Raw genomic sequence first — 136,095 nt, 5'->3', positions numbered from 1 at the left:
TAGAGGAAAGTCCTTTAAAAAGGAATAGAGTACTTTAAAAAATATAACAAGTCACATAAAGATAGGAAATATCGGGCTGGAGAGGTGGCTCAGAGGTTAAGAGCACTGCTTGCTCTTCCAAAGGTCCTGAGTTCAATTCCCAGCAACCACATGGTGGCTCACAACCATCTGTAATGAGATCTGGTGTCCTCTTTTGGTTGACTTGTGTACAATGCACAATCTATATTTATATTGATACAGATATGGATGTTACCATTAAAAGTCTATATATTTTCAGAACAAGGGGAACAGACACCAATAAAAATGGATGGACCAAGGTGATCTAGCATGCAAAACAGCTTCAAAGCTGCTGACTAAGATGATCCAGCCTCACAGACTACTCTAGCCAAGACTTAACAATTATCCTGATTTTCTCAAAGTTCCCTCAAAGATTAATAGTGCCCCAAGAAAACAGGAAGCAGTCTACAGAAAACAACATCCACATTCCCAAAATATTGGCTATGGATGTTTGTTATAATTTTAGGGGGGTTGATTACAAGTTGTTATTGGTAATGGTCAGAAAAAAAAGCTGACCAAAAGAGATTAGATTCAAGATTCCATTCTGAAAAGAAAAAGGGAGGATATAAAAATAATAGAATAAAATGATAGATTATTGAATCTATTTTTAAACCAAATACAACTACCAGTCTTAAATATTTTATATTGGTATGAGTGTTTATATATTGATACAAATTTGAAGTTAATTTTGTAATACTGCATGTATGTTTCTACTCTTGTTTTGGTTATTATGCTTATGCGTCTCATTTTAAAATGTAATGTATAATTAAAAATACAGATTAAGCCAGGTGATGGTGTTACACACCTTTAATCCCAGCTAGAATTACATAGTGACCCTCACACAGCAATAGTGGGTGACTTCAATACACTTTCTTCAATATACAGGTCATCTAGATAAAAACTAAACAGAGACATGCTAGTGTTAAATAATGCCATAAACCATATGTACCTAGTAGATATCTAGGAAATATTTCATCCAAACACAAAAGAATATACTTTCTTCTCAGCAGCTCATGGAACTTTCTCCAAAATTGACCATACAACTGGACATGAAGTAAGTCTCAATAGATATTTAAAAAAAAAATGGAAATAACATTCTGTATCTTATCTGAACACCATGGATTAAACCTAGATATAAACAACAGCAGAAATGCCAATAAGTGAATGGAGACATGGAAACTAAATAACTAACTACTGATGAAAATTGAGTCAAAACAGAAATCAAGAAAGAAATTTTTCAAATTGAATGAAAATGAAAACACAGCATGCTCAAAGCTATGAGACACAAAGAAGGCATTCTAAGATGCAAGTGTCCACATATAAATCAAACAAACAAAAAAAACAAAGAGATCTAATGTTGGCAACTCAATAGTAAACCTGGAAGCTCTAAAAAAAGAAGGAAAAAGATAATATTGTGAGATACTTGATTACACTGTATGAAAATATGTCACTGTGATTAGTTTAATAAAAAGCTAAATGGCCAATAGCTATGCAGGATTTTGGGGGCACAGAGTATGTTGGAAAGAAAGACAAAGATGCTGAGAGATGGGAATAAACAAAACATGCAGTAGGAGAAGTAACAGACATGACTCATAGCATGACATAGATTAATACAAATAGGTTCATTTAAGTTATAAGAACTAGTTAGAAACAAGCCTAAGCTACAGGCCAAGCTTTAATAATTAATAAGAAATCCCTGTGTCATTATTGGGGAGCTGTTGGTCCCAACAAAAAAATCTGTCTATAAATGGCATCTAATGTGGGGGGTATGAATACCCAAACATAGGGCCTGAGAAAACAAAAAATAAAATTATGGGCAAAGAACTAGTCCTGTAGTCTCTCCGGCAGGCTAGTTCTTGGCAGTGTACAAAGACATGGCTTCAGGCTGCTGCCTGTGGGATGGAGCCAGTTGCCAGCCACTAGTACCATGTGCCAGTGCCATGGGCTAAGCTGAGCTGTATGTCATGTGATCAGAGAATGACGCAGATGCTTAGTAAAGACAGGTCCAAACACAAGCTATTTGTTATAGCCTCTAGACAGGTTACAGTGCATTTAACAATGTGTGAAGGCTTAAGGGGGAAAAAAGGATATAGACAGTTGTAAAAAGCAATAATTTAAAAATAAAGTTGTTGCTGGAGGGCTTCTCTCCAGGTTCCCCAAGCCCCGCAGTCTCACAATCCACTTATAAAATAATCACTCAGACGCTTATATTATTTACAAACTGTATGGCCGTGGCAGGCTTCTTGTTAACTGTTCTTATATCTTAAATTAACCCATTTTTATAAATCTATACCTTGCCACGTGGCTGGTGGCTTACCGGCGTCTTCACATGCTGCTTATCCTGGCGGTGGCCTTCTGTTTCCCAGAATTCTCCTCTCTCCTTGTCCCACCTACTTCCTGCCTGTCCACCTACTTCCTGCCTGGTCACTGGCCATCAGTGTTTTATTTATATAGAACAATATCCACAGCACTTCCCCTTTTTTTCTTTTTTTTAAAAAGTAAGGTTTTAACTTTAACATGGTAAAACTACATATAACAAAACAATTATTGAGCAAGAATAACAGTTACAATATTAAAGAAGATGTCCTATCTATCTTATATTTGTGAATTTAAGGTTTTATATCTAACTTATCTTTTATCATAACTGAGGAAATTACAACTATCTAGTCTTTAACCACATCAAAGACCTGAGAAGGAACATAATGGTACCTGAGAAATGGTAGATGGATGCAAGCAACTTTCGGGAATCTTGCAAGAGTAGACCAAGACAGCTGGCAGCCTGGACAGTCACCTAATGTTTCTCAGCATTGTTGGTGCATTTAAATTGGCTATAGGCCTAGAGTATCTGACAGACTACTTTCAGAAGCAGGATTTTTGAAAGACCATCTTACCCTGTCTTGGCAGAGTACAGTGGTCCCTTTCCTTGTGTCCCGCTTGTCCAGAAAGGACAGCGTTGCATTTGTACTGTCAGCCATCAAGGCAAGGGCAGTTTTTTGCCCAGTAGGCCATTTTGTGCCAAAAAGACAAACTTCCAAATGGAAATGTCTTAGAAGCCCAACATTCTCTCAGGATCAATTGGTGCAGCCAGGAGCAATTGTGTCTCACGTCAACAGAATTCTAAGTTATTTAAATGCCATATTCTCTAGGTCTATGAAGTGTTTGAAGATTACCTATCTATCTGAAATATATCTATGTATACCTAGAAGACTTAACTAACATGGCTACAAATATGATTATCATAGATGACCAATTATTAATCTATTTTTAATTATCCATTACAATTTTAAATGAGTTACATAAACATAATACCTCAAACAAGAATAGAAATATATATATATATACATAGAAATATATATATATATACAGTATAACAAAATTAACTTTAAGTTTGTATCAATAAACTAAAATTTATACCAATGTAAAACATTTTAAACATAAACTAAAATCTATACCAATGTAAAACATTTTAAACAAGTTGTTCTTTAAAAGGTTCATTAATCTACCCTTTTATCTTATCATCTCCATATCCTCCTATATATCTATATCATATCCCCTTTTCTTTTTTAGAAAGAGATCACATTTATAATCAATCTGTTTTAAATAAAAATATTGGTTTTTCTCTGTCCCATACCAGAGGGCTCTTCTGATTTGGGACACAAGAATCTCTTAACCATTTTTTTTTAAAGCAATATGTCTGGGTTTAGAGGGGGAGTGAGCCAATTCCACCTCTAAAGCCAGCTTGGTATATTTGGGAATTTGGGCGTAGCATCTCTTACTACTTCCTGCTGGAGGGGGGCGCTGTATCTTATGCGGATGCAAAGAAAATTTTAGGCCTATGGGGTAGTCCATGAGGCTGTATTGTGTGAACCAGTTGCCTTGAAACCGCTCTGGATGTTGGATCATCTGGGCCATGGTGTCATCGGAGACCTTTCAGGGGGTCTTGGCTGGTCAAACCTGATGTATCTTAATCTGGAACAAATCCACAGCCTCTGGCTTTCTGTGGAAACAAAAGCAGAATCTCTTTTCCAAAGCAACATATCCTTAAATCCAAATTTTGAAGTGAAGGTACCTTTAAAATATACATTTTGGCATAACTCAACAGCTTTTGTAATCAAATGTTTTTCTTCAGTTACAAATATCAAAGAGAACATAATCCAGATTCTCTGTGTGGTAGCCATCTTTACGTGGCTTATGTTTTATATTACCTTGAGCCTATTGCTTTAAGCTGCACCATTCTAAGACTGAAACAGCGCTGTGGCTGCTGGCTCCGCCCACTTCAGCTTCCCAACATGGCGGTGGTACATTTTCTGCCAGCTCTGGGAGTCATCAATTCTCAGAAATAGTAGGTCTAAGCTTTTATCAAAGCAGTGTGTAGTCCAGAAACCTCTTTTTTTTTTTTTAAATACTAGTAAAGACTAAATCTACCACACAGCATAATGTGCCACTGGCAGACGCCTCATTTCCGCCATACTGCTGGTCAAACGCACACACCAGGAACCCTCCAGTGTTCAAACCTTCATTTTGCAGCGTCTAGCTGCCCATATGAGACAAGAAGCAGGAACCTGGTTTTGGCTCTGTTTAGAATTGGTTATTAAATATTGTCAGGTTTAAGGTGGAAACTCGAGCCGTTGGGCGCCATTTGTTGCTGGAGGGCTTCTCTCCAGGTTCCCCAAGCCCCGCAGTCTCACAATCCACTTATAAAATAATCACTCAGACGCTTATATTATTTACAAACTGTATGGCCGTGGCAGGCTTCTTGTTAACTGTTCTTTTATCTTAAATTAACCCATTTTTATAAATCTATACCTTGCCACGTGGCTGGTGGCTTACCGGCGTCTTCACATGCTGCTTATCCTGGCGGTGGCTGCAGTGTCTCTTCAGCCTTCTGTTTCCCAGAATTCTCCTCTCTCCTTGTCCCACCTACTTCCTGCCTGTCCACCTACTTCCTGCCTGGTCACTGGCCATCAGTGTTTTATTTATATAGAACAATATCCACAGCATAAAGTCTTTAAAGAGAGAAGTAAAGTTAAAAAATAAAAAAAAGAATAAGCCATGTAGAGATGGGAAATATACAGAAAGCCTGGATCCTGTATAGTGTTGTATTGTCTTTAAACGTTTTGATTGCTGATGAGCAAAATGTTTTGATAGCTGCTGAGAGACATTGGATTATAAAAACTACCAAATTAAACTAGTCTCTATATATATTTTTAAATGTCTTAAATTGAATTTAAAAAATATGTTACTTTGGGGAAGAAGTTATGCTTTTGTTTCCAAAGGAAATAAAAGGCTATGGATTCATTAAAGGTAATTGGGCTCATATTTGATCAGGGGAAACCCCATAAAAATCCTGGCTACAGACATAAAGAAATAATCCTACAAAAACTACAAGACAAGTGATGTATATTTTACCTGCTCAATCAGAAAACTGTTGTTGGCTGTTTTTGTTCTTTTGGGGGTTCCGCTATGCAGCTCTCAAATAAATACACACAGAGAGTTAGTCTTAATTATAAATTCCTGGCCTTAGCTTGGCTTGTTTGAGTCAGCTTTCCTTAACTGAAATTATCCTGTCTACCTTTTGCCTCTGGGCTTTCACATTTCTCTTACTTTTGTATATCTTAATTTTACTCTTCCACCATGGCTGGCTGTGTGGCTGGGTGGCTGGCCCCTGAAGTCCTCTTAGCCTTCTCTGGCTCCTTCTTTCTTTTCCTCCCAGATTTATTCTTCTATTTATTCTGCCAGCCCTTTCCTTCCTTTCTCCTGGCCTGCCACTGGCCATCAGCCCTTCACCAGAATATCAAGTACTCTAGACTGGCAAAGCCTGTCTAGAGTACTTCACAAAGCCAAAAAAACACAACATAAAAGAATGCAACACATCCTTTTATCATTAAGCCAATGTTCTACAGAACAAACAAATGTAATACATCTTAAAATAATATTCTACAACATAAAACAAAAAAATCATCTTTAACTGACTTGTGCACACCACAGAGGCCATACTTGTGATAATTTAGATATGTATGTTACCTTTGAAAGTTTTTGTTTTCAGAGCAAGGGGACCAGACACCAAGGAAAACAGATGGTCCAGGTGATCCAGCCTCTCAGAATGCCCCTGTTGCAGTTTCCTCAGAATTCTGCATCCAGAACAGCTTCAAGGCTGCTGGCTGAGATGGTCTTACCTTGTAGGCTATTCTAGCCAGAACTTGACCATCATTCTAATTTTCTTAAGGTCCCCCAAAGATGTCAGTGTCCCCAGACAACAGGAAGAAGTTAAGAGAGCATAACATCCACATTCCCAAGAGGTGGAGTGAGTAGTTTATGGTAATCCAGTGGGTAATGGATGTTTGTTATAATTTAGTGGGGATATTGTAATATAGGGGAAAAAGATAACTATTAACCTCAAATATTTTACATTGGTATGGATTTTGGTATATAGATATAAATTTAAAGTTATTTTTGTTACACTGAAGGTATGTTTCTACTCTTATTTAAGATATTGTGCCTATGTAGCTCATTTAAAAATGTAATGTAAAGTTCTTGTCCTTGAAAGCTATTTAGGATAATAAAGAAATACAGGTTAGTAGTTAGTCTTCTATTACAATCAAAATTACAGTCAAGTTAGGTATATTTTCAGGGTCAATCAGAGACATATCTTAAATAGATAGGATGGTCTTCCGACACTTCAGAGACCTACAGAATACAGAATTTTAATGTTTTAATAACATAGGGCTTCTCATGACAGTGAGACACGTCTGCTCCTAGCAGCACCAATTTACTTCAGAGAAGATGATGGCCACTGAAGAAACTCCATATGGAGTTTGCTTTCTTTGTGCCAAAAACTGGCTATTTGGGCAAGAAACTGCCTCTGCCTCTACTGTTGTCACTACACTGCCCAAACTGGACAAACAGGGCATACAAAAAAGCAACCAAGACAGGATAGGACAGTCCTTCAAAAATTCCTGATTCATAGAAAAGTCTGACAGATAGACTGTAGGCAGAAAATGGATGACCCAATATTGTAGAGGCATGTTGGGTGACTGTCCAGGCAGCCAGATGTCTGTTATTTCTACAGGTTTGGAAGTGGCTTATACTGCACTTCCTGTTTACTCAGGTAATATTATATCCTTCTGAGGTCTTTGATGAAGTTGAAGACTACATAGTTTTAGTTATATTTTTCCTTAGCTATGAAAGAAAATAAGTTAGGTACAAAAACTTTGGAGTCACCAAGATAGGACAAATAATGGAGTATTTTCTTTGAATCTGCCAAATACAAATGGACTGGGTATTGTAAATGTAATCCTTACTTGATAATTGTTCTTACTGTATATAGTTTTATTATGTTAGAGTTAAAAACCCTTTCTTTTTTATTTCCCAAGAAGAGGGAAATGTTGCAAGATATTTGGTTACACTGTGTGAAGATATGTCACTGTGAATGGTTTAATAATAAGCTAAAATGGCCAATAGCTAGGCAGAATTTGGGGAGCACAGAGGACAATGGGAGGAAGAGCAGAGGTGCTGAGAGACAGGAAACAAACAAGACATGCAGATGGAGAAGTAAGAGATATGAGCCACATGGCAGGATGTAGACTAATAGAAACTGGTTAATTTAAATTATAAGAACTAGTTTGAAAAAAGCCTAAGCTATAAGCTGAGATTTCATAATTAAATAAGTTTCTGTGTCATTATTGGGGAGTTAACAGTCCTGATGAAAAAGACCAACAGAAGAAGGAGAAGGACAAAGAGAAAGAGAAAGAGAAGAAGGGGGGAGGAAGAGGAGGAGGAGGAGGAAGAGAAGATAATACCCAAAAGGAATAGACAGCAAAAAAATAGTCAACTCATGGCTGAAATGAAGAGATAGAAGCACATGCCACATGCACACGCGCACATGCACGCACACACACACACACACACACCAAAAAAAAAATCAGTGAAATGAAGTTGTTCTTTGAGAATATAAATTAACAAACCCTTAGTAGAATGAACTAAAATATGGAGAAGGGGATCAAAATTTATAAAATTAGAGAAAAAAGGGGGAACATTACAACAGACACCAAGGAAATATAGAGAATCATAAGGACATACTTTAAAAATTCTGTACTCTACCAAACTGGAAAACCTAAGAAACAGATGAATTTCTTGATATATATAACCTACTAAAGTAAAATCAAGATCAAATAAGCAATTTAAATAGATCTCCTAGTGAAATAACACCTAGTGAAATAAAAGCATTAAAAGTCTCCTACTCCAAAAAGAGTTTATGGACTGATGAATTTAGCACAGAATTCTATCAGGCCTTAAAGAAGAATTAACTCCATTACTCCTCAAATTATTACAAAAAATAGAAACTGAAGGAACATTGTATAATTCTTTTTATTAAGCCAATATTATCCTAAAAACTAAACCACAATAAAGGAAATTAAAGACCAGTATGCCTTATGAAGATAGCTGGAATAATTCTCAACAAATACTTAAAAAACCAAATTCAAACGCATAAAAAAGATTATCCATCATGATCAAGTTAGCATTATTCTAGAGACATGGGGATGGTTCAACATGGGTAAATCAATCAATGTAATGAACCATATATACAAACTGCAAGACCAAAATGATATGGTCACCTCATTAGATGCAGAAAAGACCCTTTGCAAAATCCAACACTCCTTCCTGAAGAGTTGGGATACCAAGGACATACATTGACATAATAAAGATGACTTACAGAAATCCCACAGCCAACAGCAACCTAAATGTAGAGAAACCCAAAGCATTTCCACCAAAATCAAGAACAGGACAAAAATGTCCACTCTCTCCATACCTATTCAATATACTACTTGAAGTCTTAGCAAGAACAATAAGACAACTGAAGGAGACCAAGGGGATATGAACAGGAAAGGAGTCAAAGTATCTCTACTTGCAGATGATATGATTATATACATAAATTACCCTAAAAATTCCTCCAGGAAACTTCTACAGTCGATAAACATGTTCAGAAAAGTAGCAGGATTAAAAATTAACACACAAAAAATGGTAGCCTTCCAATATACAAATCATAAACAGGCTGAGAAAGAAATCAGGAAAACAACATCTCTCAGAGACCTTGCCTTGGAGAAGGTGGGTTGGAGGAAGGCTGAGGGGCAGGAGAAGAGAAGACAGAAGAATCTGTGGTTGGTATATAAAATGAATAGAAAAATCTCTTTAATAATAATAACAACAACAATAATAATAAATGAAAAAAACCTTGGGATAACCCTAACCAAGTGAAAGGCATATAATAAAAACATTAAGACACTGAATAGACAAATTGAAGAAGACATTGGACAATGGAAAGATCTCCCATGCTCATGGATAGGTAGGATTAATGTTGTAAAAAAAAAAGGCCATTCTACCAAAAGCAATCTACAGATTCAGTGCAAGTCTTATAAAAATTTCAATGTGATTCTTCACAGAAATTGAAATGATAATTTTCAGCTTCATGTGGAAACAGAGAGAAAGGGAGGGGGAGGGAGGGAGAGAGAGAGAAATCTCAGGATAGCTAACACTTTCCTGAATAATAAAAGAACTGCTGGAGATCACCATCCCCAACCTCAAATTGTACTACAGAGTATGTACAGTATTGGCATAAAAACTGACACATTGATCGATGGAATTGTATTGAAGATCCAGAAATAAGTACACATACCTATGGGCACCTGGTTTTGATTAAAAAAAAAAAAAGCCAGAAATACACAATTGAAAAAAGAAAGCATCTCCAACAAATACTGCTGGTCAAACTGGATAGCTACATGTAAAAGAATTCAAAGAGGTCCATACTTATTGTAGGGAAAAGGGGCCAGCCAAAGAAACCCACCCTGGCCCTGAACCCAGACTCAGTGAAAGAAACACACCCTGAATCTGAGACCTGACCCAGTGAAAGAAACACTTTATCCCTGAACCCAGAAACTAAGAAACATGCCCTGACTCTAAAACCAGTGCCAAAGAAACATACTTTGTCCTTCGAATCAGAGCCAGTGAAATAAATATGCCCTGGCCTTAGAACTAGACCCAAAAAGCTGAAAAGGGCCAGTTAAAAGAAACAGAGTTTGACCCTGAAACCAAAGCCATCTCTGCCTCCAATCAAGGAAACCAACCAATCCCTGAGCAGGAAAACTAACCAATCTCTGAGTAGAAAATCTTCTCCATCAAGAAACTCCACCCCTAAGAAGCCCTATATAAACATCTCTTCCTGTTCAGTTGTGGACTGTTCCTTCCCACCCTGGCAGAGGCAGCCACTCTCCTGGACTCCTCCTTCCTAATAAGTCTCTTTCTTTTTTCTTCTTCTTTTTTTAATTAACAGATTTTCTATTCATTTTACATACCAACCACAGATTCCCCTGTCCTCCCTCCTCCCAACCCCCATGCCCACCTACTCCAAGGCAAGATCTCCCATGGGGAGTCAGCAGAGCCTGGTACATTCAGTTGAGGCAAGTCCAAGCCCCTCCTCCCTGCACCAAGGCTGCACATAGTGTCTCACCATAGGCACTAGGTTCCAAAAAGCCAGCTCATGCACTAGGGACAGGTCCCATCCCACTGCCTGGGGGCCCCCTAAACAGTTCAAGCTAAACAACTGTCTTGCTTATCCAGAGGGCCTAGTCCAGTACCATGGGGGCTCCTCGGGTATTGGTCCACAGTTCATGTGTTTCCACTAGTTTGGCTAGTTGTCTCTGTACTTTTTCCAATCATGGTCTTGATATCTCTTGCTCATAGAATCCCTCCTCTCTCTCATTGATTGGACTCCTGGAGCTCCACCTGGGACCCGGCTGTGGATCTCTGCATCTGCTTCCATCAGTCACTGCATGAAGGCTCTATGATGACAGTTAGGGTATTCAGCCATTTGATTACCAGAGTAGGTCAGCTCAGGCACCTTCTCTACCTTTGCCGGTAGTCTATGGTGGAGTCATCTTTGTGGATTCCTGGGAACCTCCCTAGCACTCTGCTTCTCCCTATTCTTATAGTGCCTTCATTTATCATGGTCTCTCTTTCCTTGTTCTCCCAAGATTCAATACTCTTGTCTCTTCTAACTCCACTTCTGTCAGCTGTCCACTAGTGCAGCTGGTAGAGTTTAATACTGGACTTTAAAAGAAATAGCATTTTCTTTTTCTCAATTTGTACTTCAATAAAGGAACCAATTGCCTACCTCAAAACATTAAAAACAAAAACTTATAATTGACAAAAAAAAAAAATGTTAGAAACCAAACTTACCTGTGTGCCTCCGAGCAGTGGCGTTACAGAGATGAAATCAGAAAGGGCCGCCGGCAGGGTTTCAGTGTGAACTTTGGTGCTGGGCTGTTTGCAACTTCCAGAGTGATAAATGTCTTTCTTGTTTTTGTTTTTTGTTTTTTTTGTTTTTCGAGACAGGGTTTCTCTGTGTAGCTTTGCGCCTTTCCTGGAGCTCACTTGGTAGCCCAGGCTGGCCTCGAACTCACAGAGATCCACCTGGCTCTGCCTCCCGAGTGCTGGGATTAAAGGCGTGCGCCACCAACGCCCGGCAATAAATGTCTTTCTTAAAAGAGTATTAGGTGAAGATCTTCATTTGCAGGTGCAGAACAGAAGAACCTTGCTGAGACATCCCTTAGGGGACTGAGTAAGATGGAGCAGAAAAAGGTAACAGCTTTTCACCAGAGCCTGAGGAGATTGCTACATTTCTGCAGGGGTTTCCCATTTAGCAGAGTGGAGCTGAAGAAGCAACATCTTGGGCCAGAGAGGAGAAGCAGCAGCAGCGCTCTTCTGGGAAGTCCCCCTAAATGGGGGGCGGGGAGGGTGTAGGCAGAACAAAGCTCAGCTGTGATGGCTTTCTCCAGGAGAGGAGCAGGATTGCTCTATACTGCAGGGAGACCGTCCCCCTACTGCATCCCAGCTTCAGGTATAGCCTGACTTTGCATTCAAGATACCTTTCCCTCCAGAGCTGAGCTGTCTGTCCTATTGCAGCTCCAAGTATAGCTTGACTTCCCCAACAGTCAGAATACCTTTCCCTCCAGAGCTGTAAAACAAAAAGCATCTCCAACAAATGCGGCTGGTCAAACTGGACAGCTACGTGTAGAAGAATTCAAATAGATCCATACATATGATCCTGCACAAAACTTAATTCCAAATGGACTGAAGAGCTCAACATAGGGCCAGATGCACCAAATCTGATAGACGTGAAAGTGGGGAATAGTCTTGAACTCACTGGCACATGAAAATGCTCCCTGAGCAGAACACCGGTAGCACAGGCACTAGGACCCACCATTACTAATTGGGGCCTCATGAAGTCGAAAAGCTTCTGTATGGCAAAGGATGCTATCATTCAGACAAAGTATCAGGCTATAGAATGGGAAAAGATTTTTACCAATTATGTATTGAATAGCGGCTTAGTATCTAAAATACATAAAAAACTAAAACCACTGAACATCAAGAAAATAACCCAGTTCAAAATGGAATAGAACTAAGCAGAGAATTTTCAAGAGATGAAACACAAATGGCTGAGAAGCATTTAAAGAAATTTTGATGGCTAACATCATTAGCCATCAGGGAAATGCAAATTAAAATTACTTTCATTTTATACCAGTCAACCAAAATCATCAATAAGACAAATGGCAGCTCATGCTGGCAAGGATGTTCTAGTCTAATTACACAATGGAATTTCATTCAACTTAAAAAACACAAAATTCCTTTGTGTAAATGTACCACATTTTCAATATCTTCTCAATCAGTCAATGGACATCTAGACTAGAACAGTAATGAATGTGGATGAAAAAGTGTCTCTGTAGGAGGAGGTAGAATCCTTTGGGTACATGCCCAAGAGTGGTATATTTAGATCTTCAGGTAGATCTATCCCCAGATTCCTGAGGAACCACCACACTGATTGCCATAGTGACCGTACAAATTTGCACTCCCACCACCAAAGAAAATGTTTTTTCCTTTCCCCACATCCTTGCCACAAAAAGACCAGTCCAAGTTTTACCCAATTTTTCTCCCCTTTTGTGTTCTAAGAGAAAAAAAAATACATGAAAAACTTCACCCTGGCTCTGCCTCTTCTCCCTGGTCCTTGTTATCTCTATGGAGAGAATTCTGATGAGACTTTTTTATAGTACAGGAGGTAGACAGTCCTTACTACAGAGTAAAGTCTGGCACTCTCAACAGGGGTAAGTTAACAGTGACCAAAGATACTATTATGTCAATTTATGTTTTAAACAAGCTTTATTCCAAAGGCCCCTGATGGGTGTTTTCCTGTGTGGGTGATTGACAAGAGTCAGATTGACTCTTATGGGTAGTGAATATGGTATCCCTTGCTCATTATCAGAGGCCTCTTGCTAGATAGTAATTTTATAAGATTTTTGTAGCAGGCTGAGTGTTCAGCCACTACAGTAGTAGGGCAGGCATGAGTGTAGAGTTAACAAATTCACTCTTTAGATAAGAACAGGAATAATAGTTTATAGAGTAGATTACAAAAGGGAGGCAGGCTGGGAAGTAACTACAGTATCCCCTAGAGCACAGGGCAGCGGGCGGGAGACAGGTGTGGGGGTGTCTCCATTTGAGCAAACTACTTTTATAGTAAGGGGGACTTTCCTTGTGTACTTTCCTGGCATGTAGTTCATCCCATGCAAAGAAATGCAGTTCAGATTACCTAGTCTGGGAGGTCAGCATAAACTGTAGTGCACACAATCCTCAATTATGCATTCCTGGGCATGTAAATAGGGCCTGTGCAAATCAGAGTCATACAAACAAGAGCAGTTCTGGTTGATTAAAGTTTGGTTCAGGTTAAAGTGTGGGTCACAGGGCAATAGGCTGCAGCTCGGTGATGCCAAGTTGCAGCAATCTGTGGCTAGCAGTTTGAGATATTAGGACCATGCTTTTGAAGATTCCCTAATGGGGATCGGATCTTTTTTTTTTTTTTAATTAAGGTTATTTTCTCAATAATCAGGTATTGTCAGTTACCAGTTTTCTCCAGAACCAGGTTTTGACAGTTATCAATTAAGGTTTTCTTAGCAGTTCAAGGTGTCATGTTCCCTTCCAGGATCAGAGATATGACTCAGGTCCCATTCTTCTTGACCATTGATTAGTTGACTGTAGTTGTAGACCTGGGTTTTAAACTATTATGATGTCCTTCAAGCCTACTAATATTGTAGTAGCTATGTAACACTTAGGCCCGAGTAACTCAGCTTTCTCTACCACTTCACAAAGGCCTTGAAAGTTAGTGTGGGGAAGGTGCCAATATACAGTGTACTCATTCATCATCATCTAATTGGAAGTTTACTTACTGCACTGCTGCTAGGTGATGGCCATGGAGCTGAGTGATACAGAAAGGCAAGTCTGTACACCAGGAGGTCACACCAGAATGAGCAACAAGCTGTGTGCAGAAGCTATTAATGCACGGAACAGTAAGCAGTGTGGTCAGTGAAGTCTATCATCAACATGAGGGCTTAGGTCAAGAACTCTGCAAATGCCATCTATTTGACATTGTAGAAAACTTATTTTTCCTCTGCCCATAGGTATTGGTTGCAAATAGCTTCTTGGTTAGGAGTAGGAATCCTGTCCACTTCCCTCTCTCAGAGTGGGGACCCTGTGTGGCTCACCCCTGTGAAGGTGCCACGTGCACTGCCATGGGCTCTATGAGTTCACATGTGCGTCAATCCTGTTACATCTGGAGGACAGTGTTTCCTTAGAGTGGTTTGTCACCTCTGGCTCTTGAAATATTTCCACCTCCTCTTCTGCATAGGTCCCTGAACCATGAGGGGCAGACTTGATGAAGCATATCACTTAGGACTGAGTGTTCCAAAATTCCTCTCTCTGCACATTGTCCAGTTGTGTGTCTTTTTGTCCTCCCTGACCCCATAGGTTTGTTTGACTGCATGATGGCTTTAAGTGCAACCATCCAGGAAATAGTACAGATATTCTAAAATGTGGTCGTATGGTTACGAGGGCTATCCTCTTGATTAGATTGTCATGTGTCTATTGGAGCTCAGCCCCTCTTGTTCTTAGGAGAACAAGCCTGGTATTGCCTCAAGAGGCTTTTTATAAGCTTGGGGTGATCAGCATAGCTCTTTAGAATTGCTAATACACCCAGGTTGTAACAGAGGGGTAGAATATGTTAAAGGAAGATCTCTTTAGGCATCCTCAGCTGTACAGTTCCTATACTTGATGTGTAAGTGGTACCTATGTTAGGGTCCAAACTGTGACTCTGAATCCCACTATGGTGGTTCAAATGAAAATGGCTTCCATAGGCTCATATATTTGAACACTTGGTCTACAGTTGTTGGAACTGTTTGGGAAGGATTAAGAGGTGTGGCCTTATTGGAGGAGGTGCTATTACTGGGAGCAAATTTTGAGGTTTCAAAAGACTTTTTGCCATTGTGTGTGTGTGTGTGTGTTCTTCTTACTTGTGGATCAAAATGCGAGTTCTCAGCTACTGTTCCAGTGCCATTTCTGCCTCCCAGATACCATGCTTCCTGCCATGATGGTCATGGACTCTAACCTTCTGAAACTTTAAGCCCCAAATTAAAATATTTTCTTTTATAATTTGCCTTGGCCATGATGTTTTATCGCAGAAATATAAACGTAACTAAGACACTCGCTAACCAATTAAAGACACACTGAGTAGTGGAAAGCAGAACTGAAAGACTGATAAAGGAACTCTTTTCTTTGCTTCAGCCCCACCAGACCACTTTCCATGAATGCTGCCCTGACAACACAAGATGGCACCCTAGGAAGGCCTGTTGATGTTGGCTATGATAGTACACTGGGAAGAGGAACAAAGAGGTTCATTGACTCCTCCATCAAGACCATCCTCAGGATCCTATCAGAGGTTTAGTTTTGAATAAAATCAAGAGGTATCCATAGCTCAGCAGTGCTGGTCAAGCTAGTCCCTCCCTCCTGACCCCCTCTACCATTGTCTGAGCTTCAGTCTCCTTAAAAGCAATATGATACGTTTTAAGTTTCTTCTCAGAAAATAAGTCCTCCTGGCTTCCTCAAGGGTCCTGGCTTGTTCCTTCTCTCAGTATGAGATTCTTGGCATCAATGGTATCAGTGTCCTAATACCAAAGGGAGGACCAAAAGTATATCTTTACATTGTTTCATGCCTGCCAGGATGGCTATAGAAGTAGATGCTTTGTGACTTGGAATCACTGCTTTGAGCCCTTACACTCCCTTCTTCCTCTACAGTTTCCAGGTATGGCAGAGTAGAATACACAGAATGAAATGACAGAATTTACCGCTCATCATTAATTCTTCTGCATCTAAACTAAGATCTACAAGGGGGACTGAGCTCTAAGGATGGGACTTTGCCCTCAGTGGGAGGCTTGGCCAAGTGCTTTATGTCTAACCGCCCTGCTTAAAAAATATATGAGAGCTAAAATGGGAAAAAAAGATTCTAGAAACACCCCAAGACTTTCTAATGGTGGAGACATATGGCTGTTAAAGCTATCTGCAACTAGGGTTGGTGCCTGAGATGTCAAGAATAATGAAGGGAGGGGGTTTCCTATGGAGCTTACATTTCACTAGATAGATAGAAGTCCCCCCAAGTGTATTAAAAAGCAAAGGCTTTATAGGTAACCCTACTTGCAAGAGTAAAAATATTCTAAATAAAACAACTTGTTTTCTTCCCTTTGGCTATCAGACCATCCTGATGGTCCTCTATAAACTGGAATTTCCTCTGGAGTATCATAGCAGGAAGAAATGGCTGAGTCCCTCATCCCTGCGGGGAATGTTTCCCTGTGACACATACTTCTCTCTCCTATTTTCCCAAGGCCAAGCTTTGGGCATGTGGTTAACAGGGAAGAAAGGCAAATGTTCTATATATCTTGGATGCAATGGAGGGTGATGCTTTTCATAAGATAAGAAACACTATGGGAACAGACAAGCAGGAAGTCAAATTTCATTCGGAGATTTTAAAGCCTGAGATGCCTGTTAGATATTTAAGTAGAAAAGTCAGGTAGTCAACTGGATATATAAGTCTAGAGTCTGTGGGAAAGAATTAATAGAGAAATGGTGAGGATAGGAAGCCCTAGAATTGAGCACATTTTGGACCAACATCACCATTCTACACCTGTTACACATGCATTGCTGGAATCCAAGAATTTCCTTTGTTGCCGCTCACTTCCCATTGGCCAGCCACACCATCCTGAGTACAGTTTTGATGAGCAGGTGGATATAAAGTGCTTCAAAGAGTGAATTCAAAGAAGCAGTGACTGTGAGGAAATGGAGGCATATGGATTAAATGATACAGAAAATTATTGTGACAAATTTGAAAATGTAGCAAAGCTGTAGGAGGTTACAAATTAAGGAAGATTTATTTCTTTTTAACATGAGATGAACTATAAAATGTCTATCTTGCTAATGAAGATGTCTCAGTAGTGAGGGTTCAATTCAGTAAATTATGGAAATAACCCAAGTCATGGACAAAAAAGAAAGGATCCAATATCTTTACTTGGTGAGCAAGGGAAGTCCCACCTAGGTCATATGGAATTGCAGCTCCAGGTACAGCTCAGTCCTATCACCAATAGAAGAGAGCAGGCTGATTAGGGTGGAGAAGACACTGGCAGCTTGCTTACTGAAAACCTAACACATGCCATCTGCTCGTCATGATGCTCCATAGTGAGCAGTGTCTGGTTTTCTCAAGGTTGCTTCATCTTCCAAGATTTTTCTCAGTAGAGCCAATGCCTATTCCACCAATAGCACTGAGTTTGAACCTGTTATATTTGATTTGAGCCGCTTAGTCACAAGTGACAAATAATTTATTGGAAGGACTCTGAGATGTTCCACTTCCTAAATATGGGATGGAACAATTTCAACCTAGGACCCATAGACCTCTAGGGCTCTCCCCAGCAATCTCTTCTCCTTTCTACATATGGGCTTCATTCAATTTTTAAAGACTCTTGATTTTATTTTTTATTTGTATGAATGGTTTGCTTGTATATATATATACACTGTGTGTGTGTGTGTGTGTGTGTGTGTGTGTGTGTGTGCGCGCGCGCGCGCGCGCGTGCGCCTTGTACCTGTGGAGGCCAGAAGAGGGTGCCATATCACCCAGAATGAAGTTAAGGATGGCTGTGAGCCACCATGTGGGTACTGGGAACAAAAACAGGGTCCTCTTCAAGAGTCGGAAGTGCTCTTGACCGCTGATCCATCTCCCCAGCCCTGGACTTCTTTCACTGTTACCAGATTCACAAATTGAGAAACACGGGCACTAACAGGTCTTGATTACCACGTTAGCACTTATATGATGAAGAAGACTGAATTATCTCTGTTATATCTCTTAGTATACTCTATGTCGGCACAACATCAAAACTGATGTTGAAGAATATAGGAAAAAATGTTATCTGACTCGTGATTCTAGTAGCTAGAAAGTCTACATAGTGTGGTGCTGTCTGGTATCCTGGGAAGAGTCCTCTGACTGTGTTGCACAGTCACAGAAAATCAGAAAGGGCACCAGACATGTGTAAAAGGTGCATGAGTTAAGGGCAGGCATGTCTATTTCTAACTACATGATCCACCAGGAATTAACTCTGACAGATCCAGCCCACTCTCTGTATACAGCATTAATCCATTCCTGACACCTGGGGCCTGCCATGTTCTAATTTGTTGGGGGATATTTGATCACACTGTGAACCCCGAGTTTGCATTGTGCTGATTAAATAAAATTAACCTTGGGTCAGGAGGCTGAGTTAGCAATTAGTTGACAGAAAGTAACCATACAGCATCAGAGGGCATCCAGGAGAGGGAGAGACACAGGAAGTAGAAGGGAGGGACTTGGAGTGGCACAGGTTTTTCTGGTTTGGCAAGCAGAAGCAAGAGGAGAAGGTTAGCTTTTTGGCTACTCAGCCTCTCTAAGCTCACAGGTTTTCATCCCAGCCTTTGAATCTCAAGTCTTGCTTATAAACAGAACAATAGAGATTTAGTTAAAGCTACCTTCAGTGGCAGTGACAGAGCTGGTGCCTGCCAGAACAGGATTCCCAGCAGGCTGTGGCCTGAGCAGCCAAGTCCACTGCTGAGAAGTGGGCCCATACTGCAGAGCTGCAACTGCCCGCTGAAATAGCAGTGTGTGAGGGCTCAGCCACTGTGCCTAACTTAAAACATCACTAATTACTTTCTATTAGGCTCTCGACACTGCCATGCTGGAGACCAAGCTCCCAGCCCATAAATCCTGAGAAACAACTCATATAAAAATCTTGAAGGGAGATTCTCATTGCGTAATATCCTACATATATGGTCTGGTCAAATAACAACAGGAGTGCCGGGCGGTGGTGGCGCACGCCTTTAATCCCAGCACTCGGGAGGCAGAGACAGGTGAGTTCGAGGCCAGCCTGGTCTACATAGCAAGATCCAGGACAGGTACCAAAACTACACAGAGAAACCCTGTCTCGAAAAACAAACAAAAATAATAATAACAACAGGAAATTGTGGGGTTGTTATAGCAAAGCTGGTGTTTTCAGGACAGAGGTGGCAGGAGGTTGGTGTAAATGGAGGCTTTTTTCTGTCCCACCCCATCCTATGGCTGCTTCTAAAATAATCACTCAGAGGCTTAATATTAACTACAAACTGCTTGGCTGAACAGCTCAGGCTTATTACTATCTCTTACTATTTAAATTAACCCATTTCTATTGATCTATGTATTGCCATGTGGCCATGGCATTACCAGTCTGCTGGCATCTTGCTCCTTGGGCGGCTGGCTGGTTTCTCCCAGACTCCACCCTTCTTCTCCTTTATCTCTGTTTGGATTCCCTGCCTGGCTCTATCCTGCCTTGCCATAGCTTTATTTATTAACCAATGAGAGCAACATATATTCATAGTATACAGAAAGACATCCCACATCCGATTGGCTTAGGCTAGGAACTGCATAAGGAAAGACAGACTTGCCCCTGGTGCCTAAGAACAGGCCATCATCTTCAACATCTTTAACTGAGAATTAACCTAGAGTTTAGTAGCTTTGATCCTTGGATCAGAAGGGGGATCAAGTTTTGGAGGTACTATGTGCTATTGTGGTGTAGAGCCTGAGAATCTGACGTGGCAGACATATACCCAGTCCTCATAGCGTCAATCCCCCACTAGGTTAGTGCTCACGAGACTCTGAAAGTACAAACACCAGTTCTCTGTCTGCTGTGGTTCCTTTCCAATGCACTTGAGGGACAGCTTTCAGCTCAAAGCTATCCCAGGAGGTACAATCTAGGGGGGTCTCTAAGGAGGGCAAGGGCGAGAAAATCTGTGCAGCCCATTACTGTAGTTAAGTGCTGCCTTCTGAGGCCCCCGAGATAACGAAAGGGAAAACCCCCTCTGTGAAGGCAGCTCAGGCAAACATCAGACACTTTTCCAATACAGACTCAGCAACATCAGGAAGAAAAGTGGGCGAAATACTAATCATCAACTATTAATGAAGAAAAAGAAAACAAGGGAGTATGACTGCGATGTCCAGGAGCTCTGGGCTGCAGGAAGTAGACCAAACTCTCAAATCTGTAGGATGCAAGGAGCTGAGATACACATTAGGAAGGCACAGAGAACCTATTTAAGAAAATTAGAGAAGAAAATTTCCTAAATCTTAGACAATGAAATAAATATTCAAACAAAGGGCCATTTAGAACACCAAACAGACATGACCAGAATACTTATCCACAACATAGTATTGTCAACATGTCAAAATTACAAAGTAAAAGAAGAATATTGAAAGTGGTAAGAGAAAAACACCAATTCATTTACAAAGGCAGAAACATTTAAACAATAGCAGCAACCCTCAAAGCCAGGAAATCCTAGAATGGTGCTATTTCAAGCCCTGAAAGTCAATTACTGACAATTAGGAGTTTTGCCTTACAAAGACATTTTTAAATAGACAGAAAAAAAAAAAAGAAAGAAAAAAATCAAGGATTCCAAAACAAGCCCACCCTGAGGCAGTGTATCACCACCAACCTCATCTGTGCAGACAGTGCTTAGAGGAACGCTACAAAAGGAAGAGAAAGGAAGACAGGTTCAAATTCAAGAGCACAGGAAACGCATGTTATGGGAGAAATGCCTAAACAAAGAAGAGCTGAGAAAGAGGTCATCATGTCCAGCACAATTAACCAGAGAACCCCTGATACAATGATTGGAGAGAAAAAAAAATCAAACAATAAACAGCTAACAAAATTATTGGACTCAGTAAGTATAGCTTAGGAATAACCTTAAATACAAGTGGATTCAATTTACCAATGAAGAGAAAAGACTGGCTGCCTGAGTAAAAAAAAGAAAAAAAAGAAAAAAAAAAACAACAGATCCAACTTTCTGTTATCTCTAAGAAGCATTCCTTACTAATAAAGACAACCACAGACTAATAACCAATGATGGGAAACAGTCAAACAAATGGAAACATGTGAATCTGACATAGCTACTATTCTACCAGATGAAGTGGATTCAAATCAAGGATAGAAAGGATAAAGAAAACCACTTCATACTAAATAATGGAACAATTACTGAGAAAATATGGCAATGTAAAAATACATGCATTAAATATCGGTGTCCCCAGCCGGGCGTGGTGGCGCACGCCTTTAATCCCAGCACTCGGGAGGCAGAGCCAGGTGGATCTTTGTGAGTTCGAGGCCAGCCTGGGCTACCAAGTGAGCTCCAGGAAAGGCGCAAAGCTACACAGAGAAACCCTGTCTCGAAAAAACCAAAAAAAAAAAAAAAATATCGGTGTCCCCAATTTCATAAAACAAAGTCCAAGGGGCATAAAAGGTCAGGTGGATCCCGATACAATAATACTAGATAATTTCAATACTCCACTCTCATTTCAAGAGAAGTGATCCAAATTAAAAGTGAAAAGAAAAAGAGAAAAGGTAGACTATACTGTAAAGTAAATGGACTTAACAGATGTATACGGAACATTTCATCCAACAAAAACGGAATGAACCTACCAACCTTCTCTAATACAGACCACATTTTAGACCACAAATCCAATCCAGGCAAATATAAAATTACCAAAATATTATCTTGTATCTTACCAGACCACAGTGCAAAAAAGAAAAACCTATAATTAAGTAGCAAGGACCACACATGACACAGATACATAGAAACAGAACAGTACATTTTTGAATGACCTGCAGAGCTGTTGAAGAAATTGAAAGAACCTTAGAACCAAATGAAAATAAAAATACATTATTATGGTGATATTTTATTTGTATTCAAATGTTATTTGTATGTTAATAAATAAAGTTGCCTGGGGGTCAGAGCTATTAGCAAGCCATAGGAAAGCAGGGCAGTGGTGGCGTCTGTTTGTAATCCCAGCACTTGGTAGGTAGAGCTAGGTAAGTCTCTGTGTGTTCATGGAATAGCCAGTATTGGATACACATGCCTTTAATCTCAATAACAACCATAGAAAACCTGGAGGTCTATACAGACAGGCCGTGATGAGGCGGTCATGTGGTTGGGTTTACAACCAATGAGAAGGCAGAACAGAAACACTATAAAAAGACAGACACAAAGGAAGTGGTTCTGGTTCGGAGAGGTAGGACCATCGCAGGAGGAAGGGTAAGGTTTTAGCTCCTAGCTCTGACCTCTTGACTTTCTTCTTTGCATTGGTTCTGTGTTTCTTATTTAATAAGATGGTTGGTTACATCTACACATTATATCAAAACTAAAGCAGTTTTATGAGGAGAAAAATATAGTTTTGAGTACTTTCTAAAACCAGAACAAGGGGCTGGAGAGGTGGTTCAGAGGGTAAGAGCACTGGCTGCTCCTCCAAGGGTCCTGAGTTCAATTCCCAGCCACCACATGGAGGCTCACAACCATCTATAATTTGGTCTGGTGCCCTCTTCTGGCATGTAGGCAGAACACTGTGTACATAATAAATAAATCTTTAGAAAAAAACCAGAATAATCTAGAGTAAATAACTTAAGGATGTACCTCAAGTTCCTAAAAACAAGAACAGTCTAAACTCTAAAATAGTAGATGGCAATAAATAATAAAGGCAGAAGATAAGGAAACAGAGATGAAAAGAATACTATATAGAACCAATAAAAAAAAGATTGACAAATTCCTGCCCAATTTGTCAAAAGAGAGAAAAGACCCAAACTGAAAATTTAGAGAAAAAATTATATAAAATACAAAGAGTCATTAAAGGGTACATTGACAATTTATACACTTCCCCAAACTAAGGAATATAGAAGAAATGGATAAATCTGTAGAAAAATTATCTACCAAAATACAAACAAGAAGTTATAAAGAACTTAAACAGAACCATAATAATAACTGTGGATCAATTTCTCTGATGAATATTGATCCAAGTAGTCTCAATAAAATTCCTACAAGCTGAAATAAAGAACATATTAAGAAAATCAAGTTGGTTTCACACCAGGGAGGATTAAATAAACAAGTGTAATTCAGAACATAGGTAGGCTTAGAGATAGAAACCACATAATTATATTAATCAATGAAAAAAAAAGGTCTTAGATAAAGTCCATCATCCCTTCACGATAAAAACCTCAAAGTAACTAGGAACAGAAGATAAGATAATCTCAAGATAATAAAGGCAGTATACAACAAGTATCAGTGTTATACTAATTGGGGGAAACTTGGATCATTTCCTCTGAAAGCTACAAATAAAAAAGAATGCACATACCTTCCATTGTTATAAAATACAAAGTCTTAGCTAGAGCATTAAGACAAGAAAATTAGAGAAAGAGGATACAAACAGAAAGGAGAGAAGGTGGATTACTGCTATCTGCAGACAGCACAACCTTATACTTAATAGACCCTAACAATTCACCAGCAAACTATAAGCTCTGTCAACACTTTCAGCAGAGTAGCAAGATATAAAAATTGAAACACAAAAATAGTACCCTTTGTATATATCAATAGTAAACTCACTGGGAATAAAGTTAGGGAGAAATCCCATTCATAATAGCTTTTTTAAAAACAGTTGGGAATAGGCCTAATCATGAAAGTAAAAGACCTACAATGAAAATTTATGAAACTAAAGAAAGAAATTGAGAAAGACACTAGAAAATGGAACGACCTCCTGTTCTTTTGGGTAGGCAGAATATTATATACATATTACTCAAAGCAATGTACATATTCAAAGCAATTTCTGACAAAATGACAATGACATTCTTGAATAAGAATAAGAAAAGACAATCTTAAATCTCATATGGAAGCACAATACTCCTAATAACTAATGTAATTCTTAGCAGAAAGAATAATGCAGGGTATGTCACAGTATCCAATCTCAAACTGTATGACATAGTTATGGAACAGAAACAGCAGAGCACTGTCATGAAACCAGATGTGTAGCCCATTAGTGGGCTAGAATAGATGATCTAGGAATAGAGCCTTAGAGTCAGTCATATCATTTTGGAAAAGCTGTCCGAAATATAAACTGGAGGCCAAACAGCCTCCTTTACAAATGGTTCTGAGGAAATGATTAACATGTAAAAGGACACAACTAGATCTCTATTTCTCACCCTCCACAGAATCAATTCAAAATGAATCAAAGATATTAATGTGAGACAATAAACTTTACACTGTTCCAAGAAAATCTAAGAAAACACCTGAAGATACAGGAATAGGCAAGCAGTTTTGGAAAAGGACTCTAATACATTGGAAATAGTTCTAAAAATTGACAAATGAGAGATTACATGAAATTAAAACATCTTTGGCACTATAAAAGAAACATTAGAATAAAGCGTCAGCCTACTGAATGGGGAAAAAATCTGCCTATTACTCATAAAACAAGTCATTGATTTCTAGGAGATATATATATATATATATACAAAAATGGAACAGATAAAAACAAAGCACCTAAACCAGTTAATGGGCCAATGAACTGAACAGACTATTCTTAAATGAAGAAATACAAATGGGCAATAAATACTTGGAAAAGTGTTCCAAGTCATCAAGGAGACACAAGACTATTTTGAAATTCCATTTCAACCCAGTCAGATGGCCATGATCATGAAAACAAATGACATCAAATGCAGGAGAGGAGGGTGTGTGAGGAAAACCCTTATCATTGCTAGTGGGAACCTGTACAGCCACTATGGAAATAAGTATGGAGGCGCCTCAAAAAATTAAACATTGAATGACTATTTCAATCTCCTATGTGATTCTTACGTATATATTTGAAGGATGCCAAGTTAACATAGACAGAAATACCTTACCTACACATCCACATTTATTGCTGTACTATTTATAATTGCCTGAAATAGAACCAGCCTAGATGCTCATCAACAAGAAATGGATAAAGGAAGCATGATACATATTCACAGTAGAATTTTATGATCCTGTAAATAAAAATAAAATCACGACATTTGTTAGGAAAAGAGGTGCAACTGAAATCTTTGTTAAGTGAACTAAGTTGAACTCAAGCCTAATACCACACTTTCTCTCATGTGCAGGACTTGTATAAATTCGTTTCTCATGACACCAAGTTCCCTTCTGTACACTGAATGTGTGCTGCTCTCACTGGTTGATGGTAAAAGTTGACTTGGCCTATAAGCAGGCAGAATAATCCTGGGCGGGAAAGCAAATGGAGATACAGGGAGAAGGAAGGGAGGAGTCAGCAGACTCAATCCAGTCACCCAAAGAACAAGGTATCAGAGAACAGGTAAGCCACAGGCTACGTGGCAATGCATAGATGAATAGAAATGAGTTAATCTAAGTATAAGAGCTAGTCAGTAGTTGGCCTGAGCTAATGGCTGAGCAGTTTTAATTAACATAAGCCTCTGTGTGTTTACTTGGGTCTGAGCGGCTGTAGACTGGGTGGGACACAGGAAAACTTCAGCTACAAATGGTGCCCTCTGTGGATCAAGTGTTTCCACCTAAAACCTGAGAAAGCTTTAAGAAAAAAAAAAAAGATTCTAAAACAGAGCTAAACACAGCTTCTTAGTTGTGTCTCTCAGGCAAGCCGTGAGCTACATTATGGCGGTTTTGCAGCAGTGTGTGGGCTTGACCTGCAGCATGATGTATTCCCGTGGTACACAGAGGCCTCTCCAAGCCACACATTATGCTAAGTGGTGGATTTAGCCTTTGCTAGTACAGGCAAGAAGGGTGGGGGGGCGGTTCTGGGCTACACGCTGCTCGATGGAAGCATAGACCCACTGCTTACCAGAGTTGGTGGTGAGCCTGGTTCCTAGAGCTGGCTGTAAACATAGTTCTGTCATGTTGGGAAGCTGAGGTGGGTGGAGCCAGCAGCCACAGCTGCCATTTCATTCCTAGTCATACTGCAGTTTAAAGCAATAGATACACAATAAAACAGATTCAGATGAAATAGTTTACAATCTGTGTAAAAATGCATGTAGGCTTGGAAGAGAGAGAAAAAGGAATATATGCAGTTATATAAAGGAATAGATAGTTTTAAAAGAGAAAATCTTTAAAGAGACAGTAAAGGAAGTATAAAAAATAAGCCATATAAAGATGGATATTGCACAGAGAGTCTGGATTATGTTGTCTTTGGAAAGAGACATTTGATTGTAAAAATTGCTGAGTTAAATCAATATGTATATATTAGAGGTATCTCAATTTCAAAATGTATGTCTAAGGATATGTTGCTTTGGGAAAGAGATTCTGCTTTTGTTTCCACAGAAAATAAAAACCTGTGGGCTGCTTCCAGGCTAATATGGTTTGACCAGTCAAGACCCCCTGAAAGGTCTCTGATGTCATCATGGTCCAGATGATCCAACATCCAGAACTGTCTCAAGGCAACTGGCTCAGACAAAGCAGTCTCACAGACTACTCCAGTCAGGACTTGACCATTATCTTGAATTTTCTCAGGATCCCATATGACTACCTATCAGTGCCCCCTATCAACAGGAAGTAGCCTAGAACACTATGCCCACATTCCCAAATAATGGATTATGGATGTTTGTCTTTGTTTAGGTTGTTGGTCACAAATTGTTATTGGTCATAGTCATTATCTTTCTAAAAGAAGAAAGGGGGATATGATGTGGAAATATAGGATATAGATATGATAGGATAAAAGGGTGAATTGTTGAACCTACTTTTAAAGAGCAACTTGTTTAAAATGTTTTACATTGCTATGAATTTTAGTTTATTGATACAAATTTAAAGTTAATTTTGTTATACTGTATATATATTTCTACTTATATTTAAAGTATTTTGTTTGTGCAACTCATTTGAAACTGTAGTGTATAGTTGAGAAATACAAATTAATAATTAGTCATCCATGATAATCAAACTTATAGTCATGTTAGTTAAGTTTTCTAGATATATATAGATATATTTCAATTAGTTAGTTAATCTTCAAACACTTCAAAGACCCACAGAATATGGGATTTTAGTGTTTAATGGCATTTTAAATGTTTTAAAAAACTTAGACTTTCCTGGACAATGAGACATGTCTGCTCCTGGCAGCACTGATTTACTTCAAAGAAAGATGGGCATCAAAGACACTCCATATGGAATTTATCTTTTTCTTGGCAAAAATAGCCATTTGGGCAGAAACTGTTCTTGCCTGGACTGCTTGACAAAATGTTGTATCGACTGAACATACAGGACCCATAGGCAGGTGATCACTGAATTTTGCAACGTGAGATGGTCCTTCAAGTTCCTGCTTCACAGAGGAAACTGCCAGACATTCTAGAGCACACAGAGAAAAGCGACTGAGAGACTCTAGACCTATAGGCTGAAGATGGATGCCCCAACATTGCAGAAGAACTTTGGGTGACTGTCCAGGCAGCTGTCTTTGACATTCTAGATTTTTGGAAGTTGCTTACAATGTACTTCCTGTTTACTTAGGTAATATTATATCCTTCTGAAGTCTTTGATATAGTTGAAGACTAGATAGTTATAATTATGGTTTTCCTTGGTTATGATAAGAGATAAGGTAGATATGAAACTTTAGACTCACAAATATAAGATAGATATTTTCTTTAAATTCACAAAATACAAATAGACTAGATAGTTTAACTGTAATTCTTTTTTAAATTTATTTATTTTTATTTCACATGCATTCATGTTTTGCCTGCATGTATGTGTGTGTGAAGGTGTCAGATCCCCTGGAACTGGAGTTACAGGCAGTTATGAGTTGCCATGTGGGTGCTGGGAATTGAACCTGGTTCCTCTGGAAGAGTAGCCAGCACTCTTAACCACTGAGCCATCTCTCCAGTCCATAACTGTAATTCTTGTTTGTTATATGTAATTTTACTATGTTAAAGTTAAAACCTCCAGAGCCTGCAACTAGTTGACAGGAGTTAGCCATAGAGAGTATGAGGGAGCCAGACAGACAGACAGGAAGTAGTAGGGAGATTTGGAGTATTGGCAGTCTTTTGGGTTTGGAACAGCTGGAGAGATACTCTTGCTGGGTCACTAGCCAAAGAGGAAGGTCAGTCAGTTGGTTGCTTTTAGGCTTCTCTGAGCTAGCAGGTTTTCACCCCATCATCTGACTCCCAAGTCTTTATTGGTAAATAGAATGATAGAGACTTAGTTAAAACCTGTGGCAGAACCGATGTCAGAAGGACAGGAAGTCCCACCAGCCAAAGCCTGAGTAGAGGGGCACTGGCTGCAGAGCTGCAGACAGCAGCTAAAAATAGCCCTAGATTCAGGTGCAGCTGCCAAGCCGACAGACAGTAAAACAACAGGGGTTTCCTGGCTGTATCCTTAAAGATAACCTCTCCCCTGGCTTCCCATTCCCGGCTTCACTTCCCCCATCCTTTCCCCTTTCATTTCCTTGTGCCTCTGTACCCTTAGATAACGTTCCACCCCAGGTTGCATGATGTTTCTCTGCTTTCTCAGGTATCGATCCACTCACTGAGTTCACAACTAGTTGGGTCTCTGCAGAACCCTCCTGAGCCTTCCTCAGGAACATGGGAAGAAAATTAGGGGAACTCCTGCTTACATTTGTGCTCATAGGATAGCCTGGACCTCAGTCTCCATAGGGAAAATGCACTTCTACCCTGAACCTTGTCACTCAGAGCCTCCAGTTTTTTTTGTTGTTGTTGTTGTTGTTTGTTTGTTTGTTTGTTTGTTTTTAAGACCAAACCAAACAACCAACAAAAATAACCCAGGGAACTGGGGGGATGGGTTTGTCTCCAATGGAACTTTCTGACCATGAAGGCCTGACCCCACAGGACTGAAGGAGGTCATGAAAGACACACAGGTGGATTCTTGTGCTTATTTCTCTCATTCTTTTGTGCTTCAACTGTGTTATTAGTGTGTCAGGTCCAAAAGAAACTGGGGACAAATGGCTGACTGTGGTACCTATTAACACACCAAAGAACATGCTGGCCTCTAGGCTCTCTCAGCATTGTGAATACCTGTTATAGAGTCCATGACTCCTCTCAGCTCTTCTCACCCCAACCCCTTACCCTAAACTTCTCCAGCTCATGGCCTTCCCTTTCCCCAGCTTCTCATCCCTATAGGACCCTGCCGATTTGGACATGAGCCTTCTTTTTGTTGTCTTGATTCTCTCTCCCTTTTTTTCAGATTTATTTATTATTATGTATACAGTGTTCTACCTGCATGTACGCCTGCGTGCCAGAAGAGGACACCAGATCTCATTACAGATGGTTGTGAGCAGCTATGTGTTTGCTGGGAATTGAACTCAGGACTTCTGGAAGAACAGCCAGTGCTCTTAACCACTGAGCCATCTCTCCGACCCCTGTCTTGGTTCTCTTCTCTCTTGGTTCTTGGACCTCTCTCATGGCACTCCCCCCACCCCCCACCCCCAGTGCAGTATACTGGTCATGTTTAGTCTACTATTTTCTCTCCCTTCTCTGGACTCTTCCAGATACCTCTGGCTGTACATATATACAATAAAAAACTTTTCTTGCCAGGCGGTAGAGGCACATGCCTTTAATCCCAGCACTCAGGAGGCAGAGCCAGGCGGATCTCTGTGAGTTCAAGGCCAGCCTGGTCTACAGAGTGAGATCCAGGAAACCCTGTCAAAAAAACAAAAAAAATAAAAAAAAATAAAATAAAATAAAAAACCCAACTTTTCCTCAACCATACCTTGAAGAGATCGTCTCCTTATTTTGTATACGTGAAGACCATCTTTCTTGACAGAGAATTTGCCTTGGTCTGGGCTTCAGAATAGGGAAGTACTTATGCTAAATTCAGAGACGTGAAAGAGCCAAGCAGAGTCAGAACTCCCCCATGTCACTTCCAAGGAAGCCACAAAAAGCCCAGCAAATTCTCAGGTTCCTCCTCTGGGGGAAGAAGTTGACCTCAGTACTTTCTTTTGAAACTTACTTACCTTGTCTTGCGGCTTGCATCACCCTGGCACCCTGCATCAGCTGGGATGGTCTGGGGTTCTGTCCTCTTCTTTCCTATCACAACTGTTGCTTCGTCAGAATGGAAAAGAGTCCCAACTGTTTTAAGTCATCTCAGTCAAATCCTAGACATTAAGGAATAAATACCAGTTAACCCTATTGGGTCCTGACAAATGTCAGGGTCGTGACACACACACACACACACACACACACACACACACACACACACACACACACAACCACATGAATACTATTTTAAGCCTTGAGTATTGAGAGGCTGGCTTATTACAAACATAGATAGTTGGACATGGGAGTACTTTTACAAGTTCAACGAAAATACACAAGGATATACACACTAATAATCAAAACACTGACAGCAAAAAAAATGTACAAAAGGATGAAGTTCTTAAATCATTATTAAGCACAAAGAAAAGCCTAGTCAGGCCATGTTTTTCTTTCATGTTTGTGTTGCTGGGGATCGAACCTGGGCAAGCTGCTAACCAGCTGCCCTACAGCTATTATAAATACCAGACCCTGAGCCTAAGGACTTTTTAAATATGGAAATATTGGCAAATCTCTTTCCATCATTTCTCTTTCCAATCAGTCTGCCTCACTTAATTCACAATAGATAAATTTCAGAGCTTCAGACCTATTGCACAGCTCAGACTACAACTGCCTTAGTTTGTAATTCGGGAAATATCTCTATATTTGAACCTACTAGAGTTCTAATCATTCCATTCAATAGATCCTTGTACTGTGTATGGCATGCTATAGTTTTTCCTGGACTGAAAACTCTTTGTAGGCTGGAAAGTCTACACAACAGTCCTGATACATTGTTCCTTAGTCTACATTTATGGAGTAATGTAATGAATGTATGGTTTTCAGTTTCCACCTAGTATGGTTGACCTGCTCAGAGTGTATTGGGGTAGGCTCTATTCTACACAAAATTCTACACATACATGTAGTGGTAGTGAATGATACTTTCCATGCCCTTGTATGTTCTTCTCGGTCAGCTGCATGCCTCCTACCCTCACTTCCCTCTGCGTACTACTCTGCCTCTAGACCTTTTACACTTTATTTGATATACAAAATTCCGTTTTTATTTTCTTCTTTTTTTTTGTTTAGTGGTGATGGTGAAATTTTTTCTTTTTCTCTTTCATCTAGCCTTAAAATGTAATTAATTGGAAACCCTCCAAAATAAGTTAAATAAAGCAACAAAATTCTTTTAAAAAATTTTAAAACATCTCATTTTTGGATTAATATTTCAGAAATATAAAATCTAAATATAGTTGGACCCTTATTTTGAAGTAAGCTTTTCACTTATTCAACAAAGATCAACTATTTGCTTTTCTTGGGTCCAGACTTGGGAAATAGGTAGAGGAGTAAGTAATAAGAGATGCAAAAGATACCCTTGACCACAGAAGACTTTACTGAAATTCGTAAGCTGCATTCTTCCATTGCTTTGTCAGAAATTCTGAGCATCATAGGAGTGTGTGTATGTGTGTGTGTGTGTGTGTGTGTGTGTGTGTGTGTGTGTGCAATCCTCCTATTGTTTCAGTGGTCCTTAGGATGCCCAAATCTGATTAGAAGCCAGAAAGCAGTTTGCCCATGGCCTTGTGATTCTGTGGGCTAACAGAAATAGTCACAGAGGAATTTTGCATGGCAAAATTTAATAGAAGTATGGCGGCCCTTTAACCATGAATTCTTCTGTTCTGTATGGATACTCCAAAAAGAAGATTCTATGTTAAGTAGATGTGAGGAGATAGCCCAGGGAGCCAGAAGAAACTGGCAAGCTGCAAGAGAGTAATTCAGGACTGATCCTTGGGAGGAAGGAAAAGAAGCATGGAAAGCAGTAGGCTCGGGCTTGGAGAGCTCTCAAGAAGGAGATTAATATAATCGACCTGTTGTGGAAAGTTGTGCAACCATTTGTACAGGAGGGTGGCTTCACAGTTGCTGTCACTGGCTGAGACTGTGGGACCTGTGGCCTCTAGTGCAAAGTTGGAGGTACATTTAAAACAGATGAGCTGGGGCTTTGAATCAATAACTCTCATGTATTTCCATGGCTACCGCATGTCTCTCTATTTCCAAGCACCCTAAGCAGCCCCTCTCCCCTCCTCCTCAACTCTATGGTAATGGATCGTAAATACAAGTTGCAAATGAATTTGTCTTCCATGTTTGCAGTTGTTCATAGGAATCTGATGCAAAGAATCAAAACCACAGACAGCATGTATAGAAGGAGGGTAAAAACACATTTGACTTTTCCACAGACATGAATTGTCTCTATTTCCTCACACTGGCTCTTCAGTGTGAAGCCGTCAGACAAGCATGGCCCCTCATCTTCATGCATTCAGCAGCTGCCTTCCCTGCTACATACTCAAGTGAGGAGACTTAAGCTCCAACCCAAAGTCGGCAACATCACTTTAGCCACTGATTTCACCGTCTCTACCAAGCTTCTCTCCAAATTACCACCAAAGCTCAACAAAATACAAGCTTTCAAATGGTGAGCTTCTGAAGTTCTGTACTCACTGGGTCAGGAGATGACTGAGAAGCCAAATCATCACTAATTCTTAAAAGAATGAAGAGCAGCACCACAAAGCACCTAATCTTACCAGACACGGTGACAGGCACCCATTATCTAGGTCATCTCCTTTGGTTTCACCTCAGCCCCCTAAAGTCAGTCTAGATGGCTTCTTTTTCCACAGTTCAGGACACAGGAAGAAGGACTTGTCTACAACTGAGACCAGGCATTGTGACTCTAGGATCATTGCTCCTTCTAATTTCTCCCATGATTTCTGACCCAGATACAGGGAAATGTACATGATTTAAGAATATGTATTAAGGACTAGAAAGGTGGTTCAGAAGTTAAGAGCACTTGCTGCTATTTCAGGGGATCCCACATTCAGATCCCAGCACCCATACCAGCCTGCCTGTAACTCCAGTGCTAAGGGGTCCAACACCCTCTTCTGGCTTCCATGGGTACTACATGCACATGCTGCATATACATAAACTCAGGCACAGGCATGGAACAAAAGGAGATGCATACTTAAAAAAGAATATGTGCTAAGTTGGGCTTAAAGCCAGATTGTTTCCTATCAGAAATTATAAATATGAGAAGAAAGAAGCTAGCTTTTTTTTTCTTCCTTTCAACCTAGTATATCTACATCTCAAGGGTAATATTGCCAGAGCAACTCAGAAGGGCCTCCAGTTCCCAGGAACTTACGGGGATCTGACTTCTCCACCTCCTCTCATTTTTGATGCTTTACTGAATCATAAAAGGAAGAGGAAGTGGTGTTGCTCTGAAACATTTTCCTCCTTCACAGTCTGAGCTTTTGCTTTCACATGTAGCCTACACAGGGACCTATGTAAAGAGAATTCCAGGAGCCTCCAAATAAGATTAGCCCTCCGGCACCAGATCCTGTCTTTGCCTTAGTTGCCTCCTTGGCCTCCGGGTGGACAGCTCCAGTCAGCTCTGCCAGGCAAGATGACTGACTGTGAGTTCATGTTTATCCACTCTGGCTGAGGACTATCTTCAGTACGTCCTGCAGGTACCCGCTTTAGAATTGGCTCCAAGCAAAACATCCAGAGTGCTACAAAGAGTTGCTTTCTCAGTTCAAAAAAAAAGTTGAAAAGAACCTGAAATTATACTTGGATGATTTTGTGTGGGATCCATAGATTCCACCAGAACTATATTTAATCAAGTGATGGAAAAATAATTTGAAGACGGCATCATTAACTGGGGAAGGACTGTGACTCTATTTGCCTTTGGGGATGTTCTCCTCAAAAAAAAAACCCCAAGAGCAGATTGGCTTGGATGTGAATGCTTACAAGCAAGTTTCCAGTTTTGTGGCTGAATTCATAATGAATAACACAGGAGAATGGATATGGCAGAATGGAGGCTGGGTATGTGTGATGACATTCCTTTTACATTTCTCTACTGCAGTTGGAATGGAGAGTTTCCTTACTAATTAAAACAAACAAGAAAATAACAACTAAAAGATTTCAGTCTGTTTCTAGATCTTATTTTAGATACTTTTAATTAAAAGTAAAGAAAGCAGAACTCTCCGGGGTCATTTCCAATAGATCCTACAACTCTACGGTCGGCAAACATTGGTCTGCCCAGCTTTTCTTCTCGCTTGGGAACTAGTCTTGAGGTCTGGGACTGGAAGCAGCAGCTTTTGACTGCATCTTCCGGATCAGCAGTGTAGACCTTCAAGTGTCGCCTTTTGCTAGGATTCTCATGACTATGGAGAATTGGGACAGAAAGAGCTGGGATTAGATCTTCTCATTTGTACTTTGCGGGGCTGTAACAGTAACCTGCCCAGTTTTGTGCATTCCTTACTTACACATTGACCTTTCCCATTTTCTAATATATAAATTGTGGGCTATTGAAGTTTCATGATACAAATAAATGATGTACTGCCTCACTGGAAGGAACCTTTTTAAAGGATATTCAAATATAAAAATTTGCTTTTTTTAAAAAAAAAAAAAACAGTATCTCAAAAATCCAGGACTATGCCAAGAATTTTGGAGCTGAGGTTATCCAGAAGCCTTGCCCAGCTAGATTTAGAAGCTTCACTTTGTGTCTTAATATGCTTAACACAGAGCTGAAAAACATTTCTGTCCCCATGTAGTCTCTCTCCCATCCCCAGCCTTTATCTCCCTCAAGCAATGTCCACTGTTACTATTGTATATACAAAGCATGTTTATTGAACACACCCAAAGAAAATACTTGTAGCATCTCCCATTCTCATTTGGAGGAGAGATTTCACCATTTTGCCCAGGCTGGCCTCCAACTTCCAGAGTATAGTGATGCTACTACCCTCAGCCTTCCACAGATCTGGGGCTCTGGATGTACACTACCATGCTTGGCTAGAAAGACGCCCCTTCAGCCCTTTGTCACCAGGGATCAAACCTAGAGCCTAACACAATCTGAACCCATGTTCTATCACAGCACTGTACCCTCAGCCTCACGGTAGTCTTTCTGAAAAATGTTTTACAAATTAGTATCTGGGCTAGACATGGCAGTGCACATATGTAATTCCAGAACTCAGAAACAAAAGATAAGAGGACCAAAAGTTCAGAGTCATATTCAACTACACAGCAAGTCAGTAGAAGGCCAGATCTGGTCATATGAAGGTCTGTTTGATCTGTCCACCCTAAATAATACATAGACTTATCCTGTGACTGTTTTTTCAACCCAGTACTTAAAATAGTATTTTAAAGAATACTTTAGGGACTGGGGAGTAGATCAATTATGGAGCTCCTGTGTTGCATGAACAAGGCCCCTAATTCAATCCCTAGCACCACAAATAAACAAAATTAAAAGAGTTCTTAATATGTTCTGCTGAATGCACATGCTGCCAAAGAGCTGTTTATTTGGGCTATTTCCAGAGTTTTCTGTCATAAGCAATGTTTCTTTGAATATACCAATATGAATCCTCTCCTGTGTATAGGTGTTTTTAGAGTGGATATTTGGTCATAGAGTTATTTGCTCGTGGTTTATATCCATTTTGAAATTACTAGATTTTTCTGCTCCATAGTGGTTCTACCAAATTATAATCCTGTCAGCAGCATGTTAGAGTAGCCATCATTTCCTTGGTACAAGGAGGTCCTAGTAATCTATTACAATTTCTCCACTTTGTTAATACATATACTTAGTATCTTATGTTAATTAATTTTGCCCTAGGTTACTAGTATAGTTAAAGTTCTCTTAATGCTGAGCTCAAGTTCATGTTCATTGACTAATTCTTACTGAAAGATTTGCCTGCTTGTTTCTTTTGCCTGGTTTCCAATTGTTTATTAACAAAGGAATTCCTTGAACAACCTGAATGCAAATTATTTTTATACGTGGCAGATTTCTTTTAGTTTGTTGATTATCTTCTAAAGCTGTAGATGTCTTCAGCAATTACAAGTGTTTGGAATTTGATGCAATTGACTTGATTGAACACAGACTTTGTTCCACTTCTGCTTTGGTGAGTCTGTTTGCTAGGTCACACTGTAAAGCAGTCCTCCTTTTTGATTGCTTTCAACTACTTGTAGCTCTTCCTTCTAACATGCCTGGATCTGGCTCTAGGTGAAACATGCCAGATGTTTGGTTATGTTTCTCCTGGTTGGCTGTAGGAAGGACTCAGAAAAATCTCTGCTGCACTGTGTGCAAATAAACAGCTCTTGGACAGCATGTGCATTCAGCAGAACATATTAAGAACTCTTTTACTTTTGTTTATTTATGGGGCTGTGGACTGAATTAGGGGCCTTGTTCATGCAACACAGGAGCTCCACAATTGATCTACTTCCCCAGTCCCTAAAGTGTTCTTTAAAATACTATTTTAAGTACCCTGGGTTGAAAAACATAGTTACAGAATAAGTGAAGGCAGGTGTCTTCTAGCACAGAAGCCACAAATGAGCCTGTAGAGAACAGTCTTACAAGCTCTATAGGTTTACTCTATGTTGCCATCGTCTAGCACAATATGTGGAAGACACAGAATATGTGCTGCTTAAATACATGTTAATATAATATATTGGGTGAAATTGTAGAATTAAAAATGAATGAAGGGTATGGAATGGTCTCTTAGAATTTCTAGAAATGCATTTGCCTGGGAATCATAGAGATATTAGCATGTACACAGTAGGAAAAACTTTCCTAATGGAGATATAATAGTACATCTCATGCAACACACACACCTTCCCCTCCCCCCCACACCTTCACCCTTCATAAAGTTTCTATGTGGGTTCTCAGATCTCTTCTTTTACACCTGGGAGCTTATGCTGTAGATATATCAGAAGTGCTCTTTAAGATCATTGTAAAGCCATCTCAATACCATTTTCCAGCCAACAGAAATCACTTATTCTGCTGATGGCAAATAGTGCTATAGTGAGCCAATACACACAGGCATCACAACTTCTTTTTTATTTGCTTATTTTTTTCCCACAGTGCCATTGACAAATCTGCTTCAATGAATGAGTTTACTTTTGTAGAATGATTCATTTTATAGAAAATGCCCATGTCTTTGCCAGCAGTCAGAGGACCCAGTAGAAAGGGGAAATAGGAATTTTACAATTTTTTCCTTTTTACTTTTCTGAAAGAGAAAACTCTAAAATGATCATAAACATGCAAGCTATGGCCTTGTTACACTTGAAATATGCCTGAAACTTTATGGGAAGTTTTGGATCAAGATATGATAGAGAAGTACAGCACAGATATTAGGAACACCAGCTCCAATTCAAACAGGGCTGGCTTTATTTCAGGGCTCAGTGCTTATCATCTACGTGAATGGGACAACTTATATACCTTCTCTGTACTTCATTTCCTTGTCTGTAAAAATAGGCCATACTGCAATCTATCTGCTGGGACTGGTATAAGGATCACATGAGTTACTCACATACAATGCTTCCAGAGCAATTCCTATAAATCTGCACTCAGTACAATTTCAAGACTATTGTTACTACTGATAAATACTCATGTTAATAACATTAATATCGCATAGCTTCTATTTAGCAAATCCAAGGATATCTAGACTCCAAAAGTTATATGGTCCACTTCAGTTAGATATTAGTCACCATAAACCTCAGGTACACTAAAGTAAAAAACATGAGACTGAGCATTAATAATGGGATGCATAATCTCATTCCTTCTTCTTTTTTAAAAACCAGTTTGAATCCTTCCCCATCCCTCTCCTCCTCATTCTTTCATCCTTCCCTCTCCTCCCTCTCATCCTTCCTCTGTTTTTTCCTTCTCCTCCATATCTCCTTTAGTTTCCAGCCTGTCATCTCTGCTTTTCTTCATCTTCTACATTTACTATTATTTTCTCCAGTTCCCTCTACCAGTCTGAAGTGCAAAGCTGGACTCATAATGCCTGGCAGAAGATTTAATGTGATTTTTTCAGCTATCGTGAGCATTTGGGAGGAAAAGATAGTTCCTAAAGCCACTAGAGCACATTTTAGTAGCTAGTGTCTGTAGTCTCAGCTACATAGAAGCAAAGGATAGAGGAACATTGCGCATCTCTGTATCCTTAATGCTTAGTATAGGGCCTACTGCACACAAGGTACCTGACACACAGCTACAGATCTCAGGAACCAACACTGACATCTGAGGCCTGAACTCCAAATTTCCCTGCTTATTAGAGGCATGACTTAGGTTAAGTTACCTAGGAGGCACTCCAAGATTCATGTTTCCCATGTAATATGTATAACAACACAATATAGCATAATGTAATAATAATTATATTATGTCATGTAATAATATAGCATAAACAATAAAAATGAAGACAACAATACCTATATGCAAAGAACCAGAAAGCTTTCTGATAAAAGTACTTTGTGAGTATGTAAATAGAATTATTCAAGTATGGGGATTACATGGGAAATTCCAAGAAATTTATAGTTTTAAAAACTACTCTAAATACAAAAAGAAACTCCCTTTAGAAGTGGGGATACACTGAATTGGTCGCTTCCAAGTAACTAGAATAGGAAGAGTTAAGCTAAAAGGTCCTCTCCTCTTCTCCTCCCCTGCCTCCCCTCCCGCCTTCTTTCCTCTTACTCTAATGGCGTGGGTTAATTTGGTGATGAAGCAAATCAGCAGAGTGGATACAAAGATATGTAAAGATGACTGATTGACCATTCATCTCAGTAAAGGCATTTCCAAAGGTATAAATAGCCAAGACCTGTAAATGCTAAGCACATGCTCCACCATCGAGCTATAGCCCAACTACCAAAACAGCTCTCCCATGAATCTCTAGAGGAGTGACCGTGGTATCCACTTATATCTTTAAAAAAAATCAGAGCTTTTAATTCTCTTTGGGTTATTGGCACAGTATGTGTCAGCCTGCTTTGTAATGCTATAATGGAATATTGCACAGAAAATGATAATAGAAAAGAAGTTGCTAAGGGACTCTGAGAGGGCCAGCATCTAAGGGCACCAGCACTGAAGGGCACCAGTATTGAAGGACTGCATCTGGTAAGAGCCTTTTTGCTGCAGGAAGTGAGGTAGGAAGACAGGGATGGAGGGAGGGAAGTGAGGAGGGAGGGAAGATGACTAGAGGACTGAGTACATCTTTTAATAACAAATGCACCCCTTAGGTAATAGTCTCGATCTAGTAGTCATGGAGGGGATGCTCCCATGTGGAATCATCAGCAAAACAGGCAGCCACCAGTCAGGGGAAAGTGTCTGCATGTGGTATACAGAGTCAGCTGTGAGGCACGTGAGGTCATGTCCCAATAGAAAAAAAGACATTGCTCATTTCCCTTTATCCTCTTCTTAAAGATTCCAACTCTTAATAATATCAAAATACAATTAAGACTCAACATGAGTTTTAGAAAATATAAACACAACATGCCACCTTGGTATATTATTTATGCTTTAGCCATTCTCAAAACCAGAGTAGCCCAATTTAGCAAATTTTCACTGCTCCCAGAAGTAATCAGACGTTGGCATTTCCTGTTTATTACCACATTACTGATGTGATAATGAATCCTTATTTGTATATTTATTTTATATATTAGCCTTAAGATTCAAATTGCACCACTAAAGGAAGTAGTTTTGAAAGAATCTGCTTGAAAAAGTATTTTTATAGGTACAAAAAACTATGATTGTATTATAATATAAAGCTCTTTAATTGATGGTAATGTAAAGTGTTTTCCTATATATTATTAGCGATTTATGTCTCAGCGAATTTCTCTTCTTAGCTATTAAGGCCTGATTATTTTTTCTTACATTGGAGTGAACTCTTTCCTGATAAATATATTTTCCTGGTTTGTGGTTCTTTAAATTTTAGGTTCTTTTTTTTATAGATTTATGACTATTTCATACCTTCATTTAGCTTTTTCTTTTACTTTCTTTGCCTTAGAAGTTGAAAATATTAGAAGTTAGCATGCTGCCCAGAAATAACTAGTTGTTCTATTAATAAAGGATCATTTTAGAGGCTATCACTGTACCTATCCGCCTCACAGCTGACTCTGCATACCACATGCAGACATTTTCCCCTGACTGATGGCTGCCTGGTTTGCTGATGATTCCACAACTATTAATTTCAAGATCTGCAGAGATTTCCAAAGTCTTCTGACTCTCGAGAAGCTAAACCTGATTCCCATTTTCTGGATTAGTCCTATTATGGCATACCCATTTGGAGACATTGTAATGCTGGAACCTATAAGATGTTGAGCAAATGTTTACTAGATGGATATAAAAAATATCAGGGGTGGTGGTACAGAGAGGATGCAAGCACAGTCTGGGGACATAGCTCAGTCGGTAGGGTGCTTGCTTGGCATGCACAAGGTCCTAGTGTCTGTCCTCAGCACTTCCTGAACCAGGCATGATGGGGTATGGCTCTAATCCCAGGGCCAGGAGATACAAACAGAAGATTCAAAAGTTCAAGGGCATTTCTGGCTACTTGGTAAGTTCTAGAAAATAAAATGAGTATAAATAAATAAATAACAATAAATGAAATAAATGTTTTGAACAATTTTATAGTCTTTTTTTGTACTTGTTTTGGAATACATGGAGTGAAAAGGAGTGTAAAGCTTGCATCCCAACCCAGGTCCAGGCAAAAAATTATATTATCTTTTATTTATTTATTTTTGGCACAGCATCTTGCTGTGTAGCCCAGGCTGGCTTGGAACTCACTGTGTAGTCGAGGCTTGCTTACAGAAATCCCCATCTCCATCTTCTAAGTATTGAGAACATGGTGTGTGCCAATACACACTGTGAGTTGTATTATCTTAGGTAACTTTCCCCCCTCATTCTCAGTATCCTCAATAGATAACGTAAGAATTAGCATGCAGGTAGAAGTAATTTCCAATGAAAATGTAATATAATTATAGATTTCAAGTTGTTAAAATATTGTTACAGTGCGCTACAGTTTGTTGGGATTTTGGCGTGTGCGTGCATGCGTGCGTGCGTGCGTGCGTGTTCTGGGGCTTGAATCTAGGAATTCAATGTCCTAGACAGGCATTTCTATCAGTCTGGATTTTCCTAATTAAAAAAAAAAAGTCCAGGTTCAAAAATAATTATAGTGGAAATAATCAGTATTTTCTTAGACTCAAGGACATTAGTTGAATTTGGATTTACTATGAGTTCTTATAATTCTCAGTATAGCCGGGCAGTGGTACTTTAACTCCAGCACTTGGGAGGCAGGGGCAGGTGGATCTCTGTGAATTTAAGGCCAGCCTGGTCTAGAAAGCAAGTTCTAGGGCAGCCACAGCTGTTAGAAACCCTGTCTCGAAAAACAAACAAATAATAACAATAATTCTCAGTATAATACAATTCATAAATATAAATTTAATTTTCAGTGCTAGGCAACTGAAAGAAAAAGACAGGAAAACAAAACAACACAAAAAACTGGAGAATTCCTTTCCCTGGAGCTTATGGGGAGTGAGCAACAGAAGCAGGGCTAGTTTGAATGAAGATGAAAGTACTAGTCTTTGGATTTCAGAATATAACATCTCAATAATGACTCCATACTGTCTACACTACGAAAGAATACTCATATACTAAATCCACATTGAGTTAGATAAGTTTTCAAATTCTTTTTACTTTCTTACTTCTTGTAGTGGTTTGAATAGGAATGACTCCATAGGCTTAGTCATCAGGGAGTGGCACTCTCTGAAAGGATTAAAAGGATTAGGAGGCGTGGCCTTGTTGGAGGAAGTATGTCATGCCAACCCCAGAGTCTGTCTCTCTCTCTCTCTCTGCTTATGGATCAGATCAGAATGTAGCTCTTAGCAGCTACTGCATGCCATCTTAGTTCTTACCTGCCTGCGTGCCCCATGCTTCCTGCCATGATGATAATGGACTAAGCCTCTGAAACTATAAGCTAGCCCCCAGTTAAATTAAGAACTACCTTGGTCATGGTGTCGCTTCACAGCAGTAGAAGACTGACAAAGACACTTCTTAATATATGGCTGCAAAATCCCTTGAAGCTAACATATGTAGCTCAGCTGTGTTTCTACTGGGTGGCTATATTCTAAAGGGATTTGGCTTTGGAGTAGAGAACAATGGGGAGAATGAAATGACTACTGGTGGTGAGAGAATAGAGAGGATTATCTCACTGAGTCTTCAGTCTGCACTTTCTTCTCACAGGAAGATGGCTTCATGAAGAAGTTTGAACCCAAACCTAGCTGGCTGACTTTCCTGGAAATGACAGGGCAGATCTGGGAAATGCTCTTTTTCTCCTCAAGCAGCACTACTGACAAGGGCTCCTGTGACAATGGTGACCAGCACTTAGTACGTCCATTTGCAAACAACTCAGATGGCAGGACTTGACTTCCCAGAGTTGCGGATGTTTTGTTCCCTCTTGAAGGAATAAATGACTGATATCTGTTCCTGGATGTGTTTCATGTTTTAAGTTTTCGAGTCCGCCTGGAACTCCAACAATACTCCACACAGGGATAGGTACTGAAGTAAAGGCTGATGATGACCTGGAGGTAGAGACTCTTCCATAAGGGTGTGCCTATTATCCAACGGCATTCTGTGTCACTAGGCTAAACCATATGGGGCTAAAGTCTGCCCCCTGACTCTTTCCTGAGTCCACACTTTCTACATCTCAGAGTCCCCGGCTGTTCACAGTTTCTCACTGATGCTCTCCCCTCAACCTGTACTCTCTGGCCTTTCATTTGGGCTTCATGGGTAGGACATTCAGATGTACAGTGCTGGGGTCAGAAATGATACCCTAAAAGGAAGGACTCAAACCACTTTTCTCTCCGACCTTCTCTTGCCTTCTTCCCCTGCCACCATTTTCTCCCTAGGCAAGATACAAAAGGTAGAATTCACTTCCCCCACGTCAAGTCATAATCAATAGTCAGACTATATGTGATCAGTCTGCCCTTCTAGCAGTCAGGAAGGGATCACTTCTCTTTGTGCTCCTACAGCAGGAAACTGGAGTGGTTTGAAGAAAAACAGTTAAGTGAATGAATATCAAGTCATTTTTAAACTTGATTTTTGGGTGTGTGACAAAACTGTCAGTCTTTTGTTAGACCATCTTCCAATGTTTAGGTCAAGTGTGATGGCCATATAGAAATCCTCTATTTTGATCTAGATCACTTGCATTACATTTCCATTCAGACTATTAATAGAGTCAATAAAGACAGAGCCCCTTTTTCCAAGGCCAGGCACATCTTGACAAGGGATCTCTGTAGACGAAATTCTAAACAGTCTTAGTAAATAAGAAACACAGAACCAAATACAGAGGTAAATAGCTAAAGAGATCAGAGAGTCATGACGACCTTATCTTACCTCTCACCTTGTTGCTTCCCAGAGGAGAGAGTTTCTTCCGATCTGACTTGTCTTTTTATTACCTTTCTGTTCTGCCTTCTCATTGGCTCTAAACCCAACCACATGACTTCCTTGTCACTGCCTGTCTACACAGACCTCTAGGTATCTATGGTTGGTACTGGGATTAAAGGTGTGTGTCACCATGCTTGGCTGTGTCCTTGACCAACCACACAGAGACTCTGCCTGCCGTGTGATCGGATTAAGGATGTGTGCTACCACCACTGGACTTATGCTTAATGGCTTTCTTTTACCTCTGATCTCCAGGCAACTTTATTTATTAACATACAAATAAAATCACATTTCAGCACAAATAAAATATCACCACAGATCTCAGTTATCAACACTACCTCTGCGGTGTGATTCCTAACTGAGGGAATGGAGATATTGGGCCAAGTCAGTATGGACCTTAACACCTGATCCTTCTGTTTCCACAGCTGAGGGTTAGGATTACAGCTACATTATCACCACCAGCCTCTGTGCATACAAGGCAAGCACTCTAACAATGGTGCTTCCTAAACAGCATGGACTTTCATTTTTTTTTTTTTTTACCACCTTTAAACCGGAGAAGGGAAAAGGAATAAGCAAGAAGACCAGGTGGGAAGTTACTTAAAATCCTATTGAGGCAAATCAGAACAAGATATCACCTGTGACCTTTGCTGCCCACAGTGATCCACTTATTAGAAATGTTCCAAAGCACCCCAAAATAGTGCCACCAGATAGGGACTAAGTGTTCAGACACACGAGGCTGTGGGTGGGGGAATTTCACATTCAAACCATGAAACTGTGTTTGATTTAAGACACAGTCTCTGTTGTGTAGCTTAGGATGATCCTCCTGCCTCAGTCTTCTGAATGCTGAGATTAGAGGTGTGTGCCACCAATTCAAGATATCCTGTGTGAGATTTCTTTGGTTTGGCTTGGTTTTGAGTCAGGGTCTTCCTATGGACCTATGTAGCTCAGAATGGCCTAGAACCTTCAAGGTTCAGACATTAGCCTGTAAGATCTTTAACAACCTGTTTTCTATATGAACACTTGATCTCTTCTTTTGTTTCAGCTACTCTACAGTGTCAGCTACTGCTGTGGGACGGTCTGTATGTCCAATTGCTCTGATTGGTCAATAAATAAAACACTGATTGGCCAGGCAGGAAGTAGGTGGGACAAGGAGAGAGGAGAATTCTGGGAAGCGGAAGGCTGAGGAGAGAGACGGCAGCCACCACCAGGACAAGCAGCATGTGAAGACGCTGGTAAGCCACCAGCCACGTGGCAAGGTATAGATTTATAAAAATAGGTTAATTTAAGATATAAGAACAGTTAGCAAGAAGCCTGCCATGGCCATACAGTTTATAAGTGATATAAGCGTCTGAGTGATTATTTTATATGTGGATTGTGGGACTGCGGGGCTTGGGGAACCTGGAGAGAAGCCCTCCAGCAACAAACTACAACATCTTTCCTTAGTGTCTGACACCATTTTGTTATTGAGTCTTCCTATGATTTTGATTTCTGCTGAAAATAATAGCTCCAGATGGTTGAAAACATTGGGGAAATGGAGATATCAGTGATTCTGTCATGAAGCCTTACCTGTGAGAGGACATACAGAACCCTCTGAAGATTCATAACCCCAAAGAGCTTTACACCTAAGGTTGCATGTATTTACTGGTGCAACTATATCCTTGATGAAAATGTACATGTGGAACTAAAGTATTTTTGTCAAAGATTGGGATTAAGTTAAAAAAATGTTTTCTCCCATGCCAAACTGGACAAAGTTATCATTATTTTTGCTGCACTGGCAATCAAACCAAGAGCCTTGTGTATGCTAGGATTACCCCTCGGTTATACTGACAGACTACGTGTTTATTGCTGAAGGGATGTGCCCATGATATGAAGCCACATAAAATAGCCATGGATATCTAGAAAAAGCCTGCCTCCAAAATTCAACAGCAGCAATTCATGTACAACTTATTTGTGTGTGTGTGTGTGTGTGTGTGTGTGTGTGTGTGTGTGTGTGGTGTTGGTGATAAAACCTAGGACCACATGCACGATAAGTTTTAAATTTCTTCTGCAGATTAATACTTGCAGCATACATTGATTTATGGTAGTGATTCTCAAACATTAATACGGCCAGAGACCACCTGAGGACCATTTGGACTGCCTAGGTCTGGGACTGGCTCAGGATTCTCCATACTTGGCATGCTTTTGGGGACGCTGATCCATAGACCACACTCATGTTCAAGTATTGGTAAGTGGATATTACGTGGCCACACTGACCTGAATTGTTAGGTCTCTAAGCGTAAAGATGAGACCACAGATGTTGGTGAATTCACTGCTTGTTTTACGGTCCATGGTAAGAATTCTCTTCTTCTCTGTTCTCCCTCTTCCGCCTTGCTTTGTCTTCAGGCAGAAATGAACTATATACCTTTTTACATGGGTGCTGGAGATCTGAACTCGGCTCCTCATGCCTGTGTGGCAAGTATTTTACCAACTAAACCATCTTCCCAGCTCTGAAAAATTAACTCTTTAAAAGCCAGTCCTCAGCTATTGAATGGTAACATGGGGGTGATGGTGGTATAAATCCGAGTCAGCCCTCCTCCTCACATCCACTTACTATAATCTCCTCTCTCCACTCAAACATCTGCTAGAGAAAGGCATTATCTGTCTCTGAACAGCAGGTTCCGACAGCAGCAAGACTCTTCGATAATAATGAACAGCGTGTCTGAGTCCTGAGTTTCCCAGAGACGGGACATCCATCTCCAGAAAGGGCCTGCCACTTGCTGTAACAGCGGCCCCCAAGTCCATCAGTAACGAGCCAACTGGCTGAAACAGGCACTTGGTGGTAAAGCAGAATGTTCTGTCCTTTGGCCAGGAGAAGCCAAGTGTCCACCGGCGATGATGTTCAGCGCATCTGGCTCGCTCTGCCTGTGATACCTCAGTAAAACCCCCCACTCTATCCCCTACAGACAAAGAGAAGCTTAAACCAGGATTCCTAAGTGTAGATAAGAACTTAGACCCCTTTTCCCCAGGTGGCTGTATCTGCTACAGGGACTTTGGAAAAGTCAGGATATTCGACCAAAAGACTAAAAAGGGATGTGGGTTAAAATAAATTATATGGTCTGTGCCTTTAAGATCTAGCCTCATAAAGAAAGGGGAGGCTCCTTCTCCCCACCTCCCTGCTGTGAGTGAGAGGTTTGGAAGAGCCTCCCTGGAGACTTAGAAAACACCTTACTTTTGCATTCTGTACCTAAAGTATTCAGTGGCAGCTTTGGGGACTGTGATTTAGGCCAGGCCAGTTTCAAGTCCCCAGAAATGATGGCGCCAGCCCCAGGAACAAAAGAACAGAGTCAGGATGTCTGATGGTAACCAATTAACCACGAGATGCCCCTCTCCAGAGATAACAAGACCAGACCCCGGAGATGAGTTGTAAAACTCCTGACAGGGCAAACAGATAAGATAAAATAAGATCGAGTCCAGGCCCGAGAAAAACTTGACCAATCAAGGATGGACCCGTACTAACCCCCTCCCCTCTAAGAAATTTTATGGGTTTTGCCTATAAAAACTAACTTCCCCAAGAAAGAGCACTCCTCCCTGCCTCACTGTATTGGGTGTAGGAATGAGTCCCTGTCTAGACTTGTATCTGCAGAATAAACCTTGCTGTTGCATTCTGGACATCCAAAGGTCTACGGTGGATTCTTTGGGGGGTCACAATCTGGGCATAACATTTGGTGCGTTGGCCGGGAAACCCCAGAGACCCCACCGGGACCCTCAAGGGTCCAGAGGTTTATTGACATCTACCGGTAAGAGCGCTCTCTGTCTTGTCTCTGTCTCTGTCTTGTCTCGTTATGTTTTGCACCGGTTGACTGATTTGTACTTTGAAGGATTTGTACTTTGCGGACTCGATTTGTACTTTGCAGGCTCTCACTGGGTCAGACGTGTCCGGACAGTGATCCTGGGAGGGAAAGAGAGACGTCTCATTCCCTCATTTGGGCAAGGGACCCCCTAGTCCCGAGCCATTTGGGGTCACCTCAGAGGTGACCATTTGATTTGGGGAGTCTCCTCCAGGGAGTGCTTAGGAGAGGAGCATCTTTGGGTACCTTTCCCCATGGTGGGAAAAAGTGCCACTTTGTATTTTGTCCCGGGAAATTGTTAGAGCCATTTTGTGGGGTTTTTTTGTATGTTTTATTGTGGTCATTGTTACTTTACACTCTGTTTCTCTTCCAAGAAATAAGGTACATGTCTGATTGACAGGGATGTGAAAGCCCCCTGATGTCTGTTTGATCAAGGACAGAGATCCTCGAGTCTGGATTGTTTATGGTATGATTGAGACTGGAGGGTCACTCTCCACAGAGCACATCAGGCTGTCATTGTCCTTGGAGCTTTGTTGGTTGTCTCGTTGCGGCAAAGTTTTTCTTTCGTGTGCCCTTGGTCTTGTATGTAGTGTGTTAACTGTTCTCATTGTTGACTTGACTGTGACGGACGCTATGGGACAGTCCCCTTCTTCTCCACTAGACCTTTGCCTAGCCCACCAGAAGGATGTGCGAGCCGCAATCGAGGGGTTGCTTGCTGTGAGTGAGGCCATCATCATCTCAGTGCTGATGTGCTGGTACTTGAATTGTCTGTGTAAAGATCATCTGTTTCTGCTACTCACCTCCCTCCCTCCCTAGCTCTCTTGCTATCAGGACTGCAGGCAGCTGGCTGCTCTCACGAGGGTGGGGGTGCGTGCTCTCGGTACAGGTGGGCTAAGATTCTCATGTCCTGCTCTGGACAAGACAATGGCTGCCTGCAACTGACAACTGTGTGAACACTGAACAGAGAATCTGACTTTAGTCAGAGGAGTCAACAAAAACTTTTTTTTCAGGAACACTGGCAGCCAAGGACATACTTTATGACCACTGCTCCCCCTCCCTTCCTTTACTGTGATAACTTCAAGGTTTCTTCTGCCAGCCAGGAATTTCTCTTGTTAACCCTTCTCTGTCCTGGTTTTGCTTAAAAAAAAAAAAAGGTTACCAGTTCAAGATACTAGGAAAATTATGCTTTTGTTTCCACAGGAAAAACAAAAATTTACATGGGTTTTGGTCATTTGAGTTCAATGTGTTACAAATACTTGCCATCATTTAAAAAAATTGGTTTCAAATTATTGTTAGTTAAGATAAAAGTTTAAATAAATGATTTTTGATTTAAAAAAACAGTTTAAGATATAAAAATTTAAAGGCTTAAACATGTCATGAGGGTTTAAATATATGATATTTTGGGTCTAAATAAATAGTTAAAAGATATAAAAATATAAAACTTTAAAGTTCAACTTTAAAGTTTAAATAAATTATAAGATTTAAATAAGGTTTATATAGGGTCTAAGATATAAAGATTTTATATAAAATGCAAGCTATTAAAATAAGTTATAAAGGTCTGGCTCCAAGAATAAAATGTCACTGCCTATGATTGATAAGCTACCATGGCTATGTTATAAGTTTAACTAACAGTTTCTTGTTTATGATATAGTGCTGATGCAAATTCAGAGTTCTTCTTGTTATGGTATATGCATGTATTTCTGTTCTTGTTTAAAATATTGCAACTTTACAATACATTCTAGAGTACTGAGGGAAATCACAAGGACGACTTTGGTAAGAGTTACTGTTTTAAGGAAAAGAAAAAGTAAAATTTGTCTAGCGTAAATGTTTGAGGGATCAAAGGAATGGACTGAAGGTACATGGAAGGTTGTAGAAGGTCAGAGGGGATGTGATGTAAACTGTTTGTTATGGTTTCTTATACCTGCAAATACTGAATTTAAAAGTTAATTCTTATTTGTTTTCATCTTAAAAATGGCTAATGATTCTGCAAACTGCTTATGTATGTATGTATACAGGTATATGACTTGAAAATGAAAGCAAGCTTTAACTGTATGTATATATGTAACTTGGATCCAACTGTATGTATGTGTGCAAGTAATTATTGTTTAAAAAAAACGAGCTTTAAACAGCAACCACGTGGCTCCCTCCATCTTGGCTGGTGACCTCATGGGCAGCCATGTGGCTGGCAGCCATCTTTTACTAAGGTTATAAAGATCTACTCGGGTTAATACCTAATACTTATGTCTTTACCAAGTGTTCAACAGCAAGTTTCTAGAGAAATTAAATAGATGGCAACATATGTTTAATAAATAAGGTATTTAATTAATATTAAAGCTGCACATCAATGCTTTTATATACAGGAATATACCTTGCTCTGGCAGCCAAACTTTGCAACATAAAGGAATCATAGGAAACAGCTGAGGTTTGCAAATGTATGGCAGGACTAGAGTTCCAAAAACAGTCTAGTTGCAATGGTGAAAGACATTTGAGAGATCTCAGTCTTTTAAGAACAGTTTTTATAGTTAAAAACCAATGGCTTAAAAAATGTTTCTTCTTACCCAAGGTATGTTCAGGCTTCAGAATGTTATATAATGATATTTTATTTTGGTTTCTTTACTGAACCTGTATTTGATGCTAGAAGAGCTTCAACTTAAAAGCATTGTTTTTAGGCTACTTTTGTAGACTATTAAAGAACATAAATAGTCAGTCATAAATAATTGAGTTCTTTTTAAATTATAATCAGGATAAATAAATACTGATATAATATTACAGGGATATGTTTACTTATTTACTCAGTCCCTTGCATATGTTTTCAGGGTTGAGCTTGAAACAAGTAACTAGAATCAAAGTTTGTCTATTCAGATACACTTGGACAGCCCTCATACTTCAGAGATCTGCAGAATATGGCATTTAAATGTTGATCTAAAAGCTTATTATATCAGACAGGCTTCCAATCCTAGCAGTGACCCAAGGTCTCCAAAGAAGATTACATACAAGGCACCACAACGTCTCTGCCTGGATCATGGCTACACTGACCACAGGGCAAGATGCCCCAATGCCTGGCTTACCCGAGAGCTGCAGAAGGAGGTGGCACATTTTTGGGAGCTGCTGATGGTTCAGGGACTCTCAGCCTCTGCCCTAAGAGGTCTAAAGGTAAAAGAGAACAGTCCTAGAGATGCTCTGTCAGTGGTATCATCTCCTACCACCCCAGCTTCACCCTAGTCTCCTCCTCCACACAATGGGGAGCTGGAACCCTCCTTCTTCCCCAGTGCTGAGCCCCAGATTGGGCCTGAGGAGGCCATAGAGAGGCTACAAGAGACGGAAAAAGATTATTGCCAAGATAAATGAGACTTAAAAAAAAAAAAAAAAAAGCTTCCTAAGACAAAAGCCCTCAGAATGGAGAGAAAAACATTGCTGGCTAAGATGGGCATGGCTGTCCGAGAGGATGGTACTGTACTGTAAAAGACTCCCAACCTGATAAATCTAAATGAGGACCCCTTGATATCTGAATGTCTTCCCTACCACATCAAAGATAATGTCACCAGGGTTGGCCAGGTAGATGTAGATATCAAGTTGACTGGACAGTTCATCTGGGAGCAACATTGTCTCTTCCAAAGCATCCCCCAGCCTGATGAAAAAATGATGGTCACATTAGAGCCTGATAAAGGAACTGATGGGAAGCTTGTGATGGAACTGCTGGTGTTGAAGTCAGGAAACAGGATCGTAATGGGCCGGATGGTGAAAGAAGATTGATGCTGTTCTGACTGGTGCCTCCAACGCTCCAGAAACCTGGGTAGGGATTGGTCCCTGTAATTTATAGGATTGGAAGCTTCTTGGTCTGCACTCAGATATTATCCTTCTCAGATTTCTGATAGTACTGATGGCTAGGCTAGCTCTAACTTTGTCAGCATGGGAGCATCAACCAGATCCTTCTGCAAGGCCATAGCTAGCCTGTTAGCTCACTTTAAAAGAAAATGTTCTAAGATGTAAAAATTTAAATAATCATAAAGGTTCGGATATGAGTCTAAAATAAAATATGTTTCAGATTACTCTCTTGTTCTATGGTTCAGAGCTTAACATTTAGGAGCCCTGATGAGCTGATAGAGCAATGACTACTTATTGTTCAGTTACAAGCTCAACATTTTAAATTTGTTTTAGATGTCATCTAAATATATGTAAATATAAACCTAAAAGTGCTTCTCATGAGGCCAAAAATCTCTGTCCAATTTATACCTGGCTTTCTGGACAGAAGAAAAATGCACAATCTTTTAACCCAAATCTGTAGTTCTTGTTGGGACTCAAAGGTATGAGTCCACTTCTGCTGTTTTACAGATACCCATTACCTGCTTTGTTTACAATATGGATTTCAGTACAAATTAGTAATACTAACGTATCTAAAACTTTTATGTCATTTTGTAAGTAGGCCTCAAAGGATCAAAAGAGTCATAAAACCTAGACCCACTTCACAGAGGTCGGAAGGACCCCAGATAAGTATTCCTAAAGATAGTATTTTCCTCTCTCATAGTTTTGGGACTAGTGCTTTTCCCATTACTAAAGATATGGACCTAGGGGTTCCAAATAAGTTCATAAATTTTAACTTCTGTTTCTAGTTTAAATTTGTCTCAAAAGATCTCCATTTGGCTGGCAGTCACCTCCAAGCTTCAGTTGCTGACTGCATTGCTCCAGATGACTGTGAGCTCCAGACTTGCTAAAAGCTGACATGGACCAGCCCAGCTAACATGATTCTTCCCTGTCCCTATGGGGTCAGGCAGCTACATGCTTCTGACAAATGCCCCTTGCCCAGTCTTTGACCAGCATTTCAGCTTTCTGCCCCACGCCCGATAACTGCGCCCCAGTGCCAGCTTGAAGCAGTTCCAGAAGAAAACACTTCGTCCATTTTCCCTCTTCAGTAAGGCTGAAATGCTGGGTCAAAAAAGCTCCCTAACATAGAGGCAAGTCTAATAGGGCCCACAGTGATCCTCATTATCTTACTCAGGCCCTATACCCTTAACAGACAAGTACAATTTATAAAACAGGCTTGGCAGCATATAACTCATGGTACAACGGAGTTATACACAAGTCAGGACCACCGAATACGAGTCATGTGCAAACCCCGAAGTGAGAACATGAAAATCTCTTAAATTAGAGCAAGTTAGGGGCTCATGATTGAGCCCCTCTAGGAACAAAGAAAGGGGGGAAATGTGATACCTCAGTAAAACCCCCCACTCTATCCCCTACAGACAAAGAGAAGCTTAAACCAGGATTCCTAAGTGTAGATAAGAACTTAGACCCCTTTTCCCCAGGTGGCTGTATCTGCTACAGGGACTTTGGAAAAGTCAGGATATTCGACCAAAAGACTAAAAAGGGATGTGGGTTAAAATAAATTATATGGTCTGTGCCTTTAAGATCTAGCCTCATAAAGAAAGGGGAGGCTCCTTCTCCCCACCTCCCTGCTGTGAGTGAGAGGTTTGGAAGAGCCTCCCTGGAGACTTAGAAAACACCTTACTTTTGCATTCTGTACCTAAAGTATTCAGTGGCAGCTTTGGGGACTGTGATTTAGGCCAGGCCAGTTTCAAGTCCCCAGAAATGATGGCGCCAGCCCCAGGAACAAAAGAACAGAGTCAGGATGTCTGATGGTAACCAATTAACCACGAGATGCCCCTCTCCAGAGATAACAAGACCAGACCCCGGAGATGAGTTGTAAAACTCCTGACAGGGCAAACAGATAAGATAAAATAAGATCGAGTCCAGGCCCGAGAAAAACTTGACCAATCAAGGATGGACCCGTACTAACCCCCTCCCCTCTAAGAAATTTTATGGGTTTTGCCTATAAAAACTAACTTCCCCAAGAAAGAGCACTCCTCCCTGCCTCACTGTATTGGGTGTAGGAATGAGTCCCTGTCTAGACTTGTATCTGCAGAATAAACCTTGCTGTTGCATTCTGGACATCCAAAGGTCTACGGTGGATTCTTTGGGGGGTCACAATCTGGGCATAACACTGCCCTTCTTCTGATGCCTCTTCAGCCCCGCACTGCACACCGTTAAGGTAACTAGACGAGTACCGAGTCCGCAAGTATAGTCCTTTGCTGGACCTTCTGCAGAAGCATGGCTACCTCCGCAGGCTGTGAGGGAGGGTAAATGTCCTGGGCTTGGTGCACAGTCCCCCCAGCTACCGTGCAGGAAAGGCCAAGGACGCCCCAGCACGCTGCCCTTCGCTGCCACCAGACACGGGGCCGGCTCCGACGCCTAAGAGGCCGGTGCACCGTCGGTCCACAGAGGCCACGCCCCCTCGGCAGAAGGTGGTGGGCGTGGCCTGGGCGGTGCTTGCCACGTGACGGCAGTGGCCGCTGTAAGCAGCGCCCAGAGCCCGGAGCCTGCGGGCGGAGCTGAAGCAGCGTTTGCGGGCGGGCGGAGCTGAAGCAGCGTTTGCGGGCGGAAGTGCGGAGGAGCGGCTGCGCCAGTCCCACTCCTCACGCCGAAGGTGCAAGAACCGACTTAAACGCCTGGAAGCTTGGGCTCGGCTCGAGCGTCTGCGCAGGCGCACTTATGCTCCTGGCGCCTGTCTGGCTTCCCAGGGCAGGGGGCGGAGCCTGTGGATAGCCCCGGAGCTTCTAAGGGAGGTTGGACCCGGGCACGTTTGGAGTTATTTTGTTATTGTGAGGAAAGGCCTTGCTGCGAGCTTAAGAAGATGCGGAGAGTGTCGATCCACGCCCTCACCTCCCGGTTTAAATTTAATTCATTCCTATGTGTTTATCACCTAGTAGCAAACCGTTTTGCTGTGTATTGGGTTACAGAGATGAAAAAGATGATCATTGCCCCCGAAGGATCAGAAGATCTAGCAGAGGAAGCAGGTGAATGAAAAATTGGAGGGCTGCAGATAAGGCTCAGTGGTACAGCTGTTCAAAAATGTGCTACATTTTATTTCTCCATACTTAGAACACTGAATTTGGGTCTGTTTTTCTAGTTTTAAATTGTGTCGTTGTAATAATGTGTGTTCATCTAGGGGTAGATTAATTTTCACGTTGTGAGGCAACTGCATCCGCACAGTCCGGTTTCTGCTTCTGAGTTAGGGTTGTATCTGGAACTCGTTGCCTTCTTTCTTATGTATTTTTTCTTCTCAACTTTTTTAGATTATATCCTTAAATTATTTTTAAAGAAAATACCAATGTGATTGGCAACCTTTATTTATTTTTAGTTCATATGTATGAATGTTTTGCCTGCATGTGTGTAAGTGCATTGTGTGTGTGTGCGCGCGTACAAGTGCACCTGATGCCTTTGGAGGTCAGAAGTGGGTGCTAGATCCCCTGGAAATAGTTAAGGGTGGTTGTAAGCCCCCATGTAGGTGCTGTAATCTGTTTTTGGTTTGTTTTGGGTTTTTTGGTGCTTTTTGTTTTCTTTTGTTGTTTGGTTTGGGTTTGGGTTTTTCAAGACAGGGTTTCTCTGTGTAGTCCTGGCTGTCCTGAACTCCCTTTGTAGACCAGGTTGGCCTCAAACTCACAGAGATCAGCCACCCTCTGCCTCCAGAGTACTATGATTAAAGGCATGCGCCGCCACCACCCAGTGTAGCTGCTATAATTTGAATCCAGGTTGTCTGCAAGAGCATTAAGTGCTCTTAAACTGCTGAACCGTCTCTCTAGACCCAACAACTCCCATTTGACTGCTCAATTGATTTCAAGTTTTTGATTATTTTTTTCCTCATTCTGTTCGAGATCTATGACTTCCAATCTAGAGACTGATGTTTTTGATTTATGTATTATATCTTGTGGCTTAGTTACTGTTCTGTTGCTGTGAAGAGGCACCATAACCAAGGCGACTTATAAAAAGAAGCATTTAATTTGGGGCTTGCTTATAGTTTCAGAGGACTAGCCTGTAATCATGGTGGGAAGCATGGAGGCAGGCAGGCAGGCAGGCATGGTGCTGGAGAAGTAGCTGAGAGCTTACATCTTATCCACAAAATGAAGTAGGGGAAGGAGGGAGGGAGGGAGGGAGGGAGGGAGGGAGGGAGAGGGAGAAGGAGGGAGGGAGGGAGGAAGAGAGGGAGAGAGAGGGAGAGAGGGGAGAGAGAGAGAGAGAGAGAGAGAGAGAGAGAGAGAGAGAGAGAGAGAGACTGACTGGATGTCATGGGCTGTGGGATTTTGAAACCTCAAAACCCACTCCAGTGATCTCTGTAATCACAGAGGCCAGAAGGGTATCATCAGTGTGAAGCAAGAAGTAAGCCTTCCTCAACACAACTCAGTGGCTGTTGTTGGTTCAAACTTCTAGAGGCTAACAAAGGACAGTTTATGTTAGGCATATTTAAGCACAGCACATTTTGAGAAAAAGTTTTCTGGTGATAATTAATTCAATCCTGTGTGTACAACAAAGCTTAAGACATGGTTACATTGAAACTCTTTCCAAGGTACATGTGTCCTCTCTCATTAAGATGGATTGTATAGATTGACTACATGTGGCATGTTAAAGGTCTGGGGGAAGAGCTGGTGTGGTGTTGGTCATACAGATAGTGCAAAGGTTATTAACCACCTCTGCTCTCATTTGTAAAGTACGTGTGACATCTCCCATAAAGATGGGCTCTACTGGCTGAGAAACAACGCTCAAGATAAGGGTCTGGGGAGGATGACTGAGACAAACATAAGAATATGGGAGAACCATGTGTGGTCTGGCCATAGAGATAGTTCAGAGGTCACCAGGTTATTAACCAAATCATTCCCAGCGTTATGGGCAGAGAAGAGATGATACATCTCTTCCTTTGAAGAGACAAGCCTTAGTGTTTAACGTTCCTGGTTTCCCTAGTGCTTATCTGTGAGCACAAGGACTTTGTGCCCTCTACAGCCCACCCTGAGTGACACACCTTCCACAAGAAGTACACGTCTCCTAATCCTTCTAAATAGTTCATCAACTGAGAACACATTCAAATGGATGAGCCTATGGTGTCCATTCTCATTCAAACCACCACATCTTGATAACTAGTTTTCCTCTGGATCTTTTAGGAATTCTTGTTAATTAGATAGTAAAAAGTTTAGATTGATCTTCTGTGTCTCTTAACATTTTTTTTTTATTTTTTTCCTAATTTGTCTCCCCACGCAGGATTTCTTCCTAGATTGTTTTCATTTTGTTAATCGTGGTTTTAATTTCCAATAATTATTTCTTATTGCTTCCTTTCCATAGCAACCTATTGATGTTTTATAGATTCAGTTATTGTTTTCAGCTTGTCTGAGAAAACTAGAAATCAAAAATAATCTTTTTTTTTGAATTATCTGTTTAACACTGAATCATTTTTTTCCTTCCATTTTTCATTTTAGAAATCTTTCTATTTTGTACTTTGGCTTTTCAAAATGGTTGAAAATCATTTATTGGCTATGCATATTTATGTCCTTTGGGGGTACTCGGCATCAACTGGGAACCTTGAACATGGTAGTGAAGCCCTTCTACCACTGAATGAAACTCCTGGCCCTTCTTGTCTGTGTATACTTATGAATGAAAGTGTGTTAGCTACAAGAGGCCCCATTTTTGTAGACACTGGTCGGAATTGTCAGGGAAGAATGGATTCTGCCTGCCTCCTGTGTCCATGTTTTAGCGCTGCGTTGTCTGTAAATGCTGTCTCGTTCTCCCTCTGTCTTACAGGAATCAATCAAATTTCTGCTTTATTGTCTTCATTGTTATGATGGGTTTCCTTTTTTCCTCCCTTCTTAACAAATAGCATGTAAGTGGGCTTGAGGCAGGAAGGCAAATGCGTGTGCATAGTCTCACACAGAATTGTAGCTGTGTGCCTTACTGCCTATTCAGCTCTTGGGTTTCTATCCTCAGCTTTAAAGAGATTGAGAAAAGTACTTTCTCATATAATAAGTGGTGTCAAAGCCTTGGGCCTCCTCCAAATCTGGGTTCCCCCTTTCCATTTTCTTCACTTATGCCAAGCCTTCCAACAGCTTTACAGCTTTTCAGAAACCGGGAGTTGACTTTCTTCCTCAGCCCTGGTTTGGTATGCTTTGCTTCACTTCTCTCTTCCCTTTGTATTATTGTGACCAGATCGCGACCCCCCAGAGAGACCACCAAAGACCAGTATGCCGGAATGCAAAAGCAAAGTTTAATTCGGGATATCTGAAAGCAATACAAGCCTAGGCAGGGACTTTGTCCACTACATCCAATGCAGTGGAGGCTGGAGGAAGTGCCCACCTTTCTGCAAGCTCAGTTTTTAAAGGCAAAAACCACAAGGTTACATCATTTAGGGGTGCTAGTACGGGTACAATTCTGATTGGCTCGCTTCTAGGGACTTTCTAGAAATCATGGTTTAATCTTACTTCTAAGGGGGTGGTTGCTGCCCGTCACCATTTCTCATTGGCTGCCCTCCGGTGGGGACATTTCTGTGGTCAGTTACCCTGGAAACCAGGGTTGGAACATTCCTTGGTTAAACAGTCATCACCGAATGAATATCTTGTGACTCTGTACTTTGCACTTTCTAATTTCTGGAATCTGGGTTGACTGGTTCCAGTAACTCAAAGCCTATACCTAAAATGGAGAAAGCTTAGGCCTTATTTCTAAGATGGAGGCATTTTGTTCTCATTTTGGTCTCACAGTATTACATGTAACTTGGCTTTCTTTACTGTATCTTTCTGCCAGTCATATTTGTAAGCTGCTTTTGCATTATCCTTCTCTTAGCTTGGAGGGCAGGAAAGAACAGAAAAGGAATAGAGAAAAAAAAGGGAGTTAAGGGCCAACTTCTGAGTCTGGTAAGTTCCTAGGGTTTTGAGCAAACCTTAGCTCCGTTTGTCTGATGAGTGATTCTACTAAATAAGGACTCTTATATGAGGAGCCCCTTGACCCCATTTTAATGAACTTTCTGAACACCCAGTTGAACGGAATAGCATTGGTAGAGACTGTTATAGGGCGTGTTCTCTGGGAGCTTGTGGACTGGTTTAGGACACATAAGCAGTGATTGACTCATGACTCACCTCCTACAGACTGAAGCGCTGAGTTGTGTGCTAGTTACTAGATGTCCTAGGTACAAAGACGACTTTCTGGAAATGGGAAGACCAGGTGAGGTTCCTCCATTCCCATCTGCAACAACGTCTGCGGCGACTTCCACCGCTGGCGTGGTGGCTAGGAACTGGCCATCTCATTCAGGTATACAAACAGGTTCTGTGGGACCAAAGCAACTCCTGAGCAGCTCAGCTCTCAAGGGAGTGGAGGGCGGGACCTCAGAGCTCCATCAGGTGGCCAGGAGGGGAGTCTGTCTTGGGAGGTTTATGTCAGAGGTCTGGAAGTGGCTTTCTGGAGGCCATCAGCACCATGATTCCCAGAAGGACGATTCCTAAAAATAGGTGATGATCTCTCTCCTATGTGTAATTATGTTACGATGAAGCAGCTGACATTGTGACAAGTCATTAGTCACAAGCCATACTGACTCAGATTCCAGCCTGCGGAGGGGATGACCCGGGCCGCAACTTCCTGAGGGTTTTACTTGACAGGTCTCACCACACTCAGCCTTGGCCCTACCCTGAGGACCACGGGCCGGGCTGGCAGGACCTATGTACGCCTCTCCCGCCGCTGCCGTGAGGTATCTGCTACTCTGCTCCCAAATCACTTGAGTCCGGTGATTTATTTCTCCTTCCTCCTCCCCCTTGCTAATTTTAACTCAACTCCAAATTAATATTTTTTTGAGAGATAACGTAATGCCTGGCCCCTCCTACCACTTCTCATGACTGAGGAATGAACATCAGCACAAAACATCTTGTGGTGGCCTCAGAACAGAAGACAAAGTTAAAGTCTCGGTGTTTTCCCAAAGCTGCCAAAGCGCTGGATCTTCATGCCAATAACTTGTCTACACCATGGTTTCAGTCTGCTGTGGGATCATGCTCTTGTACACTGGTTTAATAAAACGCTGATTGGCCAGTAGTTAGGCAGGAAGTATAGGCAGGGTAAGCAGATGAGGAGAATGCTGGGAAGAGGAAGGGCTGAGTCAGGAGTCGCCAGCCAGACACAGAGGAAGCAAGATGACAAGGCAGAACTGAGAAAAGGTACCAAGCCACGTGGCTAAACATAGATAAGAATTATGGGTTAATTTAAGTGTAAGAACTAGTTAGTAATAAGCCTGAGCTAGTGGCTGAGCAGTTATAAATATTAAACCTCTAGATGATTCTTTTATAATGGCTGTGGGTCTGGGGAGGGGCAGGCAGGACCCAAGAAACCTTCCAACTACATCAGTCTGTTTCAATTGCTTGATCAATGCTTTAAAAAAAAAAAAAAAAAAAAAAAAAAAAAAAAACATGTCCTAGATTCATGAAGTGGGTAGGACTCAAGAGAAGCAGGGTGCCAGCAAACCGCTGGAGCTGCTGAGTGAATACTGGCCTCAGCCTTTGGCCCTTGTTCCTGTTTGAGCTTTGCCCCCTTCAAGATGATTCCAAAACCACCCACCTCTGCATGACTTACTCAGCACTCAGAGTCTTATTTAGGCGCACATGGTGGGAAGAACTTAAGGGCAATTACTTGTTGCACTGGGTAATTTCATGTGGCCCTTTTGGAGAGGTCATGATGTTTAGATGTTTGGCCCAACACAATTGTGTTGCCTGTAAAAGCGTGTTTTGTTTGTGACCTATATTTTAAACAGTAGACTGAGTAAATCCTACTACTCTGTGTAAGGTGGGTGGGTCTCCTGCACACAAAAAAGGGGGTGTTTGTTTGTTGAGACAGCGCCTCCTAAAGCTCAGGTTTGGCCCCCAAACCATGCAGTGAACCACAGATGACGTTGGACTTCTGTCTTCCTGTCTCTACCTCCTGAGTGCTGAGATTATCTTCGCGTACCACTACCCCAGTTGATATGGGCTGGGGACCACACTCAAGGGACTTTGGTGCATGCTAGCCAAACACTGTTCTAGCTGACTCTCCATCGCCAGCCCCAGAAAGGTATTATTTTTCTAATAGTAAAAGGTACCATTTAAAAACCTTCACCCACTCCCAGTTGTTGGTTATAAATCCTCTGGCATTTCTGTAGGTTTTTTAAATTGCTGTTTTTGTTTCTGGGGGTGAGTAGCCTCAGTGCCATCCAGGCTGTGGTTGAACTCCTGGGCCTGAAGGACCCTCCTGCCCCAGCTTCTCATGTGGCTGGAATGGCAGGCCCGGCTCCCTGTTTGTGGTCTCTCCTTGTAACCATAGTACCTGATAGAAACAACCTAAGAGAGGAAGAGTTATTTTGGTTCAGTGTGAGAGAGTTTTAGTCCGCCACGGCAGGGAAGCTTGGCAGAGTAGCTCGGTTCATTGTAGACTTTCCTGTGGGCCGCCAGCTCACAGATACGGCGTGGACAGACTTATTATTAATTATGAAAGTGTCGCCTTCCCTTAGGCTTGACCCACAGTTCTTATAACTTAAATCAGCCCATATTTTTTATTAATCTACATTCTGCCACATGGCTTTTACCTCTCTCCCATTTTGTGTGTCTAACTCATTCTGTATCTCGATGGCATTTCACGTGCCTCAGTTCATCTCCTACTTCCTTTCTCTCCACCCAGAAGTCCCACCTGTACCTCCTGCCTAGCTATTGGCTGTTCAGCTCTTTATTAAACCAATCACAGCAGTATATCTTCACACATTGTACAAATACCCCACAACGGTTCATGGCCATGGGAGAGTTTGGTGATGATGTTCACACCATGGTACATGGAAGCCAAGAGTGCTGGAGCCAGACCCCACCTGAGGTTCCACAGCCTGTTAAGGGATCCAGCGCCACCAGCTGGATACCAAGCGTCCAAAGCCTGAGTCTGGAGCGGCGTTGGCTCTGTAGCACTCCCTAACCTCACAGTTCTCTGTCTCATGATGCTTCCTTTTCTGTCACATTTCCAGTCTTCAGGCTGGTTTCACCATCTTTAAAAGTATTTCTCGATAGTATGCCTCATAAAATACTCGGGAAAACTACTCCCCCACATACACACTCTTACTCACACTCAGTTGTGAATCTTAGAGATAATCACTGTTAACATTTTCATTCATGCCTCAGCTCTGCAGCTGAGAGGGGTCCAGCTCATCTTAGACATCTATTCTAGGCGAATGTTCTACCCTGAGTATTATCCGTAGCCTTGGATGTCTAGTCTAGACTTGATACTTTCTTAAAAATGTTATTTTTTTATTTATGTGTGTGTGTGGTGGGGTGTTCATGTGTGTGTAGGTCCCTAGGAGGCCAGAAGAGGGAGTCGGATCCCCTGGAGCTGGAATTAGAGGCTGTTGTGATTTGCCCAATGGGGAGGCCGGGAAGTGAAATTCACGTCCTCTGGAAGGTCAGCAAGCACTCTTCCCTGTGGAGCCATCTCTAGCCCAGCTCTACTTGTGATTGATGAGAGAGTTACTCATTTCGTGTCCTTTTTGAGTTCCTGTCCTGACAGTGTCGTGTAGGCTTGGAGCATGTTGGAAATAGTCACCAGTTGCATGTTATTGAAGGAGAGGGCGGAGCTAGCACATGCCGAAGCTGCGGCATGAAATTGATGATAGCACTCTTTATGACGAAGACAGTGGACAGCAGAGCATTGCACCACAGGAGGAATGCAGAGACTGTCTGTGATATTAGAGGTGTGCCTGCAGTGCCTTCGGGACCCTCTAAGGAAGCCAATTTTGATGTGTTGCCTGGAGATTCATCTGAAGGAAGAAACGCACACACACGCATGCACGCAAGCGCGCGCATGCGGTCTGCTTCCTGAGTTCTGGGATTAAAGGCATGCATGCGCCACCACCGCCCATTGAAAAAAATTCTTTCAAGAGATGGCTAGATGTTGAAAAAGAGAGAGCCATTTAATTTTTTTCAAACCCAGACTTGAATTTGAATCATTGGAAAGCTTTAAAAAAAAAAAAATCTTAGGTGTGTGTGCACATGCACATGTGTCATTGTGTGTGTGTGTGTAGGTCAGAACACACTCTCAGGTGTCATCTGCCTTATGCCATGTTTGGGACAAGGCTTTTGTCGATTGCTGCAGTGTATACCAGACTAGCTGGCCCATGACCTTCTGGGAGGCCTCCTCTCCCTGCCACCCTAACTATAGGAACATGGGATCATAGAACCTGCTCTCATGTCCTCTGCACGGGTTCTGAGGGTTTCCAGCTCTGGTTCTCTTTTTGCCCAGGAGTATTAGTTTACCCACGGAGCCGTCTCCCAGCCCTTGGAAAGCGTTTTGTAAACATTAGTGCCTGTGCTCAGTCAAGGACCCATGAAGCTGTGTGCAGTAGGTTTGGCAGTTCAGTGAGGCTGAGGATGGAGGGCAGTGGTAGAACGCTTGCCCAGCATGTTCAGAGCTCAAGTTCAGCTCCCAGCGCAGCAAAGGAAGTTCCCCTGGTCATTTTGATGGTCTTCCAGGCTTCGAAAGTCTTTTGAAAACAAAACAAACAAGTGTGCTAGTGCATATCTACAGTGTCAGCACTCCAGAGGCAGGAGGATTACAGCTTCCAGCCAGTCTAGTGAAATGCTGTCTCAAGTTTTTGTTTGTTTGTTTTTGTTTTTATGAGACAGGGTTTCTCTGTGTAGCCCCGGCTGTCCTGAAACTCACTCTAGAGACCAGGCGGGCCTCAAACTTGGAGATCCACCTACCTCTGCTGGAATTAAGGGTGTGCACCACCACTGCCAGGCTCAAAGTTATTTATTTATTTATTTTTTAAGAAAATAAACCAGGAAATCAGAGTGGGATGAAAGACCAGTTCATAGAGTTTATTCTGTGAAATATGAATATTTATAAACTTTAAATTAGTAAAATGAGGGCTGGAGAGATGGCTCAGCTGTTAAGAACACTTCCTCTTGTGCAGAACCCAGGATCAGTTCCCAGCACCCACATGGTAGCTGTAACTGCCGGTAATTCCAGTTCCTGAAGATCTCACACCCTCTTCTGGCCTCCACAGGCACTGCATGCACATGGTACACAGCTGTACTTGCTGGCAGATACCACACGCGCGCGCGCGCGCGCGCGCACACACACACACACACACACACACACACACATATGTCTTTTTTCAGAAGCACTAGAACAAATTGAACCTGTTTTTTTTTTTTTTTAAAGATTTATTTTATTTATTATGTATATAGTATTCTGCCTACATGTGTCTTTGCAGGCCAGAAGAGGGCATCAGGTCTCACTACAAGTGGTTGTGAGCCACCATGTGGTTGCTGGGAATTGAACTCAGGACCTCTGGAAGAGCAGGTCGGTGCTCTTAACCATTGAGCCATCTCTCCAGCCCCCCAAATTGAACCTGTTAACTTTAAATTTTTTACTTTATTTATTTACTGTGGGCAGATGGTGCTGATGTGCCCTGGCATGTGTGTGGAAGTCAAGGACAGCTGTCAGGAGTCCTCTCCCCTTCCACCAGATAGGTGCTGGGGGTCAAATCCAGGTCACTGGGCTTGGCAGCAAGCACCCTTACCCAGTGTTTTCCTTACACCAGGGCTGCTTTCTCCTAGAGCACTGGCTGTCATAGACTACAACACGTGTGAGTTACCTGGTCACAGCTCTGGTACAGTAGAGTGGGGCTCTAGCCACGCTTCTCTCAGGGCTTGACCAATAATCAAATACGGTCAAAACACAATCTCAGTTACAGTATTTCCCATATTGTATCTCAAAGAAAAAAAATTTTTTTGAGGCAGGATCTCAACACTATGTATCCCTGGCTGGCCTGGAACTCACTATGTAGACCAGGCTGGCCTCACATTCACAGAAATCTGCCTGCCTCTGCTTCCCAAGTGTTGGGATTAAAGCTTACCTCAAAATTTAACACTGCTACACACAACCCAACAAAACAACCCCTTAAAATTTTTTTTTTTTTAATATGAGCAGTGATACAGATACAATAGCAGATTTTAAACCGTGTGCCTTCTGGATTGAATACAGGAAGTGTCACTTTGCTGAAGTGACCTAAGTGTCATATACTAGAGTTCAAATCCAAGCCGAAGGGTTTTTGTTACAGTGGAAAATGGTGATGAATGTTTAAGATTGGAACATAGAAAGAAAACTCAGTGTCTTTGTTAGGGTTCCTTAGTTAGGCTGTAAGGAGACACCATGACCACAGCAGCGCTTATAAAGGAAACATTTAATTGGGGGTGGCTTACAGTTTCAGAGGTTTAGTCTAGTATCATCATGGTGGGACAGGGCAGCATGCAGGCAGACATGGTGCTGGAGAAGGAGCTAAGAGTTCTACATCTGGATCTGCTGGCAGCAGGAAGTGAACTGTGAGCCACACTGGGCATAGCTTGAGCATATAAGACTTCAAAGCCGGCCTCCACTGACACACTTCCTCCAACAAGGCCACACCTCCTAATAGTGCCACTCCCTGTGGGCCAAGCATACAAGTCTGTGGGGGCCATTCCTATTCAAACCATACTCAGACCCACGGTCCATTAATCATTGTGTCCTGGGGACAGCGAGAGTCTTGTTGAACTCCATGAAGAGTTCATGTGCCCTCTGCTAGTGTGGCTTTTCCTTGAGGGACCTGGGTTTTTGGTCCAGGAGATTTTTCCTCTGGCCAGAGCAAAGCAACCAGTGCTACCATTTAAAATGTCCGAGCAGCGGTCCTTGGAGTGGGAGCAGACACTTCACACTCTTCCAGCCGTGAAGTGTGACTCTTGCTTAAGTTGCCCCACCCTGCACAGCCGCTGAGGCAGCAGCCACAGTCCATGCCTCCGTTTTCTGTCAGGTTAGGTTTCATTCTTACACCGTTCATCTCCAGCCTTTCCACACAGTCCACACAGATGCTCCGCTGTACCTGCGCCTCCTTGGGGGGTACACAGGAGTCATCCCCACTCCAATCACCTCCTTTGCTTCTGCTGCTGCTTCTGTAGGAACCCCAGGGCCAAGCTTTAGGGAATGCCACCTAAGTTTCCATCATTAAAAAAGAAAATCATCATACCCGAGTAGGAGGGATTCTGCAGGGCTTTAAGACAGGAACCAGAATGTTTGGGGTGAAAGGTGTGTGCTTAAATTGTAACTGGGTCCAAGAACGGTGTTCTAGATCAAGTGTAGAAACATCTGAAGTAGACTGGGCATGGTGGCTTACACTTACAGAACTCAGGAGGCCGAGACCACAGGATTACAAGTTCAAGGCCAGCCTGGAGTATATAGCAAGCTTCTGTCTTCAAAGAAAACAGAAAAACAAACAAAAAAATCCACATAACTTGAAATAGAAGGGGATTAATGGGAATGAGCAAAACTAAGGTTCATTAAGGTAGAACCCCGAAGCGAGGAAAGCATTTGGCTGGGGGATGTATGTAATAATGTGTGTGTGACGTTGAAAAAGTTTACCAGCACAGGGAATGCTGAGCTGAGAAACCATCCTCCGCTCCAGACGAAGAGGAGAGCGGGAGCACTGGCTAGGGAACCCTGAGCTCTCGGGGCCTGGAGGTAACACTGGTGGCTTCTGTGTCTGCAGATGGGACCCGGCAGGGTATGGGCCAAGGATGTCCATCAGAGGCCCAAGGGAGGGGCATGCCTGCTCATGAGGACAGGGTTTCCTTTCACGGGGGTTGCCCCTCAGATATCCTGCGTAGTAGATACTTACATTATGATGCAGAACAGTAGACAAATCACAGTTAGGAAGTAGCAGTGGGAATAACGTTCAGCTTCTTGACATTGTCACCTGCAGAGTTGAGAACCATGGACCGAGTCACCAGACAAAACGCCAACCCTTGTAAAGTTTCATTTGAGCCACATTCATGGTTATCCTGGGGTGTATGTAGCCTGTGGGCCACAGGTTAGACACGCCTGTGTGGGTTAGGTGATAGATGAGGTAAGATTGCCACAGGGTGATTAATTGTTAAAGCTGGGGTAATTGTACCATTTCTCTATATCTGTAAGTTAGGACGTTTTTAGAGAAAATGTTAAGACCAATTTTATGACTATAGTTATCAGCACAGAAAGAATCTAACATCACAGCCAGGATGAGGAACACAGCCCCATGAGACTCTCTTGTGGATCGGGATTGTACCGTGTACTCACAGGGCTGGGGGTAAACGGTTCACATTCTCTATGGGAAGGACTGCTTGTTGGCGAGGTGGCCAGTGAGCCCATTGACTTTTGGAATGTGTTTGGAACACTGTCTGGAACCATGGGGAATTGTGCACACTGGACAAGACAGTTCGTTCTGTGGCCGCTTCTGTTTCTAGTCAGCTGTGAGATAGTAAGCAGGTGTCCATGGTGAAACGGGCAGCAGATGGGGAGGCTATGGGTGTGAGCGGGTAGGAGCTGAGTGAAAAGGTCTGTACTGGGATATTGACTGAGAAAGTCCAAAGAAGGCAGAGATTGTGAAGAGAAGAAACAGGACTTGTTGAATTAGTGAGTAGATGTTCAAGTTGGACAGAGGGAAGGAGGGTAATCAGGGGACTCCCTGGCCCTGAGCCGGGGCCAGTGGGAGAAGGGTATATTCTGCTGCTTTATTACGTGTTATATGGATCTCAGGAACAGGGATGGTCTTAGAAGGTAGGATTTTAAAGTGAGTACTGGAGACCATGGCTATGCCCTGCTGCATTTGGGTCAGACAGTCGCCTTATTTTTCATGGCGCAGTGGCTGAGTGGACTCCCCAGGTATGATTTATTTTGGGAGATGATAATTAACTTTTTACAAGAGAGATGTGAGTTGACTTTTTTTCCAAGATAATTATGTATTACCTTCCCTGGATCTTACCCAGTGATGTTGATTCTCCCGGTACAAGGTCTGACTCCTTGAGGCAGTAAAAGATAATAATAATAATAATAATAATAATAATAATAATAATAATAAAGATAATAAGAAAAAAGGTCAGACATGGAGAGAGGGAGAGAACATTCCTGAAGAAGCTGGCAGTCTTCAGGAGTGGCACCAGTCACCACCAGCACCAGGGGAGCCACAGTGGCCATGGAGCTCAAATGTTGGGAAGGAAATCCCTCCATTGACATTATTCCTTTCGACGAGAAGCCTTTGAGCCACACAGTGAAGCAGAACGTTCCTTTCTTTCACACGGCCCTGGCATTTTTGGTAATGCTGACTAATTGGACCGTACAGCGTGATGCTTAAGTTCCTTCTTACTTCTCTGAGTCTCAGGTGAATGAGAGATTAAAACACAGCCATCTAAGTATCTTGTGTATCTTAATTCTCCCTCTTGACTGAAAAGAAAAGCTCTACAATATACTCTTACTAGCTTCTGGCCATAGGAAATAGGTAGAAAATACACTTTGCTTTTTAAACAAATTTCGCTAACAAAATTAAATTTCCCATTAAAAATGGGGGAAGTACAGCAGCTGATTTGGAGTAAGAAATTTAAAGACCATCAATGTTGGAATTGCGGAAAAATGAATAGACATGCTTTTAAACATGTTTAAAGCAGCTCTGGTTTATTTACTTTGTATTTTTCTGTGATACATGTGAGGAACAGGGGCACCTTGTGGGAGGCAGGTCTCTGCTTGCACCATGTGGAGCTGGGTCCCAGGATGGAGCCCAAGTTACTAATTAGGCTTGGTGGCAACACATTTACTTGGGGAGCTGCTGTCTCCCTGGCCCTAAAAGTGCTTTTTAATTCAGCAATGTCAATGTTTCTCTGTGATTAAATCAAGTGTTTTAGGTCACTGTCACCCAGTAGTTACATGCTCAGTGGAGGCGGGAATTCCCGAGAGCTTTACACCTTAGGTCAGCTAGGGACTAGGAGCCCAGACATGGCTGCTTTGGGTGCACTTTTAGATGTTCTTAGGTCTATATTCTTGCCTGGTTTATCTCAGGAACAGGTTCTTTGCTCTCTGAACTAAACTAATTTATTTTCTTGGCTTGATGTCAGGGACCTTTTGAACATAATGTGACTTTTCATTGTAAACGAGCATTTTAAAGAGAGGCTACATCCAAGCTAGTTCTGAGTCGGATCGTTCAGTGGGTAGGGAAGGGACTTGAAAACTTTCTCCTGCTCAGTCTTACCCTGAGCAAGAAGAGATGCCCATAAGAAATGAGCTTGCCCAAGGATGGTGGGCCTGGAAGGAGGTGGCCAGCCAGGGAGTCACCCCAGAGACAGGAGGTCAGATGGTCAGAGTGAGGACTTGTGGCCAGTCTCCATGAACTGTTTATACTTGTATCCATGCCAATTGCCTGTTTGGACTGTAGGCTCCGTTATTCATTTTTGTTAGTGTCTAAACAATAATGATTATGCGTTTTAACTCCGTATTCAAGTGAGGACCTCAACTTCTCAGTGTTTTTTTTTTTTTTCCCTGTGATATTTCTTAAGTCTAGATGAGTGATAATAAACCAATAGGCAATTATCCTTTATCAACCCAGCCTCAATGTGTAAATATTTAGGCTAAATTACTGTTCTTGGTCTAGCAAGACAGCTCACTGAGTGAAAAGTGTTTGCCACCAAGCTTGAAGACCTGAGTTCGAGTCCTACCACCTACATGTTTAGAAAGGAGAGAATAGACTCCCAGTTCCCTCAGGTCATCCTCTGACCTAACCTTCACACCTGCACCGTGGGGCATGTACGCACATATACAAAGTTAATGATAAATTTTCTCAGTGAGCTCAAACTGGAGAACAGAGACGTTCTCTGAGATTGCAACACCTATTTTTAAATTGTTTTAGTCACTGACCAGAGATGTAATGAGATTGAGTTTGTCAGTGATATAGAAGCTCTTTGTGTCAAGAAGTTGGAGATAAAAGGACACAAAGTTGATGAGGAGGGAAAGGAGTGGATCCAGAAAGAGTTGGGGGGGAGGGGTGACTGTGTTCAGAATGTATTGTACAGAATTCCCAAAGAAGTAGTTAAAATTTTTTGAAAAAAGAAAAAGAAGCAAAGAAAGAAAATTGAGAAGAATGGAATTTAGGCTGACTTTAGAATTATGCAGGGGCAGCCATACATTGGAGAAGGGGGTTGCCATGGTGATGTTGTGATGAAGGAATTCAGCCTCTAACGATTGTACGTATCGTGTCTATCCAGTTCTACCGGTCTAGAATACGTTGACTGGGAAGGAGGGTTTTTATGTAACTAGTCGTTGGTGAAAAGAAATGGCTGCTGCTTGAACTGTTGATGCTTGACTTCCCACAGTGGTGACGGCAGGCCTTGTGGGCTCTTTCTGGTTGCCAGCCACCGCTCCTGATGTCAGGGCACACGGATGCGCTCCTGATGTCAGGGCACACGGATGCGCTCTCTACACTAGACACAGGCGGGCAGTAGTCCTGGGACTCATCCACCATGTGCCCCTTTTCAATGCCGCTGAGGACGGTGTGGTGGTGTGAAGGAAAGGGTTTTGTTTTGTCAAGTCAGGGTCTCACACTGTAGTTTCCGCCTGTAACTTGTTATGTAGACAATGGCCTCAAATTTATGGCCACTGTGCTCCTGTCTCTGAGGACTGGGCACAGTCATGTGCCGCCACGCTCAGCTAGAGAATCCTCTTTATTTGTTTATTCTGATTTTTAATGTATCATTTGGGCCTTGGCACGTGTGCAGATGTCAGAGGACAGCTTTGCGGAATCCACTGTCTCCATCCACCTTCCCCGAGGACACTGGATTCAATTCTCTAGGCTTGCCCGGCAATCACCCTGGCCCGCTGAGCCATCCTGGTCCTGGGATCCCTTTTTAAAAAGACAGGAAGAACTCTAGTCACTGCTGGGGACATCCTACTAAAGAAACTGGACTAGTCTCTGTCCATAGATAGAAAACAACAAAGGCCTCTAAGACCCTCAGTAGCCAGTCTTCAAGGCCAGGGCTTGGGACAGTACTGTAACAAAGGTTGGTGAGAGGTACAGGACCAGAGTGATAACGGCTCTGAGAGCTTCTGAATATATAGCAGCTTTAAATCAAGACAGCTTTCTATTCATTCATTCATTCATTCATTCATTCATTCATTTATAGACACATTTGTTTTTGGGGCAGGAGTTCTCTGTGTTGCCCTGACTGTCCTGGAGGCTCACTCTGAAGTCTCTATTCTTACCTTGAACTCACGGAGGTCCACCTGCCTTTGCCTCCCAAGTGCTGGGATTAAAGGTGTACACCACCACCTCCTAGCTAAAATCTATATTTCTTTTTTATCTTTTTTATTAAGAAACTTTCTATACATTTTACATACCAACCACAGATCCCTTCCCCTCTCTCCTCCCACCCCCCAGGCTTCCCTCTCATTCCCACCTCCTTAAGACAAGGGGAGTCAGCAGAGCCTGATTACACTCAGTTGAGGCAGGTCCAAGCTAAAATCCGTATTTCTTAACTCACTCAAAGAGCACTTGTGAATCCTGGTGTGGCAGCGGCACATGTGTGCAATCCCAGTACTTGGTAGCAGAAGCAGGAGAATCACTACGAGTTCTAAGCTATCCAAGCCTACATAAGCAGCCCAGGACCTTTGTTACTACCCAGTGGCATTTAGTGCATCAAGTGTGATGTTCCAACCTGCTGGGAAGCAGCTAGACTGTGGACTGTGTGAGAACTGGGGCAGCATCCCCAGCACCCACATAAAGCAGGTGGGCGTGACAGCCACCTGTGAGCCCCAGCACAATACCTCGGGGCACGCTAGCTAGCTTAGACTGGCTGGAAATGGCAGGTCCCGGCCTCTGTGAGGAGCCTGCCTCAGTAACTAAGCGAAGAGTGTTTGAAGAAGAACCTGGCATCAACTTCCAGCTTCTGCACACACACACATTCAAACGTGCACAGGCATGCTCGAACATCACACACAGAGTCACGCGCAACATAACAGAAACAGAAGATGCTCCCTAACCTTGAACCCTGTAACCTTATACCTTTGAAATTTGTTTTTCCTTGGCCTCTGGCTAACTTTCTTGTCCTGGCAGGACACTTGGCCCCCTCCCTGGGACACTCGTCCATCCTGCCTGATCCTAACCCGGAACTGGAACCGCTCTGTCCTTTCTGGATGACAGGTGGTGGGAAGAGGTCAGAGCAGACTGTCGCCCACTACCTCTCCCTTCAGTTTGTCAGGACAAATGCTGAGGACGCTGCACACAGGCGTCTCAGTTAACTAAGGTTTGCTTTAAGAAATAGATTTGTTTTTCTACATGAAAGCATAGTATACTGAGTTTGACAGAAAAATGAAAACTATGCTTCTATCTTTTAAAAACAAAGGATGTGCCAGGTGGTGGTGGCACACACCTTTAATCCCAGCACTTAGGAGAAAGAGGCAGGGGGATCTCTATGAGTTTGGGGCTAGCCTGATCTACAGAGTGAGTTCCAGGACTTAAAAAAAAACCACAACAAAAAATGTGAGTCTGCACCCTGTTTGGCCCAGCTTCCTCCTCTCTTTCTTCTCTCATTTCTTATGGTGGACAGTTACTACCTTTTATTCTTTTTTTTTTTTAAACACAAAGACATATACAATAAGTGTATGCAGCGCCGCGCCCCCCACCCCCAATTCAGTGAATGAGTATAAAGTAAATCCCCAAGTCACTACTACTCAGGTCAAGAACATCAAAAGTAACATCATTGTTGGAATACTAACAACTAAAATTATTTTTTATTTTTATTTTTTTTTTAGATTTATTTATTTATTATGTGTACAGTGTTCTGCCTGCAAGTATCCCTGCAGGCCAGGAGAGGGCACCAGATCTCATTACAGATGGTTGTGAGCCACCATTTGGTTGCTGGGAATTGAACTCAGGCCCTCTGGAAGAGCAGCCAATGCTCCTAACCGCTGAGCCATCTCTCCAGCCCCCTAAAATTATTTTTTTTAATATTCTTTCCTGAGTGTCTCGAATGACTGTCTCAGGAATAAAGCAAGACCGTATTAAAGTGCTTGTGCTTAGTAACTGGAAGGCATCTCCTGGGTGCCAGGATCTGCATCTTGTCTCTGGAGTGTCAAAGGTGACAGATGCACCAGCAGTTACTCACCGCGACAGCCCGAGGCTGCTTGTGTCACACAGAGATGTGTTGAGAGTGTGTTAGCTACTAGCTGCCCTCAGTCCACATTTCCCTCCCAGGGAACCTCCTAAAGCACAGTCTTAGCTAGCAGAGGAACTATCAGCATTAACTTTTCAAAGTTCTTTCTTCCCGGTTGGGCTGAGTGCCTGCTGTTGACTTCTGTATTGTTACATCTGATTGAGGGTGGCTGTAGATGGTCTGGATTGTTACATACGATTGAGGGTGGCTGTAGATGGTCTGGCTTGTTACATCCGATTGAAGAAGATAACTGTAGATGGTCATCGATTAGTAGACTTCACCCAACCAGAACTCAGAACTCTAATCAGCGTTTGACTCATCATGTGTATGTTCATACATTTGTGGGTCTGCCTGCGTGTTTGTATGTTGAGAACAGAGGCCAACATCGGGCATCTCACTCATTTGCCTCTTTCTCGTTCTTTGAGACAGTTTCTTGGTGAACATGGAGCTTACCAATTCAGCTGTATTGGCTGGCCAACAGGCCCCAAAAATCTTCCTGTCTCTGCCACCTCAGCACTGGGATTACAGGTATAAGCTGCCTCACCTGGCTTTTAACAATGTGGGTGATGAGAGCCAGGCATGGTGGTGTACACCTTCAATCACAGCACTTGGGATGCAGAAGCTGGCAGAACTCCGTGAGTTCAAGGGCAGCCTGGTCTACATAATGGGTTCCAAGGCATCCAGGGCTACATAGAAAGAGACCCTGCCTGAGGAAAAAAAATGTTATGCAAGTCATTCATGTTTATTAGAGTGCCACTTCCCAAGAAGCTTGGTTTCTTAGGGCTTTGACTTCTGTTTAAGCGTAGATTGATGAATTCTTGAGCTTGCCGAGTCTTGCTGACCCTAAGTGGAGTCTATCGGAACCTGACTGAGAACGTCACAAGGGCTGTGACAGGCTACCGGTCACAAGCAGTGACCATGGATACAGTGCACGTGTTTCCTCTGCTCACACATGCCCACGTTCAAATTAGAGGAACTAGTAAGATTTCTGAACCAGTGCTCAGAAGTCCAGTGTCAGAGGATCCTGTGAGTCTGAGATAAGATCTTGGCTCTCTCCAGCCCCAGTTGTATTTGGTAACTCTGGTATAAGGAGGTACTTAGAGTTATAAGCTGTCTTTCCTTCCTTCCTTCCTTCCTTCCTTCCTTCCTTCCTTCCTTCCTTCCTTCCTCCCTCCCTCCCTCCCTCCCTCCCTCCCTCCCTCCCTTCCTCCCTTCCTTCCTTCCTTCCTTCCTTCCCTCCTTCCTTCCAGAACATCATGTGTATGGGTGTTTTGCCTGCATGGATGTCTGTGCACCACATATATTCAGTTCCTGCAGAGGCCAAAAGAAGGCATCAGATCCCCTGGAACTGGGGTTACATGAGCCATCACATAAGTTCTGGGAAGAGAACCTGGATCCTCTGGAAGAGCAACAAGTGCCTTTAACCACTGAGCCATCTCTACAGCCCCCTAAACTGCCATTTCTTTAAAAAAAAAATGATGAAAAGCAAATTGATAAAGGAAAGTGAATTTATTTACATTTTAAGCAGTGAGAAAAAGAGCCCTAGTTGTTTTCATGTTTCCTGGGTCACTGTTGGAAGTTTTATAGAAGACCAAACCAAAGCCAGAAAGTTAGTGTATGTTCCTGGGGGGTGAACTCTGCCTCTGCCTGGCATCCGGGATTCAGCCTTTGCCTCCCCCAACACAGGGTTCCTGGAGAAATGTTCCTTCTTTGCTGTCTGTTGTTCCAGTAGCCTGAAAGCAGGAAGGAAGGGCTCGTGGGTAGTGTGTCTTGGGAATAGTTTGTTAGGGAGGCTGTTACAGTGAGTCTGTCTGCTTCCCATATCTTTGCTTTAATTGTGCAAATGAGACATGCACATTTTCGCGCACAGTGTTGGTAGAATTTTATATCAAAGCTTAGGTCACAGATTTGAACTACCCCCTTTTGGTTTGTTTTTTACTGTAGGGGTTTTTGGAGAAGTCTTGAGAAACCTAGAGTGTTTGTAAGGGTGGGGTACGCATTGGTTACAGAGACATGTCGGCAGATTGGAAGGAATTTAAAGAGGAGCCAGCACTGTTGGAAGGAAGGACATAGGAGACATGAAAGGAACTGACTAGCACAGCATGGCCAGAGACTGCTGGGAAAGGATGACTGTGAAGGACAGAAACACCACGTGTTTAGAACCATCAAAACAAGAAAGAAAAATGAATGCTGGCCATGAAAACGCTGCAGCAAAACCCATGACTCTGTATACTAACCCAAAATACTAATTAAAAAAAAAACATATATGTCTGAGAGTTTTGTTGGCTGCCAGTGGGAGCCAGAAAATGGCTTGGATCCCCTGGAACTGGAGTTGCAGATAGCTGTGCCCGCCATGTGGGGGCTGGGAACTGAACCTGTAGCAGGAATCTTAAAAGTTCTTATTAATAAAATCAAACCCGAGGCAAGTTATTGGGGTCCATGCTGGTAGATCAGAGAGACAGAACAAGCCACAGCTATCTCACCTCACCTGGTCAACTTCTCAGCTGGTCCTGTTTCCTCAGACTGGAAGCTTCTGTGTCCTCATCCGGAATGGGTCTCAGCTGAATTACTGCTCAAAAGCCTGAATGCTTAACCAGCCAAAATCTTAACCAGCCAAAATGCCTCTAGTTTCTGGTCCTCACGCTTTATATATCTTTTTGCTTTCTACCACCACTCCCTGGGATTAAAGGCTGGCTTTCTGGGATTAAAGGTGTGTGTCACCATGCTTGGCTATTTCCAATGTGGCCTTGAACTCACAGAGATCCAGAGGGATTTCTATCTCTGGAATGCTAGGATTAAAGGTGTGAGTGCCACCATTTTCTAGCCTTTGTATCTAGTGGCTGTCTGTTCTCTGACCCCAGATAAATTTATTAGAATACACAATATTTTGGGGAACACAATACCATCACATTTCCTCTCTTTTTGTCTAAAATTAAAAAAGCTTATAACTAATACAAGAAAAACTATCTTCAATAAGTATATGCAATATACAGTCAAGATTACATTAACAATGTCTAGTCCATTAACATTTGACAGATCCAGACAAAAAACTCCATTATATATATTAACAATGTCCAGTCCAGTAACATCTGATAAACTCAGACCAAAAAATTTTCATTACTTATCTTATTTAAAACAAGTAGTTGCTTTTTAAAAGTAGATTCCATAATCTCCCTTTTTATCTTATCATATCCATATTCTTTCTCTTTTCTTTTCATAATAGATTCATTAGTCTACCTTTTGTCATTTTTATATCTTCCCATTTTTCTTCAGTGTAGATTCAGTGATCTACCTATTTATCCTATTATTTCTTTATCTTTTTTCTCAGAGTAGATTCGATGATCTATCTCATATCTATATTCTCTTTTTCTTTTTGCTTTCTAGGGGTGAAGGTATCTTTAGGGAATCTTGAAAAGAAAATTTTTGGGTTAATTGTCAAGTCCTGTATCATTTGTCCAGTCTTTGCATAAAAGGAAAGTTCAGGGCTTGTTTCAAGTCCTTGTTTGAGTAGTCTGTTAGGCTGGATCATCTCAACTAGTCCTCTCGAAATTGTTCTGACCAGTTTGTAGTCCAAAGTCGATTTTTCCATGGTGTTAATCGGCTTAATGGCTTTATCATAGTCCATGTGGAATCATCGTTGTAGGATCCTGTCATCTTTTTGAAGATTTCAAAGTCACTGTTAGGCATGGTCATGGTTTCCTGCAGACTTTTTTTTTTTTTTTTTGCCGCCTCTGTGGTTTGGAGCAATCATAGTCTGATAAATGTCTGTCTCTCGGAACCATGAACATGCTTCCCTAGAACAGAAAATCTTCACAACAATTTCTCCCCACCATTTGTCTTGCCAAAATTTTCCAAACTGACCTTTGCCGATGCTTTCTTGTAACACGATGGTCCTGGCAATTCTTCTCTGAACCAGCAGCAGTAAACCCTTCATCCCTGGTAGCAGCAGCATCGAAGTCACCAACACGATGAGAAGGAGCTGGCAACGTGGAGCAGTAGCCACTGCTTCCATGGTCCCACCACTGTTTGTGGCTCAGTCCGGGCGAAGCTTCTCCCAAGCCTCCTAGGCTGGCCTCAAACTCGGGATCCTGCTGCCTCTGTCTCCTTCAGCAAATCCTACCAGCGTGCACCACCACAACCGGCTGAGTGTAGCTTGGGCCTGAGCTGGGGCTCACAAGGCCACAGGCAAACAGCTTTTTCATGAATTCGTAACACGAACGTTGGGCGCCAGATTTAGCAGGAATCTTAAAAGTTCTTATTAATAAAATCAAACCCGAGGCAAGTTATTGGGGTCCATGCTGGTAGATCAGAGAGACAGAACAAGCCACAGCTATCTCTGCAAGACCAGTCAGTGCTCTCAACCACCAAGCCAACTAGAAATTAGCCCCTAAAACCCATTTTTAAAGAACTCTAAAAGAGCTGGGCAGTGGTAGTACATGGCTTTAATCCCAGCACTTGGGAGGCAGAAGTAGACCGGTCTCTGTGAGTTCAAGGCCAGCCAGGTCTATAGTGTGAGATCCAGGACAGCCAAGGCTGTTTGTTACACAGTGAAACCCTGTCTTGGAAAAACCAAAAGAAAAAAAAAAAAACTCTAAAGGAAAAAAAAATAATGTTCAGCACAACAAAAAATATCTATTTTTATGGCGAAACCTATTAACTTGAAATTAAAGTCTGGAAGGAATGTCAAAAGCTGCTGTGCAGGAGACACTCTGAGCTGCTGAGGGCTTTCGTCCAGGTCTAATTTTGAAGGCTGAGGTCATGCTCTTCCTAGCGTGGATTTGCCACCCAGTTCTGATTACACAGTTTTGCATATCAGAGTCAGCAGGAGGCATCAGGTTGCAGTCCGTGGGAGCTGACTCAATCTGATGTTATGGAGACTCATTGAAACTGAGACTACGGTTCCTTCTAAACTCCATCAGCTTCCTCCCTCCTGGTGCCCTCTGCTGGGATCTCTGAGTATAAACAGGGTGGAAGAGCGCAGTGATGAATGGCCACAGTGGGTGAAGCTGGGCAGCCGGTTCCTTGCAGCTCAGTTGCCCTTGAATTGTCATGGCCTGAGTGTGGCGTGATCTTGCATGTGTTGTAGTTGGGAGGTCATGTTCCAGGAGGGAACAGACACCAGAGCCAGCCAATGGGAGCATCACATACAATCTTAGGTGAAAGCTGCAAAAACATTCACCTTTCATTGAGAGAGTTTGCAGGATCAGAGTCTTGGCTCTGGCAACCTTATTAAGCCAGGTTTGGCCTCTCAATCTCATAGGCCAATTAAACAATCATGAGAAGCAGAAAAAGGAGATGTATTCAGTGTGGCCGAATTAGGAAGAAGAGAGATCCAGTGAGAACTCTCTCCCCCAAGTCCATCTGTCCTGACATGAAGTTTAGGTTTAAATAGAACCAAAGTCCCAGCCTTTGCACCTCCTAGCCTGAGACTCCTGGGGAAATTCCAATTTCTTGGGGTCCATCATTTCAACAGTCAGACAGCTGAGGAGGAGGGGCATAAGTGTCCCCATAGAAGGCCTTGATTCCTGCCTGGACAGTTGCAAGGTAGCCTTGGAATTATCTCTGCTTTGAGAAACTCGGGCAGGGGAGATCGCCTTCAACTCAGAAACCTGAAAGGGGTGTGGTGCCTGATGGGGAAGGAGCCTGAGGGAGCCCGCTGAGGCTCTTGGAAGGAACCGTACGAGGCAGGTCCTGGGTCCAACCAGATGGGGGAACAAACAACTTTATTATAATGTGGTTGGTCTGATCCAACAGTATTGTAAAGGGAAACCTGAGGGCCGCCAGGGAGCCAGACACTACCACCGAGTAAAACTTCCAGGAGGGAGCAAGCCAGCTCCTTTTCAGAGGCCTCTTACTGGAGTGGCCAGTGTGGTCAGAGTGGAGTTAGTGAATGCATGCGTGTGGTTTTAGACTGATCGGCTCCCACTGGGTGTGGTGTTTCTATTCACTCATCTAACACGTTTTATGAGCCTCCCTTAGGGGACTAGTTTGGAGTCTGGCGGTGGTGTCCACAGGACTGGGGGTGCAGTGAGTTCCGAGACCTGGCAGCTATGAAGTGGGCTTGGGGAGTATTTAGTGACTGTGGCCACAAACTGGGTCTTAGATTTTTGGCCTCATACCTGTTGTGTAAAGCTCACCGTGTCTTCCCTGAAGAGTCCTGTAATTAAGTTTTTATTTCCTCACCAAGGTCTCGGCTTCAAATTAGACGCACATGTGACAACAGCATCATAAAAGCAAAGATAAGAGAAGATGCTGTCTCTGGCCTTGGGCACGTCCATCTTTTTCCTTCTTGCAAAAGGAGTTGATGATTCGGATTTTTAAGATAGGATTTACCTATGTGATCCCGGCTGGAAGGAGTTCATACTTTTTTCTGCCCGGCTAGGAACTGTTGGTAGAATTTAATAATACAGACTGGGGAAGGCATTTAACACACACACACCTGCAGATGCTGATTCCTGCTGGGCCGCCTGGCCCAATAGATGCTCTGGCAGAGGTGAGCAGCCTTCTGAGGAATTGGGGGCTTCCCTGCCGCTGCTGAATCTGTAAGGAAAGCTGCGCCCCCTTCTGACAAAGATGTTAAGAGCAGCCTTGAGGCTGGGGGAAAGAAGGGCTGGGACTTGCCTGTACTGGATGTGCCGCCCATGGGAGGACTTGCCTTCTTGTGGGGGCGAGTTGGGGTGGGTAAGAGGGGGTCTGAGAGGGGTGGGAGGAGGGAAGAGGGGGATCTTTGATTGGTGTGTAAAATGAATGAAAAAAGAAGAAAAAAAAGAGTGTAAGATCGTGCTGAAGTCCTGGTGATGTTTGAATACCTGAATCTTCTTGGTTGGTTGGTTTTGGTTTATCAAGACAGGGTTTCTCTGTGTAACAGCCCTGGCTGTCCTGGAACTTGCTTTGTAGACCAGGCTGGCCTCAAACTCACAGAGATCCACCTGCCTCTGCCTCCCGAGTGCTTGGATTAAAGGCACGAGCCACCATACCCGGCTCAGAACAAATGCTTTTTTTTTTTTTTTACACTATCACCAAGTTTGTTTCCCCTCTATTTCTTTCCTGTTTTATTGATAGAGAGCATCCTAGGCCTTTTATATTCCTACTCTACTATATGTATTTAAGGGATATGTGTTTATATTTATTTCATTTATTTTGCTGTGGTTTCTCTGATTTCTGATTTTGCTCTAATATCTGTTAAATCTGAGGAACCCCCCCCCCCGCAGCTTCCGCCTTTGGTCTGGCATGTAATGTTGATGGGATTAAGTACATACTAACATTTCTCTTTTAACTATTCCTCCGCTCCTTCCCCCATTGTCCTTGTATGCCGGTTTCCCAAAGTTGGGAAGATAGGACATTTCTGTCCTCTGCCGTTGTCTGTCAGCTCAGTAGTAAGATAAAGGGATGAGCGTGGGTGGGTTCTAAGGCTGTCGCTCTGTAGGGTTAAAGAAACAACATTGGTGTTGCACAGACCTGAGATGCTTCACTGCAGCCTTCCCTAGTTCCTGGTGAATGCTGAGAGCATGGCGGAGCCAGGTGCCGAAGGAGGGAAGGGGTAGCAGCTGGATGACAGCATCGTGGTGAGGAGTGGGGGTGGACCCCGGCAGTGACTGAGCCAGACGCTGTGGCAAGCTGAGGTGTGTGAGCGTTTCTCATGATCTACATTCTCCATGTGTAGAGAAGGGGAGAGAACAGCTTGTGGGAGAGTCAGTTCTCTGCTTCCGCCATGTGGGTTCCAGAGGTCAAAGTTAGGTTGTACCCATTGAGATGACTCGTTGCCCCAGAAAGGATATTTTAACAGCCTTTTCAGATAACCGTGTGTGTCTTTCTTTAATGCTGCACCAAAATTGACAAGTGGTAGTTTCTCCTTTTAGATCGGTTAATTTCATGTGCAAGTGTTTTACTTACATGTGTGACTGTGTGTCGCAGGTGTGCGGTACCCATGGAAGTCAGAAGAGGGCATCAGATCCCCTGGGACTGGAGTTACAGGTGGATTTGAGCCTCTAGGTGCTGGAATTGGACCTGGGTCCTCTGGAAGGACAAGCAAGTGTCCTAGGCCATCTCTCCAGCCCTCAAGCGATAGTTTTTTTTTAAAAGTTTCATTGCTGTGTTGTATCTGAAACCATAGGAACAACTAGCTAACTGACTTTTTCCTTCCTTCCTTCCTTCCTTCCTTCCTTCCTTCTTTTCTTCTCCCTTTCTTCTTTCACTCCCTCCCTCCCTTCCTTCTTTTTTCTTTCTTCCCATTTCTAAAATTGAACCCGAAGCCTCACACACACTAGACCAGCTCTCCATGGACCTCACATACGTTAGACCAGCTCTACACCACAGACCTCACATACGCTAGACCAGCTCTCCATGGACCTGACATACACTAGACCAGCTCTCCATGGACCTGACATACACTAGACCAGCTCTCCATGGACCTGACATACACTAGACCAGCTCTCCATGGACCTGACGTACACTAGACCAGCTCTCCATGGACCTGACGTACACTAGACCAGCTCTCCATGGACCTCACGTACACTAGACCAGCTCTCCATGGACCTGACATACACTAGACCAGCTCTCCATGGACCTCACATACGTTAGACCAGCTCTCCATGGACCTCACATACACTAGGCCAGCTCTCCATGGACCTGACATACGTTAGACCAGCTCTCCATGGACCTCACATACACTAGACCAGCTCTCCATGGACCTCACATACGTTAGACCAGCTCTCCATGGACCTGACATACGTTAGACCAGCTCTCCATGGACCTCACATAAGTTAGACCAGCTCTCCATGGACCTCACATACGTTAGACCAGCTCTCCATGGACCTGACATACACTAGAGCAGCTCTCCATGGACCTCACATACGCTAGACCAGCTCTCCATGGACCTGACGTACACTATATAGACCAGCTCTCCAGCATGGACCTCACATACACTAGACCAGCTCTCCATGGACCTCACATATCTTAGACCAGCTCTCCACCATGGACTTGTATCCCAGCACTCATTTATTTCATTTTGATGCACGGTCTCACTAAATTGTCTAGCATGGCCTTGATTCAGCTCTGAAGCCCAGGCAGGACTTGAAATTATGATCCTTCTGCCTCAATTTCCTGAGTAGCTAGGACTCAGGTCTGTATCGTTAGGCCTGGCTCTATAGGAATAATCTTAAAAAGAAGATTCATGGATTTCTTTTTATTGTGTGTGCACGCACATTCACATGCACTTACATGTACCACGTGAATGTAGGTGCCTAGAGGTGAGAGGCAGTTGGAACGCCTAGAACCCAACTGGGTGTCCTCTGCACATGGGTGTCCTCTGCAAGAGCAGTCAGTGCTCTTAAACACTGAGCCGTTTCTGCAGCCCTGTGACTGACTCTTAATATACGTTACTTTAAAACCATTGACTGCCGCGGGATGGTGCCGTCATTTAGAAAATATTAGATTGTTGGGCAGCTCAGAGCTTGTAAATGTTGACTTGTTAAACCAGTGTCATAAAACTGCGTGCACCACCTCCGTGACCACTCTCACCCCCAAACCTTCAAATACGGAGAAGTTGTAGGCTCATGGCCTAAAACATGTACACACGTTTTCTAAAAATCGAAGTTTTGCCCGAGATACCAAATTTCAGCATTGGCAACAAATACTGGTGTAACAACTTCTTTTGTTCATTTTCAAGAACTGTCTGTCAGAACCCCAATTCCAAGTGTCTCTTGTTGCCAGTCACTGTGAGTGGATTTGAATTTCCGTGCCGAAAGTAGCTGTTCCCATGTCTCTCCTGAGTCATCTTACTTCAGTATGCAATACGAGTGCTATATTCATCCTTGCTGCATCACATTTTTTTAGATTTGACTCTGGAATCTACAAACTAAACTTTAATCATTTTTACTGCTTCATCAACACATGACAGAGGGACCCCTGGACTCTTCACACAGCTCAGTGCACACGCCTCCAGTCAGGCTGAAGCACCTGTAGTTAGCTCATTGCCCACGCCTCCGGTCAGGCTGACACATCTGTAGTTGAATCTACCATTGATTTGTAGAACCTTTGCAAATATCTGCAAGTGGAAAGCATCTTGACATGATGAGGAAAGTAGTTTTATTCCTATGGACTCCCAAAAGGATCTTGGGCACCCCGAGGATCTTCAGATCACTCTGAGCACTGTGGGAATTAGTAGTCAAGAGTAAGACTGGGTGTCTCTAGAGTGTGAGTTTGGACCTTGCTGCTGCTTCTTACTGGCTGTGACTTGGCAAGGTTACTCAGCCTTGCTGTGACTGTTGCCTGTCGTTAAATGGGTGTGATAATAATAGGCACTTCCCTGAATGAGTTGATCTGCCCAGTAGTTAAGCTACAGTGAGTGTAGGTAGGACTCCGTACTTAGGTTATTGGTTGCATGGTTGGTTGGTTGCTTGCCCTAAAATAGTTCTCTTCTTTCAGCCTTCTAGAATGCCCAAGACATCCACCCATCCATTGCAATTCCTCCTGTATAGTGCCCGTATAATGGTAAGACACATCTTAACTACGTTAAAGCTTGTATCCCAGATGGTAGGTATATCAGCTAACAGCTTGGCAGAGATTGGTCTGTCTGGTGATCCTACCTCTTCCGTCCTGAGTCCAGACTCTGAAGGAATGGAGAGAAGAGAGTGCTTGATGGCAGGTTGAGTCAGGGATACTGTGGAGCATGTCTTGGTCAATTGGACAGGAGCATGGGCGTGCTGAGAGAGAAGGCTCTCCAAAGACAAGGGTGATAACAGGAACTTTGCCTCTCACACAGAGTGGTTCTGACACGTGTGTGAATTGCTGTCTAGGTGGAGGTATCTATGATATATATGATGGAAGTGCCCCTCCATACAGTCTCCGGTTCTAGGGTATAGTCGTTGTTAGAGTCATTACCACAAAGCTCATTAGCTCACACTTGACTAATGCTGAACTTCTTACTCTTTCTATTTATTTGTTTGTTTGTTTGTTTGAGACAGGGTTTCTCTATGTAGCTTTGCACCTTTCTTGGAACTCACTCTGTAGCCCAGGCTGCCCTCGAACTCACAGAGATCCGCCTGCCTCTGCCTCCCAAGTGCTGGGATTAAAGGCGTGTACCACCACTGCCCAGAGAACTTGTTACTCTTAAGAGGCACCTCTTACCAGGTTGATCTGTCCAGCCCATGGGCTCTGGAAGCAGGCTTGCCAGGCCTGCTTGCTGACTCCGGCATGGACTAGTTGTACAGATTTGGCAGTACAGCTGTACCCCTTCCAAATGTTCATTTGGTCTCTATAAAGTGGGGCTGCCAGACTTTCCTTAAAGTATTGTTAAGTGTTAAACCAAATAGTGTGCAGTAGGCAGCCAAATGCCTTCCTTATGCTCGCTTGATTTTTCTTAAACCTCGGATCTCTTCACTTATTAAAAAAAAAAAAAAAAGCCCCTGCATGCTATTCAGACATGATCATCATTGCCTTCCTTCATTAAAAACAGTGTTTTGGGGAAAGTAAACATAGCACTGGAAGAATTTTAATGTCGTTTCTCCAGGAACTTCTAGCGAGGTCTTAGAAAAGTGTAACTTCTCTTTGCTCTCACTCTTGCTGGGGACTGAGGTGCTCTGATCTGCAGAACTGCCTCTTTGCTGACTCTGCTTGTGGGTTATCCAGTTACTGTTCTGCTTTTGAGGTCCAGCGTCCCAGTCCAGCCCAGCTGTTTGATGCTGTGTCTGCCCACTGGGAAGAAGCAGGGTAACCCACATGAAAGCAGGCATAAGACCACCTCCTTCTCAGAGCCCATGCCTCCCTGTGCTCTGGCATCCTGTTCTTAGAATGCTCATTTCTGGAATTCACTGTTTTTGTTTCTCCAATCAGGGTCTCCACTTCTTCCTCTTCTTCATATCACTTTTGAGTGAGATTCAGAGCCTTAGAGTTGTTAATGAATCTATTCCACCCACAACTTTCCCAGAACAGCTTTTTGATCAAAGAATTTACTACAGACATAAAAGGAATCCAGCCAGCCGGATTTCTTGTGCAGTTTCCCAGGTAGAAGGCTGCCCCATCTTAACCCTGCCTTGGTTTTTGCCTTGCAGTCTGGACGGCCTGTTTCCTTCGGTGATACTCTATACCACCCAAGAAATTTGTGGGGTTCAACTGACGCTAGAACCATTCTCCTAAAGTTTGAAGGACGGGCTGGGGAACTCAGAGAACTGTCTAGGAACCTAGTGTGTACCCTGGAGATAGACAAGTGCATGTGGCCATGTGACCCCCACACTCTTAGAAATGTACATTTTGTCGTCTCTGTTCTTCAGTCCATGTGTCTGTTTGACTTTCCGTCAGTGGCAAAGAGGTTCTCCTCTAATCTTGGCCTTTTTAGGCCCCAGTTGTTTGGATCAATATCAGTCATTTGTCCCTTTGATTACATCTTTCCAGAAGCTGGTTGGCACTTTGAGAAGTCTGTCTCTTTGATGGAGCAACCCTAGTCCCTCCTGTTTGTTGATTTAACTGAATGTTGTAGGCACCTGGAGGCCAGAACTTTCTTAGTATGGTCTCATTCATTTCTAAGGTTTCAGCCCAAATCCTTCATTAGTCAACTTCTGGTCATGAATGTCTAACTTCTTGCTTGCTGGGTGCCTCACAGATTGTCTAGACATCATGTAGGCCCAACATGTTCAGGATGGTGTCTTAGTTTTTCTTTTGCTGTGATGAAATAGTCCAGTGAGTGTGACTCAGAGGATAAAAGATGTGTTCTCACAGTTCAGGGCTAGATTCTGTCATGGTGGGGAAGCCATGTTTGAGGCTGCCGGTTACATTGCATCTACAGTGAGAAGTAGAAAGCAGGGGATGGTGGTTGCCCATGCTTGGTACCCTCCTCCATCTTACACAGTCTAGAATGCCCTGACCAGAGGATGCTTCTGCCTACAATCAAGATTGATTTTCCCATGTCGATTAGTGTTAAGACCTCATAGCATACCCAGAGGCCCATTCCTCAGGTGATCATAGGCTCTGTCAAGTCAGCAGTTATCACTAACCATCACAAACCCACCCTTTGTCAGCTAGACACCCACACACGTTTCTTCAGCTGTCACCTTCCATCTCTTGTCCCTATAGGCTCATGACTGTGTTACAATGTAAAATGCATTCTCTCCAACTTTAAAAGTCCCCATACTCTTGAACAGTTCTAACACTTTAAAAGAGCCAAGTCTTGGAACTGTGAGCTCTTTTTTAAAAACAAAAAAACAAAAGTAAAAACCAATAAACAAACAAACAAAAAACAAAATTCTTTATTCCAACATGTAATGGCACAGAATAAGCATTCTTATTCCAGAAGAGAGAAATCTTGGCATAGCAACAAATGATCAGACTACAATCCAGCAGGGCCGACACCCAATCCTGCAGCCCCGTGTGTGGCATCTGAGGCTCATGGTAAAACTGAGTGGCTCCAAAGGGCTTGCTTAGCCCCAGCTCTGCAGCTCTTTCTGCAGCACGCACAGCCTCTCTCTATGCCTGGCTCCACTCTATGCCTGGAGCTGTCCGTGACGGACGTCCCATCGTCTTGGCATCTCTGGTAGACACCCTGAAGTTCCTACTGCACCTTGGGCTTGGCCGTCATAATACATAGTGGGCTCTGAAGGGTCCCTGGCAGGAGCTCTGACCCCGCCACACATGGCCAGGTCTCAGCTGCTCTCTGAAACCCTGGAACAAGGCTCCAGAATCCTCTCACTCTTACATCTTTCATACCTCCCAAGTTCTGCTGCCAGCTTGAGATATAGCCTGGCTCCCATGGGCCACAGGTGTATCAGCTGCTGTGTGCTGACCCTTGGAAAACAGTCTCCTTGGAGGAGGAGGGATCCTGATTGCTCAGCCATATTCTCAGTTCCAGCTCTCTCTCTTCGAAAAGCTTGTTTTCACATGTTGGAGCCTTTGATGTGTGAGATTTTTGTCTTCAGGAACTCATTCCTTCTTAGCGATTACATCTACTTTCTCAGCATCTATCCTGTCTGAAGATTCTCGCTACCAAACACATTAGTTCTATACGTTTGAATTCCTTTAGACTCAGGTTCTCAGGATGCAGACAGAATGCAGCCAGATTCCCCAGAGCCCAGTTCCTCATACACTTTTTCTTTTCCCATCCGAAACCTCATGAGCTGACTTCACTCACTGTCTCTGTCTTCTAAGCATTCTTGTCTCCTAAACACTCACCAGAATGGCCCATTAAGCCCTGCTTCCAGCGCATTAGGGCTTTTCTAGCACGAAGCACCAGACTCCTCCACATTTTAACTATGAAACCATTCCCAGGGCTTCTACACCACCACCCCATGGTCAGGTTTATCACAGCCACAAACCTGCTCCTGGTGCAACAATTTCTTAGTTACTTTTTGTTGTTATAAAACACTCTGATTACAGCAACTCAAAAGAGAAAGAATTCATTCTGTTTACAAGTCCAGATGGCAGGCCGTCATGGCGGCAGGATCAAGGTTTCAGGAATTTGAAGTAACTGGTTACATTGTATCACAACAAGAAACAGAAAGCAAGGAATGCCTGCCGCTGCTCAGCCTGCCGTCTCCATTCTCCTGCCTCCTCCAGGAGCCCCTGCTCAGGGAATGTCTCACCACCATTAAGATGGGTCTTCTCACATCAGTTAATGTATCAAGATAACACCCCACAGGCATGCCCAGATTCTCATCTCCCAGATGAGTCTAAATTCTGTCAAATTAACTCCAATCATCGCAAATAAAATTTACTTTCTTTCTCCGCTCATTATCTACCAAGAACACCTGTTTGGAGATGTCTGATTCTGGCGGTTGTGTTAGTTCAGGTGTTGGAGTCATTTGAATATCTCACTTTTCCTTGACCTCTGAATCTAATATGTACCTGTAAACTGCTCCTACCAGGACATTCAGTGTTTGCATTCCACAAGATTGGTGATTTCCTCCAAATACACTCCCCTCACCTCGGGTGACCACACTCAGGTTAACCTAGAAACCTTCAGCTTGCTTTTAACGACTCCCAAACATTTTCAGGATCCTCCATTGCCTTAAAAGACTTTGTATCTGTTTGCAGTCTCTGTTGTTACATAGGAAGCCCAAATTAGGTGGCTTAAAATAAAACCTGTGTATTTACAGATTCTGTGGGTCAAAAATGGAAAGGGTGTAGTCAGACATATTTTGTCTCTGCCCTGTGTTGGGCCTTCTGCTGGGAAGACTCAGTGGCCAAGATAATTTGACAGCTGGAGGCCGCTTTCTCCTCTCTCTCTCTCTCTCTCTGGCAGGTCGATGTGGCTGACATCTGGGACCTCAGCTGGGCTGTTGGCTGAAGCTGTGGCTTTTCTCTGTGGTTGCTTACTCTTCCTTCTACCATAGTGGCTGAGATCTGACGGTAGCATTCCTCAGAGAAGCATGCTGTGTGTTCTAGCTTCAGAAGTAAGAGACTCATTTTCTCATTGGTCATGAGCCTGGCTGGATTTCAGAAGAATATCTCAGTGGGGAAAAATAGCAAAGTCAGGGTGGGATTTTTTTTTTTTTAAATGAAGTCATCTTTAGGAAATTCCATCTACCACAAAATCCAGACTAATTTGAGAACACCGATACAATCTGGTTCATCTTCCTTTTAGCTAGAAAAACAGAACAGCTATGTGACAGAAATCATGGTGGCCCTTCGTAGGTACTCTTCCAACCTAACAGTTCTGAGACCAGATAAGAGTTGAGTTGGTGAGGTCCAACAGTTCCCCCAAGGTCCACTAAATACCTGGGTAGATGGGCTTTGAACTGGAACCTTTGGCTTTTCTAATTCTGTACTATGGTGGGAGCGGCACATGACATTTATAAGAATTTATTAACAATGCATTTTGTTTAGACTCTGACCTCTCACTGTTACTGGAGCTATTTAGGGTTAGAGCCTGAGCCTTGACTTCCCTAATAAGCCAGGTTCAGCCACCCACCCTCACAAGCCAATTAAACCAGTAGTGAAAAGACAAAAAAAGAATCATTCACTGTGGCCACACGGAGAAAGAAGAGGGTTAACGATGTCCAGCGGCTTGCCCCCGCCCCCAAGTCCGCTTTCTGGCTCCAGACTTAGGTGGAAGGCTAGATAGGTAAGTGGTTGTACCCAGGGTGTCCCGCCCGTTATTAACCCATCGTTGTCTGGGCTCTAGTTTCTCCTGCAAGGTGGCCACGCAGTTGGTCAGGACTATGTGGGATCTCCTCTAGGTAGTGGAGGGAGGGGACAGGAGGACAAATGACCCCGGCTGGCTGGCACCAGGCTTTGGCCACCTCCTCCCAGCTTGAGATTCCTGGGGGGAAATTCCAGTTTCTTGAGGACCTTTGTCTAACAGTTGGGATAGCCAAAGGAAGCTCTGCAAGATCTCTAGAATATTCTTGTTCCTTCCAGGCCCGTCACACCCCTTGTCCATTTGCAGCCCCAGAGGGCTCACACCTAATGGGAAACAAGACTCTTGCTGGCTGAGGGGTCAAGACTGTTTAGTCTGTGGACGACACATGGCCGCTGTGGGCAAGCAGAGCCCACGGGTTGGTCCTAATGTCTGTCTGTCTCTGTGTCTGCCGCTGCAGACCGCATCCAGGTGCTCTGCCTGTGAGTTGTTGGGTGGGGGTGAGGGTGGGGAGATGGCTCCCTCTGTGAGCGCTCTCCTGACCTGTCCCCTCCCACCCCCCGGGACTCCTGATCCTAGCGTGTATTTGTTTGGCCTCGGCTCATTGCAGCCTTGTGTAGCATCACAGTGTGCTTTCTCTGTGTACTTTGGCGTCTCAGTGATTTGGGACTTTCCTGAGTTTGCCCATATTGAACCTGCTGCTACCTGGTTGGGATTGCCAACCTTACTTACGCCGTTTTCTCTGCAGGATAAATGCCCTTTGCTCTTCTTTCTGCCGGATGTCTGTCCTTCCTTCAGGATTAAACTTAGTTCCTACACACCTCCTCTCCTCTGAGCTCTGTACATGGTCCTCAAGTGGTCGCACTGTATTCTGTAGGCATTCTTTGGTCTAGTTATGTGGAACGCTCACTAGTCTGGAAGGTCCAGCAGGAAAGAAGCTGTGGGTCACTCTTCCTGTAGCCTTTAGTGCCTCTTTGTAACTGAGAGCCAGGGATGCATCCTTCCGAGGGGCATGTACATCATCTAGTGTACGGATGCCAGTGCCTGTCTGGGGCAGACACAGAGATGCTGGGGTGGAAGGAAGAAACAGAGATGTTGGTGTTAGACCATATGGATTCTTGGGCTGAACACTATTATATTCCTTTGTCGTTGTGTATGAAGTGAAGGAAGTTGTGGAACACAAAACCATTTTGGTCAGAACAGTTGTGCAAGTGACCCCCAGATCAGGATTAGTGACCGTTGATGTTTCTTCGTGGCAGAGATGTGGGGAGGGTTGTTGGACCCTCACCTGAGGGTCTGCCATCCTGTAGCACCTCCCGGGCATTTGTATACAGTTCTGCCCTGATTGCTGGCACTCTGGTGGTCTTGGGAGGTGCTGGAGCATTTAGACTGTGGAAGTTAGCTGCGATGCTATGGGGAAGTCATCCATGCTGGCATGAGACCTTTCAGTGGCCTGGCTGTCTTGGGGTCACCCTCACGCATGCTCTGTAAGTAGGTTCAATGGGCTCATTGGTTCCTCAAGTTGGACTTGAGCAAAATGGTGCCTTGGTTTTGTTGGTGCTCAGTAATGAAGGTTTTTGTTTCCACCTCCCTAGGGAGAGTTCTTATAGCAGTTGCCCTGAGAGTTTTTACAACCATATATTCTTAAGATGACTTTTTCTAAAACTTGGCTACAGGCTGCCATGTAAGCAAGCATTAAATTTTGAGTATTGAAAAGATAACTTTGGGCTAGGGATGCGGCTCGGTGACAGGCCCCATCCTCAAAAGTGAATTTCTTTTTTCTTTTTGGTTTTTTTCGAGACAGGGTTTCTCTGTGTACTTTTGGTGCCTGTCCTGGATCTTGCGCTGTAGACCAGGCTGGCCTTGAACTCACAGAGATCTGCCTGCCTCTGCCTCCCAAGTGCTGGGATTAAAGACGTGCACCACCGCCGCCTGGCAAAAGTGAATTTCTGTGTATTCAGATTGTATAATTGTTAGTGCTAGAAGCGAATTTAAAACAAGAATTAACATGTTGCAGTTTGGCTTTTCATTGCCGTAACAAGTCCCCGAGGCAGCTAACGTTGTAGAGATTAAAGGGTTACTTGACACACAGATTTGATTTGAGCCCGTAACAGCTGTCGGCACATGTGAATAGTACTGAAGGGAGTTGCACCAGTGAACATGTGATGTTTTGAACAAGGAGGGTAAGAGCTGCCAAAGGAGTCACAAGGAAATGCCTCATGTCCCCAGTGACCCAAGAGCGTTATGCTTGGCTTACTTCCCAGAGGTTCCCTTGCTCCTTACAGGTGTGTGCCCCTGCCTCCACCCTGTGGACCCTCAGGGATTCCCAAACCACAGCACCTCCTGAGATGCCAGAGGTGGTCATTGACTGACATCTCTTCGTGACCTTCAAAACGTGCTTCTTGCTTGGTCTTGATTACAGACTGCTCTCAAATTTGCTCTGTAGCCAAGGCTAGCCTTGGACTTAGGAGCTTTTTCTGCCTAAGGTTCCAGAGAGCCAGGATTACAGGTGTTCCACCCCCCCCCCCACTTCGGAGAAATTACTTTTCTGGATCACCTTGCATTATGATAATTAGCCATTAGAACTTTCTCCTTCCTGTTCTTCCTCCTGGAGCATGTTGCAGATGCATCCTAGGATTTTGTCGCTCTCCTGTGTGGCAAAGAGAAACTCCGAGAGCTAAATGCAGGGGTGGAGTATGGGTGTAGAGGAGAGCTTTTTCAACAGGCCCATGCTACAGCGGCAGGGCCCAACACCAGCTTTCCCGGGGGCTCTTTGCCTTTACTGGAGTGTGTTACATCACAAGGATGTTATACAGGCATGGGCATTTAAAGGTGCTTTGTTTTTAGTAGGAAAAAAAAATATCTAAAAATGAGCGAGGGAAAGATAGGGACCTGGATTGAGCAAACAGCTGTCCTAGTGTTTATGAGAATGGAGGCTGGTGTTTCACTCCCTAGAGAGTAAGCTGCAAAGGTTATGTTACTTTGTTCCCTGACCCCCCGGTGTACAGGTGTTCAGCCTTTTGATATCATGACATGATGTCACCTGCAGGTGTGCTGGGCCACAGTCACAGCTATCCTGGGTTGCATGCAGCCCACGGGTTGGACAACTTGAAAGGACTGGCTTCTCATAGATACAGCAGGTGTTTGTTGCCTGATTTGGCAATACTTTTAGTTAAAACCTTTAAAGATCATCCTAGTCTTCAAAATCAATCACAGTACTATTAGCTTTTGGTAGGAATATTTGGGTACTGGTGGTCCAATTGTTCAGGACCCCAGGCCTCACACACGATCTGATTGGCCTGGTGGAAGGTGCTTATGAGGGGGAATATGTGGTTTGCACAGCTTTGGACTCCAGAGAGAATTTAACATCAGTAGTATTCATCATGACTATAATGATAAAGATGGTGGACACAGTTTCTTCTTTTGGGGGCGGGGGATAAAATGGTGTTGGCTCATTGTTTATAATGTGAAATGGAAGAGGTGACTTGTTTAGAGACTAGCCACTGTCATCAACAAAATGGGGTGGACCAGGGGAAAAGGCAGCTGATGCTCAGAGGCTGCTGGTCGCTGAACATTGCTGTGGTCCTGCCTTCTGGGGCAGAAGAAGAAAAGTGAGAAGGATGCTGAGCAGAGGGGGAAAAAACAGGGTAGATCCAGGTATGACGTAGAGAAATCGGTGGGTGTGATGCTAAGGAGCGAGCCTGTCCAGGTGCCACATCAGAACTTGGGTTCTTTGTTATTTATCTGAACTCCCTGATGTATGTAAATATTTGTTTGTAACATGGTTAGTTTTAATTATACAGATTTTTAAGTCAGGGCTCGTATAAAGCTAGTTAATCACTTTTCGAGAAATGGGTTTTGTTAAGTGGAAACTTCATCACACATGAAAGCACATACTTGTAATCCCAGCACTCAGGAAACTGAGGCAGAAAGATCATGAGTTTGAGCCAAGCCTGGGCTATATAGCTAGTTCAGGGCCAGCCTGAGCTACATTCCAAAACTGTGTCTCAGAACACCCCCCCACCCCCAGCAGCCCTTCCATCACAGCAGAATGAGAGACTAAATGGAATGCTTACTTGCGTTTTTGTTTCTTCTGTTTCAACCTTGGAAAGCTGAAGCAAAGTGCGCGTCTTTGGGATGCACAGACAGATGCAGTCTTTGTATCCAATGTCTCACGTCCCTGAATTCCAATGTGTTCTTCTTTTCAGGCAATACACTATTACTCTTCTCTGGGAGCTCTCTGGAATGTGTCCCACCTGTATTTTGGGGAGGTTCTAAAACTTGGTCTTGCCCCATGAGGCATGGCACAGCCTGGCAAAGCTGAAGAAGGTGACTTTTCCACATGTCCCCACCAGTAGGAGATGGTGTGGTGAAAATCTGCAGTGAGGTTGATGTTGCAGGAAAGGCTTACACGTTCATCCCTAAGGCTAGTAGTTCTTCTGTCTAAGGGGATGCATCCTACCCAGGGTCTATTGAAACAGAAATACATCCTTGAAATACAAACTTTTGTTGTTGAATTGGCAATTCCAGTGTGACATTTTTAAATATTTAAATATATAAAGCAAAAAACCTGTCACTCCCTAACTGAGACTTAGATAACTCGGTTTATTTATCTGAAAATTTTTGACAGTGATAGGCACTTCACTAGCAGTGGTAAGGCTTCAGTGAGAAGCATAGAGCCGTTGATATAAGGAGCACTTGTAGTGTGGGGATATCTTCCTGCTAAAAACTGTGAAGGATGTTTTGGATGTATCTTTGGGATTTTATTAGTCTACATCCCATTAAACCGATAGAGGGGTGAGCAAGAGAGTATCGGTGAGCCCACAGAGAAGATCGGGAAAGCTACCATTATTTTTCTTTATATTGTAAATAATGGGTTGGAGGAGCGTGATGCGGGATGTTATCTAGAGGGAATGATATTCAGAGCTTCAGAAAAGTGTTGGAATTTTCCCATGACAACATCTCCCCATCCCAGTCTCGCCCTCCTCCTTCCCTCCTTTGCTCTTCCTCTATTTTATCATCCCTCTCATGTTGTTCTTCCTTTTGTCCTTTGAGACAGTCTCACTGTGTAGCCCAGGCTAGCCTGTAACTCTCAATCCTCCTCCCCGAGCCTCAAGGGCACTGGGATTATAGGAATGCCCCTCTGGGCCTGGTTTCCAATTTCCTAAAGAGGTTTTTGTCCAGGCTGTTGGTCCTTCTGTGGTGATCTCCAACCTCCTTTCCCAGTTCTCAGTTCCTTTATTCCTTGATGTGGACAAGCATTTTAGAGATTATGTTTCCAAGCATCCTGACATGGGAATTTAATCAGGTCTGCTTTCTGCTCACCTGAAATGCAGCCTTCACATGGAAGTATCTGTTGCAAGAAGCGCCGTCATTTGAGGGCTGTTCAGTTAGGGTATGGGATGAGCTACCTGTAGTTCCTCTGCTGTTGCACTTGAACAGATGATTTGTCAAATAAACTGACGCTCTGCAGTAATAGAGCAGGAGATAGGAATGTTGACTGACACAGTCCTGTTCCCTCTTTACTTAGCAAGTTCTGGTATGCTTTTAATGAATAAATCTTACATATTGATTAAAATGACAGTTATGTCAATTATACCCTGCTTATCAAAGACTTAACAGTTAACACCCACATGTAAGCAAATGTATAACCATATTTGTCTTTTAGGGTCTGGGTTACATCAGAACTTTCATGATTACCTGTGACTTTCATGATTTCGATTTAACAGCTGAGTAGTAGTCCATTGTGTAAATAAATGTACCACATTGTCTTTCTCTGTCTGCTGATGGAGATCTAGGCTGATTCCAGCTTTCTGGCTATGATGAATAGAGCAGCAGTGAACATGGTTGAGAAAGTGTCTATAGTAGAATGGATAGTCCTTTGGGTATATGTCCAAGAGTGGTATAACTGTATCTTGAGGTAGGTCTATTCCCGCTTCCTGCGGAATTGCCACACTGATTTCCATAGTGGGTGTACAAGTTTACATTCCCACCATTTAACCACAGAGTCCAGGTATAGAGTAAGGGACTAGTGGAGAAGGAAGCATCTCCCTAGGGAAGAAAAATACAAAAGATAGTTATGGGTGGGTGAGGAGAGGCTGGGGGATGCAGTGTGATCGTGGACTGGAACAGGAGGATCAAACCAGAAGAGAGGAAAAGAAGGGGGCCATAGGGGAGGAGAATGGGGAGGGACCACTAAACTGAGGGTCATTTGAGGGTTCATATGGAAATCTAATAAAGTAAAAGCTTCTCTCTGTCTTTTTTAAATGACAGGGTTTCCCTATGTAACCCTGACTGTCCTGTAACTGTAGATCCGCCTGCCTCTGCCTCTGGAATGCTGGGATTAAAGTCATGTGCCACCACCACCCAGCAAGTAAAAGCTTCTTAAAATATGTCCATATGTGAAAGAGATTTAAATGGAATCGTTGAATAAAGGGCCCCGCCAAACATCTCTTGTCACTCAACAAAACCTCCAGTGCAGGAAATGGGTAACTTTTAATCAAGGTGTTGGCCAAAGGGGTCCCATGGAAACCCCTAAACAACCCAAGCCATGGGTGGCTCCCCACAAACGGATGCTAAGGCCATATTGCTGAAGACAGCCCCTGCATAACTCACAGAACACGAAGAAGTCGGGCTGACGTACATAGAACAACCTTCACCTGACTGACTAGCAGTCACGGTGCCGAACGGCACTGCACGTGCTCCCGAAGGAGAAAGACAAACGGACCCAGCTGCAAGCTCTTCTGTCTTCCGTGGCGGCCTGCCTGCCACACACACTGGTGCAGTGGTGGTACAAAGCTTGTGGGAGTGGCCAGCCACCACCCGATTAGATTTCGGGCCCACTCTGTGAGATGGAACCCCGGCCCTACACTGCCTGGGTGGCCAAGGCACGGAGACTGCATAGGCCGTGGACCTAGGAGAAAACCAAACACTACTGTTCTGCTGAGGGGATGAAGCAATAACATGGCTCCGAGCGACATTCTGCTGTACTCATAGATCAGTGCCTTGCTCGGCCGTCGTCAGTGAGTTTCCTGCACGTATACATGTGTACAGACCTACTCTTTGGTGCTCTGGATTGCTGAGCTGTGTTTCTAGCCCTGTCTTACTTGTTTAAAAACAAATATCAACAATTAAAACTCTTATAGTAGCTGAGGGGCTGAGAAAGGAGAATCTATCTCCACAAGTTCAAGGCCATCCTTGGCTACATAGTAGGTACAAGCCAGCCGTAATAACAGCCCGTATGTTATGGTCTGCGTCCGGGGGGCTGGTGATGTGGTTCGGTGGCTGAGAGCATGAACTCCTGTAAGAGGATCGAGTTCAGTTCCTAGCACCCTTGGTGCTTGGCTCCCAACCACCTGTAACTCCAGTTCTAGGGGGTCTGATTCTGGCCTTCATGGGCACCCACACATAGTGCACCCCCCGCCCATGTACACATATACATACAAATAATTTACAAAACCAGGATCAACTTAATTAGTAACTGGTTTTCTGTAACGACGTGCCATAGAGAGTTCCCTGCAAGGGTACGTGTGTGTATATACCTACTCTGTTTTTAATAGTTGTCTGTTATAACTCTGTACTTATTTATATATAGCTATATATGACTATATATATATATATATATATATATATATATATATATATATATATAACTTATTTATCATGTGCTGATAGATTCTGTGCAGTAGCTATGTTTGTTCGGATAAGTTGCTGTCTGTGGGCTATATTTTTGGTTAGCAGTTAGTCAATATTTATATTTGGAAACAACAAACTTTTTTTTTTTTAGACATACTCTATCTTCTTAAATTCCGATGACTTTTCTACAGATGGTTTGGTGCACCGTCTGTAGGAAATTTCCGTGCAGCCACCGTAGGCCTGCCTCTTTATGAAGAACAGGGGCCAAAGAGTGCGCTAAGCCAGGCTTTAGGACCTGGAGACAACAAAGTGGCTCTTGATTCTTGCTGCTTTTTCCGTCCGGCCATGAGATGTGAGGTTTTACATCCTCACCCGTACTAGCCATTAACACAGCGCATTCACACTTTAAAGACTACACGGCAGCTCACGCGTGTGACCCTGCACCAGCCAACCTAGTGTACCTAGTAGCCTTGGGGAGCTCCAGGCTGCTGCAAGACCTTGTCTCTTGGCTCCCGGAGTCTGCCGGAACACACCCGAGGCTGGCCTCTGGCCTCCGCGGGCACTTTCTCAAACCTGCACGTGCAGGGAAGAGATGAGCTGCTCGCTTCACTGGTTTTCCTTCTCGTAGTCTGTACTTCTTTGTTCCTCCAAGGCTGTTACCAAGGTTGAAGCCATGGGGATGCATGTGGCCGTGTACAAACACTGTTTGGAAATACGAGCACCAGAAAGAAGGAAAAAGGGATGGGGACCACATCCCTCCTCCAGCATTCCCCGAAAATGAGTGTTGATGGAATTTGAGCTCAATGAAAATTGCACTTCTGTACACTGGTGGGTCTTCCCAGGGTTTAATAGGGTCTCAGCAGATGAGAATAGAAAGACCATGCTGCCTTTCTTCCCAGGCTGGCTTTGAACTTATGATCCTCCTGTCTTATGATTGTTAGTATAAGAAACCTAGATCGCCATGCCTGGCTTATTTTCTGTGTAATTTTAATTACATTTTCTATGTAATTGTTTACATAAAAAAAAAAAAGGCAGAAGAAGAGCTGGGCAGCACATACCTTTAATTCCAGCACTCGGAGGGCAGAGGCAGGAGGATCTGTATGAGTCTGAGGTCAGAGCAAGTTCCAGGACAGCCAGGGCTACATATAGAGAGACCCTGTCTTGAAAAACAAAAACAAACACAGAAGAAGATACCTAAATCATTTAGAGCCGTCGGACTTTCAGGGTGTCTTAAGAAAGGCCTCTGAATTTAGAGAGGAAGAGGGAGGGGAGAGGGGGAGGGGAGGAGAGAGGGGGAGGGGAGAGGGGAGAGTTTAAATACTCACGATAAGGAAAGTGGCTAGATGAAATAAATGCCAGACATTCATGGGGTAGGAAACAGACAAGGAAGCTTTCTAAGACAGGAAGATTGTCAGTGTGTTACTATCAGGTGAAAAAACAAGGTACAGACTGGAGAATGTACCGGTGCTTCTGTAAGAGACGTAAGTCTGTATTTTTACATGAAACTGAAGATATGCAGAAACAAGTTGCTTCCAGCGAGGAGCGGGAGATGGAAAATTGTTATGATGTTTTAATTTCGATGTGCAAATAAATTACCTTCTGGAAATAAATTTTTAAATGAAATTTGACATGAAACAAAATCTGATTTTGTTTAAGCCCATACTATTTGTGACCTTACCCAGTGTGTTTGAACCTGGGGGTAGGATCAGTTGCAAGCATGAATGTTTTGAGAGAATAATCATAGAAACAATATATGGTGGTTTATCTTCTGACTTCTCTAGTAGGAAATTGGAAATGTAAATCTGTATTTAAATTGTAGTTTCTTTAACTTGTTGGGATTTGTGGATTTTTTTTTTTTCCTCCCAAGGTAATTGGAAACCTTAAAACCCGGAGCCTGCTATCCACTGTAGGAATGTTCTCTGTGTGGGGGGGGGTGGGGGGGGTGGGGGGGAGGGTTGGTGCATATAGTTGGACAGAGAACTTGGTTTATGATCTTCTGTCTGATTTTGTTATTTGCTGAAGTTGGAGTGTATGGAGAAAATGTTCTAGACTGCTCTTGTCTTTACAGGAGCAGAAAAATCCAGATTCGAAACATCCCGCCTCACCTGCAGTGGGAGGTAAGCCGGGACTCCAGACACCTCCTTGCCTTAGCTTCCTTTTGCTTTAGGACTCAGAGACCTTGAGACGTGTCCCCCACACCTCTGGGTCCTGTCCTTCCTCTCCAGGGCTGGGGCACACAGTGCGATTTAGAGGTTGTTTGTTTCTCCCTCCCCAGCCAAGTGCCCTCTGGCCTCTCAGTCTTCGCCCTCAGGTACCACACCACAAACACCCGCACACCAGCCAGGGGACAAAGTGTGCACCTCTTTGTGATTCTTAGCGTATGATCTGATGAACGATTTTTGTTGTTCCCCATTCTGATTGGCTGAGGCACCGGGAAACCTATGGAAACAGAAAGTTCTTTGTCGGGGTCGATTTGTTTGTTTGTTTGTTTGTTTTTGTTCTGAGGTAGTTGCTATGAGTAACCATTAAAGATATATCTGCAGGGCACTCCAAGTCTAAGATTGCTATCTTAAATACAGTAGGATGCAAGGAGTGGCCCCACTGTTAGGAACAAACTGCCCTAACCCACAGGATACCAGACCAGCCTAAAAAAAAAGCTGTTTTATCTTTGTCTTTAAAAGCAGAAGAAGAAACAGGACGAGGCTGAAGAGCTGCCTTTGCAGGGGACCCAAGTTCCATTTCCAATAGTCAAATTGAGTGGCTTACCTATGACCCCAGATCCAATACCTCTGGCCTCTGCAAGCGCATCTCTCTCTCTCTCTCTCCCTCTCTCTCTCTCTCTCTCTCTCTCTCTCTCTCTCTCTCTCTCTCACACACACACACACACACACACACACACACACACACACACACACACACAGTAACCAGGCATTGTGGTGTATAGTGGTGTGTGACTTGAATTCCAGTGCTTAGGAGACTGAGGTAGGCTGATCTCTTGAGTTTGAGGCTAGCCTGGTCTATGTAGGGATTTCCAGGACGGCCAGACCCTATCTCAAAAATAAATCTTTAAAAAAAAAAAAAAGCAAACTTTTGCCAGGTGATGGTGGCACACATTTTAATCCCAGCACTCGGGAGACAGAGGCAGGCGGATCTCTGAGTTCGAGGCCAGCCTGGTCTACAGAGTGAGTTCTAGGAAAGGCTCCAAAGTTGCATAGAGAAACCTGCCTCAGAACAAAACAAAACAAAGCAAAAGAACAAATTTTTAAAAAGATTTATTATTTTTATGTGTATGTGTGTGTGTCTGTGTGGGTCTTTGTACACCACATGTGTTCAGTAGCACATGAGGCCAGAAGAAGTCATTTGATCCCCCGGAACTGGAGTTGCAGGTGGTTGGTTATAAGTTGCCATGTGGGTGCTGGGATCTCGCCATCCTCAAGAACAGTTTTTTACTGTGGAAAAGTCTACACAGTCTATTACTTGAATAAATAAGGAGGCCCCTTGAGGAAATCCAAAGGAAGAATTGTTAAATCCCCTAAAGAAAAATGAGCTCTGTCCTCTAGTCTGCTTTTCATTTCAACAGCATGGTCTTGAGTCATCAGATGAGTATAACTGTTCAGTTACCAGACTCCAAAATTATGTAGTGTCATCTTATTGAATAGGCTGTTGGGAAGCAATCAGCAAAAAGTCCTGAATTCTTAGATGTGTAGAGTTCTTATGGAAGACCTGAAATGCCAACTTATTTACACTATTCCTATGTCTCTGTTTTAATGTGTTTCACTTGTGGAGGCAAATCAGTGTCTTTTTTTATGATCTTTTCTTCCTGTTCCTTTACAGGTATTGGATGGACTGTTGGCTGAGTGTGGGACAGTGGAGAATGTGGAACAAGGTAATGAGCGAGGAGGTTAAACACATGAGGAGGTTAGCTCACTGAATTGTGGAGAGGGCATTGTATTTCTTACAGGTTGGGGTCATCAGAGAAGTAGTAAGTCCCAATGCTTTTGACATGTTCTTCCGCTAGTGTCTATTTGTACACCTGCCTGTCAGAGGCATTTATCTGTCATCTCTATATATCTATATAGTTCAGTTCGAGGAATATTCTTTTCAGGGTATCTTTGTGTAGCCCTGGTTGACCTGGCACTCAATATATATATATATGTGTGTGTGTGTGTGTGTGTGTGTGTGTGTGTGTGTGTGTATACATACATACATACATACATACATACATACATACATACACACCAGGCTGGCCTTAAACTCATATAGAGGCCTGCCTGCCTCTGCCTCCGAGTGCTGGGATTGGAGGTGTGGCCACCTCACCCAGCATTCAGACTTCTTAACACCTGCAGTGAGCATAAGCTCTGGATAAACATAGTTTGGATGGGGCAAGCTTAATTCATCTGAGAATAGTTAACACTGCTGTTACTTAACTAACTCCAGCTCACTAGGAGGTGAGGACACAACCTAACATCTGTTTACTATGAGGTAGATTTTCCCTGCCAGGAGTCTTGAGACACTTATGAAAATGTAGGTTCCTAGGGTTCACCACAAACCTGCGGAGACTCAGGGTGTGTTGCTGGATTTTAACGGCTCCCTTGCAGGGAGAGATCGAGAAGGCACAGCATCAATGACACAGACACTGGGAGTCAGTTGAAGGCAAACAGCAAACTCATTTATTCAATAACGGGGAAGGCCTTATATACCCTCCTCCCAGCACCCACGCTGTGTCCCAACCTGGTGGCATTGTGTGGTCATCCCTCACTGGCTGGGCATGATCAGGACCTCTGACAGCGTCTGTTGCTAGGCCCTCAGGCAGACTCCAGGTCGGCTCATAAGGAAGTACGTTATGTCCCATGCCTTGGCTACTGGTTTGAGCCCATTTCCTCGACCATTCCTACTTCAGGGGTGGAGGGAGTGGCTCATGGTTGAATCAAGAATCTCTGAGTGGTTTTGTGTGCACTCAGATCTGAGGCCCACCATCACAGGAACAGCACTGCATATGCCCAGGAAATACTTCCTTCTCTCCTGCTACTCGTTTTTATCGGCTAAGGACTGAAGCACTGATTTTTAAGGGGAACCAAAAGGGCACCTGAAGCTGATGTCCCGTACAGCTCTGTAGGAGTCTCGGAAAGGTGGATCCCAGGACACTGACAATGAAGACACCGAAGTATGGTAAAGGTGGCGTTTACATTGGCCCTGATCGCCCCCTGCCTGTGAACCCGTGGGCAGTCGCTCAGCCTCACCAACTGAACCACACCGATTCCTTCTCCACTTACGTAAAATAAATGTGATTTCTACCCTTCCTATAGCGTTAATGGTCACATCACTCAGCGGAAACCTGTTGATGTATTTTGTAGACAAGTGTAAAGGATCACAAAGTCCTTAGGGAAAGATCATATAGAATCCGATTTCTTACAGATAGTCCAGTCTGTCAGTGTACTAAGCATACTCATTTTGAAGCAGCAATGATGTGGCTGTGCTCCCCTCCACGATTATTAAGAACATTTCTCTGTTTCTCGTAACTGCTTGCCCATGCTCAGAGTTGAGAGAAAAGCACTCGGAAGGAAAAATGTTTTCACTTCCTTGTCGTTGAAAGGAAGACATTCTAGTAGTAGCAGGTGGGAACTTGGGGAAAAAAAAGTTGCAAAGACAAAGTGCTGGTCTGGGTGTGGTGGCCCATACCTGAAATCCCAGATTTGGAGAGAGGGAGACAGATTAGCAGCTATAACCATGAGATCGATTCAGGATGGTGCTACCTGAGAAGATGTTCAAGGGCCCTGGGGCAGCAGGCTGCCCTTCAGCACCTGAGCACTGGAGACTGCCCAACTTCCAGCACCTTGAGGCACAGAGCAAGCCACCGAGCTGCTCATTTGTCGTGTTTCTTGGGTGATTTTGATCCAGTAGAGCCTGTCAGTCAAGTCTTAGGAACATGGCTTTCATGAGCAATGAAGTAAATTATTTAAATGGAGCTCAGCTTCCTCTAGAATTAAGGACCACGTGACTTTCAGAAGACATATCTTTGAAGGGCAGAGACTATTAGTGAAAAGCAAGAGCAAAATCTCAGGATCCGGGATTCCTAGAGGATGTCTTTTCTGGGAGTCTGCATCTGCAGCCTTCTCTGTCGGTCTAGAAAGCCGCAGACTGGAAGCCTCTGACTTAGCACTGACAGTGAGTGAGGACGGTGATACACCCCCCGCTTGCTCTGTGGGCATCTGTGAGTAAGAACCATTAGGAGCAGCCTGAGTGCACCAGGGCAGAGGCCAGGGCCGGGATCGGTGCTGATGATGTGTCAATCATTGTGCTGATAGCTACTGCTGACTGTGCACCTCCTTCCTACCTGTCCCCCAGCATCCCTCCACCAAGTCTGATGCTGCTTTGAAATTACTGGGCAAAATATGTTTTTATCCTAGACTCTTTAATGTTTGGGGGATGCCAGATTCCTTTGAGAATCTCAGAGTCACATTTCTTTACATTTTAATAATGTTACAACGGGGATGGTCCTAGAACTCCTGAAGTTTAAGAAGGAGTATTGCTACTTTGAAAGGGAGCTTTATCATGACTTTCCAGAATTTTTTTTTACTGCTGTTGACTTTAAATTCCACAACGTCTTGTTTTGAATAGAGGATCCAATTTAGTCATTCTTGGTTTTTGTGTAAACATACTTTTCATTTAGGTTTTCTGGGTTAAAGCAAGCTTCATCAATCACGCCCTTTGAATGAATTTGTGTGTGTGTGTGTGTGTGTGTGTGTGTGTGTGTGTGTGTGTGTGTGTGTCTGTCTGTCTCTCTGTCTGCATGTCTGTGTCTGTTTAGAGATAGGGACTTGCTGTATAACCCAGGCTTCCTGTCCTGCCTCAGTCTCCTGTTGTTATCATGGATGGATGGATGGATGGATGGAAACACACACACACACACACACACACACACACACACACACACTCTGCATGCCACAGATATATATGGTTGACTTTCCTTACTATTGTATGTATATATATATGGTGGATATTGTAACTAGAAGGCTCAGGCCCAGCCATTTCTGGGAGTCAGAGTCTACAGGCTGCAGATTGGAAACTTTTAACAGTCTCTGTGTTTTAAATTAACAATGAAATGTAATTCAGAATACAGAGTCCAGCGGTGTCTGCAGTCGAGGTGACTTAGCACTTCAGCATGACAGGCCTGGGGACAACACGTTCCCAAACACCCCATGGTGAAGCAACTCATGACCTGTTTGCTTTTGTGCCCATATTGAAAGTGAAAATACATAACTATACAGAGATAGTTCACTTACTCAGAAGTACTTATAAAGTAAGTAAAATTCCGGCTGGAGAGATGGCTCAGTGGTTAAGGGCACTGGTTGTCCTGCCAGATGGTCCTGATTCAATTCCCAGCAACCACATGGTGGCTCACAACCATCCGCAATGAGATCTGGTGCCCTCTTCTGGCCTGCAGGTGTACATGCAGGCAGAACACTGTATACGTAATAAATAAATAAATCTTTAAAAAAAATAAGGGAAATTCAGGGCACCGTTTTATAGGTGCAACTGATTACAGAGTGTGGTATACGTTTGATTTACAGATTCTATAATGGTAGTAAACAGAGGTGCACATGACTCCGGTTAAGGGTTTCCCCCTGAAGTTAGCCTTCCCCGGGCTGGAGGGGGATAGCTCTTTTTAAATGATGATGCGATTTTCATTTCTCCCCAGTCAATACAGATACAGAAACTGCTGTTGTCAACGTCACCTATGCGACCAGAGAGGAAGCAAAGATGTAAGTGGGTCTGGGTTTGCCTCCTTGCAGGGGTGTTCGGGCTTGTCTCTGGTTTCCTTTGAGTCCTGCTCCTGGAAACCCTTCCTGAGAAGACAGGTGCCAGCCAGTCCACATCCTCTTGGACATGCCAGGACAACTCCAGGGTATCCATGTCTCTGCAACCCCAGGGATCTCGTCCCAGGCTGCTGGGTGATCATCCAGGGGACTCCGTATTGAACAGTGTTGAACTTGGCATCAGCAGGAAGGGAAGGATACCAGCGTTATGATACTGCACCCATGGGCTCACTTTGACGAGCTTCCTGGGGCCTCTTTACCTGGAGCATGCTCGTTCTCCACAAGGAGTGTGCACAGCCGTCTGTCCACACTCACTGAATGGAGACGAAAACAGTAGTTTTTAATGTGTACGATATTTTAAAAAGGATTCACCTCAGCGACAACAGCAGGCTTAATTGTCTGGGAATATTCCACCCATGTGCCGGACTGGGACTCTCTACTCTTATTCCGTTCATTACTCTGTTGCTTCAATAATGATTAGAGTTTACTCTAAAAGTTTTTTAAACAATAACAAAAAACAAGATTTTTTTTTTTTAAATCTTTTGGGCTTGAGGTGGGGGGATTATAGCCATGTCCTGCCATGCCTAGCTAAGAAGTTTCTGTTGGTAGGAGGTCCTTGAAGTGCCTCATAGGCCAGTGAACTTAGAAGTATAACAGGTAGTCGTACTTCCTGGCTGTGTGTAGCCCAGGCTATACCCATTCCAAGGTAATTACCTCACTGCTGTTGCAGTTCTCAGCACGTGTGGAGACATAATGTACCCATTTTTCCTACCGACAGGCTCAGGAAGGTAAATAATTGGTCATTGCTAAACGTACGGACTCATCCGCTGTGAAGCTTGGCCAGGCCACGCCACCTCTGCCCATCCTAGCCATAGCCCAGTGCCACTTGGCTGGTATCTACACGTTACCCGCTTGCCTTCATTGAATTCAGAAGGTTCTGTTTTGGAATGAATTCGCAGACCCTCAGTGTTACCCAGTAGGATGGCTGCGGAAACATGTAAAGGCATTCTCCCACTTCATGTACAGTTTTGAAAACACAGAGGTAGATCTTGTTGTTTATAATGGTTATTTGTAGATAATCTGTAACCTTGAGGACTGAGGGCAGACACACCCTATCTGCTAGAGAATAGTGAATACTGAGACGTTACCAGCCAGACACTGGGCAGTCTGGTCTCTAGGCGTTTGCCCCTGAGGAAGAGCTGTAACTTCAGAGGTACCCAGGGTAACGTGATTTTTCAAGAGACTGGGCCTAATGTCCAAGCTTAGGGAGGCTCAGTAGCAAAGGTTACAGCGAACGGGGAGAAGGCTGACCTCGTTTACAGTTGTGTCCAGTGGAGAAGGCTGACCTCGTTTACAGTTGTGTCCAGTGGAGTGGGCAATGGATTCTATAAAAATATTTGATGATGGAAAATGTTTAGCGTGTTAACTGAGTTTTAAGGACCAGAAATAGAATATTCATTTTTAATACATTTTAGTAAATATTGCATAATAAGGACAAGGAAACTATCCATTCTATAGCTTCCCTCATTTGTGTTTATGGGTTTCTGAATTTCTCGAATATATTTAAATTTGTGATATGATTAAGATAATCATGAAGACGTGTTACAGTTAGAAAGCAATTCTCTTGGACCCCTACTTAGAGTTTTTGGTGAGAGGAGTTTAGTCTCAGGGGTGGGGATGGGGATGGGGATGCAAACCGCAGAATTGTGCCTTAGTCACCTAGACCTAGATGCGGAAAGATTGTCCCCTGAGACTCCAGGGGTGAGACGGGATTTGTCTCTGCATCCTTGGTGCTTGGCACAGGCACCACATAAGTGGCTAGTGAGCGAAGTGAGTCAGCCCCCCCTCCAGACACCCAGGCTTTCCTGTACTCTCCGCTAAGCCTCCCTACCCCGCTGTGTTTCAGAGCCATTGAGAAGCTGAGTGGGCATCAGTTTGAGAACTACTCCTTCAAGATTTCCTACATCCCCGATGAAGAGGTGAGCTCTCCTCCGCCCCCTCAGCGAGTCCAGCGTGGGGACCACTCCTCCCGGGAACAAGGCCACAGCCCCGGGAGCTCTTCTCAGGCCAGACAGATTGATTTCCCGCTGCGGATCCTGGTCCCCACCCAGTTTGTTGGTGCCATCATCGGAAAGGAGGGCTTGACCATCAAGAACATCACTAAACAGACCCAGTCCCGGTACGTGCCGCCAGGGCTTCCTTTGCTTCCTTCTGAGGGGTCGCCTGCATCCTGTCTCCGCCATGCTCGGAGCACTTGTTGCTATAGTGGAAGGCTTTGCCATATGGAGCAGTTCTTGTCCCGATAGACTGGCTAGACTCACCTCAGGTGGGGGCTGTGGTGAGTGGTCATGCTGATGACGTAATCATCATTCCCTGAAAGGCTGAGTCCGTGAAGAGAAGACTGAGGACCTCCAGGAAGGATGGTCCCGTTTGCTGGCGTTCTGTGAGCAGATCTGGTTCCACAGTGGCTGAGAGGAGCCCTGGTCATAGGATGCTCTGGTGTGAGCTCTTACCTTCTACTGAGTCAGACTTGGGTTAGCCATTCTTTAGACCATCTAGGTTGTCTTCTGTAGAAGCTGTGGGTCACTGCTACATTGAACAAGAAAGTATCTGGCTTTGTGTCTGGCTTTCTGTGTAAGAAGACTGAACTGGAGGTAGCAGCCAGTGGGCAAAATGATTTGTACAATTGTTGATTTTTATATGACCGTTAAGACCACAGCACACTGTAATGAAAACGTAGGACTTGAAAACAGTGACGTGTGTGCAGGTTTTTATGAACTAGTTCATTTCTTTGAGTATCAGTTGCTTCTGTGAAAAAGGAAGCCACTGTGTTTTACCAGGATCGTTGTGAGAATGCACACAATTGGGCAGATCAAATGAACTGACGTTGCAAAGCACCAGATTGCTAGCAAATACTCTTACCTGAGCTGGTGTGTCTTACTCCAGTCCTTGAGTGAGTGTCCTGTAACCTGCAGAGGAAACCCCCCCCACCCCCCCATCCCCCCACCCCCCGACACTGATGGGTAAGACCCAGTGTGCATATTCCCTGGAGGGAAATGCTGAAGTAAGAAGTTGTAGTCTAGCTGGGTGTGGTGGCGCATGCCTTTTATCTCAGCATTATAAAGTAATTTTTATGTCTCTGTTCTGATTGCAAAAATTGTATAAGGTGGCTTATGTTTCAGTGAAGTGACATTAGTTCTCAAAGTGTGGGTCCCAGTTTGAGAAAGAGGTTGAAGACTGGGTTCTTTCTAACAGTGAAGTGGAAGGGGCTGCCATCAGTTACAAGACTCTGAAAGTGGACAGAGCCTGGAGGAAGGCAGACTGCCAACAGAAAGGAAACCAGAACCTTAGGAAGGCAGAGAGGCAGACCTTTGTCCCTCTGTCTCTCTGTCCCTCTGCCCACGCTCCGATACACAAAGCTTGGTTGAGTTTGGTGTTGGAATTCGGATTCACATATGGCAGAGGTCAGCACTGCTCTGTTGGGCTGCCCCCTTCTCACGTTGCTCTTCACTTCTCTAGACGTTTGAAGGCTGCACAAAAGACTTCATTAGCCAAGCTGGCTTTAGTACCAGGTTGTCTGGGCACCTTGGTCCTGCACCACTCCTGCCAGAACGGCCCCCTTCTGACCGGAGCTGCGGGGGGCTTACATTTGGTCCAAGCCCCCTTGCACACCGGCCCCTCGGAGAGCAGCCTGACCTGCAAGTGTGCTGATAGCATTTCCGCTCTCCTCACTGTGTTGGCCGGGGCTGTGCTTTCTTGCGTCCAAGACCCTGTTGGGCATTGCTGTGCTATGGCTCCTGATTCTTTCCCTATAGGGTAGACATCCACAGAAAGGAGAACTCTGGGGCTGCAGAGAAGCCTGTCACCATCCATGCCACCCCAGAAGGGACATCTGAAGCGTGCCGCATGATTCTTGAAATTATGCAGAAAGAGGCTGATGAGACCAAACTGTAAGTTCGTGCAGTGCTGTAAGATTAAGAAATATGTTAAAAAGCTCCGCCAGAACACAGCACACAGAATCACCTGTCTAGGATGAATGGGGCTCACAGAGGCCAGGGAGCCTGTAGGGTCTGGCCCAGGTCCTCTGCGTGTGTGTTATGACTAAGTACCTTGGTGTTTTTTGTAGGATTCCTAACAGTGGGAGTGGGGGCAGTCCCTGACTCTTCTGCCTACTTATGGACTCTCTTCCTCCTCCCATTGAGGCTTTTACAAATAACACCCCCCTTGGTTCTTTTGATTAGTTGTACCCCACTTATAAAATGGCTGCCAGATGGTTGTGTGGATGGGGATTTTAAGATGTCGGATAGAACCACGATAGAGTTTGAATGTCTGAGTTTTTCTGAGCAGCTGCCCTGGGCCGAGCACTGAGCTTCGTGTAGAAGCTACAGCTATGAGCAGGACTATGAGCAGGACTATGAGCAGGAGTAAACACGGCGGTGAGAAATCAGCCTGGTGGCTGCACACGAGACTCATCCAAGACTCGGGGACGCAGGGAGTGACTCGAGAGTCCCGGGAGGACAGGACCAGAGGGGGCGAGGACAAGGCACATGATACACGATAAGACACTAAGCTTCCTTTAATTTGCCACGTGTGCTGGATGTGGCTGTATGCACTGGGGATGGGCAGGGAACAAGGCAGACAGGCTCCTCTGCCCTCTGAGGGGTGCATCCTGGGACAGCCCCTAACCATATTGCTGATTTGGGTGCCTTGCAATGATGTATGTGCCTCTCAGATGCTTCCGTTCTCAATTAGTAGAAAATACAAGTGGCATAAATAGTGAGAAACTGTATTGTCAAATAACACAGAGCCCTAAGTTAGAAAAGCTCCAAGGTCGCTGGAACCTTGGGCTCAAAGATCTGGGATGTTTGCTTTGCTTTCCTTACAGTATCGCAGGCCTTGTATCACCACAGGAAGATATCCCATACTTGAAAGGAAGGCTGTCACGTTGTGTGCCTTTTTAAATGTTTGGAAGAATTGTGGTAAAATACACATAACAATGTATTCATTCACACTGTTATAAAATACATGTCCAGAATTTTCTCAGGTTACAAACCTGAACCTCCCTCTGCCCATTAAACAGCTTCTGACTTCCTAGTCTCATCTCACTGTTCTCACCAATTGGGTTACTTAGACCAATGGTTCTCAACCTGTCGGTCACAGCCTCCTGGGGTCAAACACCCGTTTCACAGTCACATGTCAGGTGTCCTCTCTAACCAGATATTCATGACAGTAGCAAAATTAGTTATAGAGTAGCAACAAAAATAATTTTATGGGGGGCTAGAGAGATGGCTCAGCGGTTAAGAGCACTGACTGCTCTTCCAGAGGTCATGAGTTCAATTCCCAGCAACCACATGGCAGCTCACAACCATCTGTAATGAGGTCTGATGCTCTCTTCTGTAATGCAGGCAAAACACTCATACAACTACACAGAGAAACCCTGTCTGGAAAAGCCCCCCCCCCAAAAAAAAAAAGAAAAAGAAAGAAAGAAAGAAAAAGAAAAGAAAAGAATATAATGGTGGTTGGGGGTCACCACAACATGAGGAACTGCATTAAAGGTCCGCAGCATTAGGAAGGTTGAGAACCGCTGCCTTTAATACTTGCTATGAGTGGGTCACATGGATCTGTCTTCCTGTGACTGGTTTATCTCAGCCCTCAAGTTCCTCCACACTGTAGCACATAAAATGTCCACCCCCTAATCTGGATTACACTGCTGTGCCTTGACTGCTTCTTGGTGATATTGCTGTGAATGTCGGTTTGCAAATAGTCATGGTTTTGATTTCTTTTTGATAAATACCCAGAAGTGGGATTGCTGGATTCTATGGGACTCTATTTTTTAGTGTAGTTCCCACTGGCCTGCCTCTGGACGCACTCACTGTCACCTGGCTACTAGTGAGTAGAAACTGGAAGTAGAGTTACCACCGTGTGGCTCATTTCAGTCAGGATTTATTAGCTGAGGTTGGGAAAGAACCTTAAAAAATGGGTTTCCATTTGTAAGAAGTGAAGATAACGACACCTGGAGACAACGCAGCGTCTGTTCTAAGTGGTGAATCTACTTTCTCTTTTTTAGAGCTGAGGAGGTGCCTCTGAAAATCTTGGCCCACAATGGCTTGGTTGGAAGACTGATTGGCAAAGAAGGCAGAAATTTGAAGAAAATTGAACATGACACAGGGACCAAGATCACCATCTCATCGTAAGCTCCCCCTTCAGACTACTTATGTTCAGGAGCGACTGATTGAGCCTTCCTAGCCTCTACTTTTCTCCAGAGGGGAAATGCTCAGCCGTGCCATACTCTGAGCAGCAGGAAGCAGGTCCATAGGGTTGGCTCTATAGCCCACCAGAGCACTGACCAGCAAGAGGGGGGCCCTGGGCTCCATCCCCAGCACCATGAAATTGTTAAGATAAAAAAAAAATCCGGTCAGTTCTGCGGCACAAGCTTGTAATCCAGGCTCTTGGGAGAAGAGGCAGCTGAAGCAAAAGTCCAAGGCTGGCCTTGGCCACACAGTGAACTCAAGGAGAGCTTTAGTGAGACCTTTCTCAAAATACAATTAAGATTTGGGGCTAGGGACATAGCTCAGAGGTAGAAGGCTTTCCTTGTAGTCAAAATTTTCTGTCACACCAGCCAGCTCCCAAATAACCTCACAGAAACTTTTAATTATGAAAGCTTGACCGATAGCTTAGGCTTGTTTCTAACTAGTTTTTATAACTGAAATTAACCCATATCTTTTTTTTTAAAAAAAAAAAAAACACATTTATTTATTTATTTATTTATTAAGTATACAGTGTTCTGTCTGCATGTGTGCCTCAGGCCAGAAGAGGGCACCACATCTCATTACAGATGGCTGTGAGCCACCATGTGGTTGCTGGGAATTGAACTCAGGACCTCTGGAAGAACAGCCAGTGCTCTTAACTTCTGAGCCATCTCTCCAGTCTTAACCCATATCTTTTAATCTATGTTTTTTTACTTTTTCTACTTCCTCTCCATCTGGCTGGTGACTCCTCTCTTCTTCCCAGCATCCTATGTGCCTGAAAATATTGCCTAACTATTGGCCATTCAGCTTTTTAGTAAACAAATCAGAATAACATATCTTCACAGTGTACAAAAAGATTATTCTACAACATTTCCTAGCATTCGTGAAGCCAAGGTTCATAGTACTAGTCACTAGTAAGACTTGCGACTAGATAGCAGGATTCTATGCTACAGTGTTAGGAAAAAAAATCAAGTCTTTACCAGAATGTGTTTGTGGTCTGGAATTTTATTCTTCCTGTCTTTTCCTCATTGGCCAGCTTGCAGGATTTGAGCATCTATAACCCTGAGAGAACCATCACGGTGAAGGGCGCCATTGATGCATGCGCCAATGCTGAGATAGAGATCATGAAGAAGCTGCGAGAGGCCTTCGAAAACGATATGCTGGCCGTTAATGTAAGTGCCCAGCCCTTTCTTCGCTTGGCTTTCCGACAGCTAAGGCAGGACCCGAGCTCTGTAAGGATAGCTGTCCTTCAGCTGAGGAGGAAGTGCCTTAGGGCAGATGGGAAGAGCGTCCGACTTCCTAGGATTAAAGATGTCTTTAATCTGGTAAACACAGATGAGCATGAGCCAGTAAAATCATACCTTCCAGACCGCAAAGTGGGGGGATGCTCAGGATCACATATATTGGAACAGGAAGGTTTCAAAGCTGGGCTACACACACACACACACACACACACACACACTAATGTGGGTCAACAGGGCTGGATGCTGTGATACGAGAATAAAAATTACGGGTCCAGGAAAGTGGGTTCCCCTGTTTTCTAAACTTTGTGTAATATTGTTGTGTCCTCTCTTTCTTTAAAATCCCAAGTATATGCTTTAGCCAGGCCTGGTGACACACACCTTTAATCTCAGAACTGGAGAGACAGAGGCAGGTAGATGTCTGTGAGTTCAAGGCCAGCGTGGTCTACATAATGGGTTCCAAGCCAGCTGGGGGTGCATAGTGAAACCCTGTCTCCTTTATATATTTAAAAGACTGGGCTGGAGGTTTACCTCTGTGGTAATATGTGTGTAGCATAGGTAAGGCCTGGAGTTAATTATTCAGGGTTAAAACAGATGGCGTCATAGGGTAGAGAGACCATGTCTAGTCTGGGCTGTTTGAGGGGAAAGTCTATCTGAAGCAGGCATTTCAGAGTGGCCGGTGGGAGGAAGGGAGGGGCTAGCTCCGGACTGGCATCTCTTGCTTGCTGGTTGGCGCTTGTAGTTGGCCTAGTAAATGCTGTCACCCACTTGAGCGCTCTCTAGCACATTCTTCCTGTTCCTTAATTCTCGCCTTATTAATTGTTTAAAATTATTTTCCCGTCAGCAAAGTCCAGGCTCATCTCAGAAGAGTGAAATCTTTCATTTTTCACTATCATCTTCTGAGACTGGAAAGGGTCCTCTGATCAGCCGTCATGGGCCACAGTTCAGCCCCCACAGTTATCAACAGTCACTGACCTCTGGGCTCCATTGGACCCTTCCTCTTCTTCCCATCCCCGGCACTCACATCTCACAGAGGAGTAAACACTGACCCGGTGGCGATCTGTGTTGCCACCCCGCCTCCCTCAGCAACACTGCACAGGTTCTTCCCCGGGTCAGCGTCCCATCCCCCACCTCTGCCACCCCCCCCCATGACTGCCTACCACACAGTAATTGTGGGCCAGGATGGGCAGAGGCAGAGCATCCTGAGTGAGCAGCGTGGTGGCATTTTCATCTGGCCATTTCATTCTCCTGGGGACTCTGTCTTTGCTAAACATCTCTTTCCGTGAACACCTGGATGTGCTCAGAAGGGGTGTAGGTGCCCTACACATCACCATTTCAGTGCATGTCCCTTAGACACCTGTGCCAAGTCCATGCTCTGTGAGAGAAATCACACAATCACCAGCTCTTAACATACAGCGTGAGGCGATGGTGAAGGATCCAGGCTTGCTGTTCTCCATTTTCACAAAAAGGGACGTTTTTCTAGAGTGACTTTACCCACAGAGAAGGATTGGGGCAGGCTGGGCACAGGCCAGCATAGGGACTACATTTCTCTGCCTCCAGCCCTGGTGAGGATGCTAGGTAGAAATGTGAAATAAGGAGATCTTGAAGGTTCTGACCCGTCCTTGGGTGGTTAGAAAAGACTGATGTTTGTTCTCATTCAGCAAATGTTAATATGGAGTACCGTGTGTCAGATATTGAATACAGCTCTAAGTAACATGGCCACTGACCCCGGGAAGTGAGGCAGAAGCGAGCCACTGAGCCCGTGATTCTGTCCTGTATCTTGGAGGGAATAGGAGCGTTAGGAGAGCCTAGAAAAGGCCATGTCAACTGGGAGGGGGTCGGGTAGACACCTGGACAGGGGAGCAGGAAGGACCAATGATAGGGCACCGGAGTCCAGAGGTGAAAGGGCGCAGGGTGTGGAGGGAGCAGTAATGGTGGGGTAGCGGCCGGGGCTCAGCAGGAAAGCAGCTGGTGAAGGCGTGGCTGACCACAGTCAGATGCGTAGCTACACCCAAGGGGGACGGGGAAGCTTTGAGGGAATGTCAGAGTTAGGTTGAGAGGGTGAGGTTTGTTGTCCACGCCCAGTACAAGGTGAGGAAGTCCAGGTACCGGGGCGGAACAGTCAGGGAAACACTGGTGCTGTGCAGACAGGAGGTGGGGAGTGGCCACGGCCGGCCTGGCCTCTCTGGGCTTCTCTCCCTCATCTTTTTTCTTCGTTTCTGTCCCCAGCAACAAGCCAATCTAATCCCAGGGTTGAACCTCAGTGCACTTGGCATCTTTTCAACAGGACTGTCCGTGCTTCCTCCACCACCAGGGCCCCGTGGGGTCCCCCCCAGTGCCCCCTACCACCCCTTCGCTGTAAGTAGCTCCCTCAGGCTGGGCTCCTCCAGGCAGCACAGCTACTCGGCCATGTTGAGTAAGGGCAAAAGCGGTTATTTGCATTCTGTCTCCGTGGGTGATTATTATTCGAGTGAAAGCTTTTCCAGTGGGAGATTGACACCGATCCAAGCTCTGAACGAGTGCTCTCAAACATGGTAAGTGTCCTGCCACAGAGAAAAAGAGCCGCTCGCTCCCCGATTCATTCACTCGAGGCCCGTTTTATACAAATAAAAGTTGTTGGTCTGGCAGTGGTGGTGCACACCTTTAATCCCAGCCCTCAGCAGGCAGAGGCAGTTCGAGGCCAGCCTGGTCTACAGAGCAAGTTCCGGGACAGCCAGAACTACACAGAGAAACCCCGTGGCTGTTTCAGACAACATTCATGAGTGTTCCTTGTTTAATACAGATGACACTTGGATTATTCTTGAGTAGATACACATTCCCACCTTTGTCCATAATTCAGACATACTTTATTGAAAGGAAGTTTTAAAAGGAAAAGGCCCCAGCGTCTGAGTCTAAACAGCACACTGCCTGATATTTAGTTGGTTATCAGTCAGTGTGGTTTGACTCATAACTCTCGGCAGAAGAAACGTGAGTGGTATGTTTCCCGCTTGTTGCCCTCATTCACAATCATCATTCAGGATTAGTACATGACCAAGTGGGGCCTGAAGACACCGGACACCAGACACGGGACAGCTGCCCTCCCCCGCTTTTTCTTCTCTAAACACATGGCTTGTTTTGTGTATAAACTGTCTCAGTGGGGAAGAATCAGGTGGGTGAGCCAGTTCTGTTCTGCTCCCTGGTGTAGTGGGCGTGGCCCCTTGTGTTCACTCAAAACCGGCACGAGCTGGCACCAGGCCCAGCACCTTCCATCCGGCAGAAGCTTTTCTGAGGTGTTGGGAGTCACCGCATACCATCTCTTCGGTTCTGTCCAATTTCCCTTAAAGGAAAGGAAGGAGCCACCACTGGGCTGTGTAATGGAGGGGTCGTGGCAGACGCACACGGGGCGGCGGATGGGGAGTTCACATCCTTTACCTTTGCTGTGAGACGTAATCTCCGAATAAGTGCCGTTAGAAGCCACCGAAGACCGCTCACTTCCTGGGACGGGCTGAATAAGGGGCCTTGTAGAGTCTGTCTGAAAGCTAAAGCCCCTGATAACTGGAATTACAGTAGGAAATGATGTATGCAATTTAACCGTCACAGCATTCTCTTAGACCAAATTGGTGCTGGATTTTTAAGCATAAAGATAATGTTTTCTTAATTCTTGAATGGTGGATCCTGCCTCTAATCATAGCACCTGAGAGCCTGAGGGGGTAGGATTCCAGAGGTTTCAGGCAGTCTGGGCTACGTAGGTAGACCCTGTCTCAAGAAAATGAAACAGATAAATAAATAAAAGCTGAATATGTGGTTTTTTTGGGGGTGGTGGTGGCCTTTAATGCCATGCTAAGGAAAAAGCCTCTTCATTCAAGACTGTAAAAATTTTTCCTTACACTAATTTTTAGTTGCTGGTTTTGCTGGGGGTTGTTCATAACTGTATTTTACAGGGGATTTATCTTGATCTAACTTTATTATTTTTCCAAGTGAATAGCCAGTTTCCCAAAGTAATTTATTGAGTTATCTGCTGTTTTATCAGTCAACTGGAAATCCAGCTCTGCCTTTGTTTTGCTTGTGATTCTTTGAGACAGGGTCTCAGGTAGCCCAAGCTGGTCTCACTAACTGTGGCTTCGAGCCACTGATCTCCTGTCCCACCCCACCCCCGCCCCCGCAAGGGTGAATGCACCACCTTGCCCAGTTCCAGCTGTCTCCCAGCCTTCCTCATCGCATTCCTGCACCTCATCCCATTCCGTTCAACTGTGTCTACACGGGAGTCACTACACTTTTATACTGTCTGGCGGTTTCAGCAGAAAGCTGGCTTGTGTTTTTGTGGTTTTTTTCCCACAAAGAATGGACTGGAAAGCTGGCGGCTTTTACTATTTGACAAAATGAAAGAAAATATACTGAGTTTTGTTGTTGTTGTTGCTTTTAGATAGGATAAATTCTACTCATGAAACATCTTGATCTGGCAACTTTTGTTTAGAAAAAGATGACTTTTTTTCCATTTCTTTTCAAAGTTTTTGGCCTTTTTGGTTAGTTTGTAATTTCTATGAAGTGTCCATTTCAGTTGTTGGGTTGAGAGTCGGTGGAGGGATGCTTGCCTGTCACATGCAGGGCCCTGGGTTTGCTCTCCAGCGTGAGGGGAGAATCCATTTTGTCTCTATTTTAGAAACAACAACACCATGAGGCTGTGCATAACAGATTGTTTCCATTTTTTAATATCTGACCTTGTGGTCATTTGCTTCTTGATTCCCAATAGTGTATGTGTATATATATATAAATCTCTCTCCCGCCCATGATGCCTCGTGGCAGATGGCAAGGGGGGCGGCTCTCCCATGCTCACAACTCCGGGGCTGGCTCACCCACGCCCCTGCCAACGGGACTGGTGCGGCCTGAGCTCTTAACCACTCTTCAGTGAGGTCAGGTAGAGCCTCGGGAGAACATTATCAACAAACCTCCCCATGGTCTCATTAATATATCCTCTCGAGTTAACTTAAATACATGAAAGTACAATGAAATCTCATTGGGCATGTATAAAGAATCAGTGTTGGGGGTGGGGTGGGGTGGGGTAGGAAAGGTGGCTCAGTGGTTAAGAGCACTGGCTGCTCTTCCAAAGGACCTAGGTTCAATCCCCAGCACCCTCACGGCAGCTCACAACCGTCTGTAACTCCAGTTCCAGGGGATCTGACACCCTTACACTAATGCACATAAAATAAAATTGAGGGGGGGGGAGGGCAGCGAGGCCAGTCAACAGACACAGTGATCAAGTTCTGAAAGAAAGCAAGATCCCAGAGAATGCAGGAGACAGCCACAATGAGCAGGAAACCCTTATCACCTGTAGATTTAACAAAAGTCCCTAGCAGGAGACTGGGCCGGCGCTCAATTGGTAAGTACTTGTGAAAGGCAAAGAAGCCCAGGGCCTGGTGCCCGCAGGAGCCAGGTGTGAGGCCCAGGGCTGGGTGCTGGGCACCGCAGGAGCCAGGTGTGTGGAGTCACGTGTCACCAGAGCACAGAGGGGTGAGGCAGCAAAGCAGAGGTTCATCCTCGGCTACACAGGGAGTTTGAGGCTAGCCCGGAATACAGGGAACTGTCACCAACAAATACATAAGCCAGCAGAAAATGGGAAAGTGAAAGTCTGCAACTCTTATTAAGAAAATTAGAGCGAGCCACACAGTGGTGGCACACGCCTTTAATTCCCACACTTGGGAGGCAGAGGCAGATGAATTTCTGTGAGTTCGAGGCCAGCCTGGTCTACAGAGTGAGTTTCAGGTCAGCCAGGGCTACAAAGAGAAATCCTGTCTTGATAAAACCATTTAAAAAAAAAAAAAAAGAATATGCCCGGCAGTGGTGGCACACACCTTTAATCCCAGCACTCAGGAGGCAGAGCCAGGCGGATCTCTGTGAGTTTGAGGCCAGCCTGGTCTACAGAGTGAGATCCAGAAATAGCGCAGTTACACAGAGAAACCCTGTCTCAAGAAACCAATATATATATATATATATCACCAGAGGAAACAATTTATCACTTTCTATTGGATACCGTCACCGCCACCTTAGCAAGGGGAGATGGGAAGAGAAAGGACACAGACACCGACTTCATTGTAGATAAATACTCATTCGTACTTGAAACAGTCCACACTCTTTGGCTCACAGATGTTCTTGAGGTCAGTCCACATCTGGACCAGGCCTACAAGGCATGATCTCAACCCCCTGCCTTCTCCTTATGCCCTTCCAAATGCCTTTGTATTTGCCATGCTAGCCTTCTGTCTAAATTTCAAAGAGGCCAACCTATCCTGGCCTGACCTAGGAACCCCGCTGCTCCACATACTTCTTGCCGAGGGCCATGTGTGATCTTGGGCTTGGAGTCTCCAGGCCCAGCTGGAGGGGCTGCTCGTTCATTCCGTCTTTGTGGTCAATGTCTGAAGACTTCTCTGAAGTTCTTTTCTGCATTTGTCTCTCACATAGACCATAAATCCCTTGTGTCCCTGTCTCCTAAAATAAGGTCTCCCACATGGGTGCTCAAAAGCTTGGGAGTGAGTGAGTGGATGGTCAAATACAATCAGATCTAGGCATTTGAGTCTGTGGGTGAACTCAGAAAGCTTTGAAAAAATGGTCCACTTTGTAAAAGAGCTAGAGATTCAGACTCGATTAGGTCCGAGTCTCAGCTAGAAATGACTTCCTGGTTGCTGAGAAAGAATTCTGTCCTTCTAGCAATCCTGTGGCTCTGACTTAGGGATAAAAGGAGTCTGTCCTCATCACCCTTTTATAGCTTATTTTAAAAATCTCTTCGTTGTCCCAGGATGGTTCTGATTTGGGCTGTGTTCATGTTAGGACCCTGAGGACTCGGAATACAAGCTGTGCTCTAGATCTGTTCTTGGCCTTGCATGGGTGTTAGAATCACAATTTACAGGAATCACTTTTGCTATGAGAACTGAAGGAATAATGCTTCTGGCCAGAGGCAGGCAGAGGCCCTATCTCCCTTGGTTAGAGCCTTGAGCGGAAAAAGCTACAGGAATCGTCTCCCCTGTGCCTACTAGCCGCACCCCAGAACAGGAACTTGCACCGAGAAAGGGCTGGAGTCCCTGTGCTTCCCAGAGAGTTTTCAAAAAGATGCAGCTCTCTCTTGGCCCACCTTCAAAATGTGAGGCTTTCCTGGGATCCCAGTCTGGTGGTGCCCTCTTGTGGGCAGAGACATCACTGCAGTCTCTTCAGTTCAACCGGAGCAAGAGCCCTGATGCTGCCCACAGCTGTGGCCCTCCCTAGAACCTGGGAAGCACTCATCTTTTCTTTCCGAGCTCAAAAGAACAGTTGGTTTTGTTGGTAAGAAATCACAAGTGGATCCTAATCTGGAGCTGAGTCTAGCTGGAGATGCAGACGGTGGGAGACACACACATCACCCTGAAATGTGTTCGCGGCCCTCAGCTGTCCTCGGGCTCCAAGCTTCATCCACATCGCTCTCTGTCGGGCAGGGCTGTGTGCCTTGGTGCTCCGCACCTGCCACCGTCTTGCTGGTGGTAACAGTGATAGCACTGTTTACATGACCTTATGTAAAACATAATTAACACAGCTTTGCTCACTTCAGTAAGTGTCCTACCCAGAAGACTATGAACTCGGATATGTTATCACTATGCGGGTTAAGAATTTATAAATAGATGTAGCATATCATAGTCCCTGCTATACTGCAGGTATTCAATTATAAGTTGCTACTGCTTCAACTGTGATTTCTTCATAGCTAGCTCTGCGTCGTGAGTCCACATCTGCCCTCCTGATTCTCCTCTCCACATCTGCACACGATGTCTTTGTCTGCTCCCTCTCTCTTACTGACGCCCTCAGTTTCTCCACACTGAGCTTCTGTTCCTCTGGGAATCTCTGATGCAGCTAACTGCTCCGTCCTCCCAAGATCACATTTGCTTGTTCTGAATAATTCTTGGCTTCTGACCCCAGGATTCTCTGTGCTTGTAATGCACAACTTGTCATTCCCCCATGGAACAGGAGCCACGAGGCCTGTCCTCACTGAAAGGCGGGTCTGAGCAGTGGGAGTGGGCTGAATGCCTAGAGAGCAAGGCTCATCTTAGAAGCTGCGGCCCGGGGCCTGATGCAGCCAGGTGACACCTTGTCAAGGGTTCAGGTATTAGGGACACAAAGGCACAAGTTTGTGGATGGGACGGTGGTGCTGGTTACAGAGCACATGTGCTGCCTGGAAACGGACACCTGACTCACTGAACGTCTCATTAATATGCAGACCCACTCCGGATACTTCTCCAGCCTGTACCCTCATCACCATTTCGGCCCATTCCCGCATCATCACTCCGTAAGTGCCCCTCAAACCTGCCCCGGCCACCATTCTTCCTGCTCCACAGCTGCCCCACATGGCCCCGGTGAACAGGCCAGTGACTGGTTACAGTGTGACTGATCACTGTGGCTCTAGGCTGTCCCAGAAGGATACAGCTCAGAGTGTAAGCACAGAGCCACCCTGCTTCACACTCAGTGTTGGGGAGCCTCCTCGACTGTGTGGCCTCTTAGGTGACCCTGGGAGTGGGAGGTGGGAGGATCAAGTTTGTGGTCAGCCTGGGCTGTGTAGTGAGTTTCCTGCCAGCCTAAGCTACACACAGGGTAAAATCCTTCCTTAAAGAACCAAAGACTTAGAGCTGTGGCTCAGTCATTAAGGGTGCACACTGCTCTTCAGAGGACTGGAGATGCCAGCACCCACATCAGGTGATTCACGGTCACGTGTAACTCCAGGGGATCCAGTGTCTCTAGCCTTCATAGGCACTTGCACTTACATACATACATACATACATACATACATACATACATACATACATACACACACACACACACACACACACACTTTTAAAAATTATTAAAAACACAAAGAAAACCAGTTAGCAAATATTAATAAGCTAAAGAAAAGTTTCCAGCAGGCAAGGGACGTGGCGCAGTTGGCACAGTACTTGCCATACAAACATGCAGACCTGGGTTCAAATCCTCAGCACCCACATAAAAGCCAGGTGCGGTGGTGCTCCTAGTGCTGAGGAAGTGGTGACAGGACCCCTGGATCTCACTGGCCAGGTTCCATAGGATTCTTGGTGTCAAAGCTAAGGGAGAGAGTGAGTGAGGAAGACGGCAGCATTGACCTCGGGCCTCCAATGTGTGTGTGTGCCCATGAATGTGTGCATAGGCACACACCACACCACACCTTTTTTTCTTGTCAGTGTTCTTTAATCAAAGTCTGACCCTGAAGACACAGCACTCCCACAAGAACCATTGGCAGCCTGACCTAAGAGCCGCTCTTTCCTCGGGGGTTTCCAGGGACACGTGGCTTGCCCACCTCCCTGGGTACTCGCCATGGGGCCTGGGCACAGCAGGGGGAGCCGCCTTGTGAAATGGTATTTCTAGTTATGGAGGGACTGGACAGCTGTCCCTCTGTCTGTGGGCAGGTGTGTTTGGCTGGCCAGGCCAACTTTCAGAAAATGTCTCCTCCCACCATGGTTCCAGGGATCAGACCATCAGGCTTGCGTGACAAGCACTTTTTAATTCACTGAGCCACCACAACCATTCTGGTCTCGGATGAAGGCACAGGAAACATACATATCAAATCTGTGCATGTCAGAGAACCCAGGCTGCTTGTGCCCAGCAAACAGACCCAGAGGGGAGTGTAGGCTCATGCAAGCCCGCTTGGGTTCATGTAGAGAGCACCAGGTCACACAAAGAGACACCATGCCGTGTTGGCCATCTCCCTGGGTAGTGAGGCCTTCCCATACTCTTACGGTACTTGGCTGGGCTGTGAAGTGCCCAGTGAGCATAACAGTACGCACATGTTCTTTTCTAGTACCCAGAGCAGGAGACTGTGAATCTCTTCATCCCAACCCAGGCTGTGGGTGCTATCATCGGGAAAAAGGGGGTGCACATCAAACAGCTGGCTCGATTTGCTGGTGCCTCTATCAAGGTAAGATCATTGCTGCCAGCTGCCTGTCCCCTTGGTCTCCTCTGGTCAGTGCCAGACAGTTTTTACACCATCCAGAGACAGAATCTGCAGAATGTATTTCCAGGACCCTTCCTGTCTGCTCCCATTCTTCATCATAGTCCTTTCCAGTTCCACCAAACAACTACGTTAGAAGAAAGATACTAGTACTGACCAAACCGGGTCCTCTGAGGATTGGCATTGTCCCCTCTTCTCAGAGGATAAAAGAAGACTGAAGACCCGCCACCCCAGCTGAGGGGATGCGCTCAAGTGGAAGGAGCATTTGTGCTAGCACTCAGCACACCGGTGCGTCATTAGTCTGTAGCTAGAGTTTTCCTGCCTTGCCCACAGTCAGGACAAATCTTTGTCACCCGCCAGTCCCACAGCCGCTCAGACCCAACCAAGTAAACACAGAGACTTATATTGCTTAGAAACTGTATGGCCGTGGCAGGCTTCTTGCTAACTGTTCTTATATCTTAAATTAATCCATTTCCATAAACCGATACCTTGCCACGTGGCTCATGGCTTACCGGCATCTTCACATGCTTTTTGTCATGGAGGCTGGCAGTGTCTCCTTCTGCCTTCCTGTTCTTTCTTTTCTCCTCTCTGTTAGTCCTGCCTATACTTCCTGCCTAGCCACTGGCCAATCAGTGTTTTATTTATTGACCAATCAGAGCATTTTAACATACAGACCATCCCACAGCATTAGTCTATGCTTCAAGGACTTACAGACTATGAGAAAACAAATTGAATGAAGAACTTTCTGGAAGGTGCTGATAAAATCATGGGCAGACAAGAGCTGATGGCATCACCTGTTAGGAGGCCAGGACTGAGCAGAAGGCTAGGGACGTCCTCTTTGCTTGAAAATCGGTGTGTGCAGATGCGGCTGCAGTTAGCCCCAGATTCTGCCTCTCTCGGTTGTCAAGGATTGTTTGCCCTGCGCCTGCTTCAAGCCCGGCTGTCAGCTCTGCTGAGACGCTGAACACTGCCGGGAACACTTCCCACTGCTGTGGAAGACAATTTGCTACCATGAGACAACCCCGAATTATGAAACCGAGTCTCATGACTTGGAGAGAAAGAATACTTACACTTTCTCCCTAAGAGCTGGAGTTTCTCCCGCAGCAAGTATGACAGAGAAAATAATAAACAAACAAACAAACAGGAAAACCCAGAACATTCTGAATTGTTCAGAATGAGGACTGCAGTGCCATTGGCAAAGAACTGCACCTTGCTGCACCCTCAGCCTGCATCTGTCTGCTTGCAGTCAGAGACGAGCACTCACACAGGGTGAAGCCTAGACCGGGCGGCTGTGATGCGGACATGTGGTCCTCTATGCCCAGTGGCCTGACACAGGTAGCATCCTGGCCTAGACAGTGGAGAAAGTGGGGATGAGAACAGGCTGGCTGCATCCAGGAGATCTTTGCTGGTGCTCAGTGCTGTAGTCTGAGATGCTGAAAACCCACAGTGAGACTATTTGGACCAAAGAGCTTTGAGGGGTTTCTTCATCCAAGCCCCACTTTACTGGAAGAAGTGAGACACAGAATAGGAGCTGAGCAAGGAACCTAAGTGGGCAGCCTAGCTCTAAGATATAAATCCCATTGACCTCTAGGACCCTGACCACCTGCTACTGCTGACCACAGCAATAACTTCCCCATTTGCTAACGCTTATGAGAAATGGAGCCAGGAGGTCTGACTATCTACCCATGCCACAAAGCTACAGAGTGTGACAGCCGAGACTTGCCCAGATTGTCCTGTTTCTGCTCCACGGCCTCCTCCTCCCGTAGCAACCTTACTGATCATCAGAGTCATTCCCAGTTAGCGCCTTCAGGGAAATGAAGAGTGAGGGAGTTCAGGCGCAGGTCTGATCAGTCCTGTAGGCATCGCTCCACAGCATTCTCAGGACTCTGTGCCAATGGTGAATCTTGAAGTAGACGGGGCTTCCTGCCACCTGTCTCAGGGCCAGCCTGCCCCAGTCTCCATCCCCTGAACAGGCTGCGGCTACCACCAAGCAATAACTGCCCACCATGGAGGGTGGTCCTCGGGAGCTTGCTTACTGGTTACCTATGTCTTCCATTTGTCCTCATGCTACAGAGTAAGTAAACAAGGCCAGAAGAGTCTCCAGAGGTCTCGATGAAGGGTCCTCCTTTCTAGATCAGTGAAGGTGACACCATGCAGTGGATGAGTGTTCCCAAGGAAGCTGGGACACAGCACTGGACCCTGAAGTCCCAGGGTAGACCCTGGCTTAGAGCCTAGATGGGGTGAAAACAGAATCAGACCTCTGAGTAGAGGTCTCCTCTGAGCTTTGGAGACAGTATACCACAGAGCAGAGGGAATGGCACCTCCCTGACCCTGGGTTCCCTCGGCCTGAGCGGCCCTGTAATGGACGATGTTCCCCCTATCTTTTGTTTGCTTGCCTGCGACTTGGTCTCATAGCCTAGGCTAACCGCCAGCTTACCTTGGCGCCTGTGATGACCTTGAAGCCCTGATTCTCCTGCTTCCACCTCCTGAGTGTGCTCTGCTCTGCTGTCACTGTGCTCGGCTGGGCCAGTGCTCTAGAGAAACTGAGTTGAGAATTGTGTCAGGCCTTGCACAACGCATTGTGTGCTCACCTGTGGCTCCTGGCTCCTCACCCCTGTGTTCCTGATGTGCTTCCCATTCATTTGACTTTGAATTATGTTTCATTCTGCCATGATTTGATGATTGAGTTTTAATTTACTTGTTTTGTTTTTGAGAGGAGAGGTGTGTGTGTGTGTGTATGTGTGTATATGTGTGTGTGTGTATATGTGTGTGTGTGTGTGTGTGTGTGTGTGTGTGTGTGTGTGTTGTCAAGCTAACCTTTAACATCTAGTCTCCAATGACCGTCCTGTCTCGGCCTCCTCAGTAGCTGGGGCTACTGCCAGGTCCAGCTCATTTTTGTTGTCACTTTCTCCTTTTTCCTCTTCCTCTTCCTCTCCTAAAGATTGTTTAAGGAAGTTGAGATGTGCTGGGAGAAAATGTAATAAAGATCTTGTCTCAGTCGATGTTCCACGAGTGTGCCATTCCCTAGACGTTCCAAGTGAACCTCTGGAGGTCATTCTTATTCAAACCATCACTTTCCACTCCCTGACCCCTGAGGTCTTATAGCTGTATCATAATGCAAAAACGCATTCAGTCCAGCTTCAAAAGTCCCTGTGGTGTATAATAGTCTCAACACTGTTTAAAATTCCAAAGTTCAAAGTGTCTTCTGAAATGCATGACAATCTCTTAACTATAATCCCTATGAAATCAAAATCAAAAAGCAGGTGCCATACTTTCAACATACAATGTCACAGAATATACTTTACCACTCCAAAAGAGAAGAAAGAGAGCATAGTGAGGAAATACTGAATCAAAGCAAGACTGAAAACCATCTGGACAGACTCTAAACTCTGCATCTCCAGGTCTGATATCAAGCGCTCTTCAGATCTCCAGCTCCTTTCAGCTCTGTTGACTGCAGCACACTGCTCTCTCTTGAGCTGGTTCCACTCCCCATGAGCAGCTTTCCTCAGCAGCTACCTCATGACTGTGGCATCTCCAACATCTTGGGGTCTCCAGTGAAATCCAGGCTTCACTTTCACAGCATCACACAATGGCCTCTTTGGGCCCCAGCACATTGGTGTCTGTAGCTTTTCTTAGCCATGGAGGGAGCGTCCACAGCACCTGACTTGTATCCTGGACTCTAAAGCCAGAACCACATGGCTGAAGCTGCCAAGTTCTGTTTGCTGGTCCTGGAACTTGGCCGCCTCATTCAAATACATTTTCATCTTCTTTCTGTTGCTGATGGTTTTCTTCATGACTAAACTTTTCTTTAATTCCTTTTCACAAGTTGGAAGCTTAGCTGGGTGGGATCTTGCCCTGAGGTCACCACTCCCTTTATTCCATTGAGCATCAGGCTTTTCTTGAAAGATTATCTCCCTGAGTACTAGACTTAGCTCTATTACACTTCCAGGTGCTCCTTTTCTCCTCAAACTGTATATTTTGTATTTTCCCTTTCTCAGCTTGCTCCTTTTCATTATAGATCTGCATGAGAGTGACCACTAATATCCAGACAACAGAGTCAGTGCTAGTCTATCTTGAAATCTCTGCTAGTGCCATTAATCCAAAAATGCTTCAATTTTGCCTCAGGCAGATTTTTTGGGGGGTGGGGGTGGGGACAAGAGCAAAAAGCAGCCCCCTTTTTTTTTTTTTTTTTCAGCCAAACATCGCAAGAATGGTCTCTAGGCCATTTACTAATACCCTTCCCCTCTGAACCTTCTTGAGCTGGGACTTCACAGTCCAAATTGCCTTCAACACTGGCCGTCATGCTCCTAGTGATAGTGGCTCCTTAAGCCCTGCTTAAAGCATTCAGCTGCTTTCCTAATCCAAAGTTCCAAAGTCTACATTCCACCCCCAAGCAGCGTGGTCAGGCCTGTCACTCCCTGGTGCCAACTCCTGTCACAGTACATGTTCTGTTGCTGTGAGGAGACACCATGACCACCACGGCAGCTCCTATAAAAGAAAGCATTCAGTTGGGGCTTTCTCACAGTTCAAAGGTTTAGTCCATTTTCGTCATGGCGGGAAGCAGCTAGATACCAGTTGGACAGCATTGTGGACTAACCTTTCCTTCCCTCTGGGCCTGGGGGTTGGCAGAGCCTGTATTTCCTAGGACTTGGCTGAGGGAAGAGGCAAGTTCTGGAAGGGTGCTCACTGCAGGGACAGGCAGTAACTACTGGCCCTGGGTAGCCAGAGACCCATATTTGATACTGAGAATTACAGTCAGACTTGCTAAGACCCAGGGCAGAGGTGGCACTATGTGTGGCACTCAGAGGCAGAGGCTGGTCATCAGCTGGTGTCGTCGTGCTCTTAATGCTCTCCGGCAAGCACAGGAGCTTTGGCATCAGCACGTTCCTTTTCTCAAACCACAGATAGCTCCGGCAGAAGGTCCGGATGTCAGTGAAAGGATGGTCATCATCACCGGGCCACCTGAAGCCCAGTTCAAGGTCAGTACCAAAAGCCCATGCCGGCCCCGCAGGCTCTGGGTGCCGGGCAGACGGCCCAGGGGAGTTGAGGTGCTGCTTTGCCAGCCTGGTGTCCACTTCCCCTTCTGCTGCTCACGGGTCAGACTTGTGCCTGGTTCCTCGTTTCTCCTCTGTGCTCTGTCTTCTCTCCATGGAAAGGCAGGTGTCCGTTGGTGCCCAGTTGGCCAGTGCCTCCAGCATGTCTCTGAGTGGGCGGCCGTCTTGGGCTTCTCCAGCTGAGAGCGTTAACAAGGGTGCAGAGGAGAACCTTTTGTCGTGGAAGTTCTGGCAGTCTGTGAGGGAATTCTAGCAGCATTGGGGGAGAGTTCTTTTGCGAGGACCATGGCTCTGTGTCTGATGTCCTTCCTCGAGGAACGTTAAAACTTGAGTTTCAAGAAGTCAGAAATGCGCTTTAATTTATAAAAGTTCAGCTCTTACAATGAAAATCACAGGGGACCAAAAGCTTGGCACTGAGCAAACAAAATGCGGTATGTCCACAAAAGAGAATGATTTATCCAATGCGTGCTACAGAGAAGTGACCCTAGAGAAATAAGAGCATGTACACATCCACGTGCATGTGTCCAGTAGCAAACCATAGAGAAAGACGTAGGCTGGTTGAGAGTAGCGGGCAGTCCTCGGGATTGAGCCCAGGGCCTCACACATAGGGGCAAGCACTCGGCCACTGAGCCACATTCCTAGTCCTCTTCTTTCAGTTTTGATTCAGGGCCTCACTAAATTGCTCAGGTTGGTCTTAACCTGCAATTCTTTTCCTCGGCTGTCCAAAGGTTGGGATTATGGGCTTGTCCCACCCCTGAGATGGATCCAGAATATTCTGGATAGTGGCGATGGTCCCACAACATACTAACAACTAAGTACAGGATGAGATGATGACTTGGCCAGCATGTGCAAGGCCATGAGTTTGATTCTCAGCACCACAAAAGCAGCGGCGTGTTGAGACTTAGCAGATCCTGTTGCCTCGTTCAGTAACCAGAGAACTGAGCATACAGTGGAGGGGGGTTAAGAATGCCTTAAACACATTCAGCCAATCACGCACTTACAGGCACTGGGCATATGAAAACAGGGTGCAGTCTTGGTGGCTCACGGTTGCCCTTGCCTAGACACACACGTTCCTTAGAGGAAGCAGTCACCTGCAGATCACGAGGCTCGCCAGCGTGCACAGATGGTGGAGCGTGGTGGCTGAGATGGGTGGCAGAACTGAGGCGGGTGGGCAGCTGCCCCGTGCCTGGAGGGAAGCCCACACATCCCGTCCCTGGGACTCCGAGTTCCCGCACAGCGCTGACCGAGTGGCCCGATCACCAGTCATCTTGTCCTCAGGCTCAGGGACGGATCTTTGGGAAGCTGAAGGAAGAAAACTTCTTTAACCCCAAAGAAGAGGTGAAGCTGGAAGCCCACATCCGTGTTCCCTCGTCCACAGCCAGCCGCGTGATCGGCAAAGGGGGGAAAACCGTAAGCTGGCTCCCGACTCCCTTCACCTGGATGAGTTCCCTGCCCTGGCCATGCCCGATTCCCCTCAGACCCTCACTCGCTCCTTTGCTCGCTCTCAGCATGTCTGAGGGCCTTGGGCTGACACGCTTGGGCTCCGGCACGTGCAGGATGCATGAGGCATGGGGATTCCAAGGACAGAAAGGTGATCCGCAGGGATCTAGCACTAAGGGCCCAGTTCCATGGTGTCAAGCCCACCCTCTTCCTGAGCACTATGCCACCCAGCCCTGTTTATATCCCAAGACAAGAAGGCCATCTCCCATCCCACCCTCCCCTGCCCTCACATCCACATGTAGCAGATAGAACCCGTTGGAGACCCCTCTCTGCCTGGTTTCCAAGTTCGGAGGCTGCAGCTGCCCTGTGCTCTCTCTGACGACAGTCTCCAGGGGCCTCTCACTCCCTACTGCACATCCCTTTTCCGGTTCTTTCTCAAGTCTGGCCATCCGCTCTAGGGGAGTTAGCTCAGCAATAGGGTGAGAAAGTGTAGTTTATGTGTCCAGTCTGAAGGTCTCAGTAACACACGTCAGCTGGATTCCGGAGCTGGAGGCATAATTCAGCGATAGAGCATGCACTTAGCAAGTATGGGACCCTGGGGTCAACCTTCAGCCACCCCCCCCCCCGAGAAAAGAATATTGATCCCTAGACATCAATCAATAGGTTATCTGTGGACACAAGAATATGGCTTTCTCACTTGGTGAGGAGGTGACTGGAGCAGTTCTGGGCCTGTGATGATGAAGTGACGTTGAGTGGCAGGAACTGGGGTCGGGGAGCGCAGGTTCTAGACGTGGTGAGTCATGCACAAGAGAATGTAGTTGGCTTGGATCCACAAGTGCAGTCCAAACCCCAGGTACACACACTGACCGCTCGACAGACTTGAAGTGTTGGAGACCGTCTCGGAAGCGGTCACTGAATCCTCTCTCTCCCCAGCTGTGGGTGGCCGCCCCTCTGAGCCCCTCACCCTGCCTGTGAGCTGAGCATCAATGCCAAGGGCCAGGGCAGGTAGAACCCAGCCAAACGGAGAGTGGAGGATAGAAGTGCATGGTCATCCTCGCCTATAGAGCAAGTTCAAGGCCAACCTTGGCCCAAAGGGAGCAGAGGGGGAAAAGGAAGGAAAGAAGGGGGGGTGGTGAGGAGAGGGAGGAGATGGAAGTGGCTGGGTTTATTCTGAGTCAGAGGAGGCCATAGCTCCTGGCCAGCAGCCAGGGAAGCAGGTCCAGAAGTGGGCCACTAACCTGGGCTCTTACTAGAAGTCCGCACGAGTGTCTGCAGAATGGGAGCATTCAGCCTGAGAGGCAGAGCCTCGTGGAGTTAGGGCTACACCCCCATTTCTCTGTCAGTCAAACCTACAGGAGCTGAGGCAGGAGAAGGAAAGGGGGGGGCGGTTAGCTTCTCCGTCCACAGCCCAAGTATCAGCTTCATGGGTGACCGGGGTGGGCGGGCTGGGGGGCCGGGTGTGTGTGTGTGTGTGTGTGTGTTACTCACTCACTTCCTTCTCTGCCTTTCCAGGTCAACGAGCTCCAGAACTTGACAAGCGCAGAAGTTATCGTGCCTCGTGACCAAACCCCAGATGAAAATGAAGAAGTGATCGTCAGGATCATCGGACACTTTTTCGCCAGCCAGGTACTATCCTGTGAGGGCCCTGCCTCCTGCCCAGCTCCTCCCACTAGTTCACGTACTGTATTTGTGTCGAGTGGCCGTGTGCTTTAAGCCCCTCCTGACCACCACACAGCAGGCACGGTGGAAGCCCTCCCTGGCCCCTGACCTCGGGGACTGGAAACGGTTGGTGCAAGGCTCCTAGCATGATGCGCTGGGGTCGGGAGCTTAGCGTCGCTTGCTCTCCCAGCCTTCCTCTGAGGAGCCCCATGTCCAGCCAGCCCCCAGCAGAGCAGCCAGGTGGCCACGTTTCACTGTGGAAAGGGACTACTCACCAAGGTGTTGTGACTAGGGAGGCCTTGGCGGGTTGGGCCAAGGTGCCCTGGTGGGTGAGGGAGACCGGCCATGCAGATGTGTGGAGAGGTGGAGAGTTTAATCTCAGCATCCAGACACAGATGTCCACGTGGAAAGTTTGTTATTAAAGGGGGAGAGAGAGAGAGAGCGCGAAAGAGGGAGGTGCACTCTACCTCTGGCATGAGTCAGGAGAGACAATGAAGGGGGAGTTTTTTCTTAAAGAGGACTTTACATAAGACGACATCAGGACGCTGGGCAAGAAGTCCCCAAGGGGCGGCTCAGAATACCAAGGAAAGGGACCTAGTATTCTGCCGCTCTCTTCCCGGGTCTCCCCAGAACTCCACGTCACTGCTGCCTTGCACTCACAGAAGCCAGCGCTGCAGGGACATGTGGCCCAGTGTGTGGCCTCGATGTCTTGATGCTTTTTTGCTGGGCGGGTTTTAGAAGAGGGCGGCTGTGATCCTCCTGGAGGCCAAAGAAGAAGGGCAGCTGTGAAAACGACTCCCAGCTGCTCGGTGGCCAGCTGCCTGTGACTGCTGCCTGGGCCAGTGGCAGAGTTCAGCCCGTGGGAAGCTGTGGCTCAGGGTTGGAACTCCTGTTCTCCAGGGCTTGTCAGGGCGCTAGTGTCTCCCCTTTCCTGGTCTTTCCAGTGCTTCGGAAAGGGGTGGGGAGGGGAGGGGCACACCAGAGCTCAGGTGGGCGTGGCAGGGCCCTTGGCCTCCACCCCATCACTGACCTCTCCTGCTACTCCCTGGCCATCTGCTCCCTGTGAGCTGCTAGGTACCCCCCCCCTCCCACCCCAGTGCACCCTCCTCTCCCCGCCCCCTCCCACCTTGCACCCGGCTGGCTTGGTGAAGGGAAGAAAACTTCTGTCCCAGGCGGCTGAGCGTGGGCAGAAGGGACCTGGGGGAAGTAAGATTGGTCCGAGCACTCAACCTTTCCCAAGTCCGGAGCCCTCTGTTTCCCTGTGGGGGCCCCAGAACTGGGATTGTCTCTTCCCTGTGCCCTCCCTCCCTCTCTCCGCTGCAGACTGAGCAACGCAAGATCAGGGAAATTGTACAGCAGGTGAAGCAGCAGGAGCAGAAATACCCTCAGGGAGTCGCCTCACAGCGCAGCAAGTGAGGCCCCCACAGGCGCCAGCAAACAAGAGATGAATGTAACCCTCCCAACCCCCCCGAGAGAGACGAGACCAAACAGCCAGCAGATCGTGAGCAAACCAAAGACCATCCTGAGGAGTGAGAAGTCTGCAGGGCAGCCAGGGCCTGCAGACCCCTGCACATCCTGGGATCCAGGAGGCCATAGGGAGGGCCCGGGTTCCCCAGAAACACCAGTTGGCCTGTGCCCAGCTTCCCCTGGCTTCTGCAGGCTTCCAGCCATCCACTGCCCATCCACTCAGATCCCTCCTCGGCTCCCAGGACGCTCTCCCTTTCAGTTGAACTAACATAGGTGACTCAAAGCAAAGCGAAATCCGCAGCCTTTTCTTTGCTGTGGAGCGTTGTCTCTGTACATGTCTGTACATACTAGAAGGGGAAAGATGTTAAGATGTGTGGCCTGTGGGTTACACAGGGTGCCTGCAGCGTTAATATATTTTAGAAATAATATATCAAATAACTCAACTAACTACAAGTTTTACTCGATTATTAATTTTGTTTTCTTTTTGAAGAGAAAGCAGGCTTTTCTAGACTTCAAAGAATAAAGTCTTGGGTGAGGTCCATTGGTAGAGAAAGGAACTTTGAGCCGCCCACACGAACTTCACTTGGAGGGAGATCTCGTCAGGAACACTTAATGGCAGTCGTGGGTCACCTGTGTCTATCAACAGAAGGGATACCGTCCCCGAGGAGGGGCCCCAGGCCCTTGTCACCTGTTTACCCCATGCACCCCTTTCTCTGCTTCACAGGTTTTAAACTGGTTTTTTTTTTTTTTTTGCATACTGCTATATATTTCTATCTCTCTCTGTTTATCTCCCTCCCCTCCCTTCCTCTTTGCCCGCCATCCTTCTGAACCCCTTCGTCCTTTTCTGTTCCCCCATATCTATGCACCACCCCCCCCCCAGGCAAAGCAGTGCTCTGAGTTATCACATCACACAAACGGAACAAACGTGAAACACACGAACCAGCTTCAGCTTACACTTGGTTCCTCAAGCGAACAAGAGTCGATGGCACTCCTCCCATCTCGGAAGAGGAAAGCGGGAACCCTCCAAACCAACCAGCCAACCAAACAAAGGAAAACTCCAGAAAGAAAGAATGTACTTTGTCTTTTTACATTTTGGTATACAAGCCATCAACATTTAGTAGTGAAATTATTTCTTTCTTTAAAAATTTAAAGTGCAGGAAAATAGCAATTTATACGAGGTTGTTGGCCCAGGGCATTAAATTTGCAGATTTTTTTAAAATGAGAAAAACACACAAATAAAGCTACCTCAGGTGTTTTTTACCTCAGCACCTTGCTCTTGTGTTTCCCTTAGAGATTTTGTAAAACTGATAGTTGGAGCATTTTTTATTTTTTTAATAAAAATGAGTTGAAAAAAAAAAAAGATTTCAACTGCCAGCCTGGAGCAGGCGGCAGCCCAAGTGTGCAGCGACTGTTCAGACTTGTCTTCCGCTAGCCAAGAGCCTGCGTGGCCTTCTGTGGACAAATCTAAAAATGTTTATTTTTAAAAAACGACAAAGAAAAACAGATGATATTGGAGCCGTCCTGAATTTCAATAGGGTACGTGCCATGAGGGCTTTTGCGCTGAAGGATGACCACGTCCTGGTTATGTGAAGAAGCCAAGACACCACCAGACTGCAATGCCGATTTCCTCTACTGCAAACAGTGTTCTGTGACAAAAAAAAGAAAAAAAAAATATATCCAAGCTAACAAGATCCTGGCGTCCTGGTGTCTTATTTGCTGAGCCTTGTGTCCCCCGGGGGTGTCAGCTGGAGGCCTAGGGGGACAGTAGTTGGACAGTCGGACCCGGGCAGCTCCTTGTCCACCTGGTTCTTGGGAGGGACCCAGCTCCGTGAGTCAGTGTGCAGCGGGCACAGCAGTCTCGCCTGGGGGCTTGTGGGAAGTGCGCCTCTGCTGGGTCCCCGTGGGATGGCAGTTTGTGCGGATCTGTAGAACTACATGCCCGGGCAGGACATGTCAGGCAACTCAGGACAGAGGCTCTCCCTTCCTCTAGAGCAGCGGTTCTCACCTTCCTAATGCTGACCCTTTAATGCAGTTCTTCATGTTGTGGTAACGCACAACCATAAAATTATCTCATCGCCACTTCCTAACTGTAATCTTGCTACTGTTATGAATCATAATGTAAATATCTGTCTTCCAGTGGTCTTAGGTGACCCCTGTGAAAGGGTCTTTCAACAACCCCCAGGGGTTGCGACCCATAGGTTGAGAACTGCTGAGTTGGCCACCTGTCTCCTAATTGTCCCTCTTTAAATATCAGTACAGATGGAAGCTTAGAAATATGTAAAACGGGCATGGTGATGCACACCTTTAACCCTTTAATATAGCTACAGGTTCTGAATTTTTTCCTGGTAAAATTTCTAATGGGCTATAATCCCCCAAAAAAGTTGTGAAACAAAAATTCAGAAGCAAAAATCAACCCAGTTTTAGGTCTCTTTGTTTGGTTCCAGAAGGAAATCTTTTTTTTCCCTCCATTTTTTTAATTAAGAATTTTTTTTCATTTTACACACCAATCAGATCCCCGCTCTTCCCCCTCCCATTCCCCCAGCCTTCACCCCCAACTAACCCCCCACTCCCCCCACAAGAAGGCAAGGCCTCCCAGGGGGAGGCACATCCAGTAGAGGCAAGTCCTAGCCCTTCCCCCTGCCTCAAGGCTACACGTGGTGTCCCATCATAGCCAGAAGGAAATCTTAAGAAGGCTATGCATCAAGGTTAATTAAATTAACAAATTAAGGCGTACAGATTATGAAAGGTTATACGGCACTAGATCAGCGCTGGTTTCAGCGGCGGTGCTGGTTTGGTGGATGGTGGAAGAATCATGGGTGGAAGAATCATGAGCCATGGTTACCAGAGTTAGAATGGGCTTTATTAGAAGAGGGGATAGGACAGGAGAAGCCAGGCCTGGCAGAGAAGAAACAGAAGGAGAGGGGTGCAGAGAGACAGAGACAGAGCAGAGACAGAGACCAAGAGCAGAGAGGGTGTGTGTGGGAGAGAGAGAGAGAGAGAGAGAGAGAGAGAGAGAGAGAGAGAGAGAGAGAGAGAGAGAGAAAGAGAACATGGGGGTGCATGTCTGGCTTTTAGGCTGGGACGCAGTCGCCTGCTGATGACATCTAAGGCACCAGATGTGCATCTGTGCATCTACAGAATCCTTACAGATTACTCTTTACCTCCATCTCCTCTTAGCTCCCCTACACCCTTGTCTACCCCGTATCTCCCACACCTTCTCATCTGTTAGCTTTGTCCTATGTGACTTTCCATGGCTTCCTTTGTAGCCTGGTGGGCTCAGCAGTGGCTATACAACTGAAGACAACAGCTCCCCCTCCTTAAGAATCTATCAATAACCGATAGTTCAGCAGGAAGTGGTAGAACCCTGTGAGCCCACCCCATCCATGACTGTTAGCAGGACTGGTCTTGCGAATGCCCAGGGCAGGCAACCCCAGCACTGCGTTCCTGATTGCAAGGGTGATGCTGTACTAGAGGACAGCATTGAGCAGCACATCTGTGTTCATTGCTGTTACGAATTTGCAGGAGTGGAGAACTCCCAGCTGGCCAGGCCAGGGTATCCCACATGTGAGGGAAAACACACTGGGCAGATGCAGCAGGGGCAGCTGCACGTGGAAAGTCATTCACACCCAGGCGCTGCATTCGCGTGGAGAGTTTATTATAATAGATGGAAAGAAAGGAAAGAGGGAAACGGAGGAAAGATAAGAGAGAAAGCTGAGGTGTGCACACATCATGGAAATGGAGAAAGAACAGAAGAGAGAGGAAGAGGGGAGGAGATTTTCCTTAAAATGAGGCTTTTATGTCAGGACCCAGGGTGGCCCCAAGGGATGGGTCAGAATATTAACAATTGCTGTTCTATTCACAGTAACTAAGAAACAGAAGCAGCCTAGATGATGAATATATAATGAAAATGTGGTACATGGGGCCAGGGTTATGGTTCAGCATTAAAGGGGCTTACTGCTCTTCCAGAGGACCTGGGTTTGGTTCTCAGTACCCACATGGTTCAAAACTGCCTGTAACTCCAGCTCCAGTTACTCAGGCAATCCCACACATGTGAGGCTCACAAACACATAAGACTAAAAAGTTTAATAAAAAGAAAATATAGTGTCTATACGCTTAATTTTATACAGCTGTTAAGAAAAAATTATAAAGTCTGCAGCTGATGGAACTAGAAAAAAATGTACTATTGAGATCACCTAGCTCCAGAAAGACACATGCCACGTGGTATCTCTCACATGTGAATCCTAATTGTGACTCTTGTTTTTTTTTGCTGTGAAAGAAAGGAAAGTAGGAAGTGGGCATTGGAGGGCAGAGGGGTGGTGCCTTCAGGCATGAGAAACAGAACCACAGGTAAAAAGAAAGGGGAGTATTAGTGTTAGTTATTTAGCTGCGTTGTGTTCTTACCCTGCAAGGAAACGTCACGAAACACGACAGAATCCGCTTATAAGAGTTTATTAGAGATAGAGGGATAGAGAGTGCGCAGGCCTGTGGGAGAGACACGTGCGTGGAGAAGAGAGAGAGAAGATAGAAGAGAGGGAGAGAGAACCGGGAATATGGCGCTCCGCTTTAAAAACCGGCTGGGGGCGTGGCCAGGTCACGTCACTACTCCACGCGTGTGTGTAGATCACATGGTCACGTTGCACGCTGCCATGTAATGTCATGGATTCTGGTCACGCGAGATGCCTTGGCCGGAACTTGCTAGGCGGAGGTGTCCGGCCTAACCGGAATTGGCTAGGCGGAAGTGTCCGCCTGGTAAATGCGACCGTTGGGGGGGCATGTTGTGAACCCTTCATTCCCTACTCTTATTTTTTAAAAAAAGAAAAAATTGTGGTTGACTGGGTACGGGGGCGACGTTTCTCTCAAAGACTGCTTCCAGCTGAATAGTGGGCGTTGGTTGGCTCTTTGGGGGGGGGTGAGGGGTATCTTGTGAAGTCCAGGGATGATGGTGGAGGTCCTGGAACGACGTTCTGCCGTCTCCTGGTTCTGCGGCTGTCCATCCGTGCTGGTGCTGGGGGCCTCCCATTTAACAAGATACTGTTGACATAGAGAGAGCTTAGAGAGAAAGAATCATTATTATTTTATTTTGGAGTTGGCATTTGTCTGAGGTAGATTTGGCCTGCCCAGATAGAGGCATGTGACATTTACCTGAGGTAGATCTGGTCTTAGTACTCTGCTTAATTTCTACCTGAGACAAGCCTCATTAGAGGTAGTTCATTTAAGGCACCTGTTTTCCTCAGGCAAGCCTTGCTGGAGGTAGTTTATTTAAGGCACCTGTTTCCCTTATTAGGTTAGCACTTAGGAAACACAGGTGATCAGTTGCTGAGTATTGAAC

General features: G+C 44.5%; 1 protein-coding gene, 1 long non-coding RNA gene and 1 pseudogene across 4 annotated transcripts; all 3 read left to right on the top strand.

Annotated features, from left to right (window-relative positions):
* Nucleotides 1–33,404: 33,404 nt before the first annotated feature.
* On the top strand, nt 33,405–42,531 carry LOC143268200 (bcl-2-related protein A1-like; annotated as a pseudogene).
* A 3,215-nt stretch (nt 42,532–45,746) lies between these two features.
* LOC143268203 (uncharacterized) lies at nt 45,747–53,294 on the top strand. The gene is made up of 2 exons (XR_013043908.1): nt 45,747–47,297; nt 48,359–53,294. It is a non-coding gene; the product is annotated as an uncharacterized LOC143268203 (long non-coding RNA).
* Nucleotides 53,295–53,926: 632 nt separating this feature from the next.
* Nucleotides 53,927–132,457, top strand: LOC143268198 (insulin-like growth factor 2 mRNA-binding protein 2). 3 transcript variants are annotated; one of them, XM_076549344.1, is made up of 16 exons: nt 53,927–54,199; nt 97,960–98,008; nt 99,726–99,777; nt 103,591–103,654; nt 105,615–105,887; nt 107,524–107,658; nt 109,776–109,898; nt 110,993–111,128; nt 113,427–113,555; nt 119,407–119,475; nt 120,997–121,113; nt 126,051–126,125; nt 127,479–127,610; nt 129,153–129,266; nt 130,623–130,711; nt 131,647–132,457. In XM_076549344.1, the coding sequence occupies exons 1-16, from the start codon at nt 54,093–54,095 to the stop codon at nt 131,693–131,695; spliced, it is 1,713 nt and encodes a 570-aa protein (XP_076405459.1). In that variant the 5' UTR covers nt 53,927–54,092; the 3' UTR covers nt 131,696–132,457. The 3 variants fall into 3 exon arrangements, 2 of the variants coding, with proteins under 2 accessions (XP_076405459.1, XP_076405458.1); XR_013043906.1 differs by having other exon boundaries at nt 53,940–54,199; nt 130,623–130,800; XM_076549343.1 differs by lacking the exon at nt 130,623–130,711 and having other exon boundaries at nt 53,936–54,199.
* The last annotated feature ends 3,638 nt before the right edge of the window (nt 132,458–136,095 follow it).

Source organism: Peromyscus maniculatus, chromosome 12, assembly GCF_049852395.1.
Source record: "Peromyscus maniculatus bairdii isolate BWxNUB_F1_BW_parent chromosome 12, HU_Pman_BW_mat_3.1, whole genome shotgun sequence".
Lineage (NCBI taxonomy): Eukaryota > Metazoa > Chordata > Mammalia > Rodentia > Cricetidae > Peromyscus > Peromyscus maniculatus.
Note: the sequence above shows the minus strand (reverse complement) of the source record. Positions and strands in the feature narration are given on the sequence as shown.

Bases quoted from the DNA above. Each gene is read 5' to 3' on its own strand.
- LOC143268198 (XM_076549343.1), top strand. From the start codon at position 54,093: ATGTGTTTATCACCTAGTAGCAAACCGTTTTGCTGTGTATTGGGTTAC. The intron at 99,778-103,590 runs GTAATGAGCGAG...ATTTCTCCCCAG, and splicing joins AGTGGAGAATGTGGAACAAG to TCAATACAGATACAGAAACT. The intron at 119,476-120,996 runs GTAAGTGCCCCT...GTTCTTTTCTAG, and splicing joins CATTCCCGCATCATCACTCC to TACCCAGAGCAGGAGACTGT.